Genomic DNA, 119,602 nt, shown 5'->3' on the forward strand with positions numbered 1-119,602 from the left:
AGGAAGGAAGGAAGGAAGGAAGGAAGGAAGGAAGGAAGATAAAGATAAGCAAGAGCTAATCATTCAGGGGTTCAGATGATCCAACTGACATTTTTAAATATCAAGTAATTTCCTTTCCCAATCAGAGCTCTGATTTCTTCAACTATATCTTGAAGGATTAGATGACAACTTTCAGAAGACTCTGCCAGCTCAGATCATCTGGGGCTGTTGGTCAGAATGTAAACAAATGTTCAAGGACAGTGGTTCTGAAGAAAAATCACCCTACATGCCGATTTATTTATTTATTTATTACAGAGTAGAGGGTTGTTTATTCACCAATACACTAGAAATCTATTTCTAGATGCTTCCTTTGTCTTATTAGTAAGCAAAACCCTATAAAGGGTGGCTTTACCTAGCCCTCTGACTCGGATCCAAGCTTTATCTTGATTAATTTGAAGTAACAAGTTCATAAGTCTCCTTGTTAGATGCAACTACATAAAGCCAAACATGAAAACTATCCTTCTTAAGGTATTTCTTGGTAAAATATTTCAAATATCTTTTTGAGAACTATTTCTCAGAAACAACTGTGATTTTATTTTTGAAGCATTCAATGTGAACAAGATTTCCAGTTTTCCCACTGACATTTTACTTTCTCCCGGAGAAACTGTTCAAAATTTCCAGAATAAAAAATTCATGTTCTACTAGGTGAGTAAGGTCCAAACCAAACATCCAGATTGACCTCTTAGGCTTCTTGACTTTCAGTGTGACAGGTGGGATAGGGGCTAAGATTTGCTCTTAGGGAGTGGCTGAAGCCCAGGGGTGAGAGGAGGTCACCCTGAGAAGAGAATGGTCCTAGGATGAACCCAGAAGCAACTCTGCTGTGAAATTCAGGGGGAGACCTGGGGACTGGGATGACCCTGTCCCCATCTCCCTTACTCTCCTGCAGAGTACATTTTTGAGCACTGGTAGGAGGATACTTTTTTGCCTCCCAGTTCCTGAATGGCCTCAACCCCATGCTGATCCATCACTGTCACTGATACCACGGTGGCCTCCAAGCTGGGCCTCAGGACCAGTCTTGCAGACTGAGCTGAAGGTGAAGGGTTCAGGGGTCCAGGCTCTGCACTCCCCCATCGCAGTACTTTTAGGCCCATCCCCTGCTAGAAAGGATAGTATTAACATTTGCTGAGGACCAATTATATGCTGTGTGCCCTTTCCCATGCATACTCCTCTCCTGGCCCTGAATACTCCCCATCCCATCTTTTAGAAAGCCGAATGGCAGCCACGGCTCCTTTTCTCACATTCTCAGAGGGGCTCTCTGTTCCTGGTGGATCATAGCATCCTCTCTGGTATCCATACCAATGTCATTAATGGAAAGCCTCCATTCTCTGCAGACCCAATGATCCTGCTATACCATGCCCAGGATGTGTGGATCCCTGCTGCCCCTTGCCATCCAGGTCAGCAGCTGGGCAGGGGGTGAGGCATAGCAGGAGTGGGGAAGAGTCCAACTGAGTGGTTGGCAGACACTCATGGACGCCTCTTTCCCTACTGTCCTCTCCTACGGCTAAGCCAGACCCCCGGGCCCAACAGCCCCATCTTCTTGCCCACTGACGAGAAGTGGGATTGGCTGCTGGCCAAGATATGGGTGTGCAATGCAGAGTTCTCTGTCCATGAGGCACTCACACACCTGTTGCGTGACTATCTGCTGCCTGAGGTCTTTTCCATGGCTATGCTGCACCAGCTGCCCCACTGCCACTTATTCTTCAAGGTCAGTGGGTCAGCAAGATGGCCTAGACTATGCCTTTAGCTTTCAGGTCCTTGAGCCTTGGTCTGCCTCTGGCAGCGCCTCTTCTAAGCAGCCTGTCCATATATGGCCCTATCCTTCCAGGCTGGGGTGCAGAGCCCCCATCCTGCTTCCCCTGCATCTCCATGCACAATTCCCCTAGAAGCCTGCTTTCTAGCAGGCCCTGAGTTGAGGTGAGGTGACCAGGGACTGGGGCATGAGAGGGGGCCACCTGTGAAAGCAGGTTGTTCCCCAAAGAGGTTCCCATCTTATGGAAGATCAGACCAACAGCCAACAGCCATCACAGAAGCCCAGCTTCTAAGAAAGGAGAAACTTGGGGCTGGCAGATGCCAGGGAGTGAACATGGCTTCGAGGGACCAACAGGTGTTCTGCAGGGTTAGGGGAGCCCTGAGAAGGACTCATGTCTTGAAGGTAAGCTTTGTAGGTACTTGGGCTCTGCTAAACTTCAAATAGTCCAGAGTCATTTCCCCCAGGTACCTGAGGCATCTTCTCTGTGAAGGTCAGGGTTTCCCCCACAGCGAGTCCATGGCTGCTCAGCTCTGATTCTTGCTTAGCTAGCCTGGGTCCCAACTGCAGGCCCTACTCTGCCCTTTTTAACCCAGGCTGATTTTTAATGACCATCTGCAGCTTCCAGGGCCTGGCACTCAGAGGTAGGCTCCAGGGGACAGTTCCACATTGCCAGACCCTCAGGCTCTGATTGTCACAATGCTTTGCCTGCCTAGGGATTAAGAAATCACAGGGTCCCAAAGCTAGAAGGCCCCTGGTGTTCATTTAAATCAGCAACCCCCCTCCTGCCCCCACCATTTTCTCAATGATCTGATGCCCAGAGAAAGGAAGGCTCAGGCCTAAGATCACAGAACAAGATGCTGGTGGAGCCAAGGCTCTGTCACTGGGCCTGGATCCCTGTTTTCTGTCCTGGTCTACCTCTTTTGTCCCTGTCATCTCTTTTCATGAGTGATTTACATGATCGGGTGCCTCTCTAGGGGTTGCTCTGAGGCCAGAGACACACAAGCCTCCCCTAGCTTGTCCTTTCCAGCCTTTATAGCTGCTAATCCCACACACATGGTGCATCCTGCATATCAACGTGCTTGCCTGCAAACTGCTCATCACCTCTGGCTAGGTAGTGGACAGGGTAAGAGCTACTTTAGGGAAGATGGAGTGGCAAGTCCTTCATTTCGAAGAATATGGGATTCTGGGTTGGGAGTGGATCTGTCTCCCCGACCAGTACTACCTCCTGCTTCTGGGGTAGGGGCTCTGGTACCCAGGAGTCCTATCTCCTAGTCCACAGGCTTTGGCATTGGGGGCTTTTCCAAGCTGATACAGAGGAACATAGAACAGCTGAAATAGTCTAGTCTGTGTCTGCCCAAGGATATCAGGAACTGAATTGTCGAAGACATCTCAGGCTACTACTACAGGAATGCAGAGCTGGGATAAGGTGGAGTGGTGAGGGGGCCGTCCGCAAAGAACTGGGGGTTGCGGGGACGCAGGAAGACTGGAAAGGAGAGAGAGGGCCCAGGGAGACTCTCAACCAAGAGGGCTGAACATTAACAACACTGGGCAGGGTGCTCTTCAAAGAGGGTAGATTTGAAGTTCTGAGACTGAACAGAAACTGGGTGCACTTTGAAGCTTTGTCTCCAAAATAACCAGCATCTATTACCCTAGTGACATGTCCATCCACGATGACAGCAAACTCTAGGCCTGGGTGTGGGAGATCTTCTCTGAGGGCTTCCTAGGCATGGAGAGTGCAGGTACAGGCACCTCAGCCTCACCCTCAGGCCTCTGCAGCACGGTCCTCAGAACCCTGGTAGTCCCAACCCCAGGCCAGCTTTCCCTGCAGGTATGCCCTCCTCCCTGGAGACCCGAGAAGCCTTGGTGCACTGTGTCACCATGGTGATATTCAGCCAAGCACTCTGGTATCAGTGCAGGGCAGGTGAGAAGGGTCAGTGCCAGGGGTGGTGGGATGAAAGGGGCCTGGCTCCTAGGCCTCACTCTGGCCTCGCGGCTTTCATTTTGACTTTGGTGCCTGGATGCCCAACCTGCCGCCCACCATGCAGCTGCCACTACCCACTTTCAAAAGCCAGACAAGCCTGGAGGGGTTCATAGCCACTCTCCCACCTGTCAATGCCATATGTGATATCATCATTACCCTCTGATTACTGAATAAAGAGCCTGGAGAGGGAGTGACCATGGAGCTGGGAGCCAGGCCAGCTCTGGAGTAAGGGAAGGGGTATCGTTTCCAGTCCAGACTCTTCCATCAAGAGGTGAGGTCCCCTCACTTCACTAAACCTTGGACACACAAGCCTTGGATATCTCACAAGGAGGGTCAAATGGCCCAATGAGATGATACAGAGTCACCCTTAGCTGCAAAGGCAAAGTGTGATCATGCTCCAGGTGGCTGGCCACCCTTTAAAACTCTGACTTCAGTTTTCATCTCCCATGAGCTGCCTGCAGTAATCATCACTATTTTGGGGAGGGGGCATCAATAAGGCTCAGACAGGGCTGCTTCAGGTTCCTCTGGGTAGAGGGCTAAGGCAGGTGACAGCAGCCCCTTCACCTAACCTTGTGGCTGGTCTCCGGTGGCCCCTGGGCACTTACCCAGATGGGTACTTTGTCAAGGAAGCCCAGCAGCCTACCATTGCCCTACACCTACCTGGACCCTCCCCTCATCGAGAGCAGTGTCTCCACCTAAATCCCCTGGAGAGCAGGACCCTGAGTGATAACATTTTGACCACATCGCTGTAGGCTAACTGCCACCCAGAAAAATGGGCTCCCATATGCCTCTCCTAAGACAGCCAGGTCCCCTTGTAACACACCCTGACATACAACAAAATGGAAACACAGAGAACAGAATCTCACAGGACAGCACCCCATGCCTTTTAAAGACTCCAGACCTCAATGTGCCTACATATCTACAACCCCCTTGAAAGGTTTTGTGACTTTGCTTTGCTTCACATTTTTATATTATATTACCAAAGGGGGGGATGGGAAACACATAATCTTGCCCCTAATCTCACTGACCACAGCTCATTGGACCTAATGGTCACCTGATACAGTGCAGCCCTCTCATAGGCTGCTCAGCAACACAAGAAGCTGCCAGCCCAAAAACTGCGGAAGAGGTTGATCGTGACCAATGGTTCTAGCTTTAAAATGAACAACCCACTGAGAAAGAGTTACTGGAAGCAGGGCAGAAGGAGGAGGACATGATGATGCTCAGGGCATGTAGGTAGTGCCCACATATACTTTCTTAAAAACTTGCCACAAAGTTAGACAAAAGGCTCGCATATTATAAGAAGTTTTTATTTCCAGAGAATTAGAGAATATTATGATATCACTAACCATATGTTGCATTCTCAATTTTATCCTTAATGATGAAATTACAGCATTCCACATACATTCCTTTTTGTTTCTTTTTTTCAATTCTGTGGGCATCTATTAAGGCCAAAAATCTAAAAACGTGTCCCTCTGAATTCACCTAATGATTTCTGTCTCATATTGCAGGTGTCAGTACTTTGGGTTTTCAGTTTCACTTATTTTTATGTAAGAATGTGGACAAAATGCAAAATACATATTCAAATGATTGCATAAACATGACCATTGAAATAAATAGAACAATGCTTCAGAAAGTGCAGTGTTGATCAGTAAGCAGCACTTGAACTGCTCATTTTTTATTGAGGTTCAGTGTTCCAAAAATGATTTGGAAATATGTAGCTGTTAAATTTATTTGGTTTCAAGCAACAGAAAACAATGTCTGCTAATTCAAGCAATAAAAGAATGCATAAAAAAGAAACTGAGTGCTTTGAGGAATCAAAGAAAGAGTTAAACAAAGTCCTCAGGAAGGACTGGGACCTGGAAAGCTCTGGGCATAGGAACCAATGGGCATTCCTTTCAGGCACTGCCATTGGAATGATGAAGCTCCTACCATTTTTGTCCTTGAATTATTATTTTTTAATTTTATTAAAGTTATTGGAGTGACATTGGTTAATAAGGTTTTATAAGTTTCCAGTGTACAATTCTACAATACATCATCTGTGTATTGCATTGTGTGCGCATCACCCAAAGTCAAGTCTCCTTCTGTCACCATGTATTTGACCACCTCTACCCTCTTGTATCTCCTCCCAAACTCCTTCCCCTCTGGTAACCACTATACTGTAGTCTGAGCCTGAGTCTTTGTTTGTTTGCTTGTTGCTTTCTGTTTTATATCTCACATGTGAATGAAATCATACAGTTCTTGTTGTTCTTGAATCATTTGCCTCAATATTCAAATGCCATGAAGGAGAGGCTGTTTGACTTAACTTGAAGTGGCAGAAACCATTGGTTGCTATGGCAGAATGAATTTGTGCTCACCAAATATCTTAGGTGTTCCCAATATTTTCCAGTCTACCTTTCAGTTAGGTTGGGCCCAATTGATCAATTCTGATGTACTGTGAGAGGAAGTGATGTATATCACCTCCAGACAGTTAAGAACTGGTATGCCTCTTCCATTCTTCTCTTGCCCTTGAGGCTACCTTGGAGGCATGTTCCAGAAGGCATGATATCTGTCCTCACCTCTGTCACTAAACTGTAAGCTCATGAGGACGGGGTTCATAATTGCAGTAAGTAGGTATTGAATAGAGAAATTAATACACAAGTAATTCCTAAAATCCTTCTGTGCCCTTTTCTATTTCTTTTCTATTTAGTGTGTCTCCCTAACTAGACCCCAAGTTTCTTAAAGGCAGGAACTGGGTCTTGTTCAATTTTATATGCCTGATGCCCAGCGCTGTAATGACACATGAAAGATACCAAAAAATGCTTAATGATGATGAAGGAAGAATAAATAATTGGATGTATGTATGCATGGATGGATAGATGGATGAATGGTTGGATGAACTGGTGAGTTGGAGGGCAGTTCTACCCAATCAATAAACTGATATTTGTTTCAATACATGTCTTTTGGGATCAACTATCATCTCCTGGAGAAATTGGAGAACCCAAGGCAGTGCAATAGTGGAAATCACAGCAGTCAGTCCCCAAACTTCCTTGGGAAGCCTCCACCACCTCTGATGCCCAGGCTCCGTGAGTTCCTCTGATTTCTCTCTCTCTCTCTCTCTCTCTCTCTCTCTCTCTCTCTCTCTCTCTCTCACACACACACACACACACACACACACACACTTCTAGTCTTTGGGTTCTTGGCCTTCCAGCCATAAAAAGAGAAGATTGTTACAGGTAACATTCACCTCTAGAGACACTCAATTAACTCTTCAGGATGGTGGTCCCTTTGGCCCAGAGTGGGAACTTCCTCATGGACAATGAAGTTTTGAGCATCCAGGACCCAAAGTCGTGCTGTGGCGACCCTTGCTCTAGCTGGGTGAGCTGGCCAGAGGGGAAAAACCAGCTCTCTCTTCACCACCCCATACTTCTGCCTCTACTAACCCAGGTATTTCAGTTGGGGAATGAGAGAGTCATAGAAAGAGAAGAGAGGAAGGAGTGTAGAGTGGAAGGTGGAAGGTAAGCAGGACCCCAGCTTACTGCCACTCCCTGTCTAATGTTCCAGAACAAGGTGGAGTGAGTCACCAAAGAAAGAGGAGGACTAGGGTATGGGTAGGTAGCAGCAAAAAGGATAGAAACAGAGATACAAGACGCTAACACATTAGCACAATGAACTATTAGGACGATGAACTCCTTTTGCTGAAGGGTTGATGAGACAATGCCGAGCCAGGTGTTACAAACATGAAAATGAAAGGCAAGCAACCAGTGAAAGAAACAATTGCAACAAACAGTAAATATCTGAAATATATAAAAGGCGTCTACAAATTAATAATCTAGAAGAAAAGAGGGCAAAGAATATAACATGAAATTCAAAAAAGACAGGTCATAAAATAAACCTAAATGTCTAATAAACATGTAAAAAGATATTTAACTTCACTAGTCATTAGAGAAGTGTATTCAGAATTGTCAAGGGTGTTAAACTGCCCTTGCTTAGAAGGAGAACTCTTTGGTAGTCTCAATCCAAATTAAAAAAAAAAAAAAAAGTAATCCAGTAAACCACATATAAGAAGGTATCCAACTGAAAATTTCCACATTTGCCCAAAGAAAGGTTTATAATGATGTTCTATGCAATATTGTAATAGAAAAAAACAATTTTAACTTGAATGTCCATCAGAAAGGAAACCTTAAATTAGGATATTGTCCTACTGTGAAAAATAATGTAGCCATTAACGAAGTCAATCTATAATTGCCGACTTGGAAAAAACATCCACAGCGTATTGTTTCCACAAGTGGAAAACAAAGCACACAGTGATGCCTAGTATGAGCCCTCTTATATTTAGAAAAATAAGCTAAGTGTGTAAATCAATACCAATGCCAAGAAAAAGGTCTGGAAGGACGCATATCCATCTGTTGTTTAAGAAATGGAGTGGGATTGTACAGCAGGTCCATGTGAGGAATAAGGACGTGGGGGTTTGAGAGAAAAAGTGAGGAGGAACCTGGAAAAAGATCCATTTGATTGCCTGAAGACAGCCTTGTTAAGAAAAATTATCCCAAATTGATAAAGGCAAGGAGACAACTGCTTGATATTTCAAGGATATTTAACTTTCTGTTCAGGGAAAAAAATATATATATAAAAAGATAACTTGAAAAGTTATAGCTTATTCTGTAGGACATTAACTAGCTTTGTATCTAACCTGGCAATTGTAGGTACATTTCTTTATAAAATTGCCTATAAATACCTAGCTCCTCAACCATTCATGGTTGCCTAGTCGAATTAAATCTTTGAATCTTATTCATTCTAACTTGTATGAATCATGTTTTTAATTTTTTTTGAAAATTATACTTTGACAGGCTGAACAGAGAAGCTCCATGTCCCACTCTCACATTGCCTAGAGCCCCAATCGCTTCTTGCTGGTCCTCTTCCAGTCTCCTGCCTATCCTTGTAATCCCCCCACCACCTCTCATCCATGTTGGACTTCCAGACACCTTAGCTCTCTACCCAGGGAGAATAGAGAACGAATCCCCTCACAAACACACACCTCCACCCACCTGAGAAAGCACTGAAGACACGGCGGGTGACAAGAAACACAGAAATGGAGAAAAGGATCGAGCTGGCAGCGGGACATGTCCACTACTCAGAGTGGTTTACCCGGCACCTCCCTCCAGGGCTGGGAGTGAACAGGGCAGAGATGCAGAGGAGAAGGCTCCCACAGTTCACTCCTGGGGCACTAGGGAGGAGTCATCTGGAAGAGAAGACAAGGAGTGTCCCCAGAGCCAAAAGCAGACCCAAGTCGGGAGAGGTGGAGGCCAGCCAGGGCTCCTGCAAAAGGAGCAGAGGTTAAACTGTGGGCCGGGGAGAGGACTTTGAGCCCGGACTGAAGCGCACTCTTCCCTCGGTGGAGCTGCAACCTGGGGTACCTCTCCGGATCCCCCAGCCCTCCCCGGCGCCCTGGAGGAAGGGGAGGATCCCGGAGGAGAGCTGGATGGGATGCAGGATCGCAGGCGCCGGGTAGAGATTATTCCCCTTTCCAGTCCTGACAGGTGAGATCCAGCCATCAGCATCTTGCTCCTCCCTCCATCTCTGCCTTTTACAAGTGGAGTGAGTTTTTCTGGGGATGCTCCACTGCCCGGATGCAGAAAACCTCGAGGAGCTCAGTGCCGACTTGCACTACTCAGTCACCAAAGAAGTCAGCCAGAAATTCTACCTACTCTTCTGATGAGCCTGCCTGCCCCACCTGACATCTCCCTCACTGCAGGAGTTTCCCTCCCAGCCTGCGCCATTCTGCCTTTCTTTCCTCAGGAATATCACTCTGAAGCTGAAGGGACTGCTGGGCAGCCGACTGCCTTTGAGAAGCATAGAAGAGATCCAAAGCACCTTCATCTTCTCCAAATCACCTATGTGATTTGGGATGTAAGGGAGGGTGCACAGGCTGTGGCAAGGCCAGAGGGTCTTTAGTGGTCTTGCAAGACTGAGACTCAGGGAGCTGGAATCGGAACATTTGGAAATCTCAAGACTCCTCCTGCACTGCCACTCATTCCTGCTCCAAGAAGAGAAGGTACACTTTCTGTCACCCTGGGCTGCCGGCAGTATTGGCTTCTGGTAGGGGCTGAGCGTCCCAGGGAGTATGCCCCGTCCCAAATATCTTCCCTCAAGATGCGCGAAGGCCCACTGTTCTCAGAGCCATTCTCACCCACAAGGCTTCAGCAAGAACGACCATAAAGTAAGTTCTAAGAACTCTACTTTTTAATCAAGGCAAGTACAAAGAATTCTTGGTGCAAGTGCTGCTTTTCCACCATCTCTGGACACCTGCGATCTCTGTTCTGTAGCAAGCCAAGCTCCTAAAGCTGGTAAAATTAAGTTAGGGCCTTGGGGTCTGTTAGCTGTTCATCCCCCTCCAATGACTTCATAACTACATCTTCAAACTGTTTCTAACACTGAGTTGCTCTGACCAATTGGAAATATCTTTCTGGTGAATATCTTCAGCAAATTAGGAAAATACATCTGAGGCAGAAAGACTTTTTCCTTTCAAAATTACCACCTGCTGGATTGGGGCCTGGTGCCTTGCATGAAGACTTGAAAACTGTGGGTCCATCTGCACATTCTGACCTTCGGTTCACACTATACATAATGAACCTTGGCTCAAAAACCCTAGCACTGGCACCACACCCCAAAGTGACACAAACTCTCTTTGTGAATGAACATTCTGGTTTAATAGATTGTCCAGACTGTCTCATGGAAAGTTTCAGGACCTGGTAAATTTTACCAGGGAATTGGATGGACTCCCATAGAGCAGAGGCCAGGAACGATGGGCTAAAAGGATGGGCTCTGCTGGCATCCAGCATTCCTCAGTCTTCTGATTTATCACATTCTACTGAATTCTAAATGCTTTCTTAGTGCACACTACAAAGTGTCTGAGACTCCCGAAATGGAGGAGGGCTAAGGGAATCAGTGACTCCTCAGGTAGAACCCAAACTTCCAATTCCGTATTTTCTAAGGAACCAGATAGGGTATGAGAAATGGAATATCAGAAAGTGACCAGGCTGGGAAGCTGGAGATCTGGGTCCTCAGAGTGATGACAGTGCTAGAGGCAGGGGACCTGGATCCCTGGGGGCCAGGGTGACCCTCCCCACACCCACCTATGTTTGAACATTGGTGGAAGGACATCTTCTTCACCTTCCAGTTCCTGAATGTCTTCAACCCAGTCCTGATCTGCCGCTGTCACTGCCTCCTAAAGAACTTCCCTGTCACTGATGCCATGGTGGCCTCCGTGCCGGGCCCCAGAACCAGACTGAAGGCTAAGCTGGAAGTGAGGGACCCAGAGGTCCAGCCTCCCTCCCTTTCCTCCCAGTGCCTTCAGGTGCCCAGATGCCCAGGCTCCCAGTCCCTCAGACCCCATTTCTCCTACCCAGCCCTGGTGCCCTTCATCTCCTCTCACTCCTGTCCATCCTCCTGTCTCAGCTAGCTCAGCTTCTTCCTGTGTCAGTGTCTCCTGCTCATCACTAGAGGGAGAGGCATTGTTCTGCAGTGGCAAGGGATGAGGGGGCAGGGCTGAGTGGGGAATTCTCTCTCTCTTGGTACTTTGCCATGTTCCATGCATTTGGCAGGACCCCACAGCTCAGAAACTCAGTTGTCATGGTTACTGAGGATGCTCTACAGTCGGTCAGCTGAGTGTTTCCCGGAGCAGCTATTCCCCACCATGTGGGCTACTGGGATGAGGTGTGGCTCAACCCCAGAAAGGTGCCTACTGTATTATAAGGCACTGTTCTCCAGCAGGGCTCACTTATCTGTCCTTGAAGCTTGGGCCTGTGCACAGCAGAAGCACCTCTAATACTCGGTGGGCATCTCTTGCTTTGGAACCAGAAGGTGGCTCTGAGCTGGAATGCCCCACTGGCTTCAGGGAATGAGGTTCCTTTAAGTGAAATACTTGTGGGTGCAGAGTAACTCCCTCTCATTCCCAAGGGTTCTTAGAACAGCACAGGGCTTTCTCTCCCCTCAGCCTTCCTCCTCCTCCCTCCCTTAGGGGGACTCTCTGTACCTGGTGGACCACACCATCTTCTTGGGTCTCAGCCCCAACTTCATTAACAGGGGCCCCCCTTTGTGGCTGCCCACCCCTTCCACCGACCCTGCTACTCCAGCACCCGGGTGGGCCCCTGCTGCCTATCCTCTCTATCCAAGTCAGCAAGGCAGGGCCCTGGATGGACCAGGGGCCCAACGGCATATCATATCTTCAGGATGACTGAAAGGTTACCCCTCCCAGTGCTGCCATTCTGAGTACTAAACACCATGTCTCATCTAATTCTATCCACCCCTCCCTAGTTTTTTCCAGTTTTCCTGTTTTCTATTTTGATTTCTATCTTGATGGAAAGGTTGTGATATTCAGTGTCAGAGAATAAATTGCACCTTGACATGGGTTTCAAAATCAACTCTATGAATCATGCACCTTTGACAGTTCAATGATTCCCAACAGTTAAAAACATAACCCTTTCTGGGAGATGTCTCCACATCCTCCCTCCTCTGCCTCACACAACTAAGAATCTGGATGGCTTTGACTGGTTTAAGTAGCATAGTGCTCAAGCAGGCTCTGCCACATGTGCCAGCGAGGTGGCCTTAAGTCAGTTCACCTCTCGGCAACTCTGTTTCCTCTCCTGTTGTACTAGAAGTGATCACAATAGGAAACACTCATGTGGCACTTGTTGCATGCAGTCACTCTTCCAAGTACTTCACCAACATTATCTCATTTAATCTTCAGAACAACCCAAGGAAGAAGGGATCATCATCGTCAATCTCATTTACAGATGAGAAACCTGAGTCATAGAGAGGTTAATTAACTTTCCTGGGGACACACAGCTAGTAAGAGAGATGACCATGTGATGTGGCCCCATAGAAAGGGTAATGGGCCACACTTTCCGTAGTCAGTTTCTGCCTGATGCCCGCGCTCTCCTGTTACCCCAACTTCAGCTCACTCAGACACCTGGCCCAGACAGCCCCATCCTCCTATCCAGTGACAGGGCTGAGGACTGCCTCCTGGCCAAGCGAGATCTGAGTTTACCACTCAGAGCTCCTGGTGCACAAGATAGTCTCTCATCTGCTTTTAACCGACTTTGTGACAGACTTTTTTTCTTCTTCATGTTGTAGCAGTTGCCCATGTGTCACCCCATCTTCAAGGTAGGAAGGACCCCTCCTCCCACGGATCAGATCTGTGGGGTATGTGGGGTTGCCTCATCTAACCTCTGACAATGGTTCTCCCCAGCTGCTCATTCCTCATTTCTGCTACACCTTCCACATCAATATCCAGACCCGCACTGGACTCTTTGCACCAGGAAAGCTCATCGACTAGGTCAGAGCCCTGGAAGGCCTGAGATCCTGGCAGAGGGAGCCAGGAATGGGCTGAGGTTTGGGCCTGAGCCCCCTGTTCCTGGCAACAATGGCTTCTCTGTTTATTACAGTCAACATTGCTGGGAAAGGTGGGCTGCTGGAGCTGATCGCCAAAGGGCTAGAGGCTGTCACCTACTGCTCCCTCTGCCTGCCCCACCAATTGGCTGACTGTGAGGTTCAGGACCTCGCCCACTACTACTACTGAGATGATGTGCTCCAGGTCTGGGTGGCCATGGAGAGGTGAAGCTCCTCTAGGGACTGAGGCCCTGAGCTTCACCGTTGGCTACATGTTTGTTGACTTGTTCACCCACCTCCTCTCACCTTCTGCCTAAACACACTACCATCTCGAAGCCCTTTCCTGCCTCCCCTTCTTCCTTCCCAGCTGTGTAACCTTGGGCAAGTCACTTAACCTCTGTGTCTGTTTCATCACCTGAAAATGAGAATAATAATAGCAACTACCTCATAGCTTATTATTAAGATTAAATGTAAAGCCCTATGAACAACCCTCAGGTGTATAGGAAATGCTCTCTGATTTTAGCTATTATTAGTATTCACCCCATAGATGAAGTTTGCAAGTTTTCCATCTAAATCTTTCTCCCCCTAAATACATCCCATGGGATGTACCTCTGGCCACCACCCTGTTGGCCAGGTGTTCTTAATGTCTGGCTTCCCCAACTCCTTGATGTGGGTTCCTATCTCCTGCCATTAACCTGCATAACAAACTTCCTCAGGCACTGGGATTTATGGCAGCACTGCTCATGAGATTCACATGGCTCCATTTTTTGCCACATGAAATGCAGTGTTTACCGTGGCGTCTCAGCCCTTCTGGAAACTGCCTCTCCCCATTCTTCCTCCTCAGGACACACTAAGCCTAGGAAAGCCAGGCACCCCGTTTCTCCCTTTCTCCTTCTCCAACCACTGCCTCTTCTTCAAACTTAGCTCATACCCCTTCTGCCCTTGAAGACCTCAGGGAACCCCCGCCTATGAACACCCATAGCTGGAGCTGCCTGTATCAAAACTCTTCTTAGCAATGGATCCACCCACCTTCGTGAGCCCTGCTATGGCTGGGAGTAGATACCATGGTGAGCAAGACAAACCCAGCTCTGCCCTTTGGGAACCAGTGGGGGAGATGGACCCAATGCACCAATCTCAACAAGTAGGGGCCTGGTGTCTAACCCTTCCCTGTGGCTTGATCTAGCTCGAAAGGCTGAAACATAAAAGCCTGCAAGGCAAGTAAGCAGCAAAAAGCTAAGGCAGAGGAGTGGGCAGGGACTGTGGCTGATGGAGGACTCATGTTTTTCTGATGGGGACAATGGCAACTCGGCTATGACTATAGCCAGATCTTTGAATTTTCCAAGATAAACTAGACATTTTCTAATATTTAAATGTTGGCTGTTGATTCAATTTGAAAAAGAAACAAACAAAAAACCTTGGCAGCCCATCAAAACACACCTGCAAACCATCTCTGGCTCTCAGGCCTTTCGTTGGCACCTCCTGGTGAATATGGAAGCCTCCGGGTTTGAAGCTCAGCTCAATGGTTTATACAATGTGTGGCTGGCCGTTTTCCTTCTCTGGCCTCAGTTTCCTCCTTTTGGGGCATCTGGTCTTAGCAGCTTTTCTCACTTGCACTCATGGGCTGCATAGCCTCCCAACAGTTAGTCACCATGTATTTCTGGATTCCCAGCTTTGTGTCTGATATTGTTGGCATCTACTACTTAAATAACAATGCAGTGAGCAGGGACTCAAAGCTGCAGGCCTGGGTCAGGGAGATCTTCCAGAAGTGTTTTCTAAGCTGTGTGAGCTCAGGTAAGGTGTCCATCCCAGTCTTCCATCCTCTAGACCCCACTTCCCCAAGGCAGCAGCCCCTTGGGTTTCAGCACCATGCTCTCCACCCTACTCTCATTTAGGGGTCCCATGCTGCTATCGACAGTGGCCAGGTGAGCCAGTGCCAGGCCTTGGAGGAGTGAACCTAGCAGGAGCATTGGCAGTCCTGTGCTTACTGAGCGTGAGGAGTCAGTCTGAATTCAGTGCCTAGATGCCCAATATTCCTACCACCATGCGACTCCCCCCACCCACTGCCAAAGGCCAGACGGACCTGGTGGTCTCACTTCCTGAGATCAAAACCACTTGCCATGCTCGTCTGGGGTATCACTAATGAAACTAAGGATACTGTAAGCAAGGCCCAGAGTGGGGATGGGAGGGAGTCTCAGGGTCCAGGAGAGTGAGTGGGGTGAGGAAGGAGTCCTGGAAACAGTGGGTTACTTGGAGGGGCATTTAGCATGCTGGATCCCTCCGTGGGCAGGGCCCTGAGTAATGTAGGTTTCTAGGGTGTGGATTGGGGTAATGTGGGTTCCTAGTAGGTGGAACTCAGATGGGTCTGGGTTTGGCATAAGTTGGGCTTAGGGCGGGCTTTTACCTAGGTGGCTAAGTGGTTTATGTTTCAAGTAGGACATGTCTTGGGTGGTCTAGGTTCCTAGGTGGGTGGGGGCTCCAGTGGTGGTCTGCGTCTCATTGAGAGAATTTTCTGGTGGACTGGGGTCCTCTGTGGTTTGGGTGCCTAGGCAGGGGGACTTAAGATCGACCAGAATCGCTTTGGGTTGAAAGATGGGGTCACGGCGCAGTGGAGTAGAGGTCCCAGCCTTCTCTTTGCCATCCCCAGCAGCACCTAGGGACCTACCCTAATGAGCACTTCACTGAGGAAGCCCCTCAGCGGAGCATCACTGCCTTCCAGAGCCACCTGGCCCAAATCCCACAGGACATCAGGGAACGAACCGGGGCCTATTGTTGCCCTACACCTGCCTAGACCCTGCAGTGGCGAACAGCATCTCCTTGTGAGCTTGCCCATGTCCCGCGATGCCAGCCCTTCTCTCCCCTAACCTGCACCTTCCTATCCACTAAACAACCAAGCCCACTGACAGACCCAAGGCTTCTGCTTGAAGTGTTTTTGTTATTGGTTTTTGTGGGGGTTTTTTTGGGGTTTTTTTTTTTTTTTTTTTGGTTTTTCTGAAAATAGCTCTGTGCAAGGCAGGGAGAGGTGAGGAGAGAAGGGCCATCCTAGATAGAAATGCTGTTCTCGATCAGCACGGGGTCCAGGTAGTAGTAGGGGATAGGGAGGCACTTGTTGCGCTGGCGGATGTTGTGCGATATCTGGGCCAGGCGCTGGCGGAAGGTCTCCATGCTCCTCCGTGGGACATCTTCCACAAAGTGAATGTCAGGGAAGTGGCCCAGGGTCCTCTGCGGGCACAGAACCAAGCAGCTGGGACACAGCAGGCCCCCACCCCTCTGCCCTTCCCCTTCAGGAGCCTCTTTGTCCCTGTCTTTCTCCCTCAACACCCGCCTCTTGTTGTTAGCCCCCTAGCTTCTGGCCCCCTGCCTATGCTCAGAGTTCCCCCACCCCCATCTGCACCCTGAGGCCGCAGGTCACCTTGTCATCAGGCTCCCTGCTGAGTGTCCAGAGCACCAATAGGATGATGCATGTGGTCTTCACATCTGGCAACGTGTCCAGGAAGGTCTCCAGAGTGGTCAGCCCCTTGGCCTGCACTGGTGGGTTCCGCATGCTTGATGGGAAATTGGGCATCCAGGAGGTGAACTCCAGCTGGAGGTGCAGTAGAGGAGGGGTTCCGGGTCAGAGAGCACCCAGGGTCTCTCGAGTTTAAATTAAGATTGGGATTGATGCTGGGACTCAGATTGAGACAGGTTAGGCCTGACTAGGGATTATGGTGGAGCTTGGGTTTGAAGTTAGGACTGGGACTAAAGTTAGGTCTGGGGCAGGGATTGGGGCAGGGGCTGGTGAGCACAGGTACCTGCCCTGCGTTGACAGCTGAGTGTTTAGCAGAGCAAGTGTAGATGACGATGGTAACATATCGGATCAGCTCAGGCACTGTTCGCAAGCACACGGGGAAGCCTGAGGGGCAAGAGAAGGCCTGGGCAGCATCAGTCCTGCCCTGGTTCTGGCCGACCGGCAAAAGACGCAAACAAACCCAGCTCAAACTGTCATGCCAACACTTCGGGCTGCCACATCCCTGCCCCCATCCTGCCTGTTTGGCCCTCCTTTGGCCACAACCCAGTTCAGAGCACAAGCCTTGGGGAGGGGCCTCAATTGGCCTTGTTCAGATGTTCTACAGGGCTGCTCCAGGCACCTGCCTGAGATGAGACCCTCAGATCTCTCCTCCAGCTCCTTAGGGGGACCTCTCTGGTCCCAAGTCTCAGCAGGGGAAAGGCTTTAGAAGAATCCTAGCTTCCCTGCCCTGACTCGGTACAGCCCCTCATCCACTCCCTGTCATACATACACTTCTTTTGAGACTCTGCTCACTTCATATGGATTTCTCAGTAACCTGACTCTTGATTTCATACCTAACCAAGCTGCTAACTTCTCTCCCTGTTGTCCCACATACACAACCAGCCCTGATTGCCACGGCGACCCCAGGATCCAAAAGTCCAACACAGTCAAACCAGACCCATTATCTTCGTCCCCAAACTGCTCCTCCTGTCAGGCCCCCAGATCAAGGAGTGACACGTGCCATCTACCCAATTGCAAAAACTCGAAACCTGGGATTCACCCTCGGCCCCTCCCTCCACCAACCTAGCCTCCATTGCCAAACTCAAACCAGTCACCAAGTCCTGTCATTTTTATTTCCCAACTCTCTCTGGGATTCTCTGTGTCCCCACAACCCCCACCCTTGCTGGGTTCCTGTCACTTCCCCCTTGGACACTACAGCAGCTTCCCAAACTGTCTCCTGACTGCCAGTGCAGCCTAATACTCTAAAATACAAATCTGATCTCCTTGCAAACACCTCCATAGCTCCCTCTGGCACTCAGAGTAATTCCAAACTCCTTAATCATTTTACAACCCAGCCGCTACTCATGAGTTCAGCCTTAGCCCCAGCTGGAGTCTGTCTAATTCCCCGCCCTCAGCTCTAGTTGCAAGGAGCTGTCAGCAGCTCCCAGAACTCTCCAATCCCACCTCTGCCATCTCACTGCTAACCTCCTCATCTTGCAGATCTTAGCTATGATCTCAGCTAAATCTTAGCTTACTGCTACCCCTCTTCCACTCTATGCACCACCCCTCCCCAAGCTGGGTTAGGTGCTTCCCTGGGCTCTTATCCTCCCCACAAACTGTGCTAGTCCTGCTATAGTGTAACTATCCCTTTACTTGAGCAGACTACCCTCCCCAAGACTGAAGTTCTTGAGGACAGCACCTTCACCTGTCTTGTTCCCTTTTGCCTCCCCAGTAACCAGCAATGTTCATCACATCACAGATGCTCACTAAATACTTGTTGAGTGGGTGCCCAAGTGGCATGACCTCAGGAGCTCTCCTTCCCTTCTAGAGCCTGCTAGCTCTCCACCAGCTCCTCAGTCCACAAAGATTTATTTCTGGGGTGGGGAACTGGAACCTCTCTAAGTCTCTACAGAGATGACCCAAAGCCCCTGAGCTCAGACAGGAACCAATGGCCAGCCACGCATTCTTTCCCAACCTCTCCGAGATGCTGCTGCTCCAAGAAACAAGGAAGGGCCTTGTCAAAATTTTAGGGCAGTGATTGGCCTCCTTCAGCCCTCAATAAGACATGCTTCAGCCCAGCCCAGGTGGGCCCACCCCATAACCCCAGGCCCCTGCTGGATGCCTGTGTGTCCAGGCCCATACCTGAGCTTTCACGCCCTAGTAGGCACTCCTTGAATATCTCCTGCACCCAGGACTGCAATTCTGGGTCACCCTCCACAGCTGCGTCACATGGGTAATAGTAGGTGATGATCTCTGTCACATACCTGACCAGAGGACAGGCCTCAGTATGCCTCTTGACCTCCCCAATTGTGCTGCTCCCACCTTCCCCAGAATGCCCTGCCCCAGAGCTGCCCCAGGCCTGTGGGTGAGCAAGTCCTGTGGGGCAGAGGTGGCAGGGGTGGCTTGCCAAGGTCAGAAGATGGCGCCAGACCCAAGCTCAGGTACTTAAAGGGTCCCCATGCCACCTCCAACATCCCAGGGTGTCCACCCACTGTTGTCCCGACCTTACCTTTCCAGTGCATCCCACACTGCCAAGCAGTCGTCGCGGTAATAATATCCTGGCAGGTCTTGAACCCCTCGCTCTACGAAGTCATTGGGGAGGTAGAAGCTGTCGTAGGTCATCTCTGACAGAGCCCGAACCATCAACTCAGCAAAGCCCTTCAGGCCCAGGGATGTACCCTGTCAAGGAGGAAGCAGACACTGGGGCTAGCGAAGTCTCTGCAGATCCTCCCAGCTGAGGCTCACACCTGCCTCACACATAGCGAGTGCTCCTTTAACCCCCGCCCAGCCTGCCCTGCCCCGGGAATCCTCACACGCCAGCCAGCAGACCCAGCCCCTGCCTCAGTGCCCTTGTAGACACAGCAGCCACTTTAACCAGTCCCCTCTCTCTATGCCCCTTCATGATCTAAAGGCAAGGGAGAAGTCCATGTTTTAGTCTAACTGTAAAGGCCAGAAGGAAAGCAAATATCTTGCTGGGCTTGGGGGCAGAAGTCTTACCCTGTCGGTGAGCCCCTCTTCATTGAGCAAGATGGCCCGACCAATGCTGTTGATCTGGACGGTGTATCGGGTGTGGGGGATGAGGAGCTGTGAGAGAAAGTAAGGAGGACAATGAGAGAAAACTGAAGTTATCCCCAAAAGGACCTCGGAACCCAATTTTTGCAACATCAGACCCCTTCACTTTGAAAAGTCCCTATCCCAAGTCCTCTTTTGTGGGCCCCCAGCTGTCTCCCCAAGTCTAACTAGAATCCCTCAGACTGCTGAGCAAGCAGTGGCTTTCTGTAGCCAGGTGACAGCAGTATGCTTCACAGAGGTCCCTTTGCCCAAGTCCATACCTTGTAGAGGGGGTGGCACATGGGCAGCTGCCTTAGCACAGCCAGACAGAAGGCCTCAGCGATAAGGTGGGTCCCCAACAGGTGAGAGATGGCCTCATGGCAGAAGAACTCAGCGTTGCGTACCCATGTCTTGGCTAGCAGCCAGTCCCACTCGGAGTCACTGGGCAGGAAGATGGGGCTATTGGGCCCAGGGGTCTGGCTGAGCTGGGGGTGGGGAAGGAGGGAAGCTTAGGTGAGGGCAGAGACACACACATACAAAGGCCTCTACTACAGGAGGGAGACCAAGGGGACTCTGAGGAGGTAAAAACTCCGCCCCCTATACTCCAGTCCCTCTGGTCCCCTGAACATACCAGAACCTTTTCTTCCTCCTCACATTTGCTCTTGCTATTCCCACTGCCTATAGTACCTTCCCCTGTCCCTTTCTCTACCTGGCAGCTCCCACTGATTCTTCAAGAACCAGCTCACAAGCCACCTCCTCTGAGAAGCCTTTCTTATCTCAGCCCCACAGCTGCCACATTCAGCTGTGCAGGTCGTACATTGCACAGGGTACCCAGCTCCCTGGGGGCAGGGGAAGTCACTGAAATGTAGCCTATGCTGTTCTACTAACAAGCCAGGAGCATCAAGGCTTGACTGATCCCCTCCAGAAGGGTGACTTTTTCTAATTTGGACATGACCCTAATGGGGACCTCTGGGAAGGAAGCACTTCAGTTCTGCCAGACCAGACTCTCCAAGCAGCAGCTAAGTCTGATTAGTTCAGTATATCCGTGCTTATAAATACAGCATGCACACTCTACACTTAGGTGCACCCATAGAAATCCAAGTTTATACATGGGTAGCACATGGGCAGCACACAGATGTGCACATGTAGGGACACACAGAGACTCAGCCCAAGACTTACACACAGGGCCACACACCAAGCTCACCACTAGCCACACACACACATAGGGATATACGTAAGTATAAGTATATTCCCAGATGCAGACACAGGGACGTACACTCACATGGAGACTCATGCTTACACACAGATGCACACACAGGCACAAACTCTCACAAATAGGTGCACACACAGGGACATAAGGTTGACATGCACACACACACACGTACACACACAGGCTGACCTGGTCGCCATACACACAGATGGGGCATACATGTACACACACAGGCCCACACACTCACATAAGTGCACACACACATTCATGCACATACAGATGGTCACACACTGGCAACATGTCCACATAGTGGTGGCCCCTGCACCCCAGGCACCTGGATGGCGATGGGCATCAGGTTCCCTTCCGGGCCAAAGTGCAGCAGGCATAGGGGGGCACACTGGTATTGCTTGTGGCCGTTGAGCTCAACGGTGGAGATGCCCTCCAAAATGCGGTAGTCTGCCAGGTAAATGTTCCCCTTCTGGAGGAGAATCACGATAGGTGGGGAGGTAGGCACCAACACAGAGCACCCATGACCCACACTTTGGGTACAGAGTGCCCTGGCCCCCCAGATGCAGGGGTTGGCTAGGAACTAAGTGAGGTATGCAGGTGGGAGTGGAACTCTCTGTGGGCAGCGGAGGTGGGGAGAAACAGAGATGCCTGGGAAAAAGGAAAGCCAGGAGGCTGTGGGGTCTCTCCCCAACGGGGCCTCACCTCCAACTCTGCTTGCAGGCAAGTTCCCTCACCCAGGAATGGGGCCACCATGTCGTCAGTGACCGGGAACTTGTCTGGAATCTGCGTACAGCGGCGGATCAGGCCTGGGTTGATGCCATTGAGGTACTGGTACCCAAAGAAGCTGTCCTCTGCCCAGTGTTCGGCCACATACTCTAGAGAGATGGCACGGGAGTGTCATGATGCGACCTGATCCCTCTCTGGGATAGAAAGGCATAAGGCCAAGGCCCGGGACAGAGGAAGGCAACGGACACCTGCGAGGAAAACGAAGCCTCCAGCCACCCCTTGAGCAGCCGGAGGGGCCCAGGGTGACAGTTTCCAAGGAGCCGCCAGAGGGCGACTCTTGCCTCCTGTTTGCCTGCAGCTCCCACCCTACTGCCCCAAAGTCGCGGTCCTGCCTCTCGGACGCCGCTCTGAGTTCCTTCCGCCAGAGATCACTGGACTCCGCATATTCCATTCGGGATGTCCCACCCCATACCGGAGATGACAGACTTGTAGGCAGGGAAAATTTTCTTAATGTCCTTCAGTCTCTTCCATGACCGTTTGCAGTCCAACAGGCCCCGGAGTTTCAATTTCAGTGACCTAGGAGATAGAATACGTCGGGAAGGCTGTCAGAGAGGTTGCCAAGTGCCCGCTAGGACCGTGGCAGAGCTGCCCTACACCATTTAGGTCTCTGAGTCTCAAAGTCACTGTTCTCTGCATCTCTGGGCCTCAGGGTCTCCCAAGCCCGCAGCTCAAGGTCTTTCTAGCTCTCGGCTTCTGAATGTCACCTCTCAGGTTCTCTGGCCTGTCTTTTCAGCTCACTCTGCCTTTCTGGCTAATTCCAACCTTTGAGGCTATGGCAGAGGCCAGCCTGGAGCAGAGGAAGACGGGCAGTCTTCACAGAAGCCCTCACTCCCGCCCCCCACCCGCCCCACACACACACTCACATGGGCCCCAGGCGAAGAAAGAAGGAGGCTGTCTTGATGAAGGAGTAGCGAAGATTTGAGTTCAGGAACCTGGTGGCCTTAATGTTGATGAGAATCGGGAATCCAGGGACATAGCCATTCCACCTGGGAGAAAGAGTGCAAAGCTGGGAACCTGGGGTTCGGGGCTTGAGAAGCGGGCAGAGCCCAGGGGTCTGTCATGGGAGGGGGCCCCAGGGCAGCCTCAGGTCCTTACTCAGGCCGGTTGGGGTTTCTCCGGACAGGAGGGTGGTAACTGGGGATGTTCACATAGTTGGGCAGGCCGGGAACAAAGACTCTCCAGCTGCAAAGAGAAGCCAAGATGATGGGCCCTAATGCCAATGAACCAAACCCAGTGACATAAGGCAAAGCCATCACTGGCCCCCAACCACCCTCAGCCTCTGCCACCCTCCCCTCACTGGTAGAAGTCCTGCTTGGCTCTGATCTCCTCCTGTCGATGCTCCAGAAGGATTGGGAGTGTGTCATCTGCTGTTGTCTTCCCTGTGGGGATTCCAAAGAGGGGGCTCAAGGTCAGAACCCTGGCCTCTGCCTGTCCCTGCCCACTTCAGGCATCAGAACTCAGTTTCTGCCTCCCAGGTCGGCTCTGGAAAGTCCACCTTGGGAGAGGGCGGGTGTGTCTCCTCCCCAAAACTCAGAAGAAAGGATCAGGCGCCACCTTCTTCCCCCTCCCTCTACCCCTCAAGCTGGGCCCTGCTGCTGTAGGGAGGTACCTCTTCCATATCTACTGAAATAACAGTTATTTAGCACTTACTAGGTATGGGGCACTTTCTAAACACTTTCCTTACGTTAATAATTAAAATCACACAAGAGCAACCTTATGAGGCAGGTGACAAATGTTATAGGCTCACAATCTGCTCTCCACAATTCCAAAATCCAAAGGCTATGCATATCAGGTTGATTAGTTTTTTCCACAAGTTAGGCACAAATTCCTTGGTCAGAAAAACATGCTCAAAATTTAGTTGAGGCTATAGACAGTATTTAACTCATTTGGTGCATAGTTTTTGCTGCAAAGATATTATCATATTTGATTAAGGGGTGCCCTGGTGGATACATCACATAATATGTGGTGCGTAAATATATACAGAAGATATATATTTATATCACTCACCCACCACCACTAACAACCACCAATATACTTCTGATCACTCACCCACCACCCACTAACAACCACCAATAGTTGTTAAGCCTTTTTAAAACTCCTTTTAGAGGTTGTCTTATTGGATTCTCACATCAACCCTAGGAAGTAGCTTCTGTTATTAGCCCCATTGGGATGAGGACATTGAGGCTTAGAAGAATTTGGCAGTGGACCCAGATGTCTGCTAGTACATGGGGGAGCTAAGATCCAAATCCAGGCCTGTCTTCCTTCAGCATCCTGGTTGGTAATCCCAGGCTTGCATGTGCCTATCACTGCAGCCCATTATTTTCCCTCAAGGCCCCTTTAGCCAGCCTCTCCCTCCTCCAGCTGCCTCAGCATTCTAGGTGAACAGTGCCCCCCTGGAGTTGTGAAACCCAGAACACCAGCTCAGCCTCATCCCCAGGATGGGAGCCTTACTTTACCAAGGACCCAGCAGGTGACTCAAGTCTCCCTGCCCTGGTGTTGCGTGGCAGCTGCCCCACCTAACCCCATTCCTGCCCAGCCACCCAGTGTCACTCTGCCTGTCTCCTGCTTCCGTGCCACTCAGACCTATCACTGTGGGAAGATGCTCGGTATCCCTAGTGAAACCTTCCCCTTGGCTTTCCCACCCTCCCCCAAGCCTGCCTCCCTCTGTTCCTGCCTCTCACTGCCCCACCTCAGGCCCCATTCTCCTGCTCCCAAGGAAAGGCTCTCACCACAGGGAAATCAGAGTTGGAAGAGGGGTGGTCAGCTGTAGGGAGGATGGAGCTCCAGCACCCTGGGTCCCTTCAGCTCTGCCCTTCCCTCTCACTCACCTCAAGGGAGGCCAGCAGAAGCTCGGGTGGCAGAGCCAGAGGAACAAAAGAGGACAAGCCTTCAGCCCCCATGTAGCAGCCACATATTAGGAAGCTAGCCAAGCCTGCTAGACAAGGGCTCTGGCAGGATTAGACATAAATAGCCCAGGCACTCAGGTCCTGTCCCTCTTCCATAGGAACCAAGCAACTGGGAAAATAGCTGGACCACCAAGGAAAACTCCAACAGTCTGTATGAGTAACGAGGCCTCCTACTGGAGCGAGATGGAGCCTTACTGGATTGAGAAGAGACTTGGGGAGAGCAGTGAGTCCTGTTAGGGAAATTAGGTGTCCTATTGTGGTAACAGGGCATCCTTTGGAGTAATGGAACAACCCATCAGTCTAAAAGATGCTCAATTAGAAACCCAGGGCATCATAACAAGGCACAAGGCCTCCTGTTACAGTACTGTGAAGAACTGCTGCACTAACAGACTTCTTAATGAAACAACAAGGCAGCAAGCAGTTGGAGTACTCAGGCAATTGATTAGAGCAACGAGGCATCCGGTTATGGTAACAGACCCCTGCTGGAGTAACAGGGAGTCTTTTCAGAGTAGCAGGACACACTTTTGACATAAATAGGGCACCCTATCAGAGTTCTGAGGCTTGTACCCAGAGTAGCAAGGGGTCTTTTTAGAGGAGCTGGGTAGCCCATGGGAGTCCAGGGGAGGATGGTAGAAGTAAAGGAGAGCACACTTCAGGCAGAACCTGGGGCCTGAGATCCCGAGGGTAACCCCATGCCTCATCCATTTCTGTTCCTCAGGGTGCAGCTTGGGCTGGACCCAGAAAGGCAGCAATGACTAAAGTGATGTGTAAGAGTGGCAGGCGTTCCCGGGAGTCCCTGTGGGGCTGGCACCTGGCTGGCTTGTGGGGAGCCCAGAGTGGCCATCCTGGGGTAGTTTAGCCAGAGCAAGAGACCTGTCATGAAATGACATGAAATGGGGTGGTGAGGGCTTGCCTGTAGCCTCCCGGAGTGCCAGAGTCTCGTAGCCATCCATCCACTGGTAGGCGGGGAAGTGGTAGATGCGACCATTGGGCGCACAGATCTGCACGTAGTTGCAGTACCAGGAGTTCTTGGGAAAGAAGGAGTAGCGCTCCTTGTGTAGGCGGATGATGATGAGCTCCCCCAGGTCCTGCTGGCACTGGACAGTGTACTCATCTACCTGGGCAGAGCACAGGGCCAAGTGAGTGTGCAGGACTTGACCCCAGCTTCTCAGGCCTCCTATTGGTCTGGCCCCTCATCCAGGCCCTGCTCATGCTGGGAGACGCTCACCTCCCTGGACTGGGGTGACCCGATCTTTGGCTTCTCTCCCACCCCTCTAACCTGACTGTCCCCTGATGAACCCATCTACTCAGGGTTAGGCGGGACCCAGAACCTCCCTCTCTTCACCCTCAGCTCCTGAAGTCCCATCTTCCCACCCACATCTCCAGCCATCTGAGGCTGCAGGAGCCATGCAGACCTCTAGGGGCTGTTGTATAAAAGGGCCCAAGTGAATGTGTGTGAGTGAGAGGCAAGATGAGGTCTCCTGTAAAGACGCCTAGTCTTAGAGTGGGCAGATGTGGTCCAGCCAGCTCTTTTCTACCGTTTATCAATAAAGATGTGACGATTCAGAAATGGCCACATAATCAGAGTGACTTATTGAGGTCACATAGCAACAGATGACCGGACCTGACTCAAAGTCAGGTCTGAGGGCCAAGGGCCCAGCAAAGGGCACCTTCCATCATAGAACAGGTAAGCTCTCACTGGACTGACTGGTCTGATGTCATTTGAAATCACAGAGACTCCAATATGAATTTAAGCCGGTTATGATGCACCTTTACTTAGGAAGAGTGAGTAAGAATAGGAGAGAGAGGAATTGGAGTTGGGGGGAGAGAAAATGAGAAAGGATGAGGGAAGAGCGAGTGGAAAAGGGATGAGAAAGAAGGAGAGGTAAAGGGAGCGAGAGAGGGTTGAGAGAGGAGGGATGTGGGTTGAGTGATGAGAGCGAGGAAGAGGGAGAAAGAGAGAAGAAGTAGGAAAAGGGGAGAGAGAGAGATGAGGAATAACCAAAAAAGGGTGAAAAATGGCAGACCAGGGATGAAGAAGGATGGCCCACACGCAAGACTTGGAGCCAGGTCTCTAGGGCGAGGGACATCAAGAGCCATCATTGGAGCCCCACTGCTTTCGGACCTCTCCCAGAGCTCCCCAACCTCCCTGGCCGAGCTGCGTCCCCCTCCTCTACACACATCCATCCCTTCTCATGCTCCCCAGACACATACACACACACTCACACATATATACACACACACAACTCACACACTCACACATACTCACACATACACCACACTCACACATTTACCACACATACTAACACATACACACAGTCACGCATACACCACACTTACACAACACACACACGTATACCACACTCACACATATACACACATACACCACACAGACACACATGCTCACATACATACAGCACACACATTCATACGTGGTCGCATATACACACTCACCGCCCCAGTTGCAAAGTCTCTCCCGAAGTGGTTCAGCAGCTGCTTATGGCTCTCTCCTTGGGTCCCGACGATGGTCAGCGAGATGGAGTCTATCGTTCCCGACAAAAAGTCGGTACCCGTGGCCACCTTGACTTTGTAGGTGGCCATGGCTGCTCTTCAGGAAGCAGGAGGGGGAGCTCAATTCCAGACACTGGGGTGCTGCACAGGGGTCCAAGCCAGGTATGGGAAGCCAAACACAGAGAGGAGTAGAAAGGGCCAGCCTCCCAAGGTAGTAAGGTGAGTCAAGGATGACTGGCCCCCCAGCAGCCCAGAGCATAGAGAAGCTGTTGCCTTTGGCGGGTCGGATGGCAGCCAAGCAGGCTGGGGCAAGGCCGTGCTCCTGGCGGGTGAGCAGGCTTCTGGGCTGCAAGCCCTCTGGGAGTTGGCAGGGAGGAACAGGAGGCAGGGAGCTGGGCCTGCCTCTGAGAGGGCGGATGGAAGATGCCTTAGATGAAGGAGACTTCAGGGTGGGGAAGCCAATCCAGCCTGAGTCAGGGCCCCACGGAAGTAGGGGGAGGGGTCTGGGTGGGGCCCCTAGATTTGTATCTGGTCTAATAAGCTCCTTCCTTCTGCCCGCCCCCATGAGCTGCAGAGCTGGGTACCTCTGCTAAGCAGAGCCATGAGCAGTGGGTTACTTGCTTTGGTTCTGGGGCCCCCAGTGGGTAGGGACTAGGGGAGAGGGTGCAGCACAAACTCGCTCTGCAGCCAGTATGCTGCCTGGCCATTTCTCTATGGGAAATGGAGCAGGTAATGGCAGCAGTGGGAAGAGTGGCCCATCCTTATGCCCCAGGGCCCAAAGCCCATGAAGTGAAGGGTGGTGGGTGTTAAAGCTAGAGTCAGAGACCCTAGGAAGCAGAGAGGCTCCAGAGAGAAGTGATCAGGATGGAAGAGGGGAGATTTGTTGCTTCCTGCTGAGCCAGGATCAGTTGAGGAGGGATTGGAGTTGACTACAAAAGTAGAAGACAGTCGGAATACATTTGGGACACAAGAACTAAGCTAAAGAATAGATATGTAATTTGTGGTATAATCATAACATAGAATTCTACTCAGCAATTAAAAAAATGAACTATGACGTGGATGAATCTCACAAAAATTATATTGCATGAAAGAAGTGTGACATAATAGAGTACCTGCTCTATCATTCCATTGATATGAAGTTCAAGAACAGGCCAAACCAACTGATTCTTACTGAAGTCAGACTAGTGAGTAGCTCTGGAATGGGAGTGCCATGTAGGGAGCTAGAAATGGTCTATATCTTGATATAGGTAGTATATAGGGCACTATATGCATTTTACTCTATGCTATCCCTCAATTTTATAAAGTACTCACCTCCACCCCTAATCCCCAAAGAAAGAAACAAAAAAAAAAAAATAAAGCTAAGAAAAGGGTTGGAATCAGGATTGGGCTCCAATGGAAGTGGGTTTGTCGGGAACCAGATCATTCATTCTTCCATGTCTTCATTCATTCAGGAGACACACACAACATTTCAGGCACTGTTCTAGGCACTGCAAAAAAAAAATACACACAAAAAAATACACACAGTGCTTACTGAAGCTGGGAGAGAAGGACAAGAAACAGTAAACAATAATTTGTTTGGATATTAAGTGCTCTAAAGAAAATAAATGTGGAGTAGAAAGGGGGTCGAGATTGGGGGTTAGTTTCTGATAGAATCACAGAAGCCAGAGCCATGAGGACTGGATAGATCTGAGTTTAGAGAGGTGCTGGGACTAAGACTATTTTTTGAGAGAGGCTCAGAGTTCCACTCTCAGCAGATAACGTTTGGGACCCAGGGAGAGTAAGGAGAGAGTCACATTCCCATCCCCCCTTTCCAGACCTGCCCTCTTTTCTTCTGTCTCCCAAGGCAGCTCCTGCCAACCAGGAAGAACCAACCCAGGTGTTCTCCCTGCTGGCACCCTTCTTTCGCCATCAAGGGAAGGTCACAAAGTGCCTGGGCCAAGTTAGGGCCACTGGGAGCTCAGATTCTGAGATGGAAAGAAGGTTCCGGTAGGTTCCAGATTGAGCAAGGAATAGGGATGAGATTGCAATTCAGGTTGAGCTTAGGAATAGGGTTGCGGTTTGGAGTGAGTGAGTGAAATCACCTTCTTAAGACCAAAAGCTGTGTCACCCCCATCCAACCCCTCCAAGCCTAAGTCAAGACTGGCAGTGGCTCCTTCTTGCCTTTGAAATAATGACATCACCCCTTCATATGACTCCTCCATAGGCTCCTATCTTATAGGTCTCATTCCCCCACCACGTTCCCCTTTGCTCTCTTCTGTCTGGGACTAGGAGCCTTTCTTTCCTTCATTATAAGCAGGGGCAATGGAGCCCCTACTATGTGCACAACACTGTGTCAGACCCTAAGAATTCAACATAACCAAAGCAAGTCCCTGCCCTTCCTCCTAGAGCTTATATTCTAGTGTGGGAACAGACAATATTACATAATAACCAAGTAAATTAAATGTTATATTAAATAGTTATAAGTGCTGAAGAGAAAAAGCAAAGCAGGGAACAACAATATAAAGTATAAGGAAGCAAACTTTAGAGCCAGGGAGGAGCTTTTTGATAAAGGACTTTTGAGTTAAGATGTGAAGGAAGTGAGATCAACCCCCTTTCAACCACGGGGCCTTTGCATATGTTGTCTTCCTCTACCTCTTGGACCTGATTAATGTTTCCTCTTCCTTCTAATCTTAGCTTGAGAATTGCTTCATCAAGGGAGGTCAAATTTAACTATTAATGGCTCTCACAGCACAGTGGCTAACATTTTTGATTGATGTCTGTCTTCCCCATTAGATTAGACAGTCTGTCATTTGGTTTGGTTTTCTTCCCAACTCTTGGCACAATACCTGGCACATGGGAGACTCTTGAAACATGATTCTTAATGGTTGGTTGGGTTAGTAATGAGGACAAGGTCAGGATTAGGAACTGTATTAACAATTGGGTTGGAATTTGGGTGAAGATTCAGAGAGGTGAGGTAGATTGGGGTAAGGGTGAGTCGAGGGGCAAGGAGTAGTATATGTGTGAAGGGGGATGAAAGCAGGATGGGAGAGAAGGCTGGGGATGAAGGTTAAGGGGATGAAGGTCATGCCCCCGCTCTGGGTGACTGGCAAGGCTGTCTCATCCGCTTGGCACTATGCTGTTCCCACTGAGGATGAAGCTGTCAAGATAGTCAGGCCCACCCTCCTGGGCTCTGCTCAGCTATCCTGATGACTCTTGGGGAATGCTAGGAACCTAATGATGCAAATTCCTTGCAAACTCTTCCAGCCTCCTGCCTTCTAGCCACTTCCCTTCCCTAGAGACTGTGTCCCCAGGGAGCTGCTAAGCCTTGGTGAGGAGCAGAATGGAATGGAGTGGAAATAGAGGGTCAGGGACTTGGTAAACTTCACCTCCAAGCTTCTTGGGGACACAGGGTCCTGAGGTAGAAGAGTAAGAGGCCCAGCCTTAACCTTCTACTCTAGTGGTAAGATCACTCTGTAGGAAGTAGAGAAGAGGCAAGGACACACAGGTGACCAGAGGGTAAGGTGAAAGAGGACCTTGAGAAAACAGGAAAGGGAGCTGATGGTGTAGTAGAGTTTGGGTGTCACCATGAATGGTGGGAAGGGAATCTACCACCACCCCCCAAAAGCTGCCTCTTCAAGTCATAACCCACTATCAGTAAGTCTCCCCACAGCCAGTCCCTCTCTCCCAGCAAAGAGGAGTGGTGGCTCTACTTAAGTCTGGAGTGAGAATTAGATTCCTGAGAGAAACAGGGATGGAAATGGGGATGATGGGGTTGTGAACGTGGCTAGGGACATGAAGAGGTTTAGGCATGAAGATGTCGATAGGGCATTCCCCATTACAACCAAAATGTGGACACATGACTCCAGGTAAGTGCTCACTGGGCTGAAGAACTGGTTCTCCTGGACCAGGGGTGGACCCAGAGAGCAGGAGAGGATGAGAGCTTTTGGGGTTAGCTCACAATGGTCCACCCACATAGGAGATTGAGTCTTCACTGCTGGGGCATCCCCACACACACACCTTGCCCCACCCCAAGCTCTGTAAGGCAGAGAGAAACCCCTGAAGCCCCACATCCCTGAGACGCAGATTAAAAAATCAAATCAGGTCACTTTTCTGCTTAAAACTCATCAGAGCTTGATATAGTGTTGCCCTTAGAATCAAGTCCAAGGACTTACCATGGACTACAGGACCATGTGTGACCCAGCTTTTATCCAACCCCTTGGTCACCTTATTTTAGCCCCTCTGGCCTTTCCCACATTCTTCAAACACATGCTCATCAGGGCCCTTGTGCTTACCCTGTCCTTGGTCTGTAACACCTTTCCCCCAAGCTGTCCCAAGTGTTTTATTCTTGCAATTCAGGTCTCAGCTCGACTGTCACTCCTCAGAGTGGCCTTCCCTGACCACCAGATCTAAAGTTTCCCCCACCCTCTTCCACTCCCAGTCATGCTAACACACCGGTTTCATCTCCTGAATGTGCTACAACAATCTGAAAGGAATTGTTTCTTTGTGTGTTTATTTATGCATTTGTTGTCTGACCCTCTATAAACCAGTGGAGGTTGGTATAGTGCCAGGGGAGTTCATAGCTGCTTCCCCAATGTCAAAAACAGTGTCATGAGACATGAGACAAGCAGATCCTAGAATGTAAACACCGGAGTGACTTTTCAAGTCTTCTTGTCCCTTGCATTTATCTGACAGACTTGGGCCATTGAGGCTGAAGGACTTGCTCAAGGCCAGCTGAAGAAAGAGAGCTGGTGTGCTTTTCACTATACCAGCTGCTTTCCAGACTAACCAAAAAGCATAGAGAGGTCAAAGTGGAAGCTAGAGGAAGCACCTCATTTGACAGGGCTCCAGCTTTATATGAGCCCCTTCCCCACATCCTGTTCCCAGAGGTGCCCAGAGCCTGGGCAGAATCCTACATGCTGATGGGTGTGTCTCCTCAATAAATCTCCCTCCAAGCTGGCTTTCTGGGAAACCAGATTACAGTGATCCATCCTGGGCCCTCTCTTTCTGGCTCTTGGGCATTTTTAAGATGGACATGCCTCCTAATGCTCACTTTTGTGCAGGCCAAAGAATGTTTATCCTCTTGGAGGGATAGGATGCCTGAGTGTGCCCTGACATCCCTCCAGCATATGCAGGTCCTACTGGTTTAAGTCAAAGTCCAGATTTGAAAGGTAGGCGCATCCAGCTTCTGCTGCAGTCTTCCTGGGCACTAGGGGGCACTTAGTCCTTTGAATTTGTTCTAAAATGGACAACATCTGGTGATTTGGGCTACATACTTAGGTTAGAATTTGCAAGTGAGATATCACTAAATATACCTCTTTAAGCACCATGACATGGGGATTCTCATCTCCCAAGATGCAGGTACAAGAAGTGAAATCTGACCTTTAACTGCCCCTACTTCCATCCCAGGTAATGTGACTGGCCAGAGAGAGACGATGATCAGAGTTTGGTCAGTCACAGAATTTGACACAAGAGGCAAAGGAGGTAATGGGGCTGGATCTGAGGTCTCGGGAAGTAGGAAACAAGAAAGTGTTTAGTGGCTAGAGAGAAAGGTACAGATAACTGACGTGAGGGCTGCACGAGTCTATACTTAAGGGCTGCAGGGCCAGAAGGGAGAAGAGAAGACTCCTAAGATTACCATCTGCTTCAGTCGAGATAGGCTAGATTATGCTGCAACAACAATCCCAAAATCTCAATAATTTAACCCAACAAAAGTTTCTCAGCTCTATGTCCAACTCAGGTCAGCAGGGACCTCTGCCCTGGTCAGTCCCTCAGAGGCAGAAGTTGCTAGAAGTGACATCTCAACACATGATTCTAGAACAGCAGAGGCAGAAAGAAGAAAACTCTGAAGGGGTCATGAAAGTAATTAAACGCTCCAGCCTGGAGATGACCTGCATTACTTCTGCTCATAGCTCGTTAGCCAAAACTCATCTGGGACTCCACCCACCATAAAAGAGCTAGAGGTTGAGTCTTCCATGAGTCCAGAAGAGGAACCGGATCTTAGTGGCAACACTAACAATTCTCACACCCAGAAGTTGGATTCTCAGGCTTTGCAAAATACCTACTTTTTCCTATCATCCCCTTGAATCTGAATATTCTTTCACCTCAATGAATGACACTCTCTAGGAAGTGAAAGCAGGAATGTGGTGGGTTGAACTGAGAGGTTTCCTGTCTCCAGAACTGGTGATCCAGGAACTCACTGCTGCTCCATCCTTCTCCAACCCCCTGGTACTCCATCTGCCTACATACATACACACATACATATATTAAAACAAAAACAAGATGGGAGCCAAATATATTGTTTTTTATTGAACTCACTGGGCTCAAGAGCAGCAACAAAAAAAGGAAGGGGGGTGGTAGTGTGGATGGAACAAGAGCTGGGGAGAGACCCTATAAACACCCAAGCCAGGAAGCCTGGTCCTGAGAACTGCAGCTAGAGGTCCAAGTAAGCTAGGACCTAATTCTAACTCTCTCCTTAAAGATGCTGGGATCAGAGAGGACCACATGGCAGGTCTAGGGCATACATCCTTTCTTGCCCACCTTCCAGGCTCTTCCAGAGAAGGAAGTTGGATTGGTTAGTCCTAGGCTTGGAAGAACATAGAAACAAAAAGAAAAGAAAAAAGAAAAAGAGTTTGGGAATGGGGGAGGATTGGAAAGGAGAGCTCAGAGTCCCAAGCTGGGGGTCCCAAAGGGAGTGGGTAGATTTTGACAGAAGGAAGTATGAGGCTGACCAAAGTAGGGAAAGGGGTAAATGAGGTTCCTTCCTTTTGGAGTGTCTGTTGTGCGTTTCATTTTAGTCAGCAGTTTCCCACCCTGGGCACTGCTGTACTGGTCTCTCAGAGCTAAGGGCCTACTTCATATGATGCTAGAGCCATCTTAGGTGGAAAAAGTCCCCACCTGCAGAGGAGACAGTTCAGGCTGATGGAGAACAGGGAGGGTGAAAGAGCCTGGAAGATCCGTAGAAGCTGGCCCTCCTCATGCTTGGGCCTTTCTTCCAGGGTGGTAGGAGGAGGGGATTAAATGGAAACGCTGTTCTCGATGAGGGGAGGGTCCAGGTAGGTGTAGGGCAGCGCCAGGCCCTGGTTCCGTTCCCGGATGTCCCGTGAGATCTGGGCTAGACGGCTCTGGAAGGCTGCGATGCTCCGCTGTGGAGCCTCCTCGGTGAAGTGCTGGTCTGGATAGGTGCCCAGGTGCCGCTGGAAGAAAATCAGGTGCGGGGTCAGGATGATGTTCAGGACGGGATGGAGAATAATGAGAGGAGACCACATGTGCCAACAAATACAGTCACGGTTGCTTCTAAGGACATGAATCAGCCACAGCTACTGTAAACGCAAACCCTTCAAACCACAACACCAAACCACCACTCCAGGCAACTGGCACAGAGCATCCCTGACACCCACAGCCCACGGAGTGTGGGGCCAGAAGCCTGCCAACCTAAAGTTCGTGCTCCCTCTGCTGGTAATCCTTTGCCTGTTACTATGACTCAGTTTCTGCATAAGAAAATGCATGGATTGAACTAGAAAATCTTTAAAGGTCCCTTCCAGTGTCTGATCCACTGTTCTGTGAACTAAAAGAACACAATCACATTCATAACACAACTGAAATCAATGTAAACATGCTCCAGCAAATATGCCCTATTACCTCACAATTTCACAAAAGTCAACCCCTGAAGACAACCAGGTCTGAGGTATCTTCCCAATCACCCGACATAATGAAACTTTTGCCAACACAATCGCCATCACCATACATTGTCACATTGTATATCATGGCCAACCACAATCAAGAAATATTGGGATGAACTTGAGTCGATGCCATCCTGTGGCAGTACAGGACTGCCCCTTCTCTAAAATCACATCACAACCAGTTCATGGTGTGGGCCTCCTAACCAGCTCACATTTCCCATCCAATATAACCTTCATACAATATAACTGTTGCCAATAACATTGATGTTTAAAAAATTCTTCATTTTGTTTTATTTTGCTGGCAAAGCCTCCTAAAACAGTACTAAATAACAGCAGTAACAGTGGCATTGTTTTCTTGTCCCTGACTTTAATGAGGAGACCTCATTATTATTCTACCGTAAGTACAGTGTTTTATTTTCTGAAATATACTTTTTATCAAAACTCTATAAACAAGTTTTAGTTTACTTTTTATTAGTAATGGCTGTTCATACTTATCAAATGCTTTTTCTGCCTATGTTGAGATGATTATATGGTGTGTTTCTTTTTTGACGTAACAAATAATATTGTTAGATTTCATAAGGTTGAATCAACCTTTCATTCCTTTCATTCTTAGAATAAACTAGACTTTGTCATGGTGTATTATTGTTTTACTATTTACTATTGGCCTTCATTGGCTGCTGATATATTTTTAAGATTGTCATAGCTAAGTGGAACAAGTTTATAATTTTATTTTCTTAATTACAACTAACATGTTGCAAGCACTTTACATGGATTATAACAATGGCACAACAATCCTGTAAGACAGGTACTCTTATCATTCTCACTTTATAGCTAAAAAAAACTGAGGCTTGGAGATGCCCAATTACATACCCAAGGTCACATATGTGGGACATGTAGATCTAGGATGAGAACCCTCTACCTGAGACTCACCTCTTTTCTGAAGGGCACTACATTTGCCAAATGCTGGTATCAGCGTCCCCAGTAAAACAGAACCCAGTAAAATGATTTGCGAAGCTTCTAGCCTTTTCTATACTTTCAAGCAGTTTGAACAACTTAGAAATTACTTGTTCCTTGAAGGTTTATTAGAATCTCCTTTGCAAGGGCAGAGAACAGATCCTTTACAACCTTTTCTGTTCATATATGATTTTCATCTCTTCTGGTGTTGTTTTGTTTATGTAATCATTTATTTCGTCTATATTTCCACATTTGTTTGCCTAAAATTATAAATTGTATTTTCTTCTAATTTTTTCAATCTTCTCTGTATTAATGGCTATCTGTCTTTTTTATTCCTAACATACATTTACGTTCTTTTTTCTTGATCATAATTGTCTCTGGTTTCTTACTTTTATTGTTTTTTTTTTTTTCAAAGAATCGGTTTTATGTCTTATGTCTTATGTCTTACCAAATTGACCTCCAATTTCTGAAACTATAGTGTAGCTGTCAAAAAAGCAGCACATAGAAATATGACAGACTGATTTGAAAGCCTACTTACTGACTGTGTGACCTTGGGTAAATTGCTTCATGTCTCTGAACCTGTTTTCTCCCCTATAAAATGGAACTACTATTTGCCAAACACTTATATACTAGGCACTTTATTAAGCATTTTAAATATAGCTACTTATTTAATTTGTATTTTAAAATAGTGGACATGTGATATTTGATTTAATGACTAATACATGATAGATCTTCAAGAAGTGAGAGCTGCTATTATTTGGTAGTTGTTACTACAATTTTCTAGGTTAAACTTCCCACTGGCCCATGGGGAGGGAACCCTCCACCTTCATCCTCTTGCCTACTCATCCCTCTCCACCGTGATATTGTGGTTTATAACAAGAAATATATATTTGGTCTTCCTCTTATTCCTGGCACAGAGCTCTTAAAACCCTTATAATTTCGTGATAGAATGTTACAGGTGTCTTTTGCTATTCAAAATAAGCCCCTTTTAACCTGAGTTATTGAGGTGACTTCTGGAAAGCCCCTAAGGATGGGATGCCACTGGAATCAACCATAAGATAAGAAGGTTGGAACTTACAGTCCCATCCTCCAACCTCTGGGGAGGGGAGAGGGGCTGGAGGTTAAATTAATCCCCAAGGGCCATGATTTAAACAATCATGCCTATGTAATGAAGCCTGCATTAAAAAATCCCTAAAGTACAAGTTGAGAGAGCTTCCAGGTTGGCGAACATGTGAGAGCGTGGCACACCCCTTCCCATACACCTTGCTCTGTGCAGTTTTCCCATCTGGCTGTTCCTGAGTTGTATCTTCTTATAATAAACCAGTTATCTAGTAAACAGTTTCCTGAGTTCTGGGAGTTGTTCCAGTAAATGATCAACCCTGAGGAGGGGGCTGTAGAAATCTCTGATTTATAGCTGGCTGGTCAGAAGCACAGGTGACAACCACACTTCCTATTGGCAATTGTATCTGAAGTGGGGAGTGGCAGTCTTGTGGGACTGCGCCCTTAACCTGTGGGATCTGACACTATTTCCAGATACATAGTGTCAGAATTAAGTTAAATTATAGGCCACCCAGGTAGTGTCTGAGAATTGCTTGGTGTGGGAACAACCCCCACACATTTGGTGGCCAGGAGTATTGAGTGAGAGTATTGAGAGTAGTAATAGAGTATTCTGTGAGAAGACAAAAAACAGAGTTTTTCCTTTATAAAAACAGAAGAGAATGTCTTCAAATCCTTGGGAGCTGAGACTGGAAAGAATCAGTATATAAGGGACGAGTTTCTAGCATTCCCAGGCTATGAGATGGTAAGTTAAAACTTGTTAAGGAGATAAATTATCCGCAGCAAATGGAGTCAAGCATGAGAAGTGAAGATATTCGTATAACGTCAGAGAACTTGTAAACAAGACCAGGAAGGCAGAGGCATGACTGATAACTCAATGTATAAATTGAGATGATGGTAATTGATGATTAAATGGCTGCTCCCCTATAAATCCTAGCCAACGTAACTGCCTCTTCCCTGTCATTACTGCCTCCAAATTTGCACCTCCCATTCATCTACACAGCCAAAGAAGCACTTTTGCTAAAACACAAATTTAGCCACATCACCCCAGGCTTAAAACTCTTTGGTGGCTTCTCATTGTCCTCTGAATGAATACTGTGCCTTCGCTGAACCATTTGTGATCTTACAGACACACCAGCGGACTCTTGCCTTCATTTCACTTCAGTTCAATCTTCCTTCCCTCTGCCTAAAAAATTAACCCTGCCCTTCCTTTGTCTGCCAAACTCTTACTTGTCTTACAGGTTTCAGCTTAGATGTTACTTCTTCCAAGAAGCCTTACTGGGTTCACCCAGATTCAGTCAGGTTCCTCACCTCTACCACTGGCCCATGGGGAGGGAACCCTCCACCCTCATGAGGACAGGGTTCACATCATCCCATCAGTGTCTATCACATTGCAGGTGCTCAAGAAGTACATGTTCAAATGGAATAATTAGTACATTAATAATTCCTACAGCACTGTAGTGTCCTTTTTCACGTGTGTATATATCTCCTCAGCTAGACAGTAGGATTCTTGGAAACAGAAATGCTTAACTCAACTTTATATGCCTGGTGCCCAGTACTCTGTTGACATATGGAAGGTATACATATGGAATGTTTGGATGAATGGATGAGTGGTTGATGGATGAATGACTGATGGATGAATAAATGGTTGGATGGATGGATGGATGGATGGATGGATGGATGGATGGATGGATGGATTGGTAAACTGGTGAATTGAATGGATGTTGTACCCTAGTTACTAAACTGGTATTTGCTTCAATATATGTCTCTTGGGATAATTTCCTGAAGAAACTGAAGAACACAGAGCAATTCAGCAGTGGACATAAATGCCACCGTCAGCCCCCAAGCTCCCCCTAAAATAGCTGCTACCACCACCACTGTCTAGGCCCTGCAAACCCCAATCCCTTCACCCCACCCTATATACACACCTGGTCCTTGGGCTCTTGGCTGACCAACCAGAAGAGGAGAAGGTTGTTACAGGTGACGTTCACTTCTGGGAGGGTCTCTAGGTAACTCTTCAGGGTGGTCGTCCCCTTGATCTGGGGTGGGGGCTGCCTCATGGATGATGGGGCATTGGGCATCCAGGCCCCAAAGTCATGCTGTGGAGACCCCCATCCAAGCTGAGTCAACTGGCCAGAGGGGAAGGACCAGCTCCATCAGCAGCAGCATCCCTGATACTGCCCCTACAATCCCAGGTTTTGCAGTTGGGAAATGAGGGGATTGTGGAAAGAGAGGGAGGGGTATAGGGTAGAAAGTTCTAGAAGTGGGGCAGAAGCCTGGCTCATCCCTTGTTACTCCCCACCCCAATGTTCCAGAACTGTGTAAAGTGAATCACCAAAGGAAAGAGGAGGACCCAGAGAGGAGGTAACCCTAGAAATGGGCCTTGGGCTGGCATACCACACAGAGCAATCTGATACTCCACTTGGCTGCATCCTAGCCTGACAGGAGCCCATAAATCCTACTCCCTACAAAACACCAGCTTAAGTTACCATTACAACCTTGGATCCAGCTCCACCTCAATCATCATTCAATACCAGCCTTTTACTCCACCAAGTTGCTACTCAAACCCCATCCCTAATCATAAATCCATCCCGACCCTGATCCACCCATGCTTTCAATCCAAACTCTAGCCTCGCGTGCATTGTGTGACCCAATGTCCCCTAGGCCTGCCCTCACCTGCCCACTGTTGACAGCGGCATGCTGGGCAGAGCAGTTGAAGATGATTGCAGTGAGGAACTTCACTAGCTCTTCCGAGGTGCACAGCCGGCTTGGGAAGCCTGGGTGTGGGAGGAAGGAAAGGGTGTGGATGGAGAGGACTGGATTCCTAGGGGCAGCTCTGGGCTGGGGCTCAGTACATGGGGAGAGTGAGGATGTGAGGGTTGAACAATTGGCCACCACTGTCATTAGACTATGATTAGGGTTGGGCTGAGGTTAGAAATGGTCATCACCAAGGCTCATGGTTTCTAAATGGGGTCAGGATAAGAGCTGGGTGCTGGGATCAGACCAGAAATGCCCAGCAAGCAGAGCCCACAGAGCAAGAGCCAGATTCAAGCTGACAGCCAAGCTGCCTCTCTCTGACCACCAAGGCACTTCTGTCTGCAGCCCATATTGGCACTTAATGATTTAATTCTACTCAGTTCACCAAGATTTGACCAAGCACCCAGTAGTGGATCATCAGCTACTAGACTTAGCAGCAGGAACAGACAACCAGAATGTGCTACTCATAAGTTGACAGTGATGGAAGCAGAAGGAAGCTTTAAGGCCCAGGGCTTGGCTCTTTGAGGAGAGAGCAGGCAGGCAGGCAGAGCACTGGGGCTAATCTAATTGGGGGCACTCCCCCGGAGGAGGAGAAGGGGCCTCCCTGAGTAAGAGTGAGTGAGCTTTGAATGGAAAAAAGATGACAGAGGAAGACATTTCAGCTCTTGGCTCTCTTCTCTCTGTACCTCACTGGTCTCATTCAAGTTTACAGTTTTAACCACCTCCCACTGGCTGACAAGTTCACATCCCTGGTTCCCGCTGGCCCCTGAACTCTAGACTCAACAATGGGCTTAAATCTGCAGCTGCTACCTGACAGTCCCACCTAAGTGTCTATGAGGCATCTCAAACTTAACATCTGCAAAACGTAATGCTTGACTACCTACCCCCACACCCATCCCTCCCACAGTGGTCCCATTTGATACTCTTTACCCTGTGCACTGCTCTTTTTATTTCATACCACAAATATCAGCAAATACTTCCAAAAGTTGATTTTATCTCATTACCTCCAAACTCCGCCCCTACCCAGTCTCCATCATCTTGTTCCTGGATGAATCTGACTGCTTCCACCCTTATCACTGACAGCCGAAGTGAGTGATCCTTTAGAAGCATAAATCCAGTTATGTCACCCCTTGCTAAAACCCTCTAAGGGCTCCCCATCTCACTTACCTCACCAAGGCCCTGCTTGATCTGGCTCTGACTTCTTCTCTGACCTCATTCCCTTCTCGACTTTTTCCCTCTCACTCTAGTCTAGCCACATAGGCCTTCCTGATATTCCTCATGCCACCCAGGATGCTCCCACCTCAGGGCATTGCTCTCCCACCTCTGCCTTCATGCTCTTATGTCAGCTATCCACAGAACCAGCTCTCTCACTTCCTTCACATCCCTACTCAAACATCGCCTCCTCAGAGAGGCCTTTTCTGACCACCTATTGGAAATTACACTCTCACCTTGACACATTTAGTGATTTCTGATGCCGTATCATTCTTTTTAGCATTCATAACCACCTGACATATCTGTTTGTGATCTGTATCTCCCCGCAAGAATGTTAAACTCCATAAAGGCTGGAATTTTTGTCTGTCATATTCACCTAGAAGAATACTGAATACATATTAAGAGCTCAGTAATGACTGGTTGAATGAAGTGAATGCTTGAGAGGGTAAGAAGCCACAGTGGGAAGGAATGGGGCATAAACAAGGTGAAGGGTCAAGGAGGGTACTTCTTAGGGGTGAAGTTGCAGCAGTGTGCCAAGCCAGGTGGTTTATGGGCACTATTTCAGAGGATTACCAAGGCAGCACTTCACAGGCTTGGCAGGCAAGCATCAAGAGGCTGGGAGAGGTGAGACTGGTTGAGAAGCAGCTGCCACAATGCAAGAATAGAGGACTGAAACTAGGGTTGTGACAGTGAAAAATAACAAGAATAGGGTTAGCCACCCAACTGGATTTAGGAAGAGAGGAAGGCAGAGGGGAACATGAGTCAAAGATGGCTCCAAAGTTTGGAGTCAGGAAGACTGGAGAGAGATTGATGCAACGGAGAGGTTTGGAGGAAAGGCTGGAGGAAAGGTTTGGAGCAGACAGAGAGGTTTGGAGGAAAGGCTGGGTATCTGACTCGGGGTGTGTAGGAATTTTCTGAATGTTCTGTTCGTGGTTGATAGTCTAACCTCGAGGGCTGAGAATAATAAAAAAGTAAAGCAGTCAGATCACCTATGGGAATTTTTCTATAGCTCATGATACTTTTTTCCCTTAAAATATGTAGCAAAAGGCATACTGACTAAGGTTAATGAATTTCACCTTAAAACATATGAATCTAGGATAAGTTTGTATTGGTCGGGAGAGATGTTTGTCAATTTGAAGAATGTTTTGATGTGTTAAATCAGAGACAAGTTTAATAAAGTAAGATAGGAGAGTTGAGCCAAGAGTAATTATATCCCCCTCTGGGTCTTAAATAGGAAACAGACAACCCCAAAGAGAACTGCCTCCAGAAAGAGGAGTAGTCAGAATCAGAACTGCCCATGATTAACAACAGTAGGCTTGCAAAGCATAAGGAGGGATCACCCTTTATAAGATCCAAAAGTGATCTGGCTGTCACTGCCTTTACCGAGAAATCACTCTTGGTATCACTAGTAGTGAGACAACCTGATATATGAGCCTCCCAAGATGATGCAATGTGGAGAACAGAGCATCACCTGAGAAATAGTCTTGCCAAAAGTATTTAACCTTTAGACATTACTTCCTTTAGATATTACAGGGGCTAGAGGAACAAAGAGAATGACATTATGAGGAAGCAATTAGATAAATTCAGAAGGTAAGACATTCTGTGGAACTAGTCCTGGCTTTTCAATAGTTCTTGTCAGATGCCATGTAATTTAAAAAGGGAAGGGGGATGTTGTCCTAAATTAAGAGACTTTAGAGTCAAAACAAATATATCATGTGGTCCTTGACTGACTCCAGAATCAACAGAATCATCTAAGGGAAAATGAGACAAATGAGTAAATTTGAATATGGACTAGGAAAGGGCAATATTGAAGATTATTGTCAATTTGGTTAGTGTAATGACAGTATTGTGGTTGTGTAGAAAAATGTCATTTTTTGCAATGCATATTGATTAGGAGTAAAATATGAAATATTATATAATTACTTTAAAAGACTGGCAGTAAATAAAAGCAACAGATTAATCAGATATGGTAAAGATGTTAGCAATTGTTGAATCTGGGTGGTGAGTAAATAGGTATTCATTACATTATACTCTATTTCTCTATGTGTTTAAATATTTTCGTTTAAAAAAAAAAGCCTTGGAGCCAATTATAGGTAGGGCTGCAAAAGCTGTTCATTCTATTTGTGGGTGACCTGAGGCCATTCGTCCTCCCAGGATCTCCCCAGACAGGAACTCCTCTGGGTGGCCACCAGAAGCACTAAGTCAGCTAAAAGCCACATCCCTGGTGAGAGGAGATGTCCCAGGCAGTGAGTCTTCCACCCTTGGGCCAGGGCTGGGGGAACTGGAAGGTGGACATTTGTGCCACTTTGAGCTTTTCCTTCTCTTCCACTACACCCAGATATAGAGGCCTCATCTGCATTTTCCAGAGCCTAATGTACAGACCACAGTACAGCAGCACTAGGGAAATAGGCTATGAAGAGTAGCAATGGGATGTATAAACCAAGCAAGGCCTAAAGTCCTTCTGTAGTGGGATGACTTATAGTTTTCATGTGCTGGTCTGAAGAGTGACTTCGAGACAGCTAACGAGAAAAGTCTTTCAGGGAATGGGAAGTGGGGGATTTCCAAGCATGGAATCATCTACAAAGGAGAAACAGGAGAAAGGATTATTCCATTAGGGAGGGGTAGAGAGAGGAGACAGTGATACAATATAAGCCAACAGCTGGGATGGGGAGACGGCAGGGATCTGGGAAGAAGTGGGAGGTTCAGAAGAATGTGTTCTCCCTGGAGCTAAGAGAACACTTTCAGAAAGGTAGGGTGTCTGGGCACCTGCTTGGCACTGAGGTTTAGCAAAGTAGGTCTACCAGGGGGCTACTGGTGTTGGTGGGCCATAAAAGCCTCTCAGCCAGTGTCAGAAGAGAGAGGAAAGTTAGGGTTAGGTGACAGGAGTAAATAAGGAAGAATTAGGCAGCAGCAAACCACCCCACTCCTTGAAGCCAAAGGAAGTGAGAGGGGTTGATGGCTGGAGGGGCCACCTGGCAGGATAGTCATGAGATAGTATGAGAGAGGGTTCCAGAATCTTTTGTGTTTGAGGCCAGAGATGGCTCCTATCACATGATGTGACACATCCATAGAGCTCAACAAGCAGAAGTGAATGGGTGGGCTCGGGCTTGTGAAAGTCTAGAAGGGACCGGAGGGGCACAGGGTTGTGGTTGAAAGCAAGCACTTTGGAGACGATGGGAGCTGGCTCTGGATCCTGCCTCTGCCACTTGCTGCGTAGCCTTCTTTGTGCCTATTCCTCATCTATTCAGTGGGGCTAATAATAGGATATACTTCAAAGGCTGATCAATAAATAGGAACTGATTAATGGTGGGGCCAGGAGGAGTACTAGGTCATTGGAAGATTATGGTTGGAGGATACCTGAGCTTTCCCGGCCCAGAAACGCCCGAACAAAAATCTCGTTGACCCAGGCTTGCAGCTCCGAATCCTGCTGCACAGACGCATCACTGGGATAATAGTAGCCCACGATTTCTGAGACAAAGCTGCAGGAAAGAGATGCCCATGCCATGGTGGTGACCTTAGGCTCAGGTCTGGCCAGAAAACCAAGGTCTACTGCCACTCAGGCTGGGAAGAGCCAGCTGGTCACAGTCCACTGAGAGTTCACAGGAGTTCAGTGAGGACTCTCAAATGCAGTTGGAACATGAGTGCCTAGGCTTCTCTCAAGTCTCACCCCCACTTCTGAGTCATGGGTGCTCTGGGCCTTCTTCTTGCACAGGCGGGCAAGAGAGTATAGAGGAGAGCCAGAAATGCTGCATCCCCTCCCCACTCAGCACCCTAGAGAAAGGAAGACCTGCCTGCCTGGAGGCCCCAGTCTACGTCTAGATGTTTCACCTTCTCTGGGCATCCTGTCCTTCCCGTCCCTCCCTCCACTGTGTTCACACATAGCCCAGCCCCTCCAGCCCGAAGCTCCCATTTCACAGGAGACCCCAACCCCAACTCTCACCCTTGGGAGTGCTCCATGCTTGGGCCGGAGAACACCTGGAACCCCCAGCACTAACCACCCTAGTCTGCATGAGCACAGAGGTCCACACTGCCCCTGGGCTAGGAGGAGGCCCTGTTGGAGCCAGATTGACTACAGTGTCCCAGGCCTATACCTTTCAATGGCTGCCCAGATCTTCAGACCATCATCTCGGTAATGGTAGTTGGGAATGGTCATGACACCGCGGGCCCGCAGGCTGTCCGGGAGGCAGAAATTGGTGTAGGTGAAGTGAGCCAGACCGGTGCTCATGAGGTAGAGGAGGCCTTGTCTCCCTATGGACGTGACCTGAGGACACATCACAGCTCAATTCCCAGGCCCTCCCATCCCCAACCCACTGCCTGGGGACGAGATGGGACAAGTCACTCAGAGGAGGGGATTTTTCAGTTAATCAGGCAGTCCAAGACCACAGATCAAACACCCATAGGGGCCTGACATGAGCTGCGCATATTGCTGCCCTACATGCATAGGAGGTAATCCTTAAGTATTTGGTAACTGAAAGAATGAACTGTTGCTAGGAAGGCAGAGAGACAAGAGCGGGGCTTGGCGCAGGGTCAGCAAGGAGCTGTGCTTAGGCGGAGGGTGCCCCATCCACCTCAGAGTATTTGGAACGGGGTCTGAGGGGGTGGGGCCCTTGGGCGTGATTGGTGGGCGGGGACAGGATTTGTGGGCAGGGCAAATAGGAGACTTGCGGGGAGGGGCGGGGCTTGCGGGAACTGGATGACAGAAATTGTGGAATGGGATTGGAGGCTCAACAGGCTTGAAAACGGAGCAAAGTGTATTCCGGGGCCGTCCCTCGGAAACTGGGTGGGCGGGGGGCTGGGAGGCTGCACCTTGTCCACCAGGCCCTCGGGGTTGAGCAGCGTGGCGCGGGCGATGGTGTTCACCTGCAGCGTGTAGCGAGTGTGGGGAAGCAGGAGCTGCGAGTGGGATGAATTCACAGGAGCCGAAGGTCAGGGGAGAGAGCCACCCTGGCACCGCTCCCTCTGGCCCCTCCCGGGGGTCACACAGACCTTAAAGATAGGATGACAGAGCGGCAGCTGACGCAGCGTGGCCATGGCGAAGGCCTCGCACAACAAATGTGTGCACAAGAAGTGCGTGTTATTCTCGTGCACCAGGAACTCAGAGTTGCGCACCCACGTCTTAGCCAGCAGCCAGTCCCAGTCGGAGTCAGTGGGCAAAAAGATGGGGCTGTCGGGCCCCGGGATCTGGCTGAGCTACATTCAAAAATAATAGGGGAGTCAGGCTCAAGACAGCCAGTGTGCCCCCTGAGACTCCGCCCCCGGAAGTCCCGCCCCAGGCTCACCTGGATGGCCAAGGGCATTAGCGACCCCTCCGGGTTGAGCCACAACAGGCAGAGCGGGGCGGCCACGTACTGCTGGCGACCGTTTAAGCAGTGGACAGGGGCCTCCGCCAGGATCCAGTAGTCGGCTAGGAAGATGTGCCCCCTCTGGGGAAGGCGCAACAGAGCTTCAGAGTACCCTTCCCGCCCGCGCTCCACTTTCCTCCCTGTTCTCTGCCCACTCCTACCCCAGCACGGGCCTCAGTAAAGCTTAGCGCCTGCACTAATGGCCAACACTGGGTACCCCACCCTTCCCAGAATGTCCGGAATGAGGTCCAGCAGAGTCCCTTCTTGTGCAACCTCTCACCTGGCTTCCCAGCTTGGACAAGCCAGCACCCTCTCCCCCTCTACCCATATCTGGTCCTTCCTATTCTCACCACAGATGACCTCAGTGTATCCGACAACAGCAAAATTACCAAACACATCTCCAACCTTCTGCAGGCTACCTGAGGGGATTGGCTGCCCCAGAGAGACTGGATCATCAACTTCTCCCACACCCTCCAAGCTCCTAGTTCCGCATGATTGTTCCTGCTGTATCTAGTGGCACTGCCTTCGGTGTGTCCTAAAAGAGCTTTCTTCCGGCCTCAGCACTCAGGATCTTGGAGGCCCCAGAACAGAGGCAGAGCCTCCTCCTCCAAATTGTCCTGTTCATTCTTATCTCTTCAGTGAGCCCTGGTCATTCAAATCATTTTACCAGACGCCATGTCAGGCCTCAAGCCATTCCAAGCCCCATTTAGCCCTCATTCACATCTACCATACTCAAAAGGTACAGAGTCAGGACTGCTCAGAAGATTAGGCCTGCAGGCTGGATGCAGCACCAGCCATCCCATCCTTACCCTTTGCACCAATCCTTTGTCCATAGTGGCAACTCACCCACCTCTAGCTCAGTCTGCAGGCAGGTGCCAGGTCCCAGCAAGTGGGCCACCATGTCATTGGTGACAGGCAGCTTGCTGGGCAAGCTGGAGAGGCAATGGAGCATGACAGGATTGACGCCATTCAGGTACTGGTACCCAAAAAAGTGGTCCTCACACCAATGCTCTGTTACATACTCTAGGGTTCAAGAGACAGGAGATGGTTGGTCTGGAAACTGCTTCCCTAGATCCTGCTCCTGCCCAGGCTTTTGTTCATCACTATGGTTTAGGTTTTCCTCACAGCAACCCTATGAAGTAGGTATAATTCCATCTTCAATTTAACACTGGACACTGGGAGTCAAAGAGATGGAGTAACTTGCTCAGTTAACTGGCAGAACAGGGATTTGGACCTAAGTCTAGCCTCAAAGCCCAGAACTATTGGCGGGGGTGGGGGGGGCAGGGGGGAAGGGGGGGTATAGTTAGAAGAAAAGAGGCTGGTGCCCCTGAACAGGATCAGGACTCCCTTAATGACCTTTGATCTCTCCCAGGCAAGTGTAGTATCTATCCATCCTCACTCCCCTATTCTTGTGTCTTCTCAGAGGAAGGGGAGATGTGTGGTCCTAAGGGCAATCTGTGAAACTGCTACCAGTGAAACCAGGAGTCCCTCCCACTGGAACCCAGCATGTCTCTGAGAGAGCTGGAGGAGAGTGCTTTCCTAGGATAAGCAGGGGGTCTGAGCATGAGGTAGAGTGGAGGATGAACATCTCCTGCCTTGCTCTGCACACCTGAAGTGAAAGTCTTGTGGCACCAGAAGATATTCCGGATGTCATCCAGCTTCTTCCAGGACCCCTTTCGGTCTATCAGTCCTCGAAGCTTCATGCCCAAGGACCTGAGGAGAAGGAAAAATAAGGGTGGGGCCTGAGGCTGCCAGGGCACTGCGTCCCCAGCCTAAAGGCCCGGAGGAAACTGACAAGGTCAATGCCCAGAGCAGAGTGTCCAACAGTCCACATAGGAGAAAAAGTCTAGTGGCCAGCTGAGGCTTTGTAGGGGTGGCTCCACATGTGTATGCAGAGGTGGCACACGTGGCCATGTGGTGCAGAAAAGTAATCATCATTGGCATTTTGGGCTGCTTTCTCCAAGCTTCTATCTTGTTATAGATCTTCACTGGCTCTCCTTTTCCTACAGAACAAAGCCCCAACTGCTAAGGCTGGCTAGGAATCTTCCTGCCAGCTGGTTTCTATCAATCTTTCTAGCTTTTTCTCCCACCCTGTGCACTAGACAAGGCTAACCAGCACCTCTTTGCTAAATACAACCAGAGATATACTTTATACCCTGGACTGATAATGGTGAGATTAGCAACCCAAAGGACATGCACTTTTCACTTTGTGGATGTCTGTACTGTTTGAATATTTTTTACAATAAGCATATATTATTTTATGATCAGAAAAAAATGTTTAAAGTTACATGCTTTCCCTCCTGTCCAGGGATTTGCTCAAGCTATGCCTCTTCTAGAAAGCCATCTTCTACATCTCTACCTACTATCAAATCTATCTGTTCTGTGTGCATTTTACATGCAACATCCTTCATGAAGCATAGTCTGATCACTCCCAAATGCATGCCTCTTGTGTATCTTTCACAAAATTCGTATCACTCCCTTTGTTACATTATAAACCCAATGTACTCATATCATTTCCCATTATACTACGGGCTCTTATGGCCATGACTTGGCTCTGTATGCCCCAACATACCTAGTTCATAATAATCATTCACTAACTGGGCCAAGTCAAACAGAAGGGAATGCAGGCAGGTTTGTGGCAACTGGTCAACAAGGTAGGCTGTGTAAGAATGCTGATGTGCTGTAAAGAGTGTGGGTACCTGGAGAGGGCAGAGGGCAAAGGGGAATTAGCAATGTGACAAGCCCAGGGACAACTTCCTGTGTTCTCACTAAGCCGTTCACTCCTCCTTCCACATGCATTTGCTGAGTGCCTGCCCAATCAGGACCCAGGGGATGGGAAAAACTGGGTAGGAGGAGGCAATAAAGGAGAAAGAAAGGGCTTTCCTTTTTCCAAGGGCCTGTCACAAATGTCCTTCACAACACCCCGTAGTAGCCCCACATAAAAGCCCAACTACTGTCCCCTCCTTTCCATGAGTACTTGGACAGCTGCCAAATGCTGGCTCCCTCTTACCACTGGCCCTTCTGTGAGCCCCATGCCAGCTGTCCTGGTGGTCTCCCAGGCCCTCCCCTGGCTAGACCTACATATCCATCTGGGGACCAACTCAGATGACTCTACCTTCTGAGATGCTCCTTGGGACCCTTGGCCCTGCCAGGGCCTCTCAGTGGGCCCTTGTCCTAAAGCCTGAGCCACCTGAAGCCTGCCTGCTCCAAGCTACCACAGACACTCTGGAGTCTCCTCCAACCTTTGCACCCCCTCTCACTAGTCCTTCTCCAAAAGAATCATTCTGGCACAGAGGCCCAGAAGATGATAAGCCAGCTCCTTGCCCTGGCCTCCTCCGGGCCTTCTAATGCAGCCACTGTACAGATGACCAGCTGATCCTCCCACTCCTCCTGCTAAGGTGACCTGGGTTTGCCAAAAACTCACCCACTCTCACCTTCCCTTTCCTCTCCCTAGCTCAAAGACTGTGTCTAAGGAGAGAGGGAGAAGAGCCTGAGGGGCAAAGAGAGGGGAGACTGGGGGCAGGGAGAGAGGAAACTGAGGCAGAGATGTGGCTGTGCATTAAAAGGACAGAGGCAGACAGGAGAGAGAACAGGAGTACAGAGAGGGCAGTTGCCTCACACAGGGATGGCATTGAAGATCAGCGAGGTAGTCTTGGTGGCTGAGTATCGAATATTGGGCTCCATGTGCAGCAGGGATGGGATGTCAATTTTCATGGGGAAGCCAGGCAGGTACCGATTCCCACTGCTGGGGGATGGGAGAGAGTAGGGGAAGAAGAACAGAGAACAGTCAGAGACCTTAAGCTCACTCTCCTTAATCCCTTTCCTCTCTCCTCCCCCAGGAGAAGAAGAAGCCCCAGGCCTCCCTTACTCTGAGCTCTTCCACTGCCCTGTCCTCCTCCTCTCTACTAGGGACCTGGGCCACCCTTGCCCATTTTGCTCCTGACGCTTAAATTAAATTGCACTTATCATGACCCCAACTTCTCTTTCCAGGTGGTCTGGGTTCCATCCTCCCAATGGATCCTTCACTTCGTATCCCTCCACCTTCTTCCCAAGCCTGGGTCCTCCCTCACTTGTCATCTTGGTTTGCACAAGGCGTTGTCTTGGTCAAGGCAAATTTTTTGTCTGACTCCATCTCCTCAAAGCAGCTGACGTCCACGATGCCAGGGTAGCCAGGGGCATAGACTTTCCAACTTTCAGGGGAAAGAGTTTAGAGGTGGCAAGTCAAACTTAGGGTATACAGAAACCTTAACTTTTAAAGATATGCTTTGAAAATAAAACTCCTAGAAAACACCCACTTTCTGGGTAGGTGACAAAGAATCAGAATCTTCTCCCTGAGGCTTCAGATCAGGGTAGCATTTGAAGACGACATAAATGTCCAGGCCTGGTTTAGAGTAGGGTTTGTGTTGGGAGTAAGATCATAACTATTTCGGGGGTGAGGCTAAGGATGGGCTGGGATTCCTTCAATATTAAGGCTATATGTGACATCTGGGTCACATCAAGGACAGCTAGGGATGAGTATGCATTCACTAATGATATTGGGACAATTATTGGTACCGATGTTCTGGGTCTGAACTCAAGGTCAGTATTAGATTGAGGTTTAAATAATGGTCCTGATCGTAGTTTGGCCCACAAAGTTGGAACTGAGGTCAGAGCTAGTAACAGGGTGATTAAGTCTGAGATCAGAATAATGATGGAGAAAGAAGTCAAATTACGTCACCCTCACCGGTAGCATTCCTGTCGGGCCTGGAGTTCCCGTTTCCTGTGGTCCAGAAGGAGGGGAAGGGAGTCCTGACAAATAGTTCTTGCTGTGGGGAATGAAAATTACTCATCATATAAGTCTTCATTCAAATAACATCTTCTCCAGCAAAGCTTGCTTGAACCCCCTAACCCTTGAACTCAATCCCTCAGTGACATGGATGCCCCATATTCTCTGTGCATTCATCAGTAGAAGGGATTCAGGACAACCTTACCTCCAAATTATAACAATCTACCTAATTGTTTGCATGTATATCTCCTTCCCAAGACTATAAACTCTTTCCAGGCAGAAGTCACATTGTATTCATTTTTTTGTATTCCCAGCATCTAGCATTGTGCCTGGCACTGTGCACATGGCATGCGCTTGACAATATATTTGTGAATGAATATATTTTTTGAAGTGATGAATGGATTACTATTATGATAGATAAGGGTTCAGAGTGAGGTCTATGAATAACTCACTGTGGGCTGAGGGATAATGTTCACTCACTTCACCCTGACCTAGAATAGCATCTCTCACCCTTAAGACTCATCTCAAACCTTAGAGTAACCCTAGTCTTGCCTCTTCAGATCAGACAGCTCAGGAGATATGAGAGTTCAGAGGCTGAAAAAGCTCAAGCCCAGTGTTCTTGAAAGGCCCCCAAATTCAATAAGAAATCCTAACAGCACCTCACTGGAACTTCATCCACACCAGAAAAGCTGGTAGTAGTTGACAGGGCCTTTTTAGCTAAATTCTCTCAACATTCAGGGCTTCTCTACCTGTTGAAATCCAATTACTCAGCTTGCAGGTTAGTTCCTCTATGGGCTCCAGAGGAATTCACTCTGGGGAAGTACAGGGAGAGTCAGCGGAAAGCAAACGGCCATCTGTGTGTGCTTGTGTCTGTGTCTGGGTGGTGTGAGTGTATATGAGTGCATGTCTAGTCACTGTGTCACCAGAGGGGTAAATACTGCCCAGAAAGCCCTTGAACTTCAGAGTCTTAGAGGCTCACTTTTTTTCAGAAAGCATCTACTTGGGAGCCCTGACTTCCAGTTACCCTAACCCCAACCCTGTTCCCTATACCCTGGGCTCTGGGAGACATCACCCCTAGTCCCAACAGACTTTCTGCAGCACAGGCCAGCCCCTGACTCTGGCCTACCTGTTCCTGGTCGTAGCTCTGCGGTGCAGTAGCCCTCAATCCACTGATAGCAGGGGAAGTGGGAAAGGGTACCATCAGGGCCAGTGACACAGATGTGGCTACAGTACCAAGAGTCCTTGGGGAAGAAAGCATAGCGTTCCTTATGTAGACGCAGCAGCAAGAGCTCACCCAGCTCCTCTGAGCAGCGCACCTTGTACTTCTGCACCTGAGGACCAAGAGAACAAGCAGGTTAGAGGCAAGGAACTGCCAAGACTGTCCTTGCACTTTGCAAGGTGCATTTATACCTACATCTATTCTGGCATAGAAACCTGAGCTACTGCTAACCCGTGTGGTGCCTCTGTGTGAATCAGAAGAAGCCACCTCTTCATCCAGGCAGAAGCAATCACAGCTACCATAAGCAGAGTGAGTTCTGGATTTTACTAGCCCACTTGGGGGCCCACTCCCCACTCCCCCCAAGACCCACCAGCAAACAATCCTGAGGCCTGGCAGAGGCAGGCAGATCCTCTCCAGAGAAGAGGAAATCCAGACTCAGGGAGTTCAAGCTACTTGCCCAAAGCCCACCTTCAGTTATGAGAGGAGAAGCTAGGAAGTCAGCAAAATTCTTCTGACCTCCTGCCCAGGGCTCCTTAACAGCCCTGCCTGGGTAAGGTTTATCATATCCAGGAAAGACAGGGACTAGAACAGGGATGGTGAGGAGGTCAGGGCCGGCATCTAGATTTGATGAGCCCTGAAGGGAACATCCTCCCCTCCTTCAGGGTCCTCTGCCCGCCCTGCACCTCAGGGGTCGCTCCTCCCTCTCTGTACTCACCGATCCAGGAGTGAAGTCCCTGCCCGGGCGATCCAGCAACTGCTTGGGGCTCTCACCACACGTGCCCACCAGTATGACGGAGATATTGTCCAGCGTGCCGGCCCCCAGGTAGGGACCAGTGGTCACACGCACGCGGTAAACGGCCATGATGGGGGAAAGGAGGGACGCCCCCACCCCCGGCAAGGTTAGCCCCAGCAGCAGCTGGCCTGGAGGTGAGCCACAGGCCCAGCAGGACTGAGTTGCTGGGCTCTGAGCCACTGGGTAAGGGATATAGGGGGCTGGGTAGGCCTCTGAGGAAAGGCCAAGCTCTCTCTGGGATGATCTCTCTCTCCCGAAGCTCCTGGTATCTGCCCTGGCTCACTGAGGGTTCCCTCACCTCGCCCACACTTGAACCCTAATAATTGCTTGCTTGCTTCTGGCACAGCCAGTCCCTCTGGCTGACAGGACAGGACTCACCCAGATGGATATCAGGAGCCCTCGCCCCATTGGGAAGGGAGGAACCAAGTGCTGAGAAAGAGACAGTAGGTGATGACTGTATGATTGGGACATTGCCCTCCTGCTGCTCAGGGGCCTTATTGATGGTCTGGGGCCCTTGTTCATCTGCCCACGTCCCAACTTCCCCACAAGACCCTTTCTTCCTCTCTCAACCACAACTCGGCACAGAGCACCCACATTCCTACTTGTGAATCATCCATATGAATCATTTTATACAAGTCACACTCAACCATAAATCACGCGCGATTACAGCCACACGCAGGAGAGTCGCACACCCAAACCTGAACACTGCATGGGGGTCAGAAACAACTCTCCTGTTACCCCGTACACTGCACCACCATCCCCACTCCTGACCCACTGTGTCCCTGATCTTTGGCACGCCCTATCTCAATCTCTCCTTTTCAATGGAGACAGTCAGGGGACCGAAGTGGACTCGGGCGTACTTCTTCTGAAGGTCCAAAGTGGCATTCTTTACACTCCCGGCCTGCGCTCAGCTTTCCGGCGGGTGGGCCGGAACGAGGGTGCCAGAGATTTAGGTGGTCCAGATTGGGAAAGGAACCTTCTGGTGGTGGAAGCCCGTAACCAGCAGCGGCCCCGCGCGGCCAGTCCTGGCACCGCAGCGTCTCAAACTTGGCAGGAGCTGTCTTCGAGAAAGGCCGGATAAGGAGCACGATAAGCAGTCTCCCGCCTTTTCCCGCTTCTTCGGGATCTATGCCTGAGTCCTGTTCTCCCATATATAGAATTCCCTGGCTGTTCTGCTAGCCTGGAATTTCGCAAAAGCAACACTCTTAAAGATTAGATAGGAACGTGTGTGCAGGAGCCCGGATAGCTCAGTCGGTAGAGCATCAGACTTTTAATCTGAGGGTCCAGGGTTCAAGTCCCTGTTCGGGCGTCACACTTTTTCCAATCTGAACATGGCTATTTGCTTTTGAGTGCAATTAATATTAGTATTCCTTCGAACAAAACAAAGGAGAATAACAAGTATACTATTACTTGGTTTTAATAGAAAGTTTTACAAAGTGCGTCAAGGTTTTAGAACGCAGAACGAATACGTAGAAGGGAAGTAGAGAGCAGTACGTATGCAAGCCATATATGCTAATTTAAATTTTCTAGTAGCCTCGTTACAAACAGTAAAAATCAAAAGTCGAAATTAATGTCAAAAATATATTTTTTAACCCAATATATCCGAAATCTTAGCATGTTAATATATAATCAATTGTTTTAAAGTGTTAATGAAATTTTAACAATTTTTTTTGTACTGTCTTCTACGTATGGTGTTTATTTTACACTTAGACTATATCTCGATTTCTATTTCAAGTGCTCGACAGCGGTGTTTCCCTTATCCGACAGCAATTTTTCTTCTGTGAACGATACAGTATGAAGACACACAAAACAGGAAGTTCGATAGTATATAAAGTTTCAGAGATAATTTGGGAGTTGGGTTCCATGGTGTAATGGTTAGCACTCTGGACTCTGAATCCAGCGATCCGAGTTCAAATCTCGGTGGAACCTTCTTCTTTTCACTGAATATTAATTAGTATGTTCTATTATAAATTATTTTCATATATAAGGTTCTCTTATGATCCGAGAAGATGTGAAAAGAAAAGCAAACTAGGGCGCTATTTTTTGAACTTCGCAGACTAGGTAATTGGAGCTTGTATCACTCAGAGAACACACAGTAAATCATTTAAATATACAACATATCGCGCAAAATTTGAGAGATAAGAATATTATTTGAGGACGTGTTAAATGGAGATCAGTTAAGAAATGAGTACTTCGGCAGTTTCCATTAAGTCTTGGATTGTGGATAGGATGCAGACCTAGGATTTCTCTGGAGTACCAGAGGGAAGACAGTGGTGAGACCCGTAACAGCAGTTCTCATAAAACGAAATATTTTAAAAGGTCTCTTTATGAATTTTTACAGGGTGCGTAGATAACGAGAAAAACTCTGGTCTGGCAGCGGTGGGATTCGAACCCACGCCTCCGAAGAGACTGGAGCCTAAATCCAGCGCCTTAGACCGCTCGGCCACGCTACCTGCGTGAAAAAGCACTTTCTCCACAGTCCTCCTAAGATAGTAGAGGAAAGAGGTAAGATAGGGGAAGGTTGTATTAAGTTGGTCTTCTTTAGAAACCATCGAGACTTAGGATTGTGGACCAACTGACGGCAAAGCAAACAGACAAAATAAAATAGCGACACAGAAATTTACAACGAACGAGTTTATTTGGATGGGTGGGGCAACATTTGGGAGGAAGGTGCACCTGGGCTGGAAACATCTCCCAAGCGGGCAGCCGGAGCTCTGTACTCGCCCTTTCGCTCATATTCGGTTACTCTCTCCCTGTTTCGTATACCCATGAGCGCCCGCACTCCCACCTGGTTCACCTGCCCGCTACCTCTGTGAGGCAGGCCTCTGAAATCCAAACCACGCACTCTTGGCACGCCCGCCCAATTCCCTCACTCCCCTTCCCACTTCTCCACCCCTCTCCCACCCCTTTTTTCCCATGCTAGTACCCGTAAGCCGTCAGATGCCTCCGCCCGCCAGGTGGCTCTGTGGCGCAATGGATAGCGCATTGGACTTCTAGTGACGAGAGAGCGATTCAAAGGTTGTGGGTTCGAATCCCACCAGAGTCGGTTTTATTTAAACTTTGCCCCCCGCCCTTTCCTTTTTATCCGGCTTTTTCTTACAGGCTCCCATTCCTTCTCCCTCTACCCTATCTCTGTGTTTTCCACCAGTTTTCAGTTCCAACCTCAGTCTCCGCTGCTTCTTTACTTACCTGTCTGCCCCGAGGCTTGGGCCATGGAGAGCAGGACTGGGGGGCGGGAGACAGAAGGGGAGGGAAAATGGGCGTGGACGCCGAGATAAAGGCAGGCCCCTGGCTCGGGGACACACCGGGATTTAATAACCACTTTATTCCATGCACTAGGGACTCGAGAAAGGACTGGCGCTAGGCCAGGGGTAGAGAGGGTACAATCCTAGACGCAATGGGGGCAGGGAAAAGGGACAGGAACCAGGGAAATATATATTTATATAGATACTCTAATATAGACCACATCTCACCCGCGCGCTCCGCCCGCGCGCCCCGCCGCCCTCCCCAACACCTCCTCGCCCTGACGCCCGGGTCCCTCTGCTGCCCTCAGGCTGGAGTCTCTACCCTACCCCCAGCCCCCGCCCCCACCCCCCAAAGCTTAGGGCCAAGGTCTCCAGAAAGCGGGCGGTGGGGGCGGCGGGGCCTTGGGAGCCCCGTCTTGTCTGTGAGGCGGCGGTGGCGGCGGCAGCAGTCCGGTGAGGGGCGCCGGCTCGCCGGAATCCCCGACGCGGGGAGAGCAAGGGGACGGGGACCAGGCGCAGCGAGGACTAGGGGTGCCCTGATGCACTGGGGGGCGCTGGTGCAGCGCGGGGCCAGGCGGCGGGGCGGCGGGGTCCAGCGGTGGGCGCGACGCTTGGGGCCTCGGATCTACCGGTTCCGGCCGGGGCGGCTTGGGGCGCAGGTAGCCGTGCAGAGCGGAAAAGAGCTGGGCACGGGCCGCCGGGCTGGCGTCGTGCGCGAAGGCCGCCAGGCGAAGCAGGCACTCGCGAAAGCCGGACAAGTAGCAGCTGGCGAGCGCCTCGGCGTCCTGGGCTGGGGACCGGGGAACCCCTGGAGCCGCGGTGGAGGGTGAGGCCGGCGGGAAGACAGGAGGGCAGGGGCCCAACAGGGGTAAGGGAAGGGGCGGGGCGCGGAGATACCAAGGCCGGACAGGCGCACAGACAGAAGCAGAAAGCCAGATGGACGCAGAGAGGGAGAAAATGAGGGAGACAGAGACAGACACGCGCGGGTGTTATTAACCTCGCCTCGGAGCAGAGCCTGCCGCTCCCCAAGCCCACCGTCCACCGCAGGGTCCACCCCACCTACCCCGGCCCCGGCCTGGGTGAATCCCCCCTCCCTCCCTCAGCTGCCCCACCCCCGCGCTGTACCCGGGGGCTCCACCCGGCTTCGTTCCCTCAAGTAGCCCACGGCGAACTCCAGTATCTCTGCCTTCTCCAACTTCGGGTTCCGGAGGTTCTACAGACAGGAGGGGAGGGCGCAAAGACAGAGAGGGGTGGGTAGAGAGGGGGGAAAGTGGCAGGGGGAAGAAGGGAGGGGGGATGCGGGAGCTGGGGATGCCCCCGGATCACGTTTGCGCTCTGACCACCGAGCGCGCTACCGAATGCGGAGTGGAGACGACCAAGAACGGTCCTCGACCACCCGGACACGAAACTGTCCAATCCGAGGAGATGATGCCAACCCCTCATTGAAATAGCAAACCCCATGAGTGAAATTAACCATACTGCTGGCCGTTCGGGGTTGGGGTGGGGTGGGGAGAGGAGGAAGAATTTAGACTCAAAGGTTGAAACTGACCTACCCGGGAGTGAAATTTACAAAGCCGGGTGTGAAACTTACAGACCCGAAGGGTGGCCACGAAGATCGCGTTCTGAGAGCAAGAGGGGGTCTGGGATGGGATTCCAAGGACGGGACTCAGGTCAGGATGCCTTGGGGCCAGGGTCGCCAATGGAGGATGTGTTCCCACCCAAGTGGGAAGCCCTGGGACTGTAGAATGGAGTGCTTGGGGGTTCCGGGGATGGCAGAAGGACTGACCTGGTCACGGGTTCGTTCCAGGAGCAGCAGCCTCAGCTCTTCCAGGCTGCGGTTGATGCGGTCCCGACGCCGCTTCTCCACAAGCGGTTTCAGCATCTGGGACCAGCAGGAAAGGAAGAGCGGGCCGACCGGACCAAGACTCAGCGCGGCCGCGCGGGCATCAGGATCCCGCCGCTGGGATAGGCCCGCCTCCACCCCTTCCCAGGACCCCTGAGAGCCTAGGGCCGAGCCCATTCGATCCCTCTCCGCTCCCCCTCCCAGTGCCCCTAGGGTCAATTTCTGTAGCTCGCCTCCTCTCTCTCCCGGGTCTTCTGCATTCTCCTCTCTCAGTCTTGTCCTCCCTCCTCCCCACTCTGTGTCTCTCCTTCTCCATCTCTTTTCTCTCTACGTCTCCGTCTCGTGCAGACTCTCTGTCTCAGTGGAGAACTTTGGGGGCCCTCTTTGAGCCCAGACACGTGGGCCGCAAGGTGCCGGACTCAGAGCTGGCGGCCCTGAGTGTAAAAAGGGAGATACCCAGCGCGACCGCGCCTCCTCTTCTCCCTCTAACCCGTCTAAGCTGTCACTGTTCTCAACTGGTTCTAAAATCTTCCACCCGGTCTTGGGCCTCTGGAACCAATGCCCATTGGGCCAGCCCGCGTGGAGCAAATGCATGTCTCCGCTTTTTGTTTCCATCCTCCTCCCTTAGCTCTGCTCTTCCCTTGCTTATTTCACTCAAATTCCAGCCCCCTCCCACGCCCCCCAGGCCGCAAGGTGCCAACTCCCATTACCCAAACCCCAGACCTCTACTTCTGCCGCCCACTCAGGTCCTGCTCTGACCCCGTCCCCTTCTTCATAGTTTGCAACTTCCTCCCCAGCTCCTGGCTCCTTTTGTCCCCCACTCAATTCTCCCCCTTCCAGCCCAGCGTCTCCAGCCTCTTCCCAGGCCCAGGGACCTCTGCTCCCTCTTCTCTCGCCTCTCACCTTGGGGCCGTCCCTATTCTCGGCTCGATCCCGAGTGACCATCGCTCCTCCGGACCCTAGTGTAGACCGAGTTTCTGCTCGGGTTGTGCCTTATATCACTCAGGCTCCTAGGTGTGATGGGGGGACCCGGACCCGCCCCCTTAGGCACCCAGATCCCGCCCGGCGCGGCCCTGGGCACGAGGCATCCGGAAAGGGGAGGAGCGCAAGGAGGAGAAGAAGGAGTGGAACTGGCCTGGGAGTGTGGGAAATGAGGGGTCAGTGTAGCACCAGCTGGTTTAAGGACCATAAGGCTGTATAATGAGGCGGGTCCCAGTTGAAAGGAGGAGGTTATTAGAGGGGGAGAGGGAGTTTGAGGAATCTGGGGACAGAACTCAGGAGTGAAGTTCAGAATTCTCCGCCTCCCAATCGCAACTTTCTTGGGAGGTCACTGTACCCCACTCACCATAAAATAAAAGTTAGCACCCCTTAGCCCCCAGGCTGGAGCTTATACCTCTTCCCCCAAAGTTCACCTCCTACTTGAGATAGAAAGCGACCTGAGTGAGCGAGGTGAAACTGTCTGATTCAACTGAGGCTCTGTCTGGAGGTAGAAGAGAAGCTCTGTTCTATCTAAGGCAGTTACATTCAATTCCTCCAACAAGGAAAGGGACTCGGTCCACACCAGGAGCCGGAGAAGCGTTAGTCACTCGCGCTTGTGATCACTGGGCACTGGTCTAGGCTTGTACCGTCTATACTGAGATTTGCGCTAGAGGCTCAGCTCATCCCTGCAGGATCTAGTGAAAAAACGATGTGTTATCAAGCAGTTATTATAGAATCAGAGTACAGTACGTGCTCAGGAAAAGGATCATCCTGAAGGATGGCTGGACTGGTGGGGGTGGGGGCGGGAGGGAAACCTCAAGGAAGAGGAAGCAAAGCTTTGAAGCACGGGTAGGAGGTGGAGAGATCTTTCACTTACAAGTATTTGAATCAAAACAATAGGAGATTCAGGCTGCCAGGACACCTGACACAAGTGTGCTCGCTTTGCTTGCTCCCAGAGATCCCTCGTAACTGTAGAGGAGCAGGAAGCAGGAAGTTTTCTTAAAGGGACAAAAACGGATAAACACCCACCTCAAACCAAGACCATGACCCTCTGCAGGATGATGCGTGAACACTCGGAGACTTCAGGACAAAATGCCTGAGAAGATAAAATCAGAGATTTAGCAGGTGGTACTGCAAGGGAACCAGGGGCAAGAAGACGTAAAGACAAGATTGCAGAACGAGTCCGACGATAGGTGCGGAGTCGGAGACGGATGGGGTTACTCCTGGCCTACCCAGTGCCCCTCCACACTTTCTCTCCTCTCTCCTCTCTCACTCTCTCTCTCCCCCCTCCCCCGCAACACCCCCCGGCCCCGAAGCCTGCCTTGCCAAGGCCCGAGCCCGAACGGACACAGACCTTCGGATGGGTGCTCCCATTTGGGTTCAGGGCCCTCAGCATATCCCACCTCCCTCTATCTGGGCCAAATGGGAGTGCAAATGTGTGGCCCCAGCAACCCCCACTGCCCCCCTCCCTTGGGAACCTAGGCTCAGGCTGAGTTTTTCTCACCTGCACGCGAGGCTTGGGGGCCCCGGGCTGTTCGCACCCGGGTGTGGGGCCGCCCCTTGCCATATGGGGCGACTTTATGGTCGGATGGCCGGATCCCAGATAGAGGAAGGATGCCTTGGTGCTCCACCCACTTCAGCTACTCGGGGCCACTCCTTCGCCCGGCCTCTTGCCTACAAAGTCGGCTTGACAGTGGGGGCTTGAGCCTCTTACAAGCTCTGGTAGAGTCACCGCGCGCCACTTACCACATGCATTGGTGGTTCAGTGGTAGAATTCTCGCCTGCCACGCGGGAGGCCCGGGTTCGATTCCCGGCCAATGCAACACGCTTCGTTTTTATTCCCCCCAAAAGAGTCTCTTGAGGTATCTGAGCTCTTTAACGTTTCCACGAGGTATTTAACTTTTAACTTTTTTACTCTATCGCAGAGTTGGAGGCTTTGGATCGAGACCTTAAGTCCATACATCCTCCCTAGCCCATCCTCCCAGCCTGGGAGTCCTGCCGCCTTCCCCACCCCGCCCTCTGCTCTCGGCCCCGCACCTCCGCAGGCGTGACCCTGAGAAAGGACGCCGCGCTCGGATTCCTACCCCGGGGGTCCTCTTGGCCCTCTGCGGGGCGGGGCTAGGTCTCCGCCCCAAGTGCTCTGACTCCTTTGCTCTTCTTTCCATTTCTCTGCCTTGCTCTCTGTCTTACCTCTTATTCCCTCTGAAGCGCGCTTTCTTTTCCCAAGTCCAGGGACCTCGGCCTTTTCTGTCTCGCGGTCTTTCTGCGTCTCTGCATTCCTCTTGGTGTCTCTGTGTCTGTATCATTCATGTTCTTTCCAGATCTCTTAGCAACTTCTGCATTGGTCTCTTTGGGTCTTTTGTAGTCTCTGTATCTCTGACTCCAGATCTCTCCGGCCTCTCCGTTTCTCTCTGCGTCTGTGTCTCGGTCTCTGGTTGTCTCTGGGTGTCTACAGGTCTCTAGGATTTCTCTGGGTCTCTGTCGCCTCGCGGCACTTTGCTCTCTCACGTTCCTCCCATCCCCTAGGAAGCTCGCTCACATCTCCAGGTTCCTGTCACCTCCCTGCCCGCCCCTTCACGGCCGCTTTGATCCCGCACGCGTCCGGCCGGCGGGCGGCGGGGCGCACCCACCAGCTGCCGCGGCCACTTGTGAGCGGCGTCGGGGGCATCTGGGCTCCCCCGCTTGCCGCACAGGTTTTCAGCGGTCTTCCACGGGGCGCGTTAGGCCTCCCTCGCCCCGCTCCTTACGGCACTGTCTCTTGCTGCTGTCCGGGCTTCTGCAGGCCCAGGTCTTAGGTTCGCTGCGTCTGGGTCTCGGTCTTGATATCTTGATCTACCTCGGTCACTCTCTAGAAGTCGCCCGGGGTGTGTTTCTGCATCTCTGATTTTTGTCTCCTGTCTCTTTCAGACTGTCTGTTTCACCTGGGCTAGGTCTGGGTCTTTCCTATCTCACGATTGTGTCGATGACTGGGAATGCTGTCTCCTCTAAGCGGGAACAGTTTACCTCCAGAAGGAAAATGTACAGCAATTTGGGCATCTGTATATCTGTGCGCACAGTCGCTGTATTTATCCACTCAGCGGATATTTACAGAGTGCCTCCTGTGTGCTCAGTATGGTTAGGCTTTGAGGGTACATTGGGTTTGGGCGGGAGAGACACAATAACTAAGAAAGCAGAAAATAATATAAGTTCAAACGGTTATAAGACGGGGGGCGAGGTCAGGAACAACCCGGCACCACAACGACTTGAGAGTGAAGTGTTACTTTACTCTGGCCTGTCAGAGACATCCTCTATCAGGAGGTGATATTTCAGCCCAGAGCAGCCAGCCATGAGTTCAAACAAAAAGAACAGCAAGTGCAAAGGCTCTGAGGCAGGAACAGGCTTTGCTGGTGGGAGCTAGAGAAAGAGGGCCAGTGTCCCTTAGACAGAGAATTTGGAGCGCGATAGAGATAAAAATGGAGAGTCAGGTATGGCCCTTCACATCGGGGCTTTGAGGCTCCTGAAGGAGTTTGGATTTTAGTCTAAGTGCAACTGGAAGCCAGTGGAGAGTTTTAATAGGAAAGTTATGTTCACTAACCTATGCTTTAAATTAACACTTTGGCTGCTGTGTGAAGGATGGAAGCAGGAACATCATCTAGCTTGCTGGAGTAGTCATTTAGGCAAGACATGATGGTAGCTTGTACTGAAGTGGAGAGGGAAAGTGAACTAGGTTTTTGGCTTAAGTAACCCAGGAGTCGGTGGTGCCTTTTCTTGAGATGGAAAGGGGGAGGGTACAAAAAGGGTTTGGGGAGAGCAATCAAGCATTATACTTTAGTCAGGTTAGTGGAGATTCCCTTAGACATCTTACCCAGGTAGGCCAGGGTCAGAGCTGGAGGGTAAATATAGGGGAGTCATTGAAAGATAGATGGTGTTTAATGCTATAAGACTAAGGATGGGAGAGAGGATAGAGAGAAAAGAGACTGAGCAAGGAGCCCTAGGGCACCCTAACACAAGGTCAAGTTGAGAAGGAAAAATTGTCAAAGGGATCTAGAGTGATCAGAGAGGTAGCAGAAAAGCCAGGGGAGTGAGGTGTTCTGGAAACCAAGAAAAGAGAGTGTATGAAGAAGGAAAGGGCAGTAAGCTCTAGAGAAATTGCTGGGAGGTCAAGTAAGAAGAGAGAAGCAACTATTCAGTTTAGCATCTTGGAAGTCGCAGATGACCTGGGTTGCGGGGAGTGACTATGTGCAGTCTCACTGAGTGGGTTGAGGTTAAAATAGGATGTGAATGTATGCAGACAGTGGCTTATACACAACTCCATCAAGTTTTGCTATAAATGGTGAGCAGAACAGTGTGGCATGTAGGAGCACAAGAGATGAGGGGTGCTAGAACTGGTTTGATGCTCATGGGAATAACCAAGACCACAAAATCTGGGGGGTTGGGGGAGGGCGGGAATGAAGTGGGAAGACTTCACCTCCACCAGGTAGAGAAATCAATCTCAGCTTGTAGGGAAGGCTCTTCAAGCATAGGGAGATGGGAGAGACAGAGGACGTGGGTCAGTTGGGTTAGAGAAAAGATGAAGCAAATTGTCTAGATTTCTTTCATTTTCTCGAAGAATAAATCAAGCTCATTGCTGGAGAGGAGAGAGCTACAGATTGTATGAGAAAGAAGGTGTGAAATGTTCATTTCTGAGAGTAGAAAAACAAACCTAGGCTAGGAGAATAGGATTTCTAGGCAGGCTGAGAGTCCATTTGAGATGTGGGATAAAACATTTCAAGTTCAGAGGCCAAATCACCATGAAGCTAATGAAGTTCATGCTTCAGGACTCCTCACTTAGGCCCCTGGGAGGGTCCTAGCAACACCTTCACACAGCCATATATGCTTCTGTAAAATTTGCAAATGTAAAATATTTTAACTGTAAATGGTAAAGGCCACTGTCACTTTCCACTTTGCTTTCCCTCTGTCATACCTTCCCCCTGGTGGTGGTGTGGTTGTGACCATTTTGGGAGATCTGGTTATGGAGAAAGTGATTTGGAGAGACATAAAATTTAAAGTTTCATGGGATATGCTGATATAGTTCCCAGTGGTTAAGTTAGCCTAGCTATTTTAGTGTAGGAATGGCTTCCAGGAATACTATCATGTGGTGCCCACTCACCAAGCTTTGTGCAAAGCCAGAGGGCACATGTGATATGAATGTGTCCAGTGGCTCCTGTCACTGTAAGTACATGGATAGTAGAGGAGAAACAAGATTTGAAATATAGAGAGCCAGTGGCTAATTTGTAAAAGATATTATAGAGGTGCACAGGCAGTTAATTAATACAAATGAGTTATTTTTCTGGACTCTGTGGCATTTGTGGCATTTGCCAGTTTTTTCGATTTGTAAGTTGTTGTGATCCCTTGTTTCACTCTAAATATTACTTTCTGTTCCTAATTTTATATTATTTTCTTTAAAAATACTTCCTAAACCTGAGACCAATTGTTAGGCTGGGTGATTTTCTCCAGCCACTGCTTTTGTGCAGATGTGATTGTGAGAACATCCCCCTCCCCCAGCGTTTCTGGGGTATCAGATCGGGTCTCTGTGTGGTTGGCATGCCTCTGTGTCAGTGTGGACCTGTGTGCATGTCTGCGTACATAGTGTGTGTATGAAAGTCTGGGTTTCCAGCCTCTTCCTAGCCATGCTTTCAACACTAGGCTGTGTCTGGGCTCGAGGGACGGGAACTCGGGAACTCGTGTCCCACACGTGCGGAGCCCTTAGGGAGGCAGGGGGCTGGGAAGGAACTGAGACAACACAGCTGGTCCAGTTGTCTGAGCTTCCTCTCCCCTGCTGTGATGTCTCCCCAAGCTTGGGTTCCAAGGCTCAACTCCTCCCTCTTTGTTCTTCAAAGGGAAGGCGGTTTACTGGGACCCCCTGGGTCCTGGGTAGGGGAAGTGCCTGGAGGGTTGGATCCTGGGGGTTTGGGGGTTGGGAAGTAGGAAGACCAGACCCCTGGGCCAAGGGAAGAATCAGGTAAAAGTCCTCTGTATATCCCAAAACAAAACAGACAATATTTCTTGCTCTTATAAATCATACACTTCTTGTGGGAAAAACAGTCAAATGAACATTATACAAAACTTATCATTTGTTAAATGATGATAAATGTTATGGAGAAATGTGAAGCAGGGAAGTGGAAAGTGGGAACTGTAATTTTAGATGGTATGATTAGGGAAGGACTCATTAAGAAGGTGAAATGTAAGAGGTGATGGTGCAAGCTACAGGGAAGCCTGGAGGAAGAACACTCCAGGCAGAGGGACTAACTGGAAGAAAGGCCCTGAGGGGCAGCATGCCTGGCCTGTCTGAGGAAAAGAGCAGCAAGGGCTTGAGTGGGCAGTGCTGGGGTGGAGGTAGCCAGCACAGGAGTTGTAGGTGGTGAGATTGGAGCTTGAAAATGTAGGACCACCTAGTCCACTGCAAGGACTTTGTCAGGATTCACTCATTTTTGAGTGAGATGAGAAGCCATTGGAAGATTTTTTTTTCCCTTTGCTCTTTCATTTTAGTTTTTGGCACTTTTAATTTTTTCACACTTTCAGGGAAGTTACAAGAATAATACAAGGAACTGCATACTTTCCCCCCCAAGTCCATTAATTGTTTACATTTGCCATTTGGGAACATCAGGCCCTTCTGCTCCTAGTTACTCAGTATGTATTTCCTAAGCACAAGGACATTTGTAGCATAATGATACATAATAGTACAATTATTAATATCAGGATATTAAAATTAACATTATACTATTATTTAATCCCTAGTCCATATTCAAATTTCCTCAAATGTTTCAATGATGTCCTTTATAGGTCTTTATTCCCAGTCCAGGATCACATGTTGCATATAACTTTTATGTCTCTTTAGCCTCATTTAATCTGGAAAAATCTTTTTAATTTTTTTTTATTTTTTAGCATTTAAAGAGTATTATTTTAATCAGATGATTTTCTTCAAACAAGGAGAAATTATTTACTTTAGAACAATAGAATATTGATTAGCAAGTGAGTAACTTTGGAACATGCGAAGGTATTCTATAAACTTAGGTCTAAGTGAAATAACAAAACAGGGTGCTTTGATAGCTTGGAAAGGAGTGGGGAAAGGAGTGGGGGTGGGACAAAGACAGTGGCTGTGAAGAATAGAAAAAGATTAGTATTTACTTGGCTCATGTGTGAACTGATTATGCATGCTTTCTAGGATGTCCAAATTCTGGAGATGGGTCCATTATCTCGTGACTTCCCAGCCTTCCATTGTGCTTCATCTCCTATTTAGCCATTTTTCGACTCCACACCCACTTTTGCCCTTATTGAAAATGTTGCTTCTGATTCTTTTTCTTTTTCCATATGGCTTCTACTTAGTTTTCCTAGGTTTTTTCTAGTTGTCTTCCCATTCCACAACCCTGATTCCTACTTCTCAGTGGCTACTTGACAGCTCATAGTTGTTCGTTCTACCATTTACATCTATACTTCATACTTCTGAATAACATACATGTCTACTTGATCTCCTTTCCCCCAGTTCAGACACTTTTACTGGCTTTCTACTCTGTTCCTCCAGACCTCTGTTCACAGGTGTTTTTATTTCTCCTTCATTCTTCCAGTTCTGTAATTGTAATTTTTAAAAATATTTTTATTAAAATATAGCTAATATATAATATTGTATTTGTTTCAGGTGTTCTGTAATTTTTAGTTAAACAAACATTTAGTGTTTTATTATTATGGTAAGGTAAATATTTTTAAATTTGAGTCACCTTTATTGTGCAATTTTATTTTTTTTAGAGTTAATAATTGCTTTATTTTTTTGGTTTAAGTTTTCTATGATGTATTATTAATTCTTTACCCAAACTCAATTTAAACTCTCCAGTGTGAGCAAACAGGTCACGTAATCCATCAATTTCAGCTTTAAAAAAAAATTTTTTTAAAGAGTCTTCCTTCTGGAGCACTCTTACTCCTCCAACCTGGACTGGTTTCGCCATCTTTGCTACACAGCTCCTGGGACTTTATCATCATCTTGAGAATTCCCTTCAGGTCTTTTTTGCGTTGGACCCTGGGTTTCTTGTCATTCATGTCCTCTTGGCTTACTTCCTCTGTTTTGGTGCAGTGCAATCTCTAGTCTGCTTTGAGAAGGAATGGATGGGGTTTTTTGTTTTGTTTTCTTTTTTAACATCGTATGTCTGAAAAATGTCTTTCCTTAATTTAATTGATAGTTTAGTTATTAAATTCTAATCTGGAAGAATCTTTGTTGTTCTTGATCTTCACAGTTTTGAAGAGTTCAGGATCGTTATTTTGTAGAACGTCCTTCAGTTTGGATTGTCAGATGTTTCTCCATGGGTAGAATCAAATTATTCAGGTTATGCATTTTTGTAAGGAATGTCACCACAGAAGTGATGTGTCCTTCTCATTGCATCACATCAGAAGACCCATGTCAATTTTAACCATGTCAAAGTCATGGTTACTGACATGGTTAAAATGGTGTCCACCAGAGTTCTCCACTGTAAAGTTATTATTTCCTCTTAGCAATAATTAATAATTTGTGAGAAGATACTTTGAGATTCTTTACTATCTCATCAAAAATTTACCCATTAGTTTAGTGTCCATTGATGATTTTTAACTGCAATACTCCTATATTTATTAGTTGGCAGTTTACTATAAACAGAGCTTTTGCTTTTCCTCTCATTTATTTATACTGATTTGAACTTTGGATTCTTACTTGATTCAATGAGTTATAATCCACCACGATCATTATTTATTTAATGCTCAAATTGTCCCAGATTTAGCCAATGAGAACCCTTTTGGCCGGCTGCAGCCTCTAGTTACTGTTTCTTTTTGATATATACCCAATATTCTTTGATCACCTCTTTACTTTCTAATGCAACAAAATGTTTCAAGACCATTTTGTAATTCCCCAGCTGTAGCCCTGGAATTAGCCTTATTTCCAAGGAGCCCTGGTTCATTTTAGCAGGAAATGATACTTAGTAACTAAGATCTGGACACTTGGTGTACTTATCATGACTTGTGTATCATACCTAGAAAGTATATGTATGTGTATACGTTGTGTATGTGCATACATTTATTTCTATATCTATACACATTAAAAACCAAGAATTCATATTGATACTCCATTGAAGGAGTAGAGGAATGACATAGTCTGATTTATTTTTAAAAAGGATCACTTTGCCCAGTGTGTTCAGAGTAGACTGTAAGGAAACAAGGAACAAGAGCAGAAGCAAGGAAATAATTTAGGGGCTATTGCAATTATCTGTGTGAAAAATAAGGGTGGCTTGGACCAGGGTGAAATGGTGAAATAGTGACAAGTAGTCAATTTTTTTTTTTTTTTTTTTTACGTATTTTAAATAAGAAATTGCAGACTGGTTCAATGTGTACTGCGTGAGAGACAAATCAAAGATTGTCCTAGGGTTTTTAGGACCAACTGAAAAAATAGAATTTCCATTAACTGAGATAGAAGAATTACAGGTGAAGCAGGTTCTGGGAAGAACCAGGAGTTTGGTATGGACATTTTAAGTTTGTGATTGCCTATTAAATATCCAAGTGGAAATGACATGTAGGCAATAGGATATAAGCATCTATAATTCAGGGAAGAGTTCTGGAGCTGGAGATGAAAATTTGGGATGTATTAATATATTATTCGTTGATATATAAAGCCCTGAGACTAGAAATAACTAAAGGAGTACAGATAGAGAAGAATTTGGAAAATTGAGCCTTGAAAACACTCCCGCAGTGAGATCCAGAAGACGATGAGCCAGCAAAGGAGTCTGTGAATGAACTGCTAATGACATAGAAGTATCAAAAGAGTGCGGTGTCCTAGAAGGCGAGCAAAGTGTTTCTAAGAGGGGAGAGTAAGCAACTGCAGCTAAGTAGTGATCGATGAATTTAGCAATGTCATGGCACCTGATTAGAGAAGGTTCAAAGGAGAATGGGAAGATGGAATTGGAGTTAGTGGGTATAACTTGTTTTGCAGAAGAGGAAAACAGAGAAATGGAATGGTAACTGGAGGGGGGCATGGGGTCAAGATAGCTTTTGTTGTTTTGATTGTTCTAAATTGGAATGCATTTCAGAATGTTTGTTGGCTGGTGGAAATAATCCAGTTAGAGGGGGAAATTTTGATGGTATGGGAACGAGAACAATGTCCTTGAGCCCTCATGGGCTGCCTGAGGGAATGGGAGCTCTAGTAAGTGTAGGCTTTAGGTGGAAGGGTTCATCTACAGTAATGAGGGAAAGGAAGAGTATGTGGACACAGTCAGGTAGGTAGGTAGGTAGGTTGGTAGGTAGGTGTAAGTGTGGATATCAATGGAAAAATCTCTTCAGAATGCCTTATTCTCTGTGAAATGAAGTAAAGCTGATGGAGAACACAGGGATTTGTGGTTTGAGGTAAAGAAGGGAGAAGGAATGAAATAGTATAGAAGAACTGCAGGCCAATGGATTAAGGAAATGTAATATGGTAGTCAAACAGCACTGAGGAATCACCTGAGTGAGGTGAAGTTAAGAATTCAAATTGGCAGTTACAAGCCTTAAGCAAGGGCTCTTTGCTGCATCCACTGCAAGGATGAAGACAATTCTCAGCAATCAGACTGTCGACATTCCAGCAAATGTGGATATCACGTTGAAGGGACACACAGTAATTATGAAGGGCCCCAGGGTACCCTGCAGAGGGACTTCAATCACACCAATGTAGAACTCAGTCTCCTTGGAAAGAAACAGAAGAGGCTCCAGGTTGACAAATGGGGAACTAGAAAGGAACTGGCTACTGTTCTCACTATCTGTAGTCGTGTACAGAACATGATCAAGGGTGTTCCATTGGGGTTCCGTTACAAGATGAGGTCTGTGTATGCTCATTTCTCATTGTTTTTCAGGAGAATGGTTCTCTTTTTGAAATTTGAAATTTCTTGGGTGAAAAATACATCCTCAGGGTTCGGATGAGGTCAGGTATCGCTTGTTCAGTATTTCGAGCCCAAAAAGATGAGTTAATTCTTGAAGGAAACGACATTGAGCTTGTATCAAATTCAGCTGCTTTGATTCTACAAGCCACAACAGTTAAAAACTAGGATATCAGAAAAATTTGGATAGTATTTGTTTCTGGAAAAGGAACAATTCAGCAGGATGATGAATAGGTCTAAGTTGATCAGCTACCGAAACGGCAAGATGTTGCATGATTCCTTAGACTTATTTGTGGTATTTTAAAGATGCACTAAAAATTGTGTGTTGATTTTGTGAGCAGGAAGGCTTCTGCAGGTCACAGCTTTCCGAGGTATAGGTTGAGTTTGAGGCCCGCAAGAGGGCGCTCGCGGAGGGGTGCCATGGCCGACCTGAGTGAGAATCCCAGACTAAATAAGGGATCTTTTCCAAGAGAAGAAAGCAAGAGAAAAACACTATTTCTGATACCTACATTCAAAAGCGCGAACGCTGTGAGCAGGATTCGAACCTGCGCGGGAAGACCCCATTGGATTTCGAGTCCAACGCCTTAACCACTCGGCCATCACAGCCACGTGCAAGTTGGGGCCTGTGCAACTATAGCTGCCTATGAATAATGCCTGCCTCTTGCCCGGCTTGTTCTTGAGATGTCTGTGCGCGTGCGCCTCCGCGGTGCAGGCCGCGCCTACCTTGCATCAGTCATCAGCAGCCCTACGGGCTTAGCAACGCTCAGCAACTTTTTTTTTTTTTTCTTCTCCCTCCTTGCCCCGAGGCACAGTAAGGCCACAACAAAATAAGCCTAAATCTGAGTGCAAGGGCCAACACCCTTGAAAGCAAAGAGTTGCCCGCTTTCCCCCGCTACGCAGGGGAAAGTGGCAATCAGAAGAAAGGCATACTGAAAGAGGACCGGAATGGAAGTCCCAAGGTAGGGGGTAAGGCACTACGGAAAGTGCCTTGTTATGGAAATGTGTCGTGTTTGCCTCGCGGCAATAATACCACTCTATTTTTGACCTAGGCACCGCTGGGATTCGAACCCAGGATCTCCTGTTTACTAGACAGGCGCTTTAACCAGCTAAGCCACGGCGCCGTTGGGATACATGGTCTGTACGCACATATCATGCTCTTTACAGGCACCGGTGGAAAATACAAGACAACGGTAGTCTCAAGTCCTCAACGACTCATCCTTTCTAGGGTTACCCACTTCCTTTCCCTTCCCAGGTTCTGAGTCCTGAACCAGAGAGCTAACAGTCTGTCCCTTCCTTCTTCCACACCTTTGGGAGCCAACTTGACCATGTATGGGTATGTTACTCCCAGTCCCTTAGTCACCTAACACCTTCAGCCCTTCTCCCGTGTGGCGACAAAGTCAAATTCCCTCAACTGCTTCAGGACACTAGTAAGTTAAGTGGGCTTTTCCCCTCCTCAGGCACTGTGACCCATGTTGGAGGTTGCACAAGCCCTTAGCCACAAGTTGCTTCTCATCACTCTTTCCCAGGACAAGTGCAGCTGAGGTAACGTTAGAGGTAAGAGGATTTGAATTAGGTGGAGATTTAGCAGGCTCAGCAACGCTCTTCAGCTGGAAAAGGTATGGGGAGAAGAGGGATGGAAATTGTTCACTCACTACAACTTTCTAGGAAGTCGGCCACACCTCCCCACAAAGATCTCCCCTCACCCAACCCCCAAATTTCATTCCACAAAGTCCTGTGTTTTGTTTTGTTTTGTATTAAAAAATATTAACAGACACAATATCAAAAACACAAATGTCATCGGTAGAGGTACAGCTGAGAACGCCTGGGTCCCACCTGAGGGGCAGCACCAGGGACTCCATGGTCCACCAACTTTCCCCACCTTGGAGCAGCTAAGGGTTTGGACCACCCGCTCCTGCTTAGGCCTCAGGCCCTCCTCCTCCCATCTGAGGAGGAGGTGGGAGAGAGGGCTGCCTCCCCCAATAAATAAGTACAGTCCCCAACCCTGGCAGACCAGGACTCTGGCACAGCTGAAACTTGGAGAGACCACTTCAACAGCCTATCAGCAACCTTGTCCAGAGGAAGAAAGGATTCCTCACCAGGGGTGGGAGGTGAGGCTTTTCTAGGCTGGGCTGAAGAGTTCCACTCTCTGTTCTCTCAGAGGCTAGAGGCAACCCCAGGATCCTGGGCTGGTTATGGGGGTCCAGCCCCCTACAATGGGAGAAGCTGGGATAGTTTTGCTATTGGTTGGTCCAGCCACATCTGTATTCTGAGAGTCGAAGCATGGGAGAAGGAAGCTTCTCATGCACTCCTGGAAGTTGCCCCAAAATGTAGTCTAGCTGGTGCCATTATCTGTGGCAGGTATGGCTGGACTGCATGAGCTCCCACCTTGTTCCTCTTCCTCCATGGCTAGGTCCTGAGAGGTTGAGACCCTGGTCCCAAATTGGGCCTGGGCCTCATCTCCACCCTCAACCTCACCACCACCACCACTGCTTTCGCCCTCCTCCATGGGCTCCAGCCCTAATCCATCCAGTTCCGAGAAGAGTGGGTCATCAGGGTGGCCAGGGTCCTGGGTGTTACTACCGCAGTCCACACAGGCCTTGGAGGGAGAAAAGGGATGAGTGAGTCAGGCAAAGTTCTCTCATTGCTGACCTCCTAGCCCAGCTCCCCTTATCCCCAGCCCAAGAGTACTTCCCAAAATGTACTCTGAAGAAACATTAGTCCACACAGATGCACATGGGGCCAACAAGATTTGAAAATGCACCATACCCTGTATCCAGACCCCACTATGGGGCAGTAACAATGTACATTAGCATAGAATTGGCCCAGAAAAGAAAACTCATGTGGTTTAATGTTATATAACCCAGCAGCAAACTTAGTGGAATTAACATCCTTCGGAATTAATGATCCAAGGACAATAAAGGGATCAGCCCTGAGCCTCTATCCTTTCGACTTGAGCTCAATTCTTTCTTCTCCCTCCTAGCCCAGACTTCTCTCTCACCATTACATCAAGAGCCCGAGGCAGCTGGCCCTTCCGGACCCAGGAGTGCACAGCACCTAGTTCCCTCCGCTGGTCCTCTGAAAACCGAGGCTGCTGCTTCTGCATGGCCCGGAGCCGCTCCCGGTCCTGCTTCAGCACTGAGGCTATGTCCCTGCCCGGAGAAGAGGTTCAGAAGACTGGGAGCAGGGGCCAGGGCCCGAGAGGCTAGCATTCTTCCTCTACCACAACTCCTCATCCACTGCTTCATGCTCATTCCCTGAACCAGTGCTCTGGGAATTCAGGGATTCTAAGACCAGGAAAGCTGCCTTGAGCCTGGGAGGAACTAATAAGGGGGCTCCAACAGGCAGAGGATAGAATGGGAAGCCAAAGAGCCACCCCCAGAAAAGAAAACCCCAAGTTACCTAGGGAATAAGGGTGGGCCAGCCCCCTACCCCTTCCCTCTGAAAGGGAGGCAGAGGAGGCCTCAAACTCCTCACCTGGAGGGCACCTGGTAGGTCATCATGACACGCTGGTCAGCATTGGCCATGAGCAGCCAGATAGGATCCTGGAGCACGTACTTAATGACCTGGTCCCCAGGCTCAGCCCTGGCTTGGGCAGCCCCAGCCTCAGCCTCAGAAGAGTCGATGCTGCCAAAGTACTTGCTTGTGTGGCTGCTCTGACTGCTGCCTGTGAAGCAGGGGGCCCAGCCAACAAAGTCAGGCTGGCTGGCGCTTCCACCCCTGGGACCTCGCAAGGCCTCCCTCAAGGACTTCCTCAATGCCACATGTCCAGCCCACTGGCCTTAGGAAGCAGATTGTGGGCCCAGGCTGTTCAGCCAAGGTGGGGCCTGACCTCCCAACTCCCCAGTCACTGTTCTACCCTGGGACGTGTTAGTGGGGGGTACTCACGTGTGATGCTGGCCGAGGTGCTGCCCCCTTCATGTGAGCCTGAACCAGATCCAGAGCCCAAGCCAGAGCCCAAGGAGCCTGAGGCAGCAGAGCCTGTGCCAGAGCGAGAGTCTTCTTGCAGCAGCAACTCTAGGAGGTCACTGGAGCCCGAAAGCGCATCCTGATTGGAAGACTCAGTTACCTCCACCTGGAGAGAAGTGGAAGGAGGACAGGGAGGGATTAAAGGATTAACACCTGGGTTTCCCTTCAACTGCTTCCACTGATTGGGGGGCACACCCAACCCACAACTGCTTCCACTGATTGGGGGGCACACCCAACCCACCCTGATCCCCTCTCCATGACAGTGGGGCCAGAATGAGAGAGCAGAGACCTGGCAAAGAGTAGAGACATAACGCTAGACTATTTCCAAGTGGCAGATGCACACTGAGAAGTTATTGGGATGTCCTCACTTGCCAGACTGTCAGACAGGACTGTCCCCGCTTCACAGGTGAAGCAGCTAATTTCTGCCTCATTCAGAAATTCACCTGGGGTCTCACCCCATGACACTATCTTCTGGAGATGGCAATGCCAGGCAGACAGAGGGCAGGAAGTGCAAAGTGGAGGAGGGGTGAGGGGATAGGGGCTATGTGGGGGCCAAAAGAGGATTCAGGAGAGTCAGTGCTCACCAGTCTGGCCTCTGGCTCAGCAGCCTCCTCACTGGGAGGCAGGGGCCCAGAACTGCTCCCAGGGCCCCCTGCAACAGCACCCCCATCAACACGGGGGGGCTCCTCAAGCTGCAGTAGATTTAGCTGGAGCGGGGAGCTGCATCTCGAGTTGAATAGCGGAGAGTCCGGGCGGTGGAGAGGGCTGGGGAGCAGTGGGGGCAGGGATGGAGAAGGGGAATGGGAGGCAGGGGTAGGAGGCCCCTCGGTGGAGGTCTGGAGTACCCCATAGGGATAGCTGGATGGGGTAGGGAACAGATAGTTAGGGAGCACTAAGGCCACCATTGGGGTCACCAGGGGGGCTGGGAAAGCTGCAGGGGGCACAGATGTAGGGGCAGGGGGAAGAGGCTGGGGGTTGCCTCGGGGTGAGAACACTGGAAGGGGGTAGGGCTGGACCACAGATGGGAAGGGAGTAGTAGCTGATGGTGGGGGCCAGGGGGCAGAAGGTGGCACAGGTGAGGGATGGGAGATATAGCAGGGCGCTTCGACCCGTGGGGTCTGGTGGTGACGTGAGCGCTTGGCTTTGGATCGGCAGTGATGGCGGCGGCTGGGGGGTACAGGACCATGGTGGCAGCCTGTGGGGAGAGACCAGGATTAGCGAGGGCCTCAACCTGGAGGTTAGTGCCCCTGTCACCCCAACTGCCCTGCCACTCAGACCAGGGAGAGGGCAGGCAAAGGCCAAGGAGACAGTTTGGCTTCCCAGCCCACACAGAACAGAGGGGACTGTGGGGAGATAGAAACCTTCAGGGAAGAATCACAGGAGGCAGGAACAGGGGGATTTATTGAGAAAGGAGCCAGGGACAGGTTACATGAGGGGTCAAGCTGGGGATGTGCAGAAGAGAGAGGCACGCTGGCAGATGGGAGGAGGCAGGGTGGGTCCATGGACGAACAGGCAGGAGGCTCTGGTCCATCTGCCAAACTCCTGCAGGCACTGCCAGCCTTGGTGTTCCTTCTGCCAGTCAAGGCTGTGCTCTGCCTAGCTCATGATGGAGTGAAGAGGTGGGCAAGAAAGCCCAGTCCTGAACCCTGCTTCTGCCTGCAGGGGACCTCCCCTCAAGCACCTGCTGGGCTGCCATCTGCCCTCGAAGCCCAACCCCACTTAGAGTCATCCCAACCCTTGCCTGTATTCGGCACAGAGTTTGTATAAATCTCTTAATCAGCAACAACTGAGTCAGTCCTAAGTGGGCATACTTCTTGCTCCAGCCCAATGCTGGGCCTGAAATAGCTTACCTGGAGCAGAGCACCTCTGCCTACCTTTCTCAGTACCAAACCTCCAGGCTGCCCTCCTCTGGCTCCAGCCTGGAACCCCAGCCTCATGGGGAGAGGCTAGTGAGGGGCCTGTCTCTAGGCAGCACCCTGATGGTGGAGGGAGCACCAGCCTGGGTCCCTGGAGCAGGAACATCTCCCTCAAGAACCCCCTCCCCACAACAGTCTGGTCCTAGATGGGGCAGAGGGCAGGCTCAGGGAGGTAACAGGTAGCTACCTCGCTCACCAGGGGCCAAGGGGGCCACAGAGGAGCCATCAAGTCCACGCAGCCTGCTGAGGTCACGGAAGCGGCTGAGGAAGGCCTGCTCCTCCTTCTGTGTGTGCAGGGACAGCACAGCCTTGGTCAGGCCCACGGGGCGGTAAGCATCTGGGGCTGGGTCAGGGGCTACTGTGGGGCTGGGGGCTGGGCTGGGGGCTGGGCCTGGAGCCAGGCTAGGCAGGTCTTCCAACATGATGATGTCTGAGGAAGGTGAGATTGGGGAAAAGTCATCAGAATCACCTGAGGAGTTAACACATCCATACCACACCCTCCCTGTACGACAGCTTAGCTAACCCCTGGCCTATGCCCCAGTGACAAGCCTGGGCCATGTGCATCTCTTGACCTCCTCCCTGATGAGGAATGGCTCTGGGCCTTCTTCTCTATGCAAAGCTGTCCAGGATACGGAGAATACTCAATCCCCTTCAGTGGCACTACCCTAGGACAACCCATGACTCTCATTGGAAGGGAAGCCCACCCCTTGCCCTTCCCTCCCACATTCTTCAAGTCAATGCCCTTCAGGAGTTTTCAACAGTCCTAGCCTTCAGACCCTCTATGGTCAGCACCTCAGGGTTGAACCCCCCACCCCAAGCTTTGTGTGTGAACTGACAACAACGACACAGGAAGCAAAATGGGGGAAAGAAAGCAGCAAAGGCTGGTGGAGGTGGAGGCAAAAAGCGGTAGCCCCAAGATAAAATGGAGGCCTCCTTCTCTCCAATTAGGGCCAGAGGGGGAGAGGAAAAGCAGGAGGGAGGGAGCTCTGGCTAGGGGACCATGGGGAACCTGGGCACTACCCGCCTCACTCCATGCCCATACCCGACTCCGGGGGCTTCTTGTCTCCTACATGGACGATGGTAGAGCTGAAGCTACACTGACTGGTGACGGACACCACGCTCTCCGCCTTATTGGCCAGAGTGAGCGGGCTCAGGGTGCCTCCCACCACCGGCTCCTTCCGAGGGGTGGCCCCCTCCCCAGACAGCACTGCCGACGGATCTGTGCAGAGAGATGGCACCAGTTACCACTGCCGCCCCAACCAGGAGGTCAGGAGAGGAAATCCCAGGGAAGAGGAAGGACAGACAGTAGGGAGGAGTCTGGAGATCTGGAGGCTGGGAGGGGTACAAGGCAGAGCAAGGTGGGGGCCCCAAAGACAGAAGGATAGAGACACAGGGCCAGCGGGCCAGGACAGGGCAGTAGGAGCAGGGCATGTACCAGGTCTTTACCTTTCTTGGTCCCCACAGAGACTGGACCTGTCCTCTGCTTATCATCATCAGAGGCTGAGGAGGTGGTGCAGGAGGAAGAGGAGGCACATTTACGCTTGGTCGTGCCAGGGATGTTGCAGCTCTCCAGGTACCTGGTGATACAGCAGAGGACATAAGAGCAGGACCTGGGGTGGGTGGGGCCAGGGCCCAAGTGGGAAAAGGTGCTGGACCAGCCTTACCTGAGGATGCTGTCCAGGCAGTTGATCTGTTGGTAGGAGCAACTGGAGGTTTCTTTTCTCTCAGCCTCTTCAGTAGCCAAAACCAGTGGGGCCTGGACTGGAGGAGGGGCTGCCTCCAGCTCTGGGTCTGGAGAATGGCGAGGAAGGATCTTGGCCCTGAATGTGTCTGTAGCTGCACCAAGGAGAAAAAAAGGAAAGCTCCTCTGGGTTGGGGTGAAGGTGAGGGGACCCCCAGGTCTCACTCCTCACCCATACCTTCACCAACTTACCAGGGAGGTGGGGCCGGGGCAGAGGCCGAGCCCGGGACTCAATAAAAAGCTGCTGCCCCTGGTGCTTCACCAGATGTACATCCTTACAGATCTGCTGGAAGGTCACCTATGGGACAAAACAGGGCAGTAGGCAGCATTGGAGGGACTTGGCCAATGTCAAGAGCTCAAAGCACAGTATAAGAAGGTACCCGTGGAGAGGCGTGAAGAACATGAGAGCAGTACAAGAAGGAAGAGGAGTGGGGAAGAGGCAGAGTTCCTCTGGGATTGGCAATACTGATTCTGAGAAGGACAGGGGAAGGGGAGACTAGAAGGGTGAAGTGGGAGGACACTCACTGGGGCAGGAGGCCCAGGCCCCTCAGCATCACCCCCATTGCTATCACTGGAGGAGCCAGGGCTGAGGAGAGGACCTGGGGAAGTCACAGGGCCGACTCCACATAGCCCCGTTGGGCTGGGGCTGTGCACTGGCTGAAGCGGAGAAAAAAACGGGTTAGATGTCTATAGCCCTGCACCCCACACCTTCCTCATCTCCCAAGCCTCCTCCTCTCAACTCTCACCTGCAACAGCAGCCGGTGGATCTGCTCAGATAGCTCCTGGATATCAGGGTCCGGGGACAGAGCTGGGCTGGGGGCTGGTGGAGTGAACACATCCTCATTCAGGGGTGCCCTGCAGGGTGGAAAAGAGTTAAGTCGAGCCCTGGCCCCTCCCACACTGTCCCACATCCCAATGCCAGCTCTGGGGCACTTACGTGCGTACTTTGTGGCGGCCCAACACAAAGGCTACCTTGCGGCTCCAGGGGTGCACGAAACCAGCCCAGCTGGTGTCCATGGTGACATACTCTCCATTACGGGCACAGAAACGGATAGGGGAGTGATCAAAGGGCTGGCCAGCCAGCTGCAGGACTGAAGGGAGTGGAAATGAGGTGGGGATCAGCAGGAGGGAGAGCTGAGTAAGATAGAAAACCACCCCATTGGAGATCCAGGAGACAAAGGCACTGAGAGACATAATTATAATGGTAGCCATTAAGAAGCCCTGGAGATGGCCAGAAAAGAAGAGCAATGTGAGAGAAACTCACTCTTCTTGTGGATAGCCAGCATCAAGGGTCGGTCCTCGGGATGCAGGAACAAGAGCACTGGGGCCCCCAGGAGGTCCTGGGGGAGGTAGCCGAGCAGCGGGGCAGCCCTGAAATAGGAGGAGGCATCAGTCTGGCCATGGTCTCAGCCCTGGCCAATCACTTTTCCTCTAGATCCTGACCTCACCTTTCGTCCACATCCTGGAAGAGGCAGCTAGGCGTGTGTCGTGTGGTGAAGATTCTCTTGTCGGGAGGGATCCGAGGAGCTGAGTAAAGAAAGTATGGCCACTGGGTTTCATCTGGAATGGTCCAGCTCCTTAGCCCTCCATGCTGCCTGGGGTCCAGGCTGGCTGGCAATCCTCCCTACAGCTCTGTCCTGGGCCTTCTAGCCTACAAAGACAGTCTGGACCATTTTTGTGCCCCATAGTAGGTATGAAACTGAGAACAAAGCACTCTTCTCTGCCCTCTTCTAGCTTAGAGTTCTTATCCAACTACACCTCTAAAGGAGATCTCAAACCTTTATCCTTATAATACCTTCTTTGTTCCAAAATTCTGAGGGACTGGATCATGCCTCCCAGACTCAGGTTCTGACTCACCCCCAGCCTGGATAAGGTGCCCTTCCTCCTACTCCCACCAGGCCAGGCCCTGGCCTGCGTACCTTCGTAACCCGAGTGGACACGTTCTGCGATGAGCAGGCAGCATGGCTGCGTGGGGGCCCCATCTGAGACCCTGATCTTGGTCAAATACGGGGTTAGGCGGAATGGCTGGTAACGAGGCCCCAGATCCCGGTCAGGACCTCCTCTAGCAAGGGAGAAAAAGAGAAGTTAGGGACTATCAATGAAGGGCTACCCACCCTCCACCTCAAGATCACGATTCACACAGTAAAGAAAGGTGGAATGGAAGGTAGGAGGAGTCTGCTCCCACTTACCCCACCTACCTGATACGGCAGAAGACAGACTTCTCCTGGGTGAAGTCCTTAAAGCCTGAACCTGGGACAGACCAGAAGGGAGGTAAGCACAGCCCCTCAACACTCTCCCTAAGCTGAGGAGAACCCAGCGAGGAAAATCTTGGGTCCCCTGTCCCCTTACAGCAGGAGCTTCCTGGGACCACTCATCCCTCCCCCCAGCACTTGGGGACCTCACCTGCTGAGGCCCCAGTGCCCCAGGTGGGCAGGCGAGATGGGGCAGTGGAACCATAGAAGACGCCCACATCCTGGGGAGCCAGGAGCTCTGAGAAGCGAGCACCCCGGAACACATCCCGCTTGCAGTGCAGCAGGATACCTGCCTGCTCCGAAATATAGACGATTCGGCCTGTCAGGAAGGAGACAGCCACGGAGAAGGTATCCTGGGCAGGAGAGTGGGGACAAGAGCAGATTCAGGAGCCATGGGAATGGGAATAGGGGTGCGTTGGGATGGAGAGGCCAGGCTGTGACTGACCTGGTTTCGAAGTGTGTACTCAGACGTGATGTGCTCCAGCTCCTCCAAAGTGTAGGTAGACATGTCCATGGCACAAGGTTCACCCTCCTCCAAGCTCCACTGCTGGTAGTATTCCTGGTTGGCTGCAGGGAAAGGGCAGTGGGGCATTCAGTGAGGAGACTGACTCACTATAGTAGCCCAGGACCAGGTCACTGCCCTCCTAGGAAACACCACTCACCCTGCACCTGCTTGACACAGGCCAGAGCATACTGTAGTGTGGCCAGGGTCCCAGAGCGGCCCTTGCCCCGATGCTCTGGCGGCAGCCGAAGCTTGAGCTCCCGAAGTGCCGTCATGAGTTCCTTCTGGGTTCTTGCCCGGGCTGACTGTTCACTGCTGCAGGACCAAAGGAAGCAGGGGTATAGGCATTAGCCCCAGAGTATGGCCCAGGTCCCCAGCTTCTCCCCCAGCCCTCACCCCACGAACCTGCAGCCACTGGTAGACGGGTTGTCCTGTTCTGAGCTGGCACTCAGGAGGCTGTAGGCAATGGAACTGCTGGGTGGGGACGGACTCTGAGAGTTTGTGCTAAGGAAGAAGCAACAAGCCCAAAATGAGGAAAAAGTAGTTAGCAGCATGAGCCTGTCTCCTAGTTCAGCCTGCTCACAAGACCACTCCCCAACCCTATAACATACAACCATACAAACCTCTTGCTGCTTTCAGTAGTCTCCAACAGGGCTGAGTCCTTGCCATTGCCAGAGGAAGAGCTATGTGAGCTCCGCTGAGATGCACCCCTGGACTCGGGCCCATTGGACTCATTGCCACTTGAGCCATTGCTGTTGGCATCCGTGTCATCAGTCAAGCTGGGGCCAGGGCAAGGCCGGTGCTGTGGAGGCCCAGGAGATGGGGCCCCTCCAGAACAAAAGGATTCCCCTGGCCTGGGATCCCCTCCCCCATCAACCCCTTCTAGGGGGTCACTCATGTCTGGTCCATGGGGAGGGCAAGCAGAGAACAGGGATGGCGGAGAGGCCACCACGGATGCACAAGGCGGGCCAGGAGGCCTGGCTAGGGGAATGAAGTGGGAGACCCAAGCCTCTGAGGATTGAGAATTTCGATTACAGCCAGCACCTAAAGAGGAAGACAAGGAAGGAGGGCTTAGCGAAAACTGGGCTGTTAACTTCACAGTACCTGTCGGCTTCACTCAGACCCTCCCCTCTGCCTGTCCCTACGCTCCTGGGACCTAGGCTTCCAAAAGGGAACGTAGGTAAGTTCTCTTTCCAGTTCCTGCAGGGGGGTTGTAGGTGGGAAGGAGCCTCTTTTTGGCCATCCCCCACAACGCTTGCCAGTGTGACCTGGGTAAGCAGAGCCTGAACAGTCCACTATAACTATGGCTGTGGGCCAAAGCCCAGACACGTCCCATGCCCAAATTCCCATCGGGCGCCAACTCTGCGGGGGACTCCAAGGCCACTAGGCAGGGAGTGAGTCTCTCGCCTCCTATATTTAGGGCTCTGGGCTAATTTTATCCGGGGGCGGCACCGCCCCCGCCGCACATGCGCGGGGACGTGCACGGCCCCACCACGCGCTTCCGCCACCGTCGCAGTCGCCAGGGAAACCGACGTCATCAGCTGAGCTCAGCGGTTGCTGGAGGGACTACAGGAGGGCGGGAGGCAGACCCCTCCCCCATTTCCCGGCGGAAGCGGGGATCGACCTACTCCCACACTGGCGGGTGTGGCCAGGGGTCGTCCACCTCTAATACAGTCCCATTCCCCTGAGAGCCCGGTGGCCGCAAGAGGGGCGGCCCATAGGGTTTCCACGGGGCCCCAACTCCTGGGCCTTGCTCTCTAGGGCAAAACACAATCGCCACCGCCCTCCGCGCAAAAGCAGCCTGGCGCTCGCCTGGATCTCAGTCATTCTGGTCAAGACGACACAGCCTTTCTTCGGCCCTTACACCCTCGCCTGATCCCCAGAACCGAAGCTGGCACCTGCCATTGTCAGGGACCCAGGAACCCTCTCTTCTCAGTCCTCTACTTTTTCAGACAACCCCTACCCCACCCCCATCCGAAGCAAACACGCTCAGCTCTGAGCAAGGAACGCACAACAGCCAGCGGATAGTTCCTCCCCTACTCCCAGTTCAACCACACCTCCAACCCCCCAAGCATTTTCTGAGCGCCAGGAAAAAAAGGAAGGCTGTAGCCAACAGCAGGAACTAGCGCCGGGAACGGGATGTTCCAGCCCGAAACAGGCTGACATCACGGCCGGCGCCAGGCCAGGAATTGGAGAGGGAACCGTGGAAAGCCTTGGAGGGTCCTGGTGCGCGGTCAAAGCCAGGGACCCCAGAGTGATAAGAAAGGCGGCAAAGGGCATGCTTGCTGAGGGTCGCGCGTGGGGCCAGGAGAGCTGGGAGCGGAAGGCAAAGCGGGAGGTAAGATAAGCAGGTCAGGAGTGAAGACACCTGGTGCAAGGTTGCAAGGAACACCTGGGTCCCCGGGGGCACAGAGGGGGTGGACAACGGCAAGAAAGATGGATTATTGGTGTGCCGTCTGAGCGCCTGGACCTAAAGCGGCACATCAGGCTTTAAGTGGCGGCAGTCCGGCGCGGAGTGGAAGTGGCGGGGGCCACGGAGACGCCTACCTGTCCGCGCGAGCGCCCGCCGACCGCCTGCCCGCTGCTGTTGCAGCCCGCAGCAGAGTGGAAGCTCTGCGGGGCCAGGAGGCGGGTTGCATAATGCCGGGCACTGCCCCTCATTGGCCTCCTGACGGCGGAGCCACAGGCCCCGCCCCGGATTGGCTGGGGATCTCGTCCTGGCGCCTGATTGGCTACTGGCCCCCACTGAGGTCAGGGCTGTGTCACACACACGGGCGCACGTGGATCTGGGTGCTGGCACTGAGCTGAAGGGCCCCAGACACCACCGCCCAGCCAATGGGCGTAGGACGCCTTGTATAGTGGATATTGAATGGGTGGGGAGGGGAAGGAGGGGAAGGGAAGCTGCCCTTCTTCCGGGAAAATACCTGGGGCACCGCAGGTGCTTAAGAGATGTCTACTTTCTGAACTGACCAGCCTTGCAGAACAGGACAATTTGGCCTTCCTCGGGGTGGAGAAAAGGAATGCAGACCCTGGGAGGTGGGCCAAGCTGGGTGAGATGGCTGGTCCCTGGGAGGTGGCGAACAGACAGAAACCTGACTTGGCGTTTCCTGGGTTCTCTTCCCCAGCCTGTCATCATAATAAATCCCTTTTACCCAACCCCTTCCTCTGACACTTCAAATCCTATGGACAACTAGGAGGAGGGCAATTGAGGGTCCACATATGATGGAGTGGGGGGCGATACAAACAATAGAAACGGCAACAAAAGCCAATAAGGGCTGTCAAAGGAAAGAATGGCAGGTGCTTCTGTGGCCAATCAGAAAAAAGGTCTCCAGGCCGTCTGGGGGTGTGTCGGGGGATGACTAGTGCTTCTCTCCTAAGGATGCAGCCACCTATAGTTAGGGCTGCCCCAAAAGTGGGGGGCTAGGAAGTCAGGGCTACAGGGGAACAAAGGGAGTGGACGAGAGAAAAGACCAACTGGGAGTTTAGACAGAGAAAAGTGGAGTGGCAAGGGCTTCAGATCCCTACCACTAGGAAAAGAGAAAGCCAAGGACATCATCTGTCTCCTTCACTATTCCCCAGCCCCCAGAACAGAACCTGACACATGGTAGGTGATCAATAAAAATGGTGATTTTGTTGTTAACAAGGATTGATAGGGGAGAGGAAGGGGCCTCAGCATTGGAGAAGGGACAGGAAATTATAACTTTTTTAAAAGAAAGGGGAGCACAACACTGAATTCTAAAAAAAGATAGGGGCCTGATTTGGGGGATAAAGTGCCAGGCTGGGCCCAGGAGAGCTGCAGTTACACAGACCCCTGCATCCAGGACTGTGATGAGTAGTTTATCTCAGGGCTCCCTGGAGATGTGGGCGGCAAGTAAAGAGGCCCCCAAGCTGATGCTGACATAATCAGTTTTGGGTGCACTCCCCTCACTGTCACGTGGCCTAATCTTTCCTTAACAATGGTGTTCCCCGTTGGGGAGGGGGGGCAGGGAGAAGACTCTGTGGAAAAGCTGGGAGTGGGGGATATAAGATAACCTAGAAAAACCAAAGCAAGAAAACACAGGAAACAGGATTTGAGAGCCCGGATTTTAGTCTCACCCTGAAAATGCACCCCAACTCACATACTATGGCCCCATCTCTAGTCTCATTTTCCGGAAACTTCATTTTTCTTCGTGCTCAGCTCTCCTCAGGGATTTAGGTGTGATCTCCCCTGATACAGGCAGTCCTTGCTGTCCCACCTCCACCTCCATATCTATTTCTTGCATAGACAAAAGAGTACATCGCTCCAGCAGCCCTCAACTGCTCCCAGGGCTCTCTCTCTCTGGCTGTCCTGCCTCACGGTCCCCACAGTAACCAGGCCTGCTGCCGTCAGTGGAGAAGAGGGGGCGGGAGACAGCGGTGACGTCAAAGCGGAGGAAGGGGGCGGGGCAAGACAGCTGGGGAATGTGGGGCAGGGAGGCTGGAGAGGCAGCGGTTTGGGAGGCGGCCAGCCCGAGAGGGCGGCGGCCAGCGCACTTGGGAACATCGTGTTCTCTTGGCTGGTGGCCCAGGACATGCTCCCAGCTCAGGCGCCTCCCCCCAACACAACGACAGCCGTCCTGTCCCAAAACCAGGGATTCCTGGAGAGAGGATTAGAAGAAAAGGGTCCCCCCCTTCGCCCCTATGCCTGGTTCTCTTCATACTCGCATCTGCCCTCCCCTCAGCTTATTCCTACAGCTCCTGGCACTGGCTTTTCTCCTCTCCCAAACTGTACACATCTGCTGACTGGATCCCAAAGAGCCAAGGCGGAGAAGTTGGAGACCCAGGTTCTGTAAGAGAACACGCACCTTTGCTCCTTCAGAGGCCCCCTTCAGAGCCCGAATCTCTTGTTACTATGGCAGCAGAGAGGGGGGAGGAGTGAGGGGGAGGAGAATGGTTCTTAGATGAGGAAATCAAACTGGGAGGGAACAAGTGGTCCATCCTGGGGCCTGGATCCTGGGAGAGGGATTAAAGAGTGGAATGAGGGTTTGGGGCTGGTGCCTGATCAGAACCAGGAAGAGGGAAATGGGGAGGGAGCCACCAAAACTTACCGAAAAGCTTGAGAATGTGAGAATAGTTCTCAACTATAGCATTCACATAAATCTCTCACCCCATCACTGTTGTTTTGTTGTCCTATAGGCATTTTGTTTTAGCTAAATGATTTTTAAAATATGACCCAGACATTATGCTAAGCACTTTATGTACATTATCTTATTTAATCCCCAGAACAATCCTGTGAGATAGGTATTATCCCTATTCCACAAGAATCAACTAAGGCTCAGAAGTTACTAAACTTTATACTGCTTCAGAATATGTTCTCAGGCTCTTAACAAATAGAACCCAGGGTTCAAATCTGGGCTTTGATAATGGCTTGTCATTCTGGCTTTTTAGCCTTCTGGAATATATGAGGTGTTACCCAGCACTGGGGAACCTGGGTCTCTCAAATATCCAGCTGATTCTGAGTTTGGTGCCTGGAACACAGACTTCATCCAATCCCTCTTCTTGCACTCCCCACACTCTTTGAATCATAATAGACCAGTTTTCACATGCTTTTGAAGTCCTTGAGCTCATCCTAGCAGCTACCAGCCCCAGTGATTTCCTAGGAACTTCACTTCCTCACTCTCCCACCTTACTCCAGAGGTCCTTTTACCACAGGCCTGCTTGTTTGTACAGATACCAGAGCACCCTATTGGTTCCTCCTTACCTCCAGGGGCTCAGGAAAACACGTGCATAGCCGATCTGCACCAACCCATCCTCCCTTTCAGGATCTAATACCTTTACTCCCAAGGGTGACTCCGAGGCCCAACTTCTACTCTTTACACATAAGACATCTAGAGCGTGATGTAACTGGCTCAAAGTCACACAAACCACCACCATGTCAAACCTTTGGAACCCTCTCACCTGCCCTACCAGGGTGTCCCTCCAGCCTCATGTCGCTGAGGGCTTCCAAGCCCCTCCCCCCAGGTACCCCTGCCTCTTTCAAGTGCTTAAGGCACATACCCAAAAAGCAGCCACGCACTGGAATGTCGCCTACCCGCTCTCAGGGATCCCATCCCTGTACCTTCTTGGAAGCAGGAGTCTCAGCTCGCTCATGTCGCTGAGGGCTTCCAAGCACCTCCCCCCAGGAACCCTAGGGCGGTGGTCTAGGTACCCTAGGGCAGTGAAGGATCTAAGTCAGTGACTCCCACCCCCGTCCCTCTACCGCTGAGTTCTCGATCTCTATTCCGCACATTCATCAGGGCTCCCACCGCAGCGATCACGCAGTTGCAGGATTCCCTCTCCACCCCCCACACGCATCCCATTAATACCCCTACTGACAGAACACCACCCCAGAAAAACTCACACCGACCCCCGCTCATCTCCCCCCATCCCTGAGTACTCACTCACTGCTCTGCAAGCATGCAAAATCCAATCTTTTCCCAATTAGGACCCTAAAGACTTGGACTTGCTGCTCCAGGCCCGTTTACCAGCTGGGATGCCACGCCCCTCAAGCTTATTGGCCTAAGGGCACGGGTCCATGCCCCGCGCCTCGTGCGGTTGCCCCGCCCTCAGACAGCCACCATTGGCGGCGCCTGCTGCCGCCATCATCTCATTGGTCAGTTTGCCAACCGACAGTGACAATATCCACGTGCGGGAGGGGCCGTCCTGGCGCGTTGATTGGAAGTGACAGAAAGCCACGCCCACGCCCACTTACGAAGTTCATATTGGCTGTGGCAACATCCGGACCTGCCCAGATCAGTGACGCAAATGCCAGCCCAGCCCTCTAAACCTTCTTACAGGCTGAGAGGTTTCGGAGCTGTTGAGGACACGTGCCGGCGGTCTCACGCGGCAACTTGTTTACCTAGAAGCTGGGGATTTTCCTTGACGACACTCATACCCAAGGATGCACTCTGCGCAGGCGCAGCGAATGTGGCCTGCACGCAGGCGCAGATGTGAGCGCGGTGGCCTTGGTTAGGGGTTTTGTGGGGAGATCTGGGCGAGCCATCCCAAGTGTGACGAGAGCGCCCCCCCCCCCGCCCACGCTGGGACCAAGGCCGCGGTTCCCTGAAGCTTCCTGAAGCTGGTAAAGTTCGAGCATTAGGGTGATGCGGTCTTCAGACCTCAGTGCCTCGTGAGGATGGGGACTATGAAGATGTAGCAGTCTCTTAAATTATTTTTTGTGGGCCAGGCGCTTCTCACAAACCCGGAGGAGGCCGGCTCATTTACTATATACTATCTCACAAATGAGATCCAGAAAGGTTACATAATCCATCTGGATTAACACACTACTCAGTAACGGCCAAGATTTAAACCCAGGATTTGACACTATAAAGGCAGGTCCTAGGGCCTACAGGAACCTTAAACTTGCCTAGAAAGTATTCAGTAGATGAAATATAAAAAAGCCCTGAGCACTAACTGGAATACAGTAAACCCTCAATAAGTGGGAGACGACATAACAACTGTGTACCTAATTTTAAGAATCATCTTGGCCCCTTAGTACTGCTGAATCTCCAGGGAAGGTGCCTGAAAATCTATTTTAAAAAGCATTTCTGGTCTACAGCCATGCCGCCCTGAATGTGCCTGATCTCATCTGATCTTGGAAGCTAACCAGGGTCCAGCCTGGTTAGCACTTGGATGGGAGACCATCTAGGAATACCAGGTGCTGTAGGCGTGTAAAAAATAAGAAAAAAAAAAGCATTCCTGATAGTTCTTAGGAGCCCACAAGTTTGGGAAACACTATCTAGGTTGCCAATACTGCTGAATCCTCATGCTGCAACTCAGAGAAGTGAGCCCTCCAGAGCTGCTCTAGCACTCTCCATTCACTGTTTAAGCACTCAGAGACAGGAATACTAGGGTACCACATCAAGGACATTGTGGACTAGAGTCATCTGTCCAGAACAGAGTGCAGGGGAAAACAGGCCATCTATAGCCAGCTCCACACCACACTCATCTGGATCTGCCTGGGGCAATATGTTCAGTAAGTATTTATTAACCCCCTTCTGGATGCTGGCACTATGTCACACACAAAGGGGAAGAGATGTTTCACAGAAGTTGGCCATTTACTTCAAGCCTATGAGTAAATGACTGCAAGAGCAACTGCACAGTGTCTGGGAGTTAAATCAAGGGCTAAGGGAGAAGGGGAGGAATGCTGGGAAACCTAGACCTCGGAGTTCATTGGGGTGAGATACCAGGATCATCAACAATTCTAACTATCTTTGGTGCTGCTGCCCACCCCCTCCCCCATGGCCACCTTGGGAATCATACTTTGCCCTGCCAAAAGTCCGGCCCTCCAGCAAAGCTCAGTCAGTCCTTTCCCAATGTATCTTCTCAACTTTCCTGTTAAACCTGGAGATACAATACTCTTCCCACTGGTTAAGAAAAGATCTTAGAACAGACAGCACTTAGTTACTCATTACACATTTATTGTACATTTTCACAATCTGGATGCGCCACAGAATTGGGGGCATGGGGTGAGGGAAGGGGGGGCAGGGGACACTGGGAAAATATGGGGGGGGTCTAGAGCACAACACCCCCACCCCCAGCATCTCTCCCTACCCTTTTACACCACAGCTTAGATCTCCCTGTTCCCCCTCCACACAGACACCTTGAGTGTGGGGGAGTAAAGACTTTGGGGGTCCCCTCCAGCGACAGTTTAAGGAAATGCACCCTCGGACCCCTAAAATTGTGCCATTTAAAAAGACATTGAACCCTTCTTTTATCACTTCACCTAAGGAGGAGACAGCTCTCTCTGGGCTTGATCACCCTGAAGAGGGGTGAGAACCCCTATCTTCTAGCAAGTCCCGTACACACATTGGCAGTGACTAGTACCCCCGCCCTGAATTTGGTGGGGGGCAGTCAGAGAAGCTAGGCAGTGAAGGAGGCAACACCTCCCAAACTGGGGAGGAGGGTTTTCAGTCCAAACCCCAGCAGGGGTGGGGCCAGAGGAGACTTCAGGCAGAAATTGGGGAGATTCTCTGTCCTGCTCCACTCCTCTCCAAGGCAGTGATGACCCCTCACACAGTGGCAGCCACCTCTCCCAAAAGAGATCAGATTGTGGCCAACCCCCAACTCTTCTGGTGGGAGGAGGAGGGCGAAGATCAGGCAGATGGGAGGGAGGGAAACCCCATGGGAATGTCAGTTGAGTGCCCCACATGAAAACTGGGGATCAGGAATGTGGGGAGAAACTCCAAGTGGCAGAATTATTGTTCCACCATAACACACTGAACTCCAAGACACTTACACACCAGCTGGGGGGAGGGAGAGGAGGGGACAAGAGGTTTGGAAAATGGGCGTAGAGGAGGCAAACTGGACTAGAAGAGCTAGGAGGGGATGATTCTGGGGGCCAGAACCGCCTGGCTCCCCAAAAGCCCAGGCTCCCCACCACCTACAAGTAATGTCATGCAAATGAAAGTGTGATACAAGGACCAATGCAGACTAACTACTTAGTGTAAAAACAAACAAACACAGGTTGAAAGAATGGAGGAGCAATGGAAAAAAAAGGAAACCAAAAAGGATGTCAATATGCAAATGGTTACTAATTAACATGCTGGAAGCTCCCAGACCTTGGGATTCTTAGGACAAAGTGGGGCTAGTCTCAGAGCCTCCCAAATGATGCAAACAAGATTCACCTAGGGAGGCCTGGACAATTGCTTTTTGTCTTTTTTGTAGGGGGGTGCAGGTATGGGGAAGGCCAGGATGGGAGGAAGGATCAGCTAAATCCAAGGAAAGATGGGGAGGAAGAGGGACTATTGCATAGCAGATGCAAATGAATAGACTTGGGGCTGGTCGGGAAAAGAGGGAAAGGGAAGGAGGGAAAAAGAAAGGTGACGGGAACCTCAGGAAGGGGTGTTAAGGACAACCGGAAAAATCTTCTAGTAATAAAACTACAAACAGACCAAATATATATAATATTATATATGTATAAATAACAGCTGGCTATTTACAGAGGGGCACACACACAACACACACATGGATGGGAGGCTGGAAGATATGGCTGAGAGGTGGAGGAGCAGCTGGGAATGGGGGGGAGAGGCCCTTTTCTGGGCAGGGCAGGCTCCTCAGGGGTTTAAGAGCTGAAGTAAACTGTAGAGAGGGAAAGAGAAGGAAGAAGAGGGAGAGGGGAGAGAGAGAGAGAAAGCTGTGGGTCAGGCCGGGCCTGCTCCCATCCTCCCCACTCCCCGGCTGGCTGACATCCCTTCCCCTGTGGGCCTCAGGTTCTCTACCTATAAAGCAAAGAGGCTGGATGGTGGTTCCAAAGTCTCTTCGACCCCACGGTATGGCCTTGGGGCCACAAACCCCTAATCATCTGAGACCACAAGCTCTTAAACAATTGGGTGGTTGGTTTCCTAGCCATGTCTCGAGCCCTTGGGCTTTTCCTGCTCTCCTATCCCCCAATTCCAGGGTTCCCAGACTGGGCTCTTAGGCCTAAAGGGTCCTCAAGGGAGCAGTGGGAATCCACTAGCTTTCCTGTTTCCAAATACTTAACAAAATTGCCCAGAACTAGGCAAAGCACAGGGTAAATAACATCAAGGTTTTGGGCTCTACATGAATCAGAACTGCCAATGGCAGCTATATATGCTTTTTGCTGAATAGTAAAAACTAGCTTAATGACCTTCAAAACCCAGAACTCATAGGGGAAACCTCTCCAAAGAAAGGGCCCTAGCCACTCCCCCCCTACTCACCGATGATGATGATGAGGATGATGGCGCAAATCACTCCCAAGATGATCATCATCTGGGGGCGAGAGGGGAGGGTCAGTGAGACAGACCATAAAACCCCCATTCATCCACCAGTCCTACCTGCTTCCACACTTACCTTGAGGTTTTTCCACCAGTATTTGCGCTTAAGCTTGGCTGCACTTGTTTCAAACTGGGAGGCCCCCGCCTGGAGTGCATCTGCACGGTCATCCAGCTCCGAAAGCTTCTGGTCCCGCTCTAGGACCTTGTCCACGTTCACCCTCATGATGTCCACCACCTGGAGGAGGGGCCCACGAGGCAGGGGGTGTGCCAAGGCCCGCCTCAATGAGGGCACTCCTCGACCACGTGCCCACAAAGGGAACATGCACCCCGCTGTTGCCAGGCTACCATGCCAAGGATACATACAGAACATGCCTAGCACACCTGGGGACATGCAAGGAGCACACATCAGGGGCATGCTGATAGCCAGATATCTCAAATGTCATAGCAACACCCTCTATGTATGGAGTTTCAAGCTGCCTGCCCGGTACTACTAACCTGCCCAAGCTGAAACACCCCAGGCTAGAAAGGCTAACACCTCAAGACCCTTCCAAGTGTACACAGTCACGGTTGGGGCATAGTATGTTTTTATCTCAAAATTCATAAACGTGAACTACCATCACCCCCAGCCCATGATGGACACCCGCACTGGTCTGCCAACCCTCAGTGTCCTTCCGACTGTCTTTAGCTGCCCCCACCCAAACCCAACTCACCTCATCCACCTGGGCCTGGGTCTGCTGCAGTCTTCTGTTACTGGTGAGGTTTGGGGGGGGCCCAGGGGGGCCTCCCTCCCCAGCCGGGGCGGCAGGGGGGGCGGTGGCAGCGGTAGCCGACCTGAGGGGCAAGGACGGATTAAGACCCCGGGCCTGGAGCCTTCGGCCCCGCAGCCAGGACTCCGCCCATTGCCCTGTCCATACATCCGTCCCTCCCGTCCTCCTTCCCGGAAGGCCACCCAACCTGAGCCCTAGGTTCCGTCCGACGCCGACGCGCTGTGTGACCTTGAGTGAGGGCCCCCTCCCCCCTCCAGTCCTCAGTTTCCCCACTTGTCAAATGAGGGCGACCTCACAGACGTGGTCAGGGGTGGACCCGAAATGACCGGCAGCTGTGATGGCAGGGGCGGGCAGACGCCGGGTCCGCTTCCTCCCGCAGCCACCGCCTGCGCGACCAGCCAGGGCGGCAGGGTTCTCCCGCTGCCTGCGCGCAGTCACGGGCGCTGGCCCGGCCTCCGAGGGCGAGCCAAGCTCGGCCCCAGGGCGGCCGCCCGGCGCAGGCTAGCCTGGGGCGGGCAAGGACAGCCGACTCACATGGCGGGGGCAGCGGGCGCAGGACTTGGCAGCGACAGGGATGGCGGCTCGCGCTGGCTCCGACTGGCGCTGGCTACCGGGGACGGGAAGATGGCGGCTGCACGTCACCCACATCCGGGCACTGCGGGCGGGGGTGGGGCGCAGTGGCGACTGGTCGGGAGCCCGGCCGCGGGGGCGGGGCGCGGCGGGTGGGGGGCGTGCCAGCGCAGCCGTGGGCCTAGCGCCGCGGATCCTCTCGCATCTTCCGCAACCTGACTTCTGCGGCTTCCGCACACCCACCGCCAGCCTGCCTGTCTCACCAGAGCCTGCACAGCCACCCACACGCCTCTGCCACTTTCTCACTCACGGCACCTCACATCCGCAAACCACGTCCTCCCTCCTATCGTGAAAACTCTAAACCAGTCTGCACTCTACACAGCCCAAGGTCTCACACTGGTCTCACGCCCAGCTCCCAATGCCCGGTGACCCACCTTTAGCCCTTGGCATGGGCTAGAGGTGGGAAATCAGAAAAGGCAAGTACTGGTCCCAGGACAAAGCTGGACCTCTGCCGCTGACGTGCAGTGGCGTGGTGGTAGTTGGGAACCAATCTGTCACACCGCAGGCGGATGTTTCAAAGGTCTAAGGCGCCTGGCCGCTGAGTAGGGGGTTATGAAGGAAAGGAGATGAGGTAGGCTCTTATTCCACACCCCAGCCAAGTCACTGTGGGTGTGAAAGATTCACCTCACAAGTGGAGTTCAGACCGGAGTATTTGGAAAGCCAGGCCGTACTGCAAGCTTAGGACTCCAGGGAGGAGGGCATGAGGCTGCTTCGTGGGGCTGATTCACGTGGTGGCTGCAGACTGGCTAAAACCTAGCTCTTGCTCAGAGTTGGGTCAGCTACCCTGGCCTCAAGAAGGGGGCTCAGCCTTTTTTTCCAGGTGCAGGGCCTGGGCTGAAAGGGACGGGGTTTGTTTTGTTTTGTTCTGTTCGTTTGTTTTTAAGCAGAACAAGAACAGTAGGCAAGGGGGGCGACTGCAGCACCGGGTTACATGGGACTACTTTACATGCGGATTAGCCTCATAGGTGTGACCTTTATCAGTTCCTGTCCTGCCTCTGGACCCAAAATGCGTTAGCTGTGTAGGCACTAAATACATATTTCTTAAATGGCTTGATGTGGAACATGGTTAAGGAGATTGATTATCCAGGGCCCCTTCCACCCCTAACTGATCTCTTTAGTTCCTCTAAACAGAGGCAGCAGCTGTACATGCCCACCCAGCTCATTCTTAGCAGGTCTGGCACTGCAGCCAGAAGACAGGACTAGGTGAGCTGCCTATCCGCTGTGGTGGGTGAAGGCAAATCTCAAGAATGAATAAAGAGGCATCTTAGGGACCCCTAGTGGGGGTGCTCACTGTATTCCTGGAAAGGTAAGGAGGGGAGGCTCTGGTCTTGGTCCCTGAAACAAACAGGAGCCAGCTTCTTCCCTCCCCTACCCAGGCTTCCTTCCCAGGGTCTTCGGATGTGAGAACCTACCCAATGCAGCGCCCCACCCCCTCCTAGCAGAAGCCTGGGGACTGGCTGTGTCACCAGAGGTGTCCTTTCCCAGCTGCCTGGGGTGAGTGTGTGTGTTGGGTGTGGGGACTCAGCAGATCTAAGATAAGATGCTCTCAGCTCTCTCCTCCGAGAAGCAGCCACTTCCCAGGTCCTTGTACACTGACACAGAAATGTCTGGTGGTTCAGCCTGTGTGAAAAGAAAGAAAAGAGCAGCTTCCATGAGGGCCTCAGATCACAGTGTGGGGTGCTAGCTCTTGCTCTTAGTGCCTGAGATGACTCTACTCTCTAGCCAGAGGACAAAAATACCAAATTCTAAGCTTTTAAGTTAAAAAGCCAGCAGTGTCTGGGTCTAAGACTGGGAAGATTGGAAGGGGGTACAAACAGGCAGAGCCCCCGCCCCTTGCCCCAACACCCTGCACTAGCTGGTGGAGAAGCTAGTGGAGGATCAGACAAGATGTGAGACACTAGTTTAGAAGTGATCCCCATTTCCCCAGAGGATCAAATCCAGGACATGGAAGGGACAGAACTCAGAATAAATTTGGGGAGCCAAGTAATGTATTTGCATAACTGAGTTCTGGCTTCTACATTTATCTGCTTTGGGGTTGGCAGTTGAATCTCTGGACCCCACTTCCAAGGCTCATTCAAAGGATGTGGGAGGGGGGCCCAAGCATACTTCTAACAAACAGCTCTGGTGATTCTGATGTAGATGGCACAGAGAAAACCTTTATTAAAGTTTTTTTCATTGTTTTTTTTTATATCTTCTAACACAACTGAGAAGTTGGGATGGAACCAGGCTATGTCATTTCCACACAGAGTCATGAACTTGCTCCATCCACGAGTTCTACCCTACCGAACTAGTAATTAAATTTAGACTGTGTCTACCCACCAAGGCAGCTTGTAAATCAAGGCCTTCTAATTAGGAATAGAAGCATGCCCTTGGGAATGTTGCCTGGAATGGGGGCTGAGGGGGATACCCCCCCCACCATCCCAATCAAGTCCAAACCTCTGGCTGAGCCCTCCAAGTCAGGAAGGCTCTGGCTGCCAAGTCAGGGGCTGCCTGCCAAGCCCTGGGCTCATGAAGGGAAAAGAAAGTACTAGGGACCTACTGTGTGCCAGAGGCTTTACAGGGATTGCCACGTGTGCTCAGTTTTTAATTACACAAATAATGTGACTGCATTCTCCTTGCAAAATATTAAGACATTACACATTAAGCTGAGGTTCCTTTAGTGGACCCCCCCCGCCCCCCACCAACTCATTTGTCTTTTTGCTTTTCTTTCTGGAAATTTTCATGTATCCTCCTTTCAAGGGGAAAAAACCTTTTGTTACATTTATTTATTTTTTTAATTTCCAAAATGCAATATCCTCTCCATAGATACTATTTTTAAAATTCAATATTAGATTTTAAACTAGGTAATAGGTATCACAATCAAAATTCAAGAGGTACAAAGGAGTGTACAGCAAACCCCGGTTCTGAGCTGCCCAGGACCCCTACCTGACACAGCTACTGTCTCTATTCTTGTAAATACTTGTAGATTCTTTTTTAAAATACAAATGCTAACAGGTTATATGTATTGTTGCCCCTTCCATTTTTCCAATTATAGATTTAAAATAATATATTTTTTGCTCCCTAGTATTCTTGTCTCTTCCAAATTTATTTCATTGGCTTCCCCCACCCCCCAACCATTGGCTTTTTAAAAATGTTATATATACATAAACATTTACATATATATAACATTTATATATATGTAATTATATATATATGGATGTCTTTTATTTTGGAGGCTTTCCTCAAATGTTGGCTGGTCTTTGGCTCTCTGTATTTAATAGGGAGTCACCAAGAAGATGACTGGAAGGTTGTGTATGTGTGTGTAGAGGCATTCATGGCTGTCAGCTTTGATGTGGAGCAGAGGAACCTTTTCAGGGGGACTCTCCCAAGTGTTGAAAGGTGGCAGCCTTTCTCTGGGGCCATTTAGTTTTTTGAGAGAACAATATCCTCCATTCTCCATCTCCTGTCCTTGAAGGGGGAGTAGATCTAGAACAGGGTGGGGCTCCTGGTTCTGGCCTCAATCCTCACCTCTACTGGGCCTGGTGTCCCCAAGTTCAGACTCCTCAAAAATAAGCATGTGGAAGGAGGGGTAGTGTCTGTGACTTAGGTGTGAGAGGTGAGGGAGTCTCAACACTGAACATAGACTCTGTTACCCCTGCATTCAGCCAGGGTGGACCCAGGGTCTAAGGACCTACAGGATCTTTGGACACCATGTCCTGACTACCTCTGCCCTGCTTGGCCTGTCAGTACATTTTGGCCCCTGTCCAGCCTCCAAAGCCTTGTTGAAATCTTTTGTCCGCTGCTGTCTTCGCTCCTGGTCTCTTGTCCTTGTAGATTTACACCTTTTTGACTTCTCTCGTTATTTAGTTAATCTTTGGAAAGGAGAGATGACAAATGCTCATGACCAATCTTTCATGTTTAAACAGAATTCTTACCACAGTTTAACTAGTTTCTCAAGGACCAACCTTTTAGGTTGTTTCCAGTTTCTGTTGTTTTCTTTGCTATTACAGCAGTGCTATTAGGAACATCATTGTAAATACCTGCCATGATCAATCAACCCTCAATCCTATGAGTCAGGTATTATCTTGATTTTTACATTTGGGGAAAACCAGGCTTATAGAAATGCCTTGATGGGTCTTTTTTTAAATTAGCTAATCAACTTTTTTTTCACATATAGAATATCTCTTAAAAGTTTTCTTTTTTTTTTTTTGTATAAAACATAATATAAATACATAGAGTGGTGCCTCTTAATCTGTATGATTCTCCCTGTACAAGTACCAAGCAGTGCCAGAGACAAGGCAGGCAAATGAACAATGAAAGATGGTGAACTACAGTCTCAATGAGGAGTGTTTTCACCCAGCATAGCCTGCAAAATGGAGTGCTAATGGTGAACGCCCAGATATCTGATTGAAGAGGATGGGTTTGGGCAAGACCTGTGTGCCCAGTGTTTCTGTGAAGACAGCTCTGATTAGGCTGGTGAAGCCCCAATTACTTGCTACCAGTTTGACCAGGGAGCCAACTCCTGTCAATGCAGCAGGATAGGCGTGGCCCTCAAGGCTCCTCCCTGGGAAGCAAGGTAGCATGGGAGTGACAGTGGGGAAGCCGCATTCCAGAGCTCTGTGTGGGCAGGACAAGACACAGGCAGGTCAGTCTTCTAGGACTAGGAGACCAGGATGCCTTATGGTTCCAAACCTTCACTCTTCAACTTTCCTCCACTCATTTGAGATTCACTAGGGTTGACAAGCTCCTCTATTGGGCAGGGGGGAGTCCCCCTCCAGATAATGTAGCTGGCAAGAAGCCATATCTTCCTTATTTCCCTCCATATCATATGCCAAGTTCAGAGTCTGGCTGATAGTGGGTGCTCAATAAACTTCTGTAATTAAGTCAGTTGATTTGGCCTGATAGCCTGGAGATTTGGGTTCTAGTCCCAGCTCTCCCTATTTGCATGATATCCTGAAGCAAATGGCTTTCTCCTTGGGCCTCATTTCCCTCATTTGTTAAATGAGGGCTCTTTCATTCTACAGTGCTAGGCATTCTGCTGGCATCAGGAGCTGCAATAACACACAAGAAAAGAGATAATTAAAACAGCATGTTTGTCAAGTATACATCAATAAATCTCAAAAAAACACACACAATAAGATCTTTGATGGACATAGTAATCAAGACACTTGCCAACACAGCTCAAACAGATTTAAACTAAAAGGAGAAACTGAGTGCTCACATAACTGGAGCAGCAAGATCCAGGTGTTCACAGAATGTCAGCAGGAGTGTTTCTCTTTTTCTAGCTCTGCTGGCCTCTGACTTAGCTTCATTTCCAGACAGGGAGCATAAGCAGTTGCAGGCTCATATTCTTTTAAAATGTTATAGTTGTGTTTTTTTTTTTTAAATAAAATGTATGTGGTTCTAATTCCAAAAGTCCAAAAGAGCATATGTAGGAAGTCTCTTTCCCACCCTCCCAGCCACCCAGCTTCTGCCCCTCAGCAACCAGTCCTCCCAGTTCCCTGTGCCTCCTTCAGAGATGTTCTGTGCTCATAGCTTTCCACTTCTTTACACAAATGAAAGCAAACTATATGAGCTGTTCTGTGCCTTATTTTTGTCATGTAACTTAGATATCATTCCATAACAGTGTCTTAAGTTTGCTTTTTTCCTCTTCCCAATTTTCCTGTAACATAATTTAACCAATCCCCTGTTGTCATTTAGATTGTTTCCAATCTTTTGCCAACAAAAGCAAAGCTGCAGAAAACAACCTACAATTTCCATTTCACCTATGTGCAAATGTGTAGGGCTAATTCCTAGAAACAAAAATCCTAGGTCAAAGTGTTTGGGTATTTGTGACTTTTATTGATTTTGATGGATATTGCCAAATTGTACTCTATGGATGTGTTACCAATTTTGACTCCCATCAGCAAACAGATTAGGCCTGTTTGCTTAAACCCATACCCTCTCCAACTATATGAAACTTTTTGGTCATTACAAATATAAGTTAAACACGATTTGCATTTTTCTTATAGTAAAGGAAGTTAGGCATCTTTTCATATATATGAGAGTTGTTTATGTTTTCTGTAAAATGTCCACACACAATTTTTTGTACATTTTTTATTGAGTTGTTATTTTTCTTATAGATATGTAGATTTTCATGTCAAAATTAGCACTTTCTCTGCAATATGAATTAAATATTTTCCCTAGATTTTCTGTCACCTTTTAATTTTTGCTAATGATTTTTTGGCCATGTACACTTTTAACATTTTAAATATGTATTTAAATGTATCATTCTTCTATGACTTCTGTTTTGTTATCGTACTTAGAAATGTCTTTCCCATTCCAAACTACTTCTGTGGTATTCTCACCCAAATGCAATCATGAGAAAACATTGGACAAATCCTAATAGAGGGATATTCTGCAAAATAACTCACCAATACTCTTTAAGTGTGTCAGCCGGGGTAAAAAAAAGACTGAGAAACTGTCTCAGATTGGAGAAGCCTAAGGAGAGATGATAACTAAATGCAATGTGAAACCCTGGATTAGATCCTGAATCAGAAAAGGGGCATTAGTTGGAAAACTGGCAAAATTCAAATAAGACCTGTAGATTAGTTAATAGTATTGTATCAATGCCAATTTCCTGGTTTCAGTAATTATACCATGGCTATGCAAGATGTTAACATTTGGAGAAGCTGGGCGAAGGGTACGCAGGAATTTTATACCATTTCTGCAGTTTTCCTGTAGTTCTAAAATTATTTAAAATGAAAACGTTAAAAATATCAAGGCTTCTTTGAGTACTTTTAATGACCAATCCCTCTTTTCCTCACTGATATTTTAATTTTTTAAATCAATTTACTTTTTTTAAATTAAAGTAAAAAAATACGTAATGAAATGTACTACCTTAACCATTTTTAAGTATACAGTTCAGCAGTGTTAAGTACATTCACTCTGTTGTGCAACCAATCTCCAGAACTCTTTTCATCTTGCAAAACTGAAACTCTGTACCTCTTAGACAATTATTCCCCATCCCCTCCTCCCCTAGCCTCTGCTCTACTCTCTGTCTGTACGAATTTGACTACCTTTGGTACCGCGTGTAAATGCAAACAGCAACATTTCTTTTTGTGACTGGTTTATGCTGATTAAGCCACTCATTTCACAATAAAATGAAAACCTATTTCTGCAGCTAACTGGCAAAGCCTCTGGTGTTGACCAAGAAACAAATAGTGCTTGTGGTAGCTATTTATGGAGTGTGGATGAGGGAATTTAGGCACAGAGGTTAAATGACCTGTTGCAGATCACACAGCCAAGAAGGGTAGAAGGTACACTTTGATCCCAGGATTGACTCTACGGCTTGCTCCCATAGCCTTTGCTCTGGGCTAGGGCTCAGAGAAGAGAGCCAAGACCTGGAAACCAGCAGCATCTGGTTGGTGTTTGAAGACAAGAGGTGGACGAAGTCACCCAAGGAGCAGTGACCACCTATATTTAAGGGGCAAGTGGAGGAGACAACCAAGTATTATGTCCTCAGTGACTGACACATTGTAGGTGTTCAATCAGTTATTTATTAGATGAGTCTGAGAAGGAGTAGCCAGAACAGTGGGAGGTAAATGAGGAGAACCATTTTTCAGAAGCCGAGGGACAAAAAATTTCAAAAGAGGGGAGTGGTCAACATATATGCTGAAAAAAGATCAAGCTACAGTCTGAGAAGTGACCTCTGGATTTAGGAACAAGGGAGCAGTTTCTTGGGATTTTAGGGGCAGGAGCATGCTGGCAAATGTTTAACGACCAACTCTCAAAAAATGTATCCATTTATTTATGTACATAAGTTTTTTACAAATTTTGCTGATATAAAGGATACATAACACAAAATGTACAAATAATACATATAATATTCTTTATTGTAAATTCTACTCTCGTATCCATGATTTCATAAATGGAGTTGTATCCTGACTACAGGAATAGTTCCAACATGAATGCTGGTTGATATTTTTATTTATATTTTCAAGTAAGACAAAAAAAAATAAATGGAGATACAACAAAATGTCCAGTTCCTCAATGACTTGAGTGACTTCTTTGGTATTTTTGCCCAAAATACATAATCTCAATCTAATCACGAGAAAGCGTTGGGCAAATCTGATAATAGTTTATAAACCCTGGGAGAATATTTCCTTTACTTTTTGTGCTATTCACAATGCAACAGTTACAGACATTTTCTCTATCGCTTTCTTAAATTTAGACAACCATCAAAGCCTGATATGTTGTGTTTGCCAATTTCTGTGGTATAAATACTCCCACCAAGGCCAATTTCAAACTATCAACTACATGTCACTAAATGAGTTCAGAAGAGATACACAGTATCTCTATCATACAGATACGAAAAATGTAAATAACCTGAAGAGCATGTAATAGTAAAACAAGCAGGAAGTAATGAATTTTGAGTATTTATTATGTTTTAAAATAAAATTTAATTATAAATTTACATAATTTGATTTTTGATAATAGCTGTATTTAACAACCAATCCACAATGTTTCTGTAGAACGAAAAGTCAGCTTTCACAAATTGGTAGAACACACTAAATTGGAAGAACGGACTGCAGTGTGGTGTGACTTTCCTGATCAGGCCTCCTAACCACTGCCAGCCAATGTCCACATTCCTTGCCTTTCTGCACAATCTGCTCCCCTACCTATCTCTTTGCTTCAGCCACTCAAAGTGCTCATGTAGGAGCAACATTTCTGCTACCTTGGGCAAATTTATCCCTCTCTATAGCATCTATAAGTCTCCTTTGTAGCACTTATCACAAGTTGCTATTAAATTACTCTGGTAGTACCATAGTTTCTTGTCTGTCTCTATGAGCCATATCTGTGATGGATCATATTCACATCTCCTCTCAGTACCTACTACAGTGCTTTGCTTATAGTAAGTGTTAAGTATTGAATGAATGCTCAGCAGTACTGAATGAATGCTCAAGATGAACGGCTGCCAGGAGAAGAAACATATAATCAGAAAGTTTATACATGTGTGAGGCATCACCTGGGATACATCAACAGAAAGTATTTCCTTGGATGACTTTAGCTTATTTAGAACGGCCTGGGTTCCACCATTTAGGCCTAAAAAGTATACAGAGAACTTTCTCAACATACACTTAACCAGGAAACATGACCCCAAGAACATTCATCCTGTGACATGTTAGAACTTTAAACTCTTGTACTTTGTGTGTATAATGCCTAATAGTGTGTTTTAATAACTTTCTTTTAAATATGTTCTTTTCATGTGCTAGCTGGCAGAGGTGGGGGGTATTGTTCTCCTGAGAACAACCGGTTTGTCAGGTTTCTGGTGGGAGCTCCACCCACCAGGGAAGCACTCTCTGGGGGCGGTGGCCCTTCTTGCTATGGTGAGGATAATAACCATCTGTAACACCAAGTATGACCAACACTAATTATCGCTTTATTGGTAGCGAACTGGAGATACTCAGAACGTTCTTTGTTTATTTAAGTTTTCAAAATTAAAAGTTACTATTAACATGCCACAAAAAAAAAAACCCGGAACTTAAATACAAAACTTAACCCCACTTAAGACAGCCCAGAGAAAACACAATCTATCTCAAAAAACCCAAGTGAAAAAACTTAAAACGAAAAAAATCCACAACTACAACAAAAAAAGTAAAACACCACATCACACTCAAAACTCCACTCACAACAAAGTGATCGTCAGGAAGAATCAGATAGGAGCAATCAGAGTGTTGCAAGCCCTGATTACGCAGAAACGATAATCACGATTCATGCGGTCTCCAATCATCATATTCTAATCTGCCCTCCAACGGAGGAACAGGTAAGGATTATCCCACCTGACGATAATACTAACTCATGGGCATTCCATACTCGGGGAAAAAGATTCCGCTAAAAGCTAGGGTGAGTTTATAACGCGTTACCCTCAACAATCTAAAGTACTTAGAGTCTTCCATTTTTGTTGTTCCATTGATTTGCAGCTCTTTTAAAATACTTTTTACAATTTAGCTGCCAAAATGGTAAATAAACTAATTCTTCCCAGAATGCTCCACTCCACGAGCTTACAGACGTTAGCATTGCTTATTTACATATCTCCGCCCACTCCCTTCCGCCCGACACGTGCCGTAATAACCAAAATAAAAGCGATACAGTCTGCAAGGCTGGAAAACAGCCTCCCGTTTCCCTAGTAGTTTGGCTACCCCAATTCTCCCCTGAAATTTTTCTAAGACTCGATCTTACTCTAAAATAGATTTTATTACAAAGCACTAAATAAAACGCTGATAATCCCAAACTCGACAGATAATTAACACTAAAATTCTCCACCAAATGAAATTTTAGGGGGAAGGTCTAAGACTTTGCCTTCCTCCTTCCAGGAACGGTGAAAGGTCCCTTGCTCCTCTAGCCTTCCTCCCTACGTTCCCATGAAGGTGATCAGAAAGGTTTCCTTTTCAGCCCAAAGACGCTGACGAATAATGCCACTTCAGTGACAGCTGGGAGGGCACTGTGGAAAGTAAAGTGGTGGGTTCAGGGCCCCTTCCAATAAAAATATCCAAATCCCCAAACCAGAGACCCCACCCCAAAATATAGGTGGGGCAGGACTTCAAAAGACTACAGGATGCTCAGTGGATCTGATATCTCATACTTGGAGTAAAGGGCTGGGTGGGGAAAACCTTTGGATTTAGAGTAAACCTTCCTCCCCCATGCCTAAGCATTGGATGTTACTATACCTGCAGAAGACAAAAATGTACCAGTACGTGGTGCACTCCCAACGCTCAAATATGAAGAAGGATAGGGCCACAGATGCACTACAGTGAGCTCCGATGGCTTGAGAACACACCTGAGTCAAGGAAAGCCTTTCGATCCACAGGTAGTGATGGGCCAGAAAAGGTCAGTGGTGGGGCTGGCATCTACATCAGGTTCACTTCTTGCTCCCTTGCCAATTGCAAAGGCACGGTGCCAGCAGCCATGAGTAGAGGCCAGAGCTGAGCCTGCAAAGCTGAGACCTCAGGCTACCCGCATGCCTTATCTAGGGGCCAGCCTGAACCCTTCAGATGAGTAGGAGTAGGCTCCCTATCTACTCCAGGCAACACAAGAATGCTCACAGTGACTTGATACACTCGCTGGAATCATTCTCCAGTGCCCTGGTCCTCCTGGTCCACAATTCAATTGTCAAGAGCTTTCCCTGATCCATCTTCCTCACTTTGTCTTTTCTGAGTTCCCATAGTGCTTTATATTTTTACACACTCTCATAGCACAGTGTTTATCACACCGAATTACAGGTTCCTCCTCAAGGGAGAAAACTGTTTTATACCATTTTGGGATCTCCAGTGCCTGGTGCATAGCTGGGGCTTAACAAATAATTGCATACTGTATTAAATTTTCTGCATTATCTAAGAAGTTTTCTCAACTAGAGAGAACTGTTTGCCTGCTAGGACAGACACTACTGTTCCAAAAAGGGCCAATCAGGTGGCTGAAGGGAGTCGTGATGGAAATAGGCCCTGTAGGAAAGGTACGCAGGCAGAAAGGATACAGATGAGGCTCTGGGTACTGTTGAACATGGAAACTCCTGAGAAGAAACCGGCCAGCTCCACTGCAAAGAGGCCCAGGGTGACAGAGAGTGCTGTCACCAGCCTGCAGAGAGGAAGGGGGTTGGCTCAGGCCTTTTGGAGTTCTTCTAAGATCCCTCCATTCCCACTATTACTTAATTCTGACCACCCGGCCGCAAGCGCTCACTGAATGTCCTGTTTCTCATATTCCTGGCTGGTGAACGTGAGAGGAAGGCAGGCCTGGATGTTGCTATCCTGGAGAGCATGTCACAAAGAAAGAAAAGTGAAAGGGGTGGGCGGCGGGGGATGGGAGGACCCAACTGGGTCAGGCCCTGGGAGAGGAGCGGAGTTGGGCTGGAACTACCCTTAGGTGGGAATGGAGGCGGGAGGGTCTTACCCGGGACCAGAATAAGGTGATGACGACCACCAGATGCGCCAGGAGCGTCAGGAAGCGAGAGGGCACGAGTCCCGAGATCCGGCCCATGGCCCCCAGAGGTAGGGGCACCTCCTGGAGCAGAAGCCGTGGTCTCTAGGGCTAGAAGCTCAGAGATGGCCGGCCACTCCTGAAGTCTCCCAGGCTAGCAAACAAAAATTCAACTTACGCCTTTCCCGCTCGCGCTGGCACCGCCCAGTTGCTTTAGCAACCGCGTAAGCGGGCGCTTGAACCAGATCCCTGAAAATCTCGCGATTTCAGGAAGTTCTCGTGCCGCGAGGGACCACCTGGTAAACCCTAGTCTCTGGTCCGCTGGGGGTGGTCCCAGCAGGATTCCTAACAGTAGCTACCTCCCTCCGCGTAGCGGAGCTGTCTGTCGGCATCTGAGACTGTGCGGTGTGACGGAGCCCGGCACCGCAGAATCTGCCCACTCAGGGCCGGCGAACGGAAATTCGCCGTGTCCTAACCCGGAGACACCCTTTCCTCCCCCATGTCCACGCCAGGAGCGGCCGGGCCCCATTCCGCGCTACGTTTCCCAGGATGACCCTCCGCGTAATAGTTGCTTGCCACAGAGCGCTGTCACCACCCGCCCCGGACTTAGGGCACCGTCATGCCCAAGGCATGCACGGTCTCTCCCCTTCCCTCCGCGTCTCTCTAACTTCCCACTGCCCTAGGCCACAGGAGACGAAGGGACCCGAACGTGGAGAGGTGGGTGTCCCTAGATTGTCCAGCTGTTACTTATTGTCACGGAGCCCCTGGTTGTTCGAGGGCCCCAGACCTGAGCCTTCCTTGATTCTGGTTCTGCCCAACCCGACTGCCCAGATAACTTTGTTCAGTTTGGTGAGAGATTTGCAAAGTGCAGAAAATGGCCAGCTCTCTCGAACTAAGATGTGGATGAGAGACGTGTTTTGGAAAGGGAGTGGACCACGCGGGCCTGGAAAACCGGGAGTGGAGGAAAGGAATGGTACCCGGCGTCCCTGGGAGGCAAGGAGCGGGCGGCGACGCAGACTCTGCTCTGATTTCCTTATCTCTTCAAGGTGTGGACATCTGACTTTGCCCAGCCACAGTCCAAGAACTTCTTACTGTCGACAACTTCATTGACCTTTGGATCTCAAGGGGATCCCTGAAGAACAGAAAGTTCTGCGATTATTGCTCAGAGTCCAATCCCATCCTCACGGGGACCTCCCTGCCTACTTCCCAGAAGAACCAGCTCTCTCTCCACTCACTATCTCCGTGCTTTTAAGCCTGTCTGAACTACGAGTCTAAGAGGCATTTCTGATTTATTTATTCATTCAACAAATATTCATTGACCAGCTAGTTAAGTGCCAGGCACTGAGCTGGGCCCCTGTTCTTGAGGAACAAGACAAGAAATATCTACCTTCGCGGAGTTTATATTTTAGTCAGGGAGATAGACAACAAATATGCAAACAAATAATAAATCTGCACGGTAATATGGGCTATAAATAAATATTTATAAGGGAAACAATATTGATAAGGGAAAGGCTCTTTGAAAATTGATCATATGTTAACCTTTGTTTTAGGAAATGTGGTAAAAATTGAGGAAACCCATTTCTCTCTTCCAGGATCCAAGTGCAATAAATGGATTTCTTTTTTCTAAACCAGTGGGTGAAAAAATTCAAAACTCAGAGATGTAGTCAAAAGATGTTTCCACAGGTCATGAAAGACAAAGACAGGAACACTTCCAGATAAGGGAGACTAAAGAGAAATGACAAATTTAACATGACAGATTTAATGTATTATTCTAATGGATCCTGGACCAGAAAACAAAAAACAACTTTCTTTCTTTTATTATAAAGGACATTAGTGGAACAACTGACAAAATTTGAATAAGATCTCTAGCTAAGATAATAGTAAGTGTTAATTTCCTGATTTTTTATAATTCTACTGCCTTAATGGAAGAGGATGTCCGTGTTAGAAAATACTAAAGTGTTTAGGGATAAGTGGTATGGCTGCAATTTACTTTTAAATGGTTTATAAAAAATGTGTGTCTGTAGAGATAGACTGATAAAGCAAACATGGCCTTGAAGAAGGTACATGAGAATTCTTTGTATTTTTGCAACTTTTCTATAAATAAAATTACTTAAAAATAAAGTTTTATATGATAAGCCCTTTTAAAATTTTCCTTCCAGGTCTTCTCCAGTATTATCATTGAGACATTAAGTTGCTTTATAAAATGAAGGAATGATTTCTAGGATTGAAGATCCCTATATATTGAAACCATGTAATGACATTTTCAGATAAAACCATCTCTTTGGAGGACAGCACAGCCTTTTCTTCATAATGGAGACAATGTGATCTCCAAAATACATAAAAACTGCAATCATTTAGACTTTCCAGAGGAATTATTTTTATAAAGGGTAAGGTTCTTTATTTTCTACTCGGAAAATATCAGCTTATAATCAAATATTACCCACACTGGTTTCTCAGCACTCAGGTGTGTAGGGGAGTTTCTCTCTTTTAATTGCTGAACCATTTCAAAGTTCTGAAAATATTTTCAAATCTCCCCCATCTCGGGCCAGACAGGCAAACTCATCAAGTATAGTGGACCCAAATGCTTCTCTCCCTTGAGGTGAACCTCATCACTATGAGATCCTTAAAATGAGTAACAGTGATGATAGCTAAAGTACAATGAGAGATGGGATTCCTGACTCTCCAACATGGAAATTACAGCACAGCAAGCATAGAAACATTCTTAGCACATAGACAAGATCCAAGGACTGAAGGCTGCTCATTCTTTTCCTCTTTCTTCCTATAACTTACATACATGCCTTTTCTCCCGAGAATAGAAAGCCCAGGCCTTCAGAGCCAAATTTCCCCAGCAACAGTTTATCAAGTCTTGACTGTTTACACACAAAAGAAGCACTGTCATATAGTGAAAGTGAGGAAAAACTGGGCCCTGCTTTTGCAAAGTGAGGTCTCCGGAATAAAGAGAATGAAGAGGAGTCAATCGTGAAAATTTGGGAGAAGAGCATTCTAGGTGGAGAAACAGCAAGAGCAAAAGTCTTTAGGTAGGAACAAGCCTGGTATGCTTGTTGAACAGAACAGAAGCTAAGTGTGTCTGAAGTATAGCAATGGAAGAGGGAGAAAAGATCAAGGTGAGGTGGGATATATAGACAAGAGTCAAATTATGTAAGGCCTTGCAGCCTTACATGTGGGGAGGGACATGGTCGGATTTATATCCTAGAACAACGGTCCCCAACCTTTTTGGCACCAGGGACCGGTTTTGTGGAAGACAAATTTTCCATAGACTGGGGCAGGGGGTCGGGAGTGGGGTGGATGTTTTCAGAATGATTCAAGTGCATTACATTTATTGTGCACTTTACTTCTATTATTATTACACTGTAATATATAATGAAATAATTATATAACTCACCATAATGTAGAATCAATGGGACCCCTGAGCTTGTTTTCCTGCAACTAGATGGTCCCATCTGCGGGTGATGGGAGACAGTGACACCCTAACTGTGTTGCTATGTCCAGTCTACTCCGTAGTCTAGTTTTGGCTGCTGTCACTGCAGAAAACCCTACTTCACAAAGATAGGACGTTGGAAATGGAAGCAGGCTTTTCAGTGCTTTTGTGGCAATCTCAGGCTATTCCGCCTTCACTTTAATCCAGAATGTATAGAGATTTGAAGTTGTCTCAAACGTACTTTTAAGGCCACTGTCATTTGCCATCTCGAGCAATTGATCCTCTTCTAGCATGGACAAAGTTGATTCACCTGCTTTATTCACAAATAGGTCATAGATCCATTCCTTCCCAGTTTGGGAGTCTTTTGTGGTTGGGAAGTAACGTTCAAACTCTTGAAAGCTGAGATAGGTGATCATTCACCAGTTGGGAGAAAGAAGGCTCTGGCTCAGTCTCTTTCAAAATCTCTGCTAATATTTGAAACATGTCAAAAATCTCAATATTCACCCATTGCCCCCATAATTCCAATTTGGCTTTGAAAGCAGCCACTTTATCTGCCAACTTGAACATAGTTGTCATTCTCCCCTGAAGTGAAAGATTGAGTTGGTTAAGCAGGTTGAATATGTCACACAAGTAAGCAAGTTTTGCAACCCATTCTGTGTCACTGAAATGTACTGCCAGTGGTGTCTGTTTTTGTAAAAGAAATCTCTGGAGCGGCTCTCATAACTCAAAAACTCTGCAGGATTAGGCCTGGTTAGTACTTTGATGGGAGACCACCTAGGAAGACCAGGTGCTGTAGGTGTAAAAAATAAAAAATAAAGGATTGTAAGCTGACAAGTTCCTTGCAATTTGTGAGATCAACCAAGGGTTGCCTCGCCTAAAAAAAAAAAAATTAAAAAATTAAAAAACAAAACAAAACAAAAAAAACCTTTGGCCAGTGATCTACCTTTAGAAAGCTATCTCACTTCTGTGTATAAGAGAAGATGTGTGTGCTCTGCGTCCATCTCCTCAGAGAGCTACACGAATAAATGTGTTAAGGGCATGCACTTTAATGTGGTTGATAATTTTAATCACATCCTGCAAAATGTTGTTAAGTTCAGGTGACATTTTTCAGCTAGCCAGCATTTCTCTATGGATGACATAGTATGTAGACTGACTTTCAGAAACGACCTCTTTAACCCAAATAGTGAAACCAGAAAGCCGTCCAATAATGGCAGCCACTCCGGCCGTGTATATACTGACACAAAATGACCAATTCAGTTTTCTTGATATGTAATCAAAGACTTGGATAGTTCTGCTGTGGTGTTGGTTGGCAACAAAAGTGCACATAACATATCCTTATGCACATCCTCCTGAAAAATATATCGCACAAAAATAAGCATTCTCGCCTTGTTGTCAACATCGGTAGACTCATCAACCTGGATTGCATACCGTGGTGACTCATTCATCCTAACAATTGTGCCTCAAAATCCTCTTCTATTTCATCAATTCATCTAGTTATGGTGCTAGCCGAAAGAGGAGTATGTGCTACCCTTTGAACTTCAGCCTCTTCTAAAAATTCATGACAAATGTCCTTAGCAACAGGCAAGATCAACTTTTCTCCAATAGTAAAGGGCTTCTTAGCTTTAGCAATGCTGTTAGCCACTAAGAATGATGCTCTCAGTGCAGACACATTTGATGAAGTGGTGGCCTTCAATAATTGCTTCTGTTCTTCGTGTTCACGTTTTTTTCTTTTGAAAAATTCCAAAGGCTTGTCTTTTAATGAAGGGCGCTTGGTCTCACTGATAAGGTTTTGATATGAGTCTGCAAGCAATTGATTTATTATGGTCTCTGTGCAGTCAAACTTCTCTGCTAATGTTAATCTGTATTTGCAGCTGCTCCCCAGTGCTAGCATCACGGCTTCAGCTCTGCCTCAGATCATCAGGCATTGGATTCTCATAAGGTGTATATGTGATCTAGATCCTTTGCATGTACAGTTCACAATAGAGTTCGTGCTCCTATGATATTCTAATGCCTAATGATCTGAGGTGGAGCTAAGGTGGTGATGTTAGTGCTGGGTAAAGTCTGCAGATACAAGTAAAGCTTTGCTCACTAGCCTGCCACTCACCTCCTGCTGTGCGGCCTGGTTCCTAACAGGCCATGGACCAGTAACTGTCTGTGGCGTGGGGATTGGGGACCCCTGTTCTAGAAGATGACTTTGGCTGCAACATGGAAAACAAATTTTAAGATTTTAAGCAGAAGCCTAGTGAAGAAGCCATAGTGTTGTCCAGGAAGGACAGGATGAGAAGGTACCAGAGTGTATTCAAGAAGGCAGAGTCAAGTATAAGGAATCAAGAGATCATTAGAAGATCAAAAGGTCTGAACATGGGGCTGTGAGTGGGTGAGAAAAATGGAGGGGTCACGGATAACAGATTTGGGGCTCCAGGAGTTGGAAGTTTGGGGCATTCTGCTTATAGTAGGTTTCCTGCCTGGGGGACCAACTAGAGAGTAAGAATTGGGTAGTCACATTTTACGCTGTGAATTAATAAATAGTGAGCAGTCATTTAGTTCTGTCCTGTCATTTTCCATGACCTTGGTTCACAGAAGCCCGTGGTAGAGAAGTCTCAAAAACGTTGAGTTTTGGAGCCAGCCTGTGGTCATAGGCGGTACTGCTGGTGACCAGTTGTCCTTCACTCACTCTAGGGCTGGAATCCACATGTCCTAACATTTGAACTGGTCATAAAAAACTTAGAAAAAAATTTTTTATCATGGAAAACTTAAAACACATGTAAAAAATTTTTAAATAGTATAATGATCCCCTAATCCTACCATTATGCTTCAACGATTACCAACACATGCCCAACGTTGCTTCCTCTATACTCTCCCTCTCAGCCCTACTAGTTTATTTTGAAGTAAATCCTAGACATCACCAAACAGTTCAAATTGCCCACTTATAACATTTTTTTACAGTTTCTTTGAATCGAGGTCCAAGTAAAGTCCACACATTATACTTGGTAAATGTGTCTATTAAGTCTCTTTTAATCTTAAGTTCTTCTTCCTCCCTCCTCCTTCTTCCTTGTTTTCTTGCAATTTATCTGTTAAAGACACTGGGCTGTTTATGGGCTATGTTCTGGTTGGGTCATTTAACATGTTCCTCTATGCCCTGTCTCACATTCAATTTTCTGGTAAAAATACATCATGGGTGGTGGCTTGTAGTTCTTAGTCCATCGCAGCTAGAGGGTTCAATGCCTATTTGTCTCTCTTTTCCTATTGTAAAATCTGAGCAGTGGGTTCAGACTGAGGCAGCCATTATTAAAGTTCCCCATCACTTTTTTACCTACTGGTTTAATCGATCATCACTGCCTAGCTCCATTATTTCGTGAAAGGTTGCAAAATGTGGATGTCCTAATTCTATCATTTCTCCTGCATTTATCAGTTGGATTCTCCTATAATAAAAATGTGCCCTCATCAACTCATTGTTTACAGGTCATAAGGGAAAGACTGGATAAATGTTATGATTCCCCCACCCCCGCCATTATTGAACAGTTTTCAGTATAATGGGTTGGTTCCCTAGCACTCTCTAAAAGTGACAAATTAGTTGTTTTTAGTATCATTGTGAACGTGTAATTTTTGTCATCTTTCGTATGTTTCGGTTCATTGCAGTTGTTATTCCTTTTGATGCTCAAAGTGTCTGTTCTGACCAGTGAGAACTTCTTCAAGTTGTCTCATTAGTGTTGCTTATCTTTTCTATGTGAAATTTACATAACATAAAATTAATCATTTAAAGTATACAATTCAGTGGTACTGAGACACAGATAAGGAAACTGAAGCACAGAGCAACATATTTACCTGTTCCAGGTCACAGATCCTGTAATTGATGACACCAGGCTTCAAACTCAGGCTGACCTGAGAAGAATATGATCTCTTCACACCAGTCTATGACCTCTCACTAGTCCTCATTATAATCTGTAAACATCTGGTTTATTACTTTACTCATTTAGTATTGTCTCTTCTAGTAGATCACAACAAATGAATGCAATATATAAATGAGGTTCCTTGAGGTGTGGGGTGAAGTGAGGGAGTACAAAACAAAACTCAGGAGAGCCCATGCCCTCTCTCAAGTCTATGTAGGAGTTGAAGGGAGTCGGGGAGCGGAGTGGTGCAGCAACTACTCAGCTTCAGTAAATTGTCTTGAGGGAATCAAAATCCAGTGTTGCAGGACTCTTGTATGTGTGTATGCTTTTTAAAAGAGAGACCGTAAATCCAGATTCTTATTCCAATTATAAATATTAGTATTCTACTTAAAAATGAAAAAAAAAATGAGAAGGAAAAAAAATAACCCTTATGGTAATAGCATACAGGCCTCAGGCCACAAGCTTTCAGGCTCTGGATCAGTGCTGCTCAACAGAACTTCCTATGATGATGAAAATATTTCATATTCTCTCTGTTCAGTATGGTAGCCAGCTAGTTTTATGTGACTATTGAGCACTTGAAATGTGGCTAGTGGGATTAAATAACTGAATTTTTAAAATTCAATTTAATTTGAATAGTCTCATGTTGAATAGCCACCACCCTCGTGAGCGATGCAGCTCTGGACAGAATAATTTTTTAGTTTCTAAAATTTGGAAACTATTGAGATGAATAGAGGAGATTTAACCATCAGAGAGTACTATGAGTGATGACACTGGGCTGATCATACTTCACACCTGCTGCATAACCTCTCCGAGCCTAGAGATCAAGTCCACAAGTCCTTGGTACCATATTCATTGACTCAACTACCCTTTCTAGCAAAATTTTCCACCTCACCTCATGCTCTTCAGCTACCCAGGCATGTCTCCTTCCTCTATAAGCCAGGCTCTTGCCCATGATAATACTTTTACTAAAGCTATCCCTCATTAATTTCACAAACACTTATTGAATACATACTATATTCTGGGAATTGTACTGGGTGCTAGGAATACATATTTTCTACTCTTGGGTAACTTAGAGTATAATGAAGAAAACCACCAAGGAACAATTAAAAGGTAGTATTTTAAGTGTTACCTTGGAGGAGACACAGGCAGGGCCTCTTCCCCCATATGGGCAGGGAAGTGGGGAGGAAGAAGCTTCTGAATTGAGTCTTGAGGGGTATGTAAGGGTCAGCCTGGTAGGGAAGGGACTGGGAAGACCATCGAGCAATACTACCAAGGACACTGGCACAGAGACAGCTGGCACTGAGATGAGTTTAGGCAACTGTAAATGAGTCGGGATGGTTGTACATAGGAAATGACAACGCAGTGGCTGAAGAAGCAGGCAAGGAATAGATGTTAATAATAATAACCACCATAATAATTGTGTGATTGTTATCATCCAGGCTCTGAGCATTTTATCTACAGTAAATAAAGTAATAGTGATCTATTATAATCTTTACTATTTTACAGATGGGGACATTGAGACACAGGGAGGATCAATAACTAGCCCAAGTTTCACAGCTAGTAAGTAGCAAAGCCTGCATGGGAACCCTGGCAACCTGGTTCTAGAGCCCACATGCTTAAGGAATGCTTGCCCCTGGGGGTCCAAACAGTAAATTAGGACTTAATCCTGATTTTAAGCCACAGCATGATGGGATCATGTTTGCATTTTTAAAAGATGATTCTCTTCAACTATTCTGAAGGCAGAGAGATCAGAGGGGTTTGTTACAATAAGCCAGTGAGAGAGACTTAGGGGATAGCAATGGGAATGGGAAATTTGGGCTGAGGGAAAAATTATGAAGGAAATGTAATTGACAGGACTTGGTTACTGGAAATGGGAAGTGAAGGAAAGGGAAGAGTTAAGGCCAATTACTGGGCTTGCAGAAAGACTTGGAAGGAAGAATGACAGGGTCAAATAGAGCTATGCAGCAGGCACTGGTCTTCCAAACCAGAGGTGGGAGCCCTCAGTACACAGGTGATAGCTTACTCCAGGGAAGGTGAGCGAGGAGAGAAGACAGAACTTTGAGGAAAAGGACAGAAAAAGACACTGTGTATGTGGAGTGGTTGGGGAGGTAGGTAACAGCTAGGGGAAGACCAGATAGTGTTATGACAACCAAAGGAGAAAGCTCTTAAAGAAAGTGTTGTCTTGAATCAATGAATATCAGGCCTGAGAAATGGCTGCGGGCTTTGATGTCTCTGCGGTGCTTGATATCTTTCGGGAGAGCCTCTGTGCAGTAAGTTCAGACATTTGGCTAGGAAGGGAAGGAGTGAGATACAGCATGACCTCATTCGCCATACTGGCCTGTTGAACTCCTCTTAACCTTCAAGAAGCAAAGCGGGGTGGCGGGGGGCGGGGGTGGAGTGGTGTCTCTCTGCCAGCTTTGGTATCGCTCTTTAGAGGTTCCCGCTCTGTCTCACCAGGAGAACTTCAAAAAGTACTGATGTTTATGGTGATCGAAATCGGAATAATGGTTTCCCCTAGGAAGGGAAGGGCGGGGATCTATTGGGAAAGAACATAAAAGAACTTTCCAGGGTGAAGGAAATGTCCTATATCTTGAAAAGGCTGTGGGTTGCATTTGTCAAAACTCATCAAAACATACACTTAAGATCTATGCATTTCATTGTACGTAAATTATTCCTCGAAATTGTAAAAGTGACAAAATTACCGATCCTGGGGCTCTACCCTGAACTTTTATATTAGACTCTCCGAACCTGTGGCTATTTGGAAGGCTCCGCAAGCGATTGTAACATGCAGCCAGGGAGGATCGCACCGCGGGAGGAGCTAATTTCTAACCCCTTCAGGTTCACTGGGCTCTGGCACCGCTCCATCAAGTTCGGCCTTCCATCCGTTTGTGCACCAAGTCCGACTTTGTTGGGCTGTGAGCTCTGGTCTCCCAAGTAACCAGCTCTGGGTCACCTGGTCCTTAGCAGGACGCGGGTGGGGATAACTGAGCGGAGAGCCCGCCGAGCCATCGCCCAACCTGTGTGCGGTGAGCCCTGCTAGTCTCGCGAGGAGGGTGGGAGAGCGCATACACTGCACTGTAAAATCAGGTAGGCGTAGCCACCAAGTGGTCATGAGTGGACCTGACCACGCTCTTGGCCGGCTGACCTCGTGGCGCAACGGTAGCGCGTCTGACTCCAGATCAGAAGGTTGCGTGTTCAAATCACGTCGGGGTCAAGGCGACCTTTTCCCTTTGGGGACTTCAGTGGCCTTTATTTATTCCCCTTATTTTCAACTATACTCGAGCTCGAGCGCCTAGGTAGAAAAAGAAGCATCTTGTAGGCACCGGAAGGAGAGCGCTACTGTCTCGAAGTCACGCGCCCACCCGTGGGAGGAGTCCAACAATCTCGCGGTGGTCTCTGCAGCCGAATGGATACCGTAGATCTGGGCCTATTGAGGGGCTCCTGAAGACTGGCGCACGCTCGACTCAGAGCAAGAAAGGTCGGGCGATCGCACAGGCGAGAAGTTCGCTCAGTCTGCCAGCGCCCCTAGAATTGTCTTCGTAGTGTTGGGGAGGAGGATCTCAAGGAATGAATTTCCTTTGAGACATGTTTGAATCCATTCTTACCGAAGAGTATGAATTGAGACTACAGAGATAGTGTCGTAAGAACCTGCGTTCGAGGACGAGGTGGCCGAGTGGTTAAGGCGATGGACTGCTAATCCATTGTGCTCTGCACGCGTGGGTTCGAATCCCATCCTCGTCGGTTTGCGTTTCCTGGTGCCTTCGCTAGGTTTTGTAATTCCCCAACTAAAACTGCCTCTTCTCTGTACGTTATCCTGCCCGCACTAAATTTATGCATCACCCCTTCATTCTCTCTCACCTGAGGTAGTAGTTTCCATATCTTTCTACTAATTTTTCCAGTATTAGTTATAAAATGCCCTTGCACATTTACTAACCTGCCACAGGGCTCTACTGACCAGGGAAACGGTGCAAACATTTCCTACCTTAGGCGCCTTGCCTTGGTTAAAGCGCCTGCCTAATAAGTAGGAGACTCTGGTTTTGAATCTAGCGGTTTCCTCCTTGAGTTCTCAGTTGTGCAAAGACCTTGCGAGATAATTGTCTCTGGGCATCCATCCGCCCTATATAATTTCCCACGGGTCCATTCATCTTGTCTCCGGGAATCCTCTGGGAGCTATCAAGTAATGTTTTTCATTTCTGTTTGTGTTCTTGAACGCTACGTATATGTCAGTCTTGAGCACTTGATTTGCTCCTTGGCCTGCCGCCAAACGCCATAGTTACATTATTTGTGCTTGTCAGTTTTGCGGCGTGGCTGTTACTTCTCGAAATGTTCAGTGATTCAGTTTTCGTGTGCCGTTCATGCTTTCCAAAACATATACATGCTTTCAAAAGAACTAATCAGTACGGTGAACTCTACATAAATTTATATTTAAGATGGAAACCAACCTGGCCGGTTAGCTCAGTTGGTTAGAGCGTGGTGCTAATAACGCCAAGGTCGCGGGTTCGATCCCCGTACGGGCCAGTTACATGACATTTTTTTTTCTTTTAAATACTTGTGTTCATTTACCAGGAGAGGCATGTGGAGCACCGTTTCCAATCCCGGAACTCTTCCCATAAAAAAGAGAGGTGTGTTTAAACTCAGTCTAAAGTGCTAGTATTTTCAGGGAGAGGAAGAAGTTTCAAGAAAACTGATGCTCTTTCTGTGATCTTTTTCTAAATCTTTTGACCATAACAGGGTCAAATGCTGGAACTTATATGTGAACTATAAACAGCTGCCGGGGGTTGAAACAAAGGGTGTCTCAAACCACACATATGGCACTGATCAGTGCAGTATAGGAAATGGGGCCAGGAATTGGGCTAACAAGTGTTTCCCATCTTCCTCCACAGCCAAGATGTCCACTTTGCCCAGTCCCTGCCTGTCCCCTTCAGGATCTGAGAACACAATCCCTTCTTTTTCTCTTCTGGAATACCTTGTTTCTGGTTTTGCTTTCACTGAATCTCTGAGCCCATATCTGTGTTCTGCTTTTCCCCTCAGACCTGCTGCCTAAGAGCGGGAACCACATCCTTCCCTGTGTAGCCTGGGACCCCCAACCCCACTCCCCACCATCAACCCCAAGGGAGCTTCATGAAAAAGACAAACCCTTATTCCCATTCCTTTGGCTCATCAATCCCTGTAACGCCACACAGACAGAGCCTCAGCCTTAGCAGCAGCAGCAGCAGCTTTAATTCCACAAAAACTCGGAAAGCCAAAACTGATTAGAACACTCCACAACAGGTAAGCTTCGAAACCAGCAACACTTCTACTGAATCCTGAGAGCAGTGAGACCCCTTCCAACTCACTCCCTCTACCATGCAATGCATTCCTTCTAGCTTCACCCTGGTTCTGGCTGAAGAAGTGGGATGGTAGGGGGCCAGAGGGCAGAAGCAGGAGGTTATCCTTCTGCAGGTGTGCATCCTTGTCTGCATGGTGTGCGACCAAGGACCAATCAAGCTCTCACAGCCCCTGGCACCTGAGATGTGGCCACTGGAGTCAAGGTGGCCACAGTGGGGGACTGGGACCTCCTCTGTTCTTCTTTCTTGATCACAGATGGCAGTCAGCTCTCCCAAGCCAAGACCTGAAGCCCTGAGTTCCCAGGGACAGTGCTTTAGCTAGGGAAGAGAGTTGGGGAGAACAAGGTAGCTACAGATGGCCAACTGAATAGAAGCAGAGCATCATCCCTTCCCACCAAGAGAGACTTTAGAACTTCCCCATATACACCTGCATAAGGCCAAGCAAGTGGTCACGGACCTCCTAAATGCATCTGAAAGAGCCTCTAATATATAGGCCTCTCCTCAGCCGGTAGTTCCCATCAGGGCTCCTTGAAGAGTCCTTAGGCTCCTGCTGGGCTCTGGCCTGGCCTCTCCTGCCCTCCTGGGTCACTTGCACAGGGACTCCAACACCTCCAGGGTACGTCGGATATCCCGGACTTGGCGCGCGAGCCCCTGCACCGGCTGCAGAGCCCGCTCCAGCTCCTCGCAGCGTGCCAGCAGGGTGTACATGCCCTTGATGCTCATGTCCACGGCTTCGCCTAGGGAGTCCACGGCGTCCCGGTAGGTCTGGATACAGCCCACGCTCAGCGCTGTCAGCTCCTGCACCGCGCCACCCAGCCCGCGAAGCAGACGGTCCACCCTGCCGCCCAGCTCCCGACTCAGCCGCTCCAGGTCCCGCAGCACTTCGGGGTCGATGGGGGGGATGGCCGGAGTGGGAGCAGGCGCTGAACAGGGCGGGGCAGGGGGCGGTGGTTGAGAGGCTCCGCTCAGACGGATCTTGAGTTGCAGGTTGTTGGCAACAAAGTGGGTGAGGTCTCCATGGCGGCTCACCGTGCCCTCGAGCTCCAGAGGACTGGAGATGGTGGCGCGACGCCCACCACCGGTGCCAGACTCCGCACTCCCTGCCGACCCAGAACCGCCGCACGCCCCGCTCAGCCCGTCCAGACTGCGGCTGTCCTGAAGGCGGCTAGAGAACGAGCGGCCAGCCCTGCCAGCCGCCGCCTCCTCCTCCTCCTCATCTTCCACCTCCTGCTCAATATCCATCCCGCTGCCTCCCCGGCTGCCTCGACGGACCCTTTCGGATGCTGGCTTGTCCTCGGGAGGCTCGGGGTCCTTGCGCAGGGAGGACCCGTGCGGGGTGTGCTTGGGACCCGGCGCCCCCCGGCGGCTCCCCGGCCCAGACGGCGTGCCTGCGCGGCCGGGCTCGTTCTCTGTAGTCTCTCGTTCCGACGGGTGGACGACGCTGCAGCTCGAAGTGTTCGGGGACTCCCTGGGGTGGCGGCTCGCGCCCCCAACGTTCTCGGCCTCTTCCTCCTCCGACACTCGGAGGCCTGAAGGCGGCTCAGAGGGCGTTCGGCCCGGCCCGCCTCCGAAGATCACGGCTTGCTGACCCCTCAGAGCCAAAAGGTCCGCCTCCGGCCCAGGCCGCCCCCGGGACATCTCCATACTGCAGTTGAGGACAGGAACCGAGGAACTGGTTCGCCGCAGCTCGAGAGGCGTAGGCGGCGCCTTTAAGGGGCGTTGGTAGAGGTGCGCCGATTGGCAGCGGGCTGACAATGGCAAGGACGGGAATAACGCTATGATTGGTTGCAGCGATCAGGAAGTCTCGAAAGAAGAGCTGGTATTGAACAGCCAGGCACACGTGAGAGCCAGCGGGGTGGAGAGAAGGAGGTGACAGCTGCTCTCGTCGCCCCGCCCTTTCAAAAAGTTGAGGGGGCGGATCTTAAAGCTGAAGGTCTTGAAATGCCAAGAGTCCTCTTGGAGCCAGGCTCAGACTCTTCCCCCCAAAGTCGTCACTCCCACAATTCTTGCCTGGCAAAAGAAACCAGACTTGGGATTCCTAAGAGAGGTTCTTTGGATGAAAATAGTATATCCTGCTTGGATCATCAGGACTGAACCGCATCTAGTTAATCGGGAAGGATGAAACCAGAATTCTCAGCAGAACAAGAATGGTTCATTCCATCGTCCTCGGCTCATAGACCTAGCAGATGAACTACCTAGAGCAACTAACGGTGCTTTTCTGTGCTTTTGCCACTCTGTTCTCTTTCTCTTGCTCCCTACAGGTTTGAGAGTCCCTCCCCTTGAGAGGATGGCATGTGATTTTGACACTAGATAAAATATTCAATAAATGAAGATCAGAGCCCTGGTACTATTTTGATCTCACCCCTTCCTTCCCTTCCCCTCACTGGTCCTGCTGGAGCCACACTGGCCTCCTCCTCACTGTTCCTCTGACGGGCCGCCCCCCCCAGCCCCAGGGCTTTACACTTGCTCTTTTTTTTTTTTTTTCCTGAGGCTGAGTCTACCAAGAAAAAATTTCAACTTGAATATTCCTCCTTCCTTTCTCCCCCACAGGTCCTTATTCAAATGTTACCTTTTGAATGAGGCTTCCCCTTACAATCTATGTAAAATTGCACTACTTTCTCCAGCATTTCCAAATCTTCCTTCCCTGCCGTTTCTCTATAGCACTTATTACCATCTGACATACTATATATTTTGCTTACTTGCTCGTGTAAGCTGC

The 119,602-nt window shown here is 49.2% G+C and overlaps 7 protein-coding genes, 1 long non-coding RNA gene, 11 other non-coding genes and 3 pseudogenes across 32 annotated transcripts; 11 read left to right on the forward strand and 11 right to left on the reverse strand.

Moving 5' to 3' along the window:
- Positions 1–921: 921 nt before the first annotated feature.
- Positions 922–15,956, forward strand: LOC105291348 (annotated as a pseudogene).
- Positions 15,957–16,056: 100 nt separating this feature from the next.
- On the reverse strand, positions 16,057–27,221 carry ALOX12B (arachidonate 12-lipoxygenase, 12R type). 2 transcript variants are annotated; one of them, XM_011358905.1, is made up of 15 exons: positions 27,037–27,221; positions 25,496–25,700; positions 22,974–23,055; positions 22,772–22,858; positions 22,540–22,662; positions 22,089–22,192; positions 21,593–21,765; positions 21,216–21,359; positions 19,953–20,156; positions 19,618–19,704; positions 19,130–19,299; positions 18,763–18,884; positions 16,925–17,025; positions 16,546–16,716; positions 16,057–16,355 (listed from the first exon to the last, which is right to left on the reverse strand). In XM_011358905.1, exons 1-15 carry the CDS (start codon positions 27,181–27,183, stop codon positions 16,176–16,178), a joined length of 2,100 nt encoding a protein of 699 aa, XP_011357207.1. In that variant the 5' UTR covers positions 27,184–27,221; the 3' UTR covers positions 16,057–16,175. The 2 variants fall into 2 exon arrangements, with proteins under 2 accessions (XP_011357207.1, XP_011357208.1); XM_011358906.2 differs by having other exon boundaries at positions 16,100–16,355; positions 25,496–25,696; positions 27,033–27,183.
- Positions 27,222–33,353: 6,132 nt separating this feature from the next.
- ALOXE3 (arachidonate lipoxygenase 3) lies at positions 33,354–53,796 on the reverse strand. Its single transcript, XM_011358907.2, has 15 exons — positions 52,772–53,796; positions 51,964–52,168; positions 50,796–50,877; positions 50,143–50,262; positions 49,692–49,817; positions 47,682–47,785; positions 46,923–47,095; positions 46,010–46,153; positions 45,717–45,920; positions 45,537–45,623; positions 44,822–44,991; positions 44,088–44,209; positions 39,438–39,538; positions 38,690–38,860; positions 33,354–34,265 (listed from the first exon to the last, which is right to left on the reverse strand). Exons 1-15 carry the CDS (start codon positions 52,916–52,918, stop codon positions 34,086–34,088), a joined length of 2,136 nt encoding a protein of 711 aa, XP_011357209.1. The 5' UTR covers positions 52,919–53,796; the 3' UTR covers positions 33,354–34,085.
- Positions 53,797–54,085: 289 nt separating this feature from the next.
- TRNAK-UUU lies at positions 54,086–54,158 on the forward strand. The gene has a single exon. It is a non-coding gene; the product is annotated as a tRNA-Lys (tRNA).
- Positions 54,159–54,706: 548 nt separating this feature from the next.
- TRNAQ-CUG lies at positions 54,707–54,778 on the forward strand. The gene has a single exon. It is a non-coding gene; the product is annotated as a tRNA-Gln (tRNA).
- A 442-nt stretch (positions 54,779–55,220) lies between these two features.
- Positions 55,221–55,302, reverse strand: TRNAL-UAG. Its single transcript has one exon. It is a non-coding gene; the product is annotated as a tRNA-Leu (tRNA).
- A 164-nt stretch (positions 55,303–55,466) lies between these two features.
- HES7 (hes family bHLH transcription factor 7) lies at positions 55,467–61,587 on the reverse strand. 5 transcript variants are annotated; one of them, XM_011358908.2, is made up of 6 exons: positions 60,420–60,581; positions 59,945–60,011; positions 58,841–59,610; positions 57,881–57,976; positions 57,220–57,307; positions 55,467–56,902 (listed from the first exon to the last, which is right to left on the reverse strand). In XM_011358908.2, the coding sequence occupies exons 3-6, from the start codon at positions 58,880–58,882 to the stop codon at positions 56,451–56,453; spliced, it is 678 nt and encodes a 225-aa protein (XP_011357210.1). In that variant the 5' UTR covers positions 58,883–59,610; positions 59,945–60,011; positions 60,420–60,581; the 3' UTR covers positions 55,467–56,450. The 5 variants fall into 5 exon arrangements, with proteins under 5 accessions (XP_011357210.1, XP_023385686.1, XP_023385687.1 ...); XM_023529918.1 differs by having other exon boundaries at positions 59,793–60,011; XM_023529917.1 differs by lacking the exons at positions 58,841–59,610; positions 60,420–60,581 and adding an exon at positions 61,106–61,587 and having other exon boundaries at positions 56,160–56,902.
- TRNAR-UCU lies at positions 55,809–55,895 on the forward strand. Its single transcript is given in 2 exon segments — positions 55,809–55,845; positions 55,860–55,895. It is a non-coding gene; the product is annotated as a tRNA-Arg (tRNA).
- TRNAG-GCC lies at positions 60,667–60,737 on the forward strand. Its single transcript has one exon. It is a non-coding gene; the product is annotated as a tRNA-Gly (tRNA).
- A 7,708-nt stretch (positions 61,588–69,295) lies between the features above and the next one.
- Positions 69,296–70,057, forward strand: LOC105291242 (annotated as a pseudogene).
- A 259-nt stretch (positions 70,058–70,316) lies between these two features.
- TRNAS-CGA lies at positions 70,317–70,398 on the reverse strand. The gene has a single exon. It is a non-coding gene; the product is annotated as a tRNA-Ser (tRNA).
- A 147-nt stretch (positions 70,399–70,545) lies between these two features.
- Positions 70,546–86,665, reverse strand: PER1 (period circadian regulator 1). Of its 5 annotated transcripts, none has more exons than XM_011358915.2 (23): positions 86,568–86,665; positions 80,793–81,213; positions 80,575–80,673; positions 80,330–80,484; positions 80,113–80,234; positions 79,819–80,020; positions 79,614–79,665; positions 79,335–79,477; positions 78,864–78,942; positions 78,680–78,786; positions 78,353–78,506; positions 78,162–78,270; positions 77,941–78,072; positions 77,608–77,713; positions 77,339–77,510; positions 77,121–77,251; positions 76,717–76,893; positions 75,862–76,104; positions 74,343–74,953; positions 73,678–73,864; positions 73,267–73,456; positions 72,791–72,941; positions 70,546–72,388 (listed from the first exon to the last, which is right to left on the reverse strand). In XM_011358915.2, the coding sequence occupies exons 2-23, from the start codon at positions 81,065–81,067 to the stop codon at positions 72,125–72,127; spliced, it is 3,861 nt and encodes a 1,286-aa protein (XP_011357217.1). In that variant the 5' UTR covers positions 81,068–81,213; positions 86,568–86,665; the 3' UTR covers positions 70,546–72,124. The 5 variants fall into 5 exon arrangements, with proteins under 5 accessions (XP_011357217.1, XP_011357214.1, XP_011357213.1 ...); XM_011358912.2 differs by lacking the exon at positions 86,568–86,665 and adding an exon at positions 84,288–84,525 and having other exon boundaries at positions 75,871–76,104; XM_011358911.2 differs by lacking the exon at positions 86,568–86,665 and adding an exon at positions 84,288–84,524.
- On the reverse strand, positions 70,840–70,913 carry TRNAT-AGU. Its single transcript has one exon. It is a non-coding gene; the product is annotated as a tRNA-Thr (tRNA).
- Positions 86,666–87,716: 1,051 nt separating the features above from the next.
- LOC111738944 lies at positions 87,717–87,835 on the forward strand (annotated as a pseudogene).
- Positions 87,836–88,565: 730 nt separating this feature from the next.
- VAMP2 (vesicle associated membrane protein 2) lies at positions 88,566–92,340 on the reverse strand. 2 transcript variants are annotated; one of them, XM_011358916.2, is made up of 5 exons: positions 92,204–92,340; positions 91,613–91,733; positions 90,979–91,137; positions 90,846–90,897; positions 88,566–90,246 (listed from the first exon to the last, which is right to left on the reverse strand). In XM_011358916.2, coding segments are annotated over exons 1-5 (351 nt in total). In that variant the 5' UTR covers positions 92,206–92,340; the 3' UTR covers positions 88,566–90,229. The 2 variants fall into 2 exon arrangements, with proteins under 2 accessions (XP_011357218.1, XP_023385692.1); XM_023529924.1 differs by lacking the exon at positions 92,204–92,340 and having other exon boundaries at positions 90,979–91,283.
- A 4,075-nt stretch (positions 92,341–96,415) lies between these two features.
- TMEM107 (transmembrane protein 107) lies at positions 96,416–105,342 on the reverse strand. Of its 4 annotated transcripts, XM_011358919.2 has the most exons (6): positions 105,208–105,342; positions 104,204–104,384; positions 103,994–104,061; positions 103,791–103,891; positions 102,988–103,084; positions 101,650–102,761 (listed from the first exon to the last, which is right to left on the reverse strand). In XM_011358919.2, the coding sequence occupies exons 2-6, from the start codon at positions 104,288–104,290 to the stop codon at positions 102,692–102,694; spliced, it is 423 nt and encodes a 140-aa protein (XP_011357221.1). In that variant the 5' UTR covers positions 104,291–104,384; positions 105,208–105,342; the 3' UTR covers positions 101,650–102,691. The 4 variants fall into 4 exon arrangements, with proteins under 4 accessions (XP_023385691.1, XP_011357222.1, XP_011357221.1 ...); XM_023529923.1 differs by lacking the exons at positions 101,650–102,761; positions 105,208–105,342 and adding an exon at positions 96,416–97,329 and having other exon boundaries at positions 103,009–103,084; positions 104,204–104,382; XM_011358920.2 differs by lacking the exons at positions 101,650–102,761; positions 105,208–105,342 and adding an exon at positions 96,416–97,329 and having other exon boundaries at positions 104,204–104,382.
- LOC111738890 lies at positions 101,972–102,106 on the reverse strand. Its single transcript, XR_002780023.1, has one exon. It is a non-coding gene; the product is annotated as a U8 small nucleolar RNA (small nucleolar RNA).
- On the forward strand, positions 104,566–106,365 carry LOC111738846. Its single transcript, XR_002779990.1, has 2 exons — positions 104,566–104,947; positions 105,277–106,365. It is a non-coding gene; the product is annotated as an uncharacterized LOC111738846 (long non-coding RNA).
- An 8,336-nt stretch (positions 106,366–114,701) lies between these two features.
- On the forward strand, positions 114,702–114,773 carry TRNAW-CCA. Its single transcript has one exon. It is a non-coding gene; the product is annotated as a tRNA-Trp (tRNA).
- A 445-nt stretch (positions 114,774–115,218) lies between these two features.
- Positions 115,219–115,300, forward strand: TRNAS-GCU. Its single transcript has one exon. It is a non-coding gene; the product is annotated as a tRNA-Ser (tRNA).
- A 703-nt stretch (positions 115,301–116,003) lies between these two features.
- Positions 116,004–116,077, forward strand: TRNAI-AAU. Its single transcript has one exon. It is a non-coding gene; the product is annotated as a tRNA-Ile (tRNA).
- A 679-nt stretch (positions 116,078–116,756) lies between these two features.
- On the reverse strand, positions 116,757–119,324 carry BORCS6 (BLOC-1 related complex subunit 6). The gene has a single exon (XM_011358921.2). It carries the CDS (start codon positions 118,528–118,530, stop codon positions 117,472–117,474), a length of 1,059 nt encoding a protein of 352 aa, XP_011357223.1. The 5' UTR covers positions 118,531–119,324; the 3' UTR covers positions 116,757–117,471.
- Positions 119,325–119,602: the final 278 nt, after the last annotated feature.

The sequence above is a fragment of the Pteropus vampyrus genome, unplaced genomic scaffold (genome assembly GCF_000151845.1).
Source record: "Pteropus vampyrus isolate Shadow unplaced genomic scaffold, Pvam_2.0 Scaffold44, whole genome shotgun sequence".
Classification (NCBI taxonomy): domain Eukaryota; kingdom Metazoa; phylum Chordata; class Mammalia; order Chiroptera; family Pteropodidae; genus Pteropus; species Pteropus vampyrus.

Coding starts and splice junctions, on each gene's coding strand:
- ALOXE3 (XM_011358907.2), bottom strand. CDS start 52,918: ATGGCCGTTTACCGCGTGCGTGTGACCACTGGTCCCTACCTGGGGGCC. Junction 44,992..45,536: donor CCGAGGGCCTGGTGGACAAG/GTGCAGCCTCCC, acceptor ATGTGTCCTCAG/GTCACGTCCATAGGGAGACA. Junction 44,210..44,821: donor ATCTGGGCAGCCATTGAAAG/GTATAGGCCTGG, acceptor TCTTTCCTGCAG/CTTTGTCTCAGAAATCGTGG.
- ALOX12B (XM_011358905.1), bottom strand. CDS start 27,183: ATGGCCACCTACAAAGTCAAGGTGGCCACGGGTACCGACTTTTTGTCG. Junction 20,157..21,215: donor TGATGCCCATCGCCATCCAG/GTGCCTGGGGTG, acceptor CCCCACCCCCAG/CTCAGCCAGACCCCTGGGCC. Junction 16,356..16,545: donor GCAGGGAGCCTGATGACAAG/GTGACCTGCGGC, acceptor CTGTGCCCGCAG/AGGACCCTGGGCCACTTCCC.
- BORCS6 (XM_011358921.2), bottom strand. CDS start 118,530: ATGGAGATGTCCCGGGGGCGGCCTGGGCCGGAGGCGGACCTTTTGGCT.
- VAMP2 (XM_023529924.1), bottom strand. CDS start 91,272: ATGTTCTGTATGTATCCTTGGCATGGTAGCCTGGCAACAGCGGGGTGC. Junction 90,898..90,978: donor ACTGGTGGAAAAACCTCAAG/GTAAGTGTGGAA, acceptor TCTCGCCCCCAG/ATGATGATCATCTTGGGAGT.
- TMEM107 (XM_011358919.2), bottom strand. CDS start 104,290: ATGGGCCGGATCTCGGGACTCGTGCCCTCTCGCTTCCTGACGCTCCTG. Junction 103,085..103,790: donor CAGTACCCAGAGCCTCATCT/GTATCCTTTCTG, acceptor TGTGTTCTCAAG/CCATCGGAGCTCACTGTAGT. Junction 102,762..102,987: donor TACATTTTTGTCTTCTGCAG/GTATAGTAACAT, acceptor TACTTTCCACAG/TGCCCTCCCAGCTGTCACTG.
- HES7 (XM_023529917.1), bottom strand. CDS start 61,221: ATGATACAGACACAGAGACACCAAGAGGAATGCAGAGACGCAGAAAGA. Junction 60,012..61,105: donor CGCTTCAGAGGGAATAAGAG/GTAAGACAGAGA, acceptor TTATCTTCTCAG/GCATTTTGTCCTGAAGTCTC. Junction 57,308..57,880: donor TGGAACGAACCCGTGACCAG/GTCAGTCCTTCT, acceptor TCCTGTCTGTAG/AACCTCCGGAACCCGAAGTT.
- PER1 (XM_011358911.2), bottom strand. CDS start 84,330: ATGAAGTTTCCGGAAAATGAGACTAGAGATGGGGCCATAGTAT. Junction 79,666..79,818: donor GGGCACTGGGGCCTCAGCAG/GTGAGGTCCCCA, acceptor GGTCTGTCCCAG/GTTCAGGCTTTAAGGACTTC. Junction 78,271..78,352: donor GGCCGCCACAAAGTACGCAC/GTAAGTGCCCCA, acceptor TCCACCCTGCAG/GGCACCCCTGAATGAGGATG.